Raw genomic sequence first — 144,179 nt, 5'->3', positions numbered from 1 at the left:
AGTTACAAATTTACTCATTTCTACTCTCTTTTTTTTGGCGTCTCAACACTGAAATTGTCATATTCATGGTGCCTTCACTGGAAACCTTCATGCTTTGCATCTAGGCAGCGTGAGATTGTGAACTTTTCTGAGCCCCATTTTTCTCATTTCTAAAATGAGGGAGCTGGAAGAGAATGATCTCTTAGATGCTTTCCAGGACCCTTAGTTGCTTAGGCAAACCTCCTGGCTGCAGTCAATACAACTACAGTAAATAAATAGATAAAATCTGAGATATTCTTACAAGAGTATATGTGTCTGTGAAGACAGAAAAGAAAGGAAAAAGCCAATGCAGAGCTATGGTTGGGAGATGGCCTCTCAACTGGCGCCCAGCCAATAGTTTAATTCTCTTTGTTGGACCCAACCTGACCACTATACTCAAAGACACTGTGGAATTACTTGCAGTCTTCTTCCTAGTCTGAGCTATTTAAGGCTAATTAGTATGTAATTAGAAATAACCACAATAGTTGACTTTTATAGAATGCTGTTAAGGTTAACAAAATACCTTACATACATCTGTATATCTGTACATATCCATAGTGGATAAAGAACCAACTGTGAAGCCAGGAAAACTTGAATTCAAGTCTTTCCCCTGACACATACATGCTGTGTGACTCTGGGAAAGTCATTGACCTCTCAATACCCTAGGCTAGTCTCTTAAAGGTTGCTGACCTATAGAAAGTAGTGACCTGCATTGGTAGAGGAAGCGTTCTCATCTTAGAGTTACCTGCATACATCATCTCATTGATTAGTGGGCTAATAGTATGGGGCTAGACCTGCCTAAATCTGAAGAGGTTCAATACCAGGTTAGCCACAAATTGCTAGATATTTAGTCCAAGGCACCTCTTGAAATCTATCTACCAACTTTTAAAATTTTTTAAATTAGTTTATTTTGAATTATCAACAATCACTTCCATAAGCTTTTGAGTTTTAAATTTTTCCCCCCCTCCCTCCTCATCTCCCTCCCCAACCATCTATCAACTCTTGCAGACCTTGTTTGTTTGAAGAACTTCCTGGCGTAAGGCACTTGCCAAGAAAGCCCATTTCGCTTTGGATTGTGCTAATGTCGGGGAAGTTTTTGCTTATAACAAGCCTAAATTTGCCTCTGAAATAGCTGCTCTTTGCTCCTGGTTTTGCCTTATGGGGCCAAGAAGAACATGTTCAATCCCTCTCCTATGAGATAGTCCTTCACATACTCAAAGACAGCTGTCACATCATGCTCCCCTGTAGTTCTTCTTTCTTTCAGCTGCTAGGACAATCTGATAAGTTGAAGCCAGATTGTGAAGGGCCTTAAATTCCAGACCAGACTCTATATTTTACCTTATAGCCAGTGGTGAAAAATGGAAGGCTATTGATCAGGGAAATGAGATGTTTAGACGTGTGCACTGGGAAAATTATTTTCTCAGTTGTATAGAGGAAGGATTAAATTAAAGTCAAGAATGATCCACCTTCCTTGGGCAGGACATATGGTTTGGCATTAATAACTCTCTTCCTTCAAGCGATATGCAACATTCATCTTGTTATTAAATGTGCTTTCTAAGTCCTCTCTAATCTCTTATAAGGCATGGAATTTAATGCAACTGGTAGTACCAGAATGCAATAAAGCAAACCCTATCACTCAGTAGGATTTATACACTTATTGTGCATAATATCATTAAAACCTTTGTGATTCTTACCTCCTGGACAGAAAGTAAACCCTTATTGAATATCACTTTTACCAAATAGTGCTTAATTAAACCTTTTTCCTACCTACTGGACCTCTAGTTCAGTGGAGCAGATCTGTAGCCCCTCTGGTTTCAGGGCAATTCAGATGACAGCAGGGTCACAAGATCCTAGGATTACAGATTCAGAGCTGTGAGAGACCACAGAGTTCCTCTAGTCCAACACCCTCATCTTAGAGAGATGAAGGAGGGATTTGCTCAACATCACAGGAATGGCAGAACAGGGATTTGAACTTGGGTCTTCTAACTCTGAATCCAACACTTTTTTCACTACATACTGCTGTTACTAATTCCAGCCAAATCCGATTACTCACTGGTGCTGAAATGGACATTTCTACCTTTTCTGGTCATTCAAATAGACCATCCTCTTTGCCTAGAATGCATTCCCTCCTCAACTCTACCTCTCAGCCCCAGTTCTACCCCTTCCATGTAGTCTCCCCTCAGCACTTCAGCTGCCATTGCTGTCTCCCTCTTCAAATTTTCTTAGAGAATTTACCTTCCTCCTCTACCATACTCTGTCTTCCACTATACTCATGTGTGTTCATGGCATATTTCCCTAATAGAATGTAGGCTCTCTGAGGGCAGGGACCATTTCATTTTCATCTTTATAACCCCAATCCCTAGCACAGTGCCTAGAACATGGTAAGAGCTTAATAAATGTTTGCCAAATGAGCCAATAGAACATAAGCTCCTTGAAGACAGAAACTTTCATTTTCATCTTCTTTCCACAGTCTTGCACATTGTAGGTATTTAATAAATGCTTTGTTAAATTGAATTGAATTTGAGAAGGTATGGAAAGGAGAATAGGCTGTAAGCCTCAGAGTTACAAACCAAAGAGCTGGAATTACAGTCATATGTCAAGTGAGGCACATTCCAGGAAACACTTACAAGAATCCCTGAATGGGTGTTGCCTCAGTTAAACCGAGAACTGTTAAAGAATTTAGCTTGAAAACGCCAAGGTCTCCCACTGCATCCTGGGCCACCTCCAGTCATCCTGATCTATATCTGGCCACCATACCCAGCTGGCTCCAGAGAAGAGAGTGAGGCTGGGGACTTTGCACCGCCCCCCCTTCCTCACTGTAATCCAATTCCCTCACGTGTCATGGCATCACCTTCCTGATGTCATGGTCCTCTTCAAGAATGCAGGACAAACAACAACAATAAGAATAGACTAAGAAGGCCAGAATTAGCGAAGCTCAGTCAGGAAGCACTGTTGCCCGAGTTTGCTCTAAGCTTTCATTCCACTCCCTCTCCTGAAAGTCCTCTGCTTCATGAAGCAAGTCCAGGCAGCTTTCTTGTTTTCCTCAGAAGCCAGGATCTATCCGTCAGCATCTAACCCTGTATGACTATTACAGGTCCTTAATTCTGTATCCCTTTTTCCCATCATCTTACACGGCCAGGAATTAACTTGAAAAATAGAGCAATTCAATCCCACCAAGACAGCTGCTCTCTCATAAAGATAGTTGTGGATGAAACCCATCTCAGGCCTTCCTTGTGAGTGGAGTTTTCTGTTGGGGGTTGAACAGATTGACTAATGAGTCCAAGGACACCAGCCACAGAATGTCCCTGCTCCAGGAAGTGGACAATAGGATGTGGTTCCAGGAATGCTCTGGAGAATTCTTTTATTCTCTTTTTGTTGCCTACCAGGGGCCCAAATATCTAACTAAAGTTGCTCTGTGATTCTGGATGTATTTTCAGACTGTTTTGAAAAGTTGTAGTAAACACATCCTGTGCTTGCATCCCCATGCCCTATGCTTGGTATCTATTTTGCACAAGCTTTATGCTTACTTATCTGTGTACCTGATCTCTCTTTCCAGTAGAATGCAAATTTCTTGAAGGGAGGGACTTGAGTGTTTTTTTCTTTGTATTCCCAGTGCCTAGTATGGGAGGCACTTAATAATGCTTGTTAAATTGAATTGAAATCAGATGCACATATTCCATTACTGTTTTTTTTTAAAAGTCTCTCCTCTGTGCACCTATAAAAAGTAAACAGATTATTTTCTATTTGAGATAGGTTACATTGTTGGACCCTGAAGAAGACTAGGGGAATGAACTGATTTGATTTGATTCAACAAACACTGAATGCTAGGCTCTGGGATTACAAAGACAAAAACAAAATCGTCCCTGCCCTCAACTTCCGTTTTCCTAGGGGAATATCACAATACATAGATGAGCAAATACAAAGTTTATACAAAGTCATTACACAGTATCAGATATGGAGGTTCAACTATGAAAGATATTTTTAACCATAATGGCAAACGCAAAGCAGTCTCTGCCTTCAAGAATCTTACGTTCTACTTAGTGACCTCTCAGGGTCCATCTGTTTCTGATTCTTGACCCCATGACTGTTAAAGTGGTTCATTTTTAAAAGGAAAACAAAGGATCTGTATTGCCTGAAAATACAGCCCTGGCAAAGGCAGCTCTCTACTCAGAAATGAGGTCAGCGCCTTCATGTAAACAAGTCATTATTAGATGACGAGACAGACACCGGAATGAACACCACAGAAGACTGCCAACATCTGAAATCTAATAAATGCAGTGATGAAAAGGAACGTCAGGGTGACTTTATGTGGCACCTCAGCATAGGTTAAAAAACACAGTTCCGACTGTTAGATTAAACGGGCATTTTTCTCTTTCTTCTTCTGTGTCATGATCCACATCTCATCTAGGTTGTACTTCCAAACTTTTGGACCCCAAGTGGGCACTGCTGGCGTTTCTCTGAGAACTCTGAAAAGGATTGCTGATGCCTTCAAAACGAACAGAACAAACCATCAGAATCCTTTCAGGAAGAGAGATTCCAACCCTGAAGCAGAATCACTGAAAACAGGGTAAAAGATTTCTGGAAACATGGAACCCGTGGGGGTTCAGAGGATGGTCAGGAGTCAGTTCAATACAATCAGAGGAGCAGAAGATTGCTGGGTCTGAGGGCTAGCTTTTCTCCAGAGTCCGGAAGACCTGGGTTCAAGTCTGGTCCCTGATATACATTGTCTATGTGTCCCCTGGTGAGTCACTTCACTTCTCAGTATCCTAGGCAACTCCCTAAGACTAATTTACGGAACAGTTGCCATTCTGCATTGGCAGAGGATGCCCTGCACCAGTGCCATGACACCTCTGCTCCAAAGTGAAAATGGGCTTAATAATAGATAGAGTTGCCTCCTTGGGTCACAGTGAGGGAAGAGTGTTTTGTTTTGTTTTAACCTTACTGCACTATCTCAGTAGGAGCTGATGTTATTACTGCCTGTGTGACCTTGGGCACGTCTCCTGCCCTTTGTTAAAAAGAGAGGGCTGGATTAGACTCGTGGTGTCAAATTCAAATACTCCAACAGGAGTGGGTGCCACTGATCTGCACATGCGGACGCCTGCAGGGCCACTGCGCTTTAAAATGAGATGTTGTATTTTCTATTTATTTTGTTAGCTATTTCTCAATTCCATTTGAATCTGGCCCAGACTGCCCTCGGGCTGTTGTGACCACATGGTTAACAGCTCTGGACCTCTGAGGTCTCTCCCAGCTCTGAATCCCAGGAGAACCTTTCCCACCTTTTAACCACACTAGCCTGATAGTCATTAGGGGCACCCAGTCTGGAAAGGTGTTTAAAGCCAAATTGTGAACGGCCTGAAATCACAAGTCTGGGTTCAAACGGGTTGCCAAAGCCATCAAGCATCTTTCAACCGACTGAAAGGCCCTGTGCCTATGAAGCAGCCTATGAAGCCCTGCTTCTCTTGGGCTGCTGGTCCCAGACCACCCACCCTCACCAAGCAGGGCACATACATCCAGGGCAAAGAACAGATAATCTCTGCCCCAGGTGGATCAATACTCCCACAAGCCACTGTTCTATGCTTGTGAACCTGCCTGGGCTGCCCTCCAGGGTACTGCTCCACCCAGCCCACTTCACTCAGAGTCCGCAAATTCTCCGTTTCCTCTTGTCCATAGGGAATCCTTGGGCATTGCCACCTTCCTTGACCTGCCCATTTGAGCTAAGACATCTAGCTATAATCTCCAGGTTAGCTGTTTTACTTTGCCCAGAGATTAAGAACTGCTTTTGGGCATTATCTAAGAACCACCACGTTTTCTCCCTGTTCCCCTGCCTCCCTCAGTTCTATCTACAGAGGCCTTACTACCCATCTGTCCTCTTTTGCCTTTAAAAAGCAGTATGGCTCAGTGGGTAGATCACTGGGCTTGGAGTCAGAAGGGCCTGTTTCCTCAGATTCCTCTTCCTAGCTATGTGACCCTGGACAAGTCACTTCACTGTTCTGGACCTTCATTTTCTCATCTTTCAAGTAAGAGGATTAAATCTGACCTTGAAGGCTCCTTTTAGCTCTATACTGATGTCCCCATGACTGTGATGACAAGGGTTCTTCCCTGTCCTCAGGACTTACAGCGCTCACCATGTGCTGACTCCCAAGCCATGATCCCTTAAAATCGCTGGCAACAAGTGTGGGGACAGAGGAGTCCAACTGGGATGTACCAGAGATGAATATCTCATCCCCAGTAGGGCAGAAATGGGCACTGGAATCCGTCTCTTCTTTCCTGACTTCAGTGCCGGTGCGCTCAGGTCGCACTGGCCCTGCCTTTACCAGACTTACACTGTATTACGTGGCACAGGAGAGAAGTAGAAGATGGTAAGTTTCCCCAAAGCTCCTGGAACAGCTCAGCCGTGGTGATCCACGCACTTCTCCTTTCTCTCCTGGTGTTGTGGGCTGCTCTGACTGCTTTATCTCCAGGAAGGTACTCCGGAGGGCTGACACTGTGTCTTTTACGGTCCAGGCATGGTCAGATTCCACATGATCAGCACAGCATGACAGCCAGAACAGGGAGAACTTCAGGGATGGGGGGTAGGGAATCTGAGAGCTGATATAGAGATTCTGCAGATTCTGCTTCAAAGGCAGAAAGGAGGGTAAAAGTGGTAAGAATAATACCCTTCTGAGACTATCTGCAAACACGAATTTAATCATTTGTACTTAATGTGTGTCCTTTGTATGGGCTCTAGATGTAGAATTCTCTGAAACCATTTATTCATTCAAGAAACATTTAAGAAGCACCTGCTATGTGCCGAGCACTGTGCTAAGCGCTGAGGATACAAAGAAAGGTAAAAGACAAGCCCTGCTGGTAAGGAATTCAGTTTAATGGAGGTAGGGAAGGGAAAGGAAGAAGCATTTCTAGAGCACCTACTATGTAGCAGGGACTGTGCAAAGTACTTTGACAAAAACAATCTCCTTTTATAAGTACCATTTTGTCAAATTATACAATATATTAAATAATCATACAGTAATTATTATCACTCCCATCTTAAAGGTCAGGAAACTGAGGCTCAGAAATATTCAGTGACTCCCCCATAATCCCACAGCAAGTAAGCATTAGAGACGAAGTTTGAACCCAGGTCTTCCTGATGCCATCTTCCATTACCCCACACTGTTGCTCAGCGGTCCCACACCATGCCTCTATTACTTTGTACACACTTCTTTGACTTTGAGGATCTTTCTCTTTCCTTCCCCCTCTGTGTATCCAAATTCTGCAGATTCTCCAAAGCCCAGTTAGATTCCCAATCTCCTCCAGGATGTCACCTCCAATGAGTCCATGCTAATCTCTCCCTTCCCCGAGTGCCTAAGAAAGACAGTACAGTGCAGGTTGGAGTTTTATGCATCAGTTTTATCTTTCCAGCTAAAGTGTAAGCTCTTTAAGAGGCCCAGACCACATAAAATACTTTATACCACTTTACAGTGCCTAGCACAGTGCTTCATTCTTATTTGGTGTTCAATAAATATTTATTGGTCAGTTGACTTATTAAATCACCTTCTCATCAAAGCTTCTGTTGGTTCAGCTAACTTGGTTTAGAGGACCATAGATTTAATGCTGGAAAAGACCTTAGAAGCTTCCTAGTCTGACTCCCTCATTTTATAGATGAAGAATCTAAGTCCCAGAGAACTGATCTGCCTTGCCCAAGGTCACACAGGTAGGAAATGATTGAGGTAGGTTTTGAACCCAGGTCCTTCTGACTCCAAATATAGTGTTCTTTCCACTGTACCACATTTATTTAAGGGCTCAACACAGACCTTACCATCCATTCACTCACCACCATCAAAACCACCTCCACGTATGGAAAAGGGTCTTTCTTCGTGCCTCCCTCTTTCCTTGGCGAGGTAAGGGCCTACGGATGTGGAACGTTGTATAGGTTGTCAGACATGGTCACTCTGTTAGCTCGTTTTGCTTAACTCTGGTTCTTTATTAAAAGGGAAGGTTCACATGAGGGCTGGGGCATAGAATGAGAACTATATCAAGAAATGACTGTGACGTATCCATATTTTCAAAAAATGAGACTTCTATTCATATTTTCTATTTGTATCATTTCTATTCTATTCACACTTCTATTCAAGTACATTATAAAATGCATTTCTGAAGACTATGAAAAGTCTAAGCACAAAGTAGGCACGGATTCCTGCATACATACCCCCCAAAAAAGAGCCGTGAGAAAGAAGACTTCACCTTTTCAGGGAGATTGTTCATTCAATCACCTTGAATTTTCCAAGGAGAGGCTCTCCTAAGAGTTTAAAGGAATGCTCATTCATGGTCCTTTGTTCCTAATCCAGCATAAAGCTGATTTCTCTTGTGTTTTGCCCTCAGGACCAATGTGGCAAATCCTAGTTTGAATTACATCTCTATTTCTTTTCCAAGATGAAGCCAGTCTGCCTCTTCCCTCCCAAATCCGCAGAGAACTGGTTTGCCAAGTTGTGGCTCTGATGTCATTCGGAGAGACCGCCAGGTTACTATGACAGATGAAAATGCATCCTTTGTGTTTCCCTCCAGACTGAATGGGAAATGTTCCTTCAAATTCGGGAAAAGGGTATGTACAAACCTAATTTTCAAGAAAGTCTAAAAGACAGTTTAGTCTTATCCTGCTTGACTTCAGGGGGCAAAACCAGGAACAGTGAGTAGAAGTTGCAAAGAGGCAGATTTAAGCTTGATGTCAGGAAAGACTTCTTAAAAACGAGTGCTGCCCAAAAGTAGAATGGTATGCCAAGGGAGGCAGTAGGTTACCTTTCATTGGAAGTCTTTAAGTAAAGGCTACATGACCCCTTGTTACAGAGAGGAGTATTTTTCTGTGGTTTTTTTTAATTAATTTTTTTTTTGAGAGGAGCATTTTTCAAGTCCTGGTTGGAATCCATTAGATTGTAAGCTCCTTGAGGGCTGCCGAGTGGGAGAGGGTAAGCAAGGGGAATACCATGTGTCTATGAGCACATGGTGACTCTGTTTATTTTGTGATTGTTCTTTCCTGATTTTAGGCAACTCAGTATCTATAACTGTCCATGTTATAACCTTGTGAGCTCTGGAAAGTCACAAAATAATTATGCCAATAATAATTAGCATTTATATGCTGCTTTAAGGTTTGCAAAGCACTATACATGTGCATGTATGTATATATAAATACACATACATATACATACATACATACACACACACACAGAGATATGTTATCTCCTCAGAGGTCTCATTAGAAACCAGAATCAGCAGCAGAATCTACCAGAGGCAGAACAATGACCAATAATGAGCTTTATTCCTGAAGACAGGTGTAGAAAGACAGTCACTGAGGACAGTGGTGGAGTCAGGGATTGGGACCCCACTTAAAGGACAGAAATGTTGGTTTAGACTCTATATAGACATCAATACTCAGAGCCTGTCAGAGAATTACACCTAAGGAGAATCCCACAAAGATTCCATGAAAGAAGAAAAGGATTTCCAGGGCCAGGAGTCAATATGTATCCCTTGGTCACATATATTCTCATTACCTTTGTACTTTCTGTTTGAGCCCACGTCCCCCAGGTACTTCTGTGCGGAGGGAGAAAGCATGTCCCCAGTTTGGGGGATATTGTTTTGTAATTACTGTACATGTTATGCTGTTTCAGTAAATCCCTTTTGTAAAAGCTACTAGGAGTCTACTGGTAAATTGATAATGGGGAATGCCATAAATGGGGGCTCACGAGTGACAGTACTAGAAACATCAGTATTTCAGAGTTATCTCTAGAATGCTGAAGAGCAGTCAGCCACCCTTTGGGAAACCAGCCCCTGTAAATCAAGCTGGAATTAGGGAAGTTTCCTAGAGGAAACACCACATTATCGACCATTAGATCTAGAACCCAAGCTCCAGTCTTGTGTTCTTTCAACCACTATAGAAAACCTCTCTTCTTCACTAATTAACCCTTCCCCTCTTCTTCCAAGAGAATGTTTACAACAATTTAAGCTCATCAAAAGAGTTATATAAATCAGGGCTTAAACACTTCTCACCCATGACTTAAATTCAGCACTATAGCAAAAGGTAATTTTCCCCTTTATGTCTTCAGTCACAACAATATAGCACAACATTAAGTCTTTAATGTGTATACCTAAAATGGCCCCAGTGAGAGGTATTACTCAGTGAAAATCTCTCTATCTTTATGCCTCTGGTCTCTTTGCATTTCACTGCCTTTCTCTTCTACCTGCTCTTTATCTTAATTGATATACAACATAGAGCTGAAATACATCATTTAGCATTTGACGTGTTTATTGAACAGGGTTTTAAGTCTCATGGTCTTAATTTAAATGCTAAATAAGTGGAGTATTTTATATTTATGTTTTTAAGCTAAATTACTTTGTTTTTATTTATGATGCCCTTGACTGATTTTCTGAGAGCTAATGGTGAAAACGAAAGTTAAAACTTTTTTTTTTTAATTTCCCAAACTCTAATTTCCTTGTTGCCAGCTAAACAACACTGGGCAAATTGCCATTATAGTGAGATGCATTTTAAATACAATCTATTGATCCAAGACAATTATCTGCCCTACACGGCCACAAATAAGCTGTACCACCATCATATAGAAACATAATTCCAAAAGTTAATTTATTACTTTGATTATTTGCCCAGCTAAAACAATTAGTTTTACTGGAAAATATAAACATTAAGGTATTGAAAACCTCCATTAAAATGGAAAAGCATGGAAGTCCTCAATTGGATTAACATTTTGCTGTTTTGTTGGTTTGCCTATAGAATTTAAAACACACAGTTTTGCATCATCATTTTCAAAACTATTGCCAAAAACTAGCAATGAAAGTGGGGTTTTTGATTATATGCTTAGGTCTATAGTTTCATCAATGCAGGAAACTCTATGTACCTCCATCCAGAGCTGCAGACCAGCAACTCGTCTGTAAGTTAATCATAAAGGGCTACCTGGAGCTCTGATAAGTTAAGTTATTTACCTAAGGTCACTGAGTCAGTATGTATCAAAGGGGAGACTTGAATCTGAGTCAAGTATGTGCTAGAGATGCAGAAAATGATTTTGTTCCATGCTCCCTTCTAGATCTGAAGTTCTACTATGTCTGAGCTTTTCTTCCTTTCCTTCTTTCCTTTTCTCTTCCTTCCTTCCTCTTTCCCTCTCTCCATCCTTACTCTTTTCTTTTTTTCTTTCATCATTTCTTTCCCATTCTTTCTTCCTTTCTTATCTTTCTTTTTCCCTTTCTCCCCTTTTCCTTCTTGCTTTCTCTCTTGTCTATTTGCCCATCTGCCTGCCTGCCTGTCTCTCTTGTGGATTTTGACCCTCATGTTCTACATCCTGCTTCCCACATCTGGACTTTGACCTCTGTGGCCCACATCCAGGTAAATGATTTTGACTCTTCCGCATGATGCTTTGAGCCTCTACCTATGCAGAAGCTTCTCAAACTTGGCATTGTTCCCTTCTTCAAATAAAGAATGCAACAGAATGCACCCAGCTTCAGTCTACAGCCAGCCCCAACCCTGGCTCCATCCACAGCTCAGGAGCCAGCAAAAGAGACACCAGAAGAAGAGGAAAGATAACCACAAGGGAATAACAACTCTTCCTTTAGGACCATGGAGGCATGCATTGTTATCAGTATGAAATACAGTACATAGCTTGACAAGGCTATGCACAGCTTCCATTTGAAGAAGGCAATCAAATAGTCTAGAAAGAATTGCCTGAAGAAATAGAGATGGAGAGGGGAAGACTTAGGGGTAGCGAAAGAATGTAATAGCTGCCTCTGAGTGTTTGAAGGTCTGCAAAGTATTCGTAAACTTCAAATACTGAAGGGATGTCATGGGAAGGAGACATTAGACTCGTGTTCTTTAATCCCCGAAGGAAGAACAGAAGCAGCAGCAGAAGATGAAGAGGCAGACTCCTATTATGTTAGAGGGAGTCCATTTCATCGATATGGGTATTGGTGCCCTCCCCTTCCCTTCACCCCCATCCTTTACACTCTGTGTTCTTGTCCATGCTTTCCCATGGACCTTCCTTGGAGGATCTACCCAATGTGCAGGAGGCCTTCCTTCCTCTAGTTCTCGGGTGACACCTCGTCTTCCTGTCCCCCGTCACTCTTACTTCAGCAGGGCGTCACCACTCATCTTACCTTTTGCCTTGCCGCAGGATTTCAATGACTCCGCAGGACAGAGTGAGCGCAGCTCTGCCTCACTTACATCCAATTCACCTGCAGGTCAAGGCTTGGCCCCTCCTGAAGTCACTGGTCCTCTTCGAGAACAAAGGATAACAACCACCACCATAATGCTTGCTTTATGACCTGACCATCTTCTTTCAGATCATAAATCACCTCACTAGACGGAATCTTACATTCTTACTGGTATCTTTGTTTTTCTGTTCACTTACATTTCCCACTACTGAGAGCCACCCCTGATAACAAAGAATCAAAAAGAGGAGAAAAGACAGACAGTTCAGCAAAACTAACCAACCTATAAAAAAATTCTGACATTATATATAATCTTCCATATGCACAGAACCTTCTTTGGGGCCAACCCTGGTCATTAAAATTTCACAGCAGCCATTGGATCACAGATGGCCTTAGAGGTCATAAAGTCATTTACAGAAGAAGAAATTGAGGCAAACAGGGGCTAAGTGACTTGCCTAGGGTCACACAGCTAGTAAGGATTGGTACCTGGGTGTTTTGGATTCAAAGTCCATCTTTCTATCCGACAGGCCACGGAGGATGTATTTTACAAGATGCCTACTTCAATTGAGTTCAGTTTTGATTATTTCGTTGCCTTCATTCTTTCAATTCATATTGTTACAGTCATGGTATATCTTGTTTGGCTGCTTCTGCTTATTTTATTTTGCGTCAGTGTGTAGGTCTTCCCATGTTTCTTTATATTCAGCATATTAACTGATTTTTTTTTCAGCATAGTAACATCCCGTTACCCTTACGTATGTACCCTGACTAATTAGCCATTCCCAAACCAAAGTGTGAGAGATGACCTCTCAGAAGTGAAGCCTTCTCAGGGAATCAGTGGTTCTTGTTAATACTTCTTGACTGTCGCTTTCAAAACCCTCCCCCGCTCAGACCCTGCTTTTAAATGCTTAGCAGAAAGAATAACCCTGCCCCCAACCTGAACTGCTTGCCCTTGAAAAGCTTCCCGCCTTTTCTTGCCTCTGGGCACATTTGTGTCTCTGTGTATAGATCCTACCCCGTAAAAGCCCAAGGGATAAGGGGAATGGGGGTTAGGGAGGAGGAACTCGCGTTAGGGTATAAACAAGCCTTGATTTCCATACCGAACTCGTCCTCTCCTGGCCCAAGATGCCGACTAAGAGGGTACCCTTTCTCATGAGAAAGCAATAAACTCCTTTCTACTTTCAAGGTATCTCAGTCTTTGTTTTTAATTTTTAGTAAGTGGTCTCTGTCCCACACAAAAGTCATCCGCTTTGTCTGTATAAGATCTTTAAAGTCACTTCTTCGAATTCAGCTCAAGCTCCGCCTTCTAAACAAAGCCTTTCTTGACCCCATATCCCCTGCCTCCCTTCAGCTGCTAGTGCCCTTCTCTAACTACCTTGAATTATGTATGCACATTTTTTCTTCCTGTTAGAATGGAAGCTCCACGAAGGCAGGGCACATTTCATTTTTTGTCTCTGTATCCTCAACCCTTAGCACAGTACTTGGCGTGTGGCAGGCATTTAGTATGTTTGTTGACTGACTGATTGTTCCCGCACATAAGTCACATAACTGGAAATATGCTTCGGCCCACTCACACCCCCTTCACAGCTGTCCACTGCCCTCTGGATCACCTATAATCCTGATCTGTGATGTGCCACCTTACCAAGAGGCTACCAGTGTTAAAAGGACAGGCTTTTGTGCCACATTGTAGCTTGGGAGTCATTCAAAGGTCTGGGCAATTTCCCAAAGGTGGTCCCGACCATTCTCTTCCTCCTCTTCAGTTATGAACCCAGATCACTGTCCAGCAGGGCAGCTAGGTGGCGCCATAGTGCACAGAACACTGGGCTTAGAATCAGGTAGGCTCATCTTCCTGAATTCAAATCCGGCCTCAGACACTTACTAGATGTGCGACCCTGAGCAAGTCACTTAACCCTGTTTGCCTCAGTTTCCTCAGCTATAAAATCAGCTGGAGAAGGAAATGGCAAACCACTCCAATAACTTTACTAAGATAACCCCAAAGACGGTCACAAAGAGTCAGACGTGACTGAAAACAACTGAACAACTGTTTTTTTTGGACAAAGATATTAACTGAGAAAACATAGCAAGAACAAAGTATAACCACCCCTCACCCCCACCCTGACGCTCTCATCCAGGGTCCACTCTGCGCTCTACCACCTTGCTCCCTGGGGCTCAATTTAAAGTGGTTGCTACTGAGTATCTGTCCTACTGCCTTCACATTGTGGCTGACCTAGGACCTCCTTGCCTGCAGGACAGGTTCATCGCTGTGGTGGGCACAATTCCTTAACTGTCACCATTCATTGGTTTCACAAATGGGGCTTCCCTTTGTTTCTCACGGGGGTTTCTGGCTGTCTTTGCTCCTGCTCCAAAGAAGAGAATAACCATTGTCCCATATAATCCCCCCTTGAGCTGGACTTAGACGTTTTCTAACATTAAGCTCTGATGTTGCAAAAATGCCAACCAAAAAATCTTAATGACTGTACCATGAACATGCTATTTATTCTAGATCACCTGGGCAACTATGTTGTTCCCATTTTAACAAAAGGGTCATGAACATATGACTTGACAACAGTAGAAGGCTTTCAGAATAAACCCTGGAATATTCAAGACAGAAGGGAAGGATTTGTTCTGTGAAGTCTGGATTCAGTCAAAGGGCTGCACTTGAGGACCTAGAGGGCCACATGTGGCCTTGAGGCTGCAGGTTTCCCCCTTTACTCTAGTCCAATATTCTTATTTTACTGAAGAGAAAACAGAAGCCCAGAGAAGTAAAATCATTTGCCTAATGCACAGTCAGTTAGTGATAGAATTTCCCTCTTGATACCCAGAGTACTCTGCTGCAATATCTCCCAGGTACGTGGGGCAGCTAGGTGGCACCATACTGCATGCAGCACTGGGCCTGGAGTCAGGAAGACTTCATCTTCCTGAGTTCAAATCTGGCCTTGGATACTTACTAGCTATGTGACCCTGGGCAAGTCACTTCACCCTGTCTGCCTCAGTTTCCTTATCTGTAAAATGAGCTGGAGAAGGAAATGGCAAACCACCATGGCATCTGTGCCAAGAAAACTCCAAATGGGGTCACCGAGAGTCTGACACCACCAAAATGACTGAAAAACCAACTGGTTGTTTTTTAATCTCCACTGAAAAGTGGATCTTAAATTTCCATTTAAAGACCAATTTTTATTGATGTCTTTTGCTTTAATTACATAATCATTCCTCAATACATCCTCCCCTGCTGGATACTCCTTTATAATGAAAGAGCAATTAAGCAAAGCCAATCACTGCAGAGCCCTCGAGTGACAGCACATGCCACATTCTGCACCCATAGTCTTCTATATCTCTATTAAAAGAAAGGAGAAGCGATTCATCTTAAAGTTTAATCGTTAACTGTGCTCATTCTCACATCAGGAAGTTAGCATTTTCATGTACTTACCTTCTTTATGAATAAAAGAATCTTTTTATGTGAATAAATCAGCCCACCATGTTGCTGAGTTGGGTTATTACTACAACCATGCCCTGCAGAAAGAGAATGTTGATCTATGAAGAAGGAAGCTGGCAGCTGTTGCTAACACATCTGACAAGAGCATCAGCCTCCCCCCCACCCCAAGATGAGTTGACCGCTTCCCCAGGCTATAAAACCAGTGCTGGTTTAAGTTTCTGGATTTATACGTATTTATAGCTGGACCTCATACTATGGAGCTGACTCTACTGTTGGGGGAATGAATGAGAGAGACTAACGACACTTGTATGGGCATAGCGGCATAAATGGGAAATCAGGTGAACGGGGTGGTTTTTCTCAGTTTGCATTCTCCTGTGCTGTGGGTGGGAGCCTCCCGGTGAGGGTTGTACTATAAGTTATAGGAGGTCTTAAGTAAACATTAAATGACAAGATCAGTGTTATGAGCAATGGATGCTATGGGACCAAGGGGGAGGAAGAATTTCTATGCTACAGGACCCGGACGGAGGAGTGAGGAGAGAAGAAAGCAACTGTCTCCAATGTTTAGTAGTGTTGGACTCATTGTGATCCCACTTATCCCAAGGTCACTTACTATTCCTGATGTTTTCTTGGCAATATTATTATTATTATTATTTATGGGATTTTCTTGGCAAAGATACAGGAATGCGTTGCTATTTCTTTCTCCAGGGTCCCCATTTTACAGCTGAGGAAAATGAGGCAAACAGAGATGGAGTGCCTTGCTCAGGGTCACAGAGAGTGTCTCAGGCTGGATCTGCACCGAGGTTCTCCTGAGATGCACTCCAGGCCCAGGGAGCTAGCTGCCCGTCCCTGATTTTACAGAGCTTTGTAAGAGGGTCAGGATGTCAACAGATGATGGATAACTTAGTAAGCACCTGCTATGTGCTAGACACTGTCTGAGCATTTTAAATTACTATCTCATTTGATCCTCACAACAACCCTGGGAGACAGGTGCTGTTGTTATTCGCGATTTACAGATGAGGAAAGTGAGGCAGACAGAAGTCACGTGCCCAGGATCACAGAGGTAGTGAGGATCAGAGGACAGATTGGAGCAGAGATCTTGCCCAGTGCTCTGTGCACTCTGGCGCCACCTAGCTGCCTCTGGGTGGAGGTTTCTGTTTTTGTTCTTAAGTTAGATCCCCTTGGGAATGGTGAAGAACACTCAGCTATGGACAAAGATCTAGGGTCTTCAGTGAGGGTGCTGGATCAAGATAGAGAAAAGGGGGATGTAGTATTCAAGAGCTGATTCAGCAGCTATACAAGGGAAGAAAAAGACTTACTGTATATCTTAGAATCTCGGAATTTGGAAGACAGCTCAGAGTCACCCCCAAACAATGCTTTCTACAACATACCCTCATTTCCCCAAACTCCTATTTGAAGTGTCAGTCTGGGTTCTCAGAGGGCAGTGACTATTCATCCCCTCAGAGTTCTAGGAATAGCCCTGAGAGGTTGTGAGAAGCCCCCATTGGTGGGGTTCCCCTATAACTACCCATTGATAAGACAGATTTAATTAGCTTTTAGAAAGGGCTATTTATTAAGGTGGCATAGTAAGAAGGGTTAGTACAAAAATACTCCCCCTTAAAAAGGAAATATGGAATCGACAATAAAGTAGGTTAAGGCTTTAAAGGGGGAGGGGGTAACAGCTCCAGATATCCTTTTGCTGGATATTCACCTTAGGTATGGTGTAGCATTTTTTGCTGGGCCCCTTGTAGAATCTTGAAATTGACTTTCCTCCTCAAGTCTAGTCTGTCCTCATATCCCAGTGTAGATGTTTTTATCAGCTGCTGCTGATCTGGGAACAAAGTTAGGACACTGTTAAAAAAAAATGCCCAAATCTTTCAGACCTCTAAAACTCATAAGGTCCTTCCTCAGTCAATGCTTCCCCCTGAAAATGTTTCCTTCTTGGGGTCTTAGCTGGGAGGCTTTGACCTTCATCATCCTGGTCACCCTCCTCCGGATGCTCTCCAGCTTATCTGGGGTTCTCAGTTCCAGCTTCCAGCCCAGTCTGAAACCTGCAGCAGAATAACTATGGCAATTTTGAAAGAAAGACCCAAGAGGGCAGAAGCTCAGCCAAGACATTTCCCACTAGAAGTGCACAGAGCCCAGCCATAACATAAGGTAATAGTTAGGAAACAGGCTGGAAGAATAAACAAAAAAAAAAAAGAATCCTATCATAAAGAACTATTACGTGAAAGAGATGTTCAAGACACAAACCCAGAAAAAGAGAATGACTTCAAAACATCGACAAGCAAAACCTCAAAGGAAAACACAACTTGGGCACATGTCCAGTTAGAATTCCTAGAATAGATGAAGCAAGAGTTTGGGGTTTTTTTTATGAGCCAAAAGTGATTTTTAAAATGATAACACTATAAATAAATAAATTTATTAAAATTTTTAAAATGATAACACTAAAGGGAAAAATGGGAAAATAAATGAGACTTTTAAAATGGCCTAGACACCATACTGAAGAAACTATAAAAGAGAACTGCCCAGATCACTTATAACTGCAGGACAAAGTAGAAACAAAAAGAATCTACTGGTCACCAACTGAGAGAGACTCCAAAATTAAAGCTAGAATATTAAAGTTAAACTTCAGCATCCAGGTAAAATAAAAATTATTGGTCGCAGACAGAAAGAATGAATTCAAGTAACAAGGAGCCACAGTTAGGATCACATGTGATTTAGCTGCCACCACTATAAAAGAGGGGAGAACTTAGAATAAAATATTACAGAAGGCAAAAGATACAGGCTTACAAGCAAGAATATTCACCCAGCAAAACTGAATATAATTCTACAGGGGGAAAAAATGGATCTTTAATACAAAAGACTTCCAAGCGTTCCTGATGAAAAGACCAGAGCTATATAGAAACTTTGAAGTACAAATATAGGAGTCAAAGAAACATAAAAAGGTAAACATGAAAGAGCAATCATAAGGCACTAAACAAAGACAAACTTTATAATTTAACATGGAGAGATGATACATGGTATCCTTTCAGAACCATATCTTCATCAGGGAATCACAGAGTCTAATTAGACAGAGGACCTAGGAATAGTTCTTTTATGTTTTAATGATCTTAGAATTATGGAAAGGCAAGAGAAAAGGAGTATATTACAGGCATGGGGAGGAAGAGAAAGAATTGGGAAAATTATTTCACATGATTAGAGCACACAAATGGAAGTCAATACAAATAAGGAGGAAGGGGTGGACAACACTCTCATCTAAACTGGTGAAAGGGAGGAAGGAACATACACATAGCTGCACACAGAAATACATTTTGCTTAGCAGAAGGGAAAGGAGGCAAAGGAAGGAAGGGGTGTAGGGAAGGGGGGAATAAGAGGAAGAGTGTATTAAGAGATGAATTAGTCTTAAGCAAAATGAATTCTTAAAGAGGGTGTGGAAACAGATGCATACAGAGTTAAAATAAGAGGTTGGAGCAAAATCTATTATACTTCAACTGAAGTAAAAAAGGCAGGGTAGCAAGAATGATCTTAGACAAAGCAACAGCAAAAAGAGAATTAATTAAAAATGATAAACAAGGTATCACATTTTGCTGAAAAATACCATAGACAGTGAATAAATATCAATAATAAATATATATGCACCAAATGCCATTACATCTAGATACTTAAAGGAAAAGTTAAGCAAGTTATAGAGTGAAATGAATAGTACTACTGTAATAATGAGAGACTTCTATTTACCCCCTTTCAGACCTAGACAAATCTAACCAAGAAATAAACAAACAAAAAAAAAAGAGAAGGAACTGAATAGGGTTTTAGAAAAGTTAAATATGATAAACCTTTGGAAATTATTGAATGAAAATAGAAAGGACTCTACATATTTCCCAGATCTGTCTAATACCTTCACAAAAACTGACCATGAATTAGGACATCAAAAATCTTGCAAATTCAGAAAGGCAAAATATTAAATATACTTTTCTAATACAATAAAAATTATATTCAATAAAAATCCATTGATGAAATAATTTAAAATTAGTTGGAGACTAAATAACTTAATCCTAAAAAATGTGTGGGTCAAAGAACAAATCATAGAAATAATCAGTAATCTCATTAAATATGACAACAATACCAAAGATTTGGGGGTTGCAGCCAAACAAGTCCTAAGGGGGAAATTCTATCTCTAAACACTTTTGTCAACAAAAGAGAAAAAGAGCAGATCAATGAACTGGGCATGCAACTAAAAAGACTAGAAAACCAGCAAATTAAAATTCCCAATTAAACACCAAAACTGAAATTTTGAAAATCAAACAAGAGACTAACAAAATTTAAAGTAAACCCATTGAGTTAACAATAAAGCAAGGAACTTAAAAAAAAAAGACAAAATAGATACACCATTAGCTAACTTAATTTAAAGAAGAAAGAAGAAAACCAAATTACCAGCATCAAAAATGAAAGAAGTAAATGGCAACCAATGAAGAATAAATAAAATAAATTAGTAGGAACTATTTTACCTAATTATATGCCAATAAAACTAATAATCTAAATGAAATGGATGAATATTTATGAAAATATAAAATGCCCACATCAACAGAACAAGAAATAGAGGGCTTAAATAACCCAATCTTAGAAAAATAAAAGCAAGGGCTAAAAATGGAGCCGATAATTAGGCAGAAGTTGGAGGTGGAGGGCAGGGTAAGGCAGAGCACGGATAGGGTCAGGCTTATAATAAAGGAGGGGTTCTCCTGGCTCTGCTACTTATTACACGTGTGACCTGAAGTCATTTAACCTCTCTGGATCTCTCAGTAAATCTCAAGATACTCTCATCTTTTACTTCTACCCATTCAGAAGTATGTGAAACTGCTGCATGCACCTTGAGACCACTGGTGTTCTCTTAGAGACCACTAACAGTGCCAAAGTCAGATCTTTGTTTTGTTTTTGGTGCAGTGTTAACAACTGAGGCACACCTTGATCTGGCCGAATTGCTTACAAGCAATCCAACCATTTTTCTCATAGCTTCACACATGGCTGCTACCAACTCTCAGCCCTTGGCTGCTATCTGAACTGGAAATGATACAGATGTCATGGGTGATGCTGATGATATGTGATTGTATTAATAGCAAAAAGCATCTGTCACACAGGAAAGGAGTCATTTTTAAAGGGCAGGAGACAATTTTCAAAGTTTCAATTCAACAAGCATTTAATAAGAGCTTACTATGTGCCTGGATCCAGGAGATTTAAGATAAAATGAAGCAATCTCTGCTCTCACAGACTTTATATTCTGTTGGGATGTACCTATTCATTAATAATGATAACTGACATTTATTTAATACTTCAGATGCATTATTTATTGTGAGGCTCACAACTCACAATTGATTTGAGCTAAGTTACATTTATAATCACCCTTTAAGCCTCATACAACACTTTCCTTGTAATAGTACTTTGGGTAAAGGAGTAAAAGTAAAATATCTCTCCTATAATATTCAATGCCTTAGAATATGTAATTGCTTAATAAGCCTGATTGTATTCCCTGAGTTTCCACTTCCAGCACTGGGAATGAAATTAACCATGACAATTGGGTTTCTCCATGGAAACCACAGAGCTAAGATGTTCTTTGTTCCAAAAAAGATGAAACTTATGCTCTCCTGTTGTTTGTTGCTTGGTAACAATACTCACTGTTGTGACTTCCTGGGAAACTAAATTGAGACTCCAGAATCAGTGCAACTTTGTGCAGGGGAACATAACGATGAGAATGATTTTCTCAGTAGTTACAAGTCAGTAGGGCAGCTCTATGCTTGACCATGTCACATGGAAACACCCTGATGAACAGCCCAAAGGAGTGAGTGACCTTGAACAGTTAAAGATGAAACAAAATCAGAGATTTCTCTCTCTTATAGTACCGTGAGGATTCTGTAGGGTGGAATTTCTGAAAGAGCTTTATTCCCCAAGGAAGGGAGGGGGGTCCCCCTGGTTTTATATGGGTCATTCATTCTAACTATTTTTGGAGTGAATTTTTCTAGTTTAGCCATCACTCCAGTTGATTCCTAAGAAATATTATCAATCCTGTGAATGCTTGATCTGGGTAATCGAAGACATGAGGACATAGGATCTTAGACCTGGAAGAGAGCTAAGATAAGAATTCATGGCATTCAGTCACCTTGTTTTACAGATGAGAAGAGTGAGACTGTCATGAATCCATTATCAGAATGTGCATAGCTGGCCTTTTTTTGGAATTTCCATTTATCTGGAACAAAGCCACAAATAGCCACCTGTCTGCATGTTTTTAACTATACTGAGAATCAAAGTGTATTTCCCCTTAAGAAAAAACCAATATTGTTCATCTATTCAGAAAGCAATCTGGAACTATTCCCAAAATGTTACTAAACTGTGCATGCCTGCTGGCCTAGTGAAACCACTACTAGGCCTATGTCCCAAAGAAGTCAAGGAAAGTAGAAAAGGCTCCATATGTACAAAAAATACTTAGAACAGCTCTTTTCATTGTAGACCCAAACTTGAAACTAAGGGGAACAGCTAAACAAATTATGGCACATGAATGCAATGGACTCTTATTGTGCCATAAGAAATAATGAAAGGGACAGTTTCAGAGAAAATTGAGAAGATCTCTGTGAATTGATGCAGAGTGAAGTGAGCAGAGCTGGAGGAGCAAATTAGACAATGATGACAACATTGTGGAGAAAAATCTTTGAAAGTCTTTAGAACTCTGACCAATGCGATGATAAACCACAACTCCCCAGGAATGAAGACGAAATATACCACCCACCTCCTGCCAAAGAGATGGATGGTGGTCTTAACATGCAGAATGAGATATACATTTTTGGACGTGGTCAATTGGTTGGCTGGACTATAATTTGTTATGGTTTTATTTTAATAAATGCTCATATACATAAGTAAAACTAAAAATCATGACTCATTTATTCATTCAACAGGAATGAGAGGCAGTGGGACTGAAGTGGATAGGAAGAGGGCCTCAAAGTCAGGAAAACCTGGGTTCAAGTCAGTGATATCCTGGTAAATATTTAACAAGTGGCTCTCCAGGGGGAAAATGTATGCAGGACATACTTATAAGTTTAATCAGCATTATTAACGTTTTCTCCATCACTTTCTTAAGTCTGGACAATCAATAAGCCCTGATTTGTCACATTTCCCCATTTCCTAGGTGTATATGCTCACGCTGAAAATTTAATAATCAGCCTTTACAAACAAGACCTGGTTCCAGCACACACAAGGTTCAAATCCAATGTCTGACTTACACTGGCTGTGTGACCCTGGACAAACTACAACCTCTCAGTGCCCTTAGGCAAATCTCTAATTTGTAGAGCAGGTATACATTTGTGCTGCTAGGATTTCCCTGACTAGGAGTTTTGGATGCCAATTAAATAAGAGATCTGGTCCTCCTCCCCTTCAAAAAAAAAGAAAGAAAGAAAGAAAGAAAAAAGAAAAGCCAGGTGCCATTTTATTGATGGAATTTTCTTTCTTTTTTTGTTTTTTGTTGAGGATTTTTCTTTCTTACATAAAAAAAAAACCTGAAACATATCTATCACTTCATTATAACTGACCCTGCCCTAATAGAAACTCTCTTGTAAGAAATAATTCTAGTCATATGCTTTATGTTTCCCATAGCTCCTAGCATTATGTCTTACGTATATTTATACATACATACATTATATGTATAAATATATTAGATTTTATTCATATATTATATATTTGTGTGCATACATAAATATATAAACACATGTATAAGACGTGTATATTGTGACATATAGAAATATAGGCATATAACTGTGTATGTACGACATAATGCCACGTTGTATTTGTCTATCCTCATCTGTGTACATGCTGTTTCCCTTCTCTCTCAGTGGAATATAAGCTCCTTGAGGGCAAGGACTGCTTTATTTTTGCTTCTGTAGTGGCAGCTCTTAAGCACCCATAAATGCTTATTACATTGAATCAAATGAATGGAATCTCTACTGCGCCTCATCTTCTTTCAAAATTCAGCTCAGTGAAGCCTCCCTTGATGGCCCTGGTTGAAAGTATTCTCTCTCCACACATTTTTCTAGAGCTCTCTGTCTGGATCTCTACTTTGTTCCTATACATTCTACCACGTATCATGTTTTGTGTATATATCCTATCCCCATGTTTCCTGCATATTCAAACACTGACTTCATTTCTATTAAGGTGTTAAGACTTGGCATCTCCCTGGTATGTTTGCAGTTTACTAGGGAATTGTCACAGCCAGAAACATTTTTCAAGAATGGAATTAGCATACTGTAATGAGCATTTTTTGCCATAGACATTTGTGGCCAAGGGACCTACCTGGAAGCCCGCCCTCCATTCATACCATGTCAATGAGCCCTCATGCTGCTTACCTGCCACTCCTCCCTTTGGTTTCCCCTATCCCATGGGGGGGGGGGGCTTCCAGACCTTTTGGCATATGCTATCCCTGCTCAGGACTGCCAAAGCAGTAGAGGAGGCAGGAATGGGATGGTGAATAAAGACGGAGGCTTTGTTTTATTTCCCCAGACTTGATGGCTCCATGTGACCACTAAGTGGGAAGGAGGAGATATTGTCAATCCCTTTATTAGTCAATCCTCCCCCACCAGACTGAGTCAAGGTCACAAACAATGGATACAATGACACTGAGGCAACTGTGTGTTGTTAAAGTCTAGACACTTTTAAAAATAAAGAGGTGGGAAAGGGGGAACCCCCTGCTAGTTTTTTCCTCTCTGGGTGACGATGCCAAGCCTGGACGGCTCTTTGGTTATCGGCAGCTGCTCACTGTCAAAGCTTCTGGGCTTTCTTTTTATTCTTCCAGGAGAAGAGTCAAGGCTGGTCTGCCATTTCCAAAAAGCAGAGAGGCAGGACACGTCTCTGCAGGCCAAGCCTAGACACCAAGTTATGTCCAAACCTCCGGGCTTCCAGACAAGATGGCATGGCAACTTGGGCAACTTCTGCAGCCTTAGGTGAAAAGGTCCGAAAGGTCGCCAGCATGAGCCATAATTTTTTTAAGTCCCCTTTTGATTTAAAAAAAATTTTTATTTTCAGAATTTGTACAAATTTCAAGTATTCTCTCCTTTGCCAAAGATGATTCAGCCCCTGTGAAGAAATGCCATAAAGCCCTGGGCTGGGTGTTCTCAGTCGTTTCTGATTTACTGTGGCCAGTTCAGGGGAAATGAGGCTGTATTTTGTGTCTCTACACCTACAGGGCTGTGTAGACAAGTTGTGGCAAATTAAAAGGTGGGTTCTTATTTGAAATTGCATTCAACCAGACCTAAGCCTGTATGAACATAAGCAGACACGGAAGCTTTGGCAATATTTTCTTTTTCTTCCTTTTTTTTCCTTCCTTGTTTTGAAAAAAAAATGTTTTATTGAGACCTTTTGTAGTTATGTCAGTCATCCCTAGATACTCTACACACCCTCGTATGCCCTGGCAGCCTCCCTCAAAACAAAGAAAAACATTGAAGGAAAACCAACCAATGCAGTAGCCACGCCCGACAATGCACACAGCTTAGATTCAGCACTGGATGGGACCTTCAAGGCCACCTAGCCCATTTCCTAATTTTTCTATACACAAGAAAACTCTGGCCTAGGGAGGATAAATAACAAGCTTCTGGTTACATAGAAACTAAGTGTTAGTGACAAGATTTGAGCACAGATCTGATCCAAGAGCCAGGTATCCTTCCATTTTATTACACCGGCTCATGTGGACTTATAGTCTCCTACTTCCTCAAAGAAAGTAGGGAGATGAATTCTTCACCTTTTCTTGGGACCCTGATTGGCAGTGTGAGAAATGAATATTTCTTATATTTAATAATTAATTATTGTATTAGGACCAAGGTTTTTCCCCTTTTCTATTTCCTCATCCAGAAACCAACCAGTGTAGGAAATTTATCTTAGAGATTTATCTAGGCCAAGATCTAATTAGACAGTAAAAGAAATTCTAAGGTTGGGCTAATGGGCATATTCCTGCTCACTATGTTTGTTCAGAGGGGTCCTGGGAAAATGTCGGCTCTCCCTATTATCAAGATAGGTGATATGGATATTGATGTCCCTTTGACCAAGATTTGAGTGACTTCTAAGTCATGTACCCCAACACAGCCCACCTCCCATTTGATTAGCCAATCAGAATTGATTGCCACCTTTCAGGAACACTTCCTTTTTGAAAGGCATATAAACCATGACCCCATGGCCATTAGGGGTCTTTGGCCTAAGAGAGACGGCCAAATGACTACTCTTTTATTAATAACTTGCTGGCCTTATTAATAAAATGATTAAATTACCCAGAAACTATGTCTCTTGAACACATAGCAGTCAATGCAAGCTTCATGGTAACATAGTCCAGAACAGGCAATACTCTCTAGTATACTGTGTAATTGCAGCACATTTAACAAAACAAAAACACAATTGAACACAGACAATGTTGATATGTGGTTTTCTAGGTCAATATGCAGCCAGCAGGGACTCTCATTTCTATCTGAGTTTGGTACCCCTGACAGCCCGTCTAAGCTTTGAGGCTATCCCAATTCCCATTCTCACAGAGTCCCAGGTCATGGGGCAAGACTTTATCTCTCTTTCAGGGTTCTGGGAGTGCCCCCTGAGGAGGTGGGAATGATTCTCTGCTTTTCTATTCTTATTTTGTATGACTCTCTTTCAAATACTCTACCAGCTATCCAAACTGGTCTATTCCATGATCACAGAACAACCATCTCCCTGTTCCCAGCATTTTCCTTTCCTCAAGCCACAGATGGCCTACAGGAAGTCCTATCTTCCTTCAAGGCTAAGCTCAGAAGTCATCTTTAATCGTCAGGTGTTACTGTCCTATAGTCCTGATCCCATCACCCCAGAAAGGCCCGGAGCTCCTGTGACAGCTTCCATGCACCTTCTACTCTTACCTCCCAGCCTAGGATGGCACCTGGCATGTGAGGAGAGAATAGGAAATGGATTTGGGAGTCCAAAGATGCAGAGAACTGTGGGATGAAGAAATGCTGCCTTCACCTAGGCAGGCCAGCCCTTTCTCTGCAATTGCAGTCTTAGAGAGCTGCTTAGGGGAATGAGAAGCAACTTGGCCAGGGTCAGTGACTGTGTGTCAAAGGCAGGACTGCGCCCTGGGCTTCTGGTCTGCAAGGCTCATCTTTACCTCCCGTCTTCCCTGGCTTCTTCCAGGTCCCAGCTCAAGTTTCATCCTCTGCAGGAAGCCTTTCCCAACCTCCCTTAATGCTACTGCTTTCCTTCTGTTGATGATTTCTAATTTATCCTGTAGATATCTTGTTCGTATGTGGTTAATTGCATATTGTCTCCCCATCAGACTGTGAGCTCTTGGACAATCGCCTTTTTTCTTTCGCTTGGCACACAGTAGGCACTTAATGAATGCCAGCCGACTGACTCTTTTGCCTCTCCTGGCTCATTGGAGATGTTTCATAATTGCTTCGAGTTGAATTGTTGGGCTGATATTTTGTTCTCTTTGCGTTCTGATAGCTTTATGTCAGTGATTTTATAGGAATCTTGTTCTCCACAGAGCAGTGTTTGCAGTAATAAAGGGCTGTCATCAGAAGGCCTGCTCAAGTCTCTTGCTGGCACCAGAGTGAGAGGGCATCCCAGATCCTGGCCTGTCTTCATCCCGACCATATGGACGACAACCTTACCATGCCAAACATGACCCAAGGACGACACCAAGTTGCTAGTACCATGCCGGGCTGACGTTACTGTCACAGATAATACACAATCTGTCACTGTCTTAGCAGCGTGTACAAACTAGACATGTTTGACTCCTAGAGTGGAGGCTATTTCTCAGAACTTTGCATGAGGACGCTCGATTAACATCTGCTGTCGCTGCTGCTGTTAGTCTGACTAGGTGATCGCTTACCAAGCACTTAGCTATGTGGTGGGCTTGGGCTAGACAGCGTTGGGGAGACAGAGAGAGAGGCCTGAGAAGCAGGGCCACTCACCGAAGGGGATGCACTGCACCCTTTTTGGGCCATCTGCCCCAGACCACTGGGAGGCCTTATCTCGGGAACAAGAAAGAAAGTGCGTCAGAATGGGGCTCAAGGAAGCTCCAGGAAGGAGGGGCAGATCTGACTTTCTGCATTCAAGGAACGACCAAAGCTGAACAGATCAGAATAACTGAAAAGTGAGTCAAATCTCCCAGAGTATTCTCTGATAATGGTATCTAGTGAACAGGTATGGAACCTACCAACTTCCTCATCTCACAGATGAGGAAATCCCCAGGCCCAGACCGGTGAGAAGTCAAGACTTGCCTAAGGTCACACAGACACTAAGTTACAGAGCTGAGGTCTGAATCCAAAGGCAGCTTTATTTCTGTACTGCCTGAGGGCTTACAAAGAACTTTCTCACCACGTACCTAGTGAAGCTGGTGAAGTAGGCACTACAGCCCTTATTATTTACATCTTGTAGGTATACGGTCATCATGCCCTTGCCTCACGCTCCCAGAGGAAGGCCTGCTATGTCACCTCCCTGGAGTTCCAGGGTACCCTGAGGAGTTGGGAGGGGCGTTCCTTCTCTACTGCCATCTTCATCTACCGCCTGAGCCCCTCCTGGCTATGTCCCCCTCACTGCTGGGTACCCCCATTCCACTTACCCACTGAACATCCATTAGCTTTTACCACGAGATGCTTACTTTGGAGACAAAGTAACTGCAAAGTACAAATATTCCCTCTCAGCACTCCAGGGATGGAATGTCTCCTAACCTGCTTTGGAGACTGGGCAAATTTAGGGCCCAATGTGGCATCTGCTGCTGGGTAAGCCCTTGCCTCTGTTACGGCTGAACTGAGTTATAAAGGGCACCCCTTGTTCCCTGGGGCATTGATGCCAGGCTGTAGCAAAGCCTGGCATAGACTCTAATGCCTGGATTCCTGTGGCCTTCTCTTTTGACCTCCAGATTTATCTCTTCCACCTAAAACAGAAAATAACAATTGCAGAGGACAAAGACTGCACATGGCCCCTTTCACAGGGTCACCTGGTCTCAGAGGGAAAAGTCCTCAAGACCTCTCCCCTTATAGCGTTGTCTCTCACCAGACACTGCAAGTCACGGAGGTAGGCTACCAACTGAAAAAGACTTCTCCTAACCGGGTGGTTGAAGAATCAGAACCAGGGGCAGCTAGGTGGCACAGCAGATAGAGCTCTAGCCTTGTAGTCAAGAGGGCCTGAGTTCAAATCCGGCCTCAGACACTTGACACTTACTAGCTGTGTGACCCTGGGCAAGTCACTTAACCCCAATTGCCACAGCAAAAAGAAAAAAAAAACCAGAGCCAGTTAGAGAATGTCTACAAGCGCTCTACAATCTCTCTAAAATGCATGGTCATTTTATCATGACTCTCCCGGAAGCAGGTTCTGGGGCTACCTCTACCTGGAGAATTTCCAATCGGTCAAGCACACTAATGCAGGCTGTCCCTGGCACACAGGTAAGGAATTGGAAGCTCATACTCCCTTCAGCTACTGAGATTTAAGTGTCAGAGGCAGGATTCCTAACAACTTCATTTTAAAAAACAATTTTACTAATGTATTTTGTTTTTACATAACCTTAATTTCCAAATATGTCTCTTATCCCTCCTCAGAACCCAGTAAGCAATCCCCTGTAAGAAGGAAGGCGGGAAGGAGAGAAAATGAGACAGACAGACAAACAGATAGAGACAGAGAGAGTGGGGAGAGAGATACAGAGACACAGAGACAGAGCAACATGGGCGGGGGGGAGAAATGAGGAGGAGAAAGAGGGAGAGAGAAAGAGAGAGAGAGAAGAGGTAAAGAGACAGAGACCGGGGCGGGGGTGGGGAGTGGAGAAATGAGGAGGAGAGAGAGAATGCACAGTTCAGCAAAACCATCCCATTAAGGAATCTGACAGCATATGCCATTAAACATCTTAACTGAAGGATTTCATTTTACCCATTGAAAGAATCAGGGCCAGAGAGAAACACTAAATCCTCCGCTTCAGGCTGACCTTTTATGAGGCTCCTCCCAAGGGACTGAGCTGAGCTGGGCCTAGGAATCTCTGTACCTGGAGCATCCATCACAAAACATCCCAATTCTGTCTTGGCCCAGTGGAGGTAGGGGCAGGGAGCAGAGCAGGACGCACCACTATCGCTAGCTTTCTATTTTACTAAAAATTTTTGCTAACGAGAGGTCAAGTTTTATAGTCCTATAGTTTTTCTTCTGTAGAATTCCTGTATTAACTCAGGGCCCCCTGGGGCCAAGTTACATCCTACTTATAGCTCTCCCCATAAGCTTTCTTAATTTATAGATCTTGTCATATAAGACAGTGGTGTCAAATTCAGATAGAAAGAGATTCCTGTGGGCGTATATTGACTTAAAAACCAAACATTAACCTTAACTATATTACATTGTACTTTTACTTACTTTGTTAAACACTTCCTAGTTACATTATAATCTGGTTCAGGGGTAGGGGGAGGGCCATGGAAGTTGAACACCCTGGACTCCAGAAAGCCTTAACACTGTAGTATAAGGCCCTGGGATTCTAGAAACACTTAGGTCTCTATCTTTGTTGAGATGAACTATTAAATGAAGTGGATATTCCTTTAATTACCTTAAAATAATGTTTTTATCTTGGGATAACATCTTGGGAGGCATCAGGGTGGTGAGCAGTAGATGGAGAATGGGCTTCAGTCCTGAGCTGGAGACCTTGGACAAGTCACCTCACCATTCACTGACTGAGGTAACTCTGTAGCATTAGAAGGTACAGAGCAGGTGCAAATCTGCATTGGCCAAAAACAAAAAAAGTAAATGCCATCACAGATCCAGTCTTCCTTCCCCTCCCCTCTAAGCTAGAATAATTATAAGATAACTTAGAGAGTATTGGGACTTAACTGAGTAAACATATCAACATAGAGAATGATGCTTTTAAAAAAATCCTCAATGGTTCTCACAAAGAGCAACCAACAAACATTTACTAAGCACCTACTATGTGCAAAGAACCATGTTGGACTGAAGGCTGTACAAAGATTACTGAGATCCCAATCCTGCCCTCAGGGAGCTTGCCATGTCTCTGTCAACTCTCAGCTCAAAGTAGCTTGACTGAACCCAAACCATGAGGTTTCCAAGTGTTTATTCAGAAGAAACCATGTGGAACCTGCCCACAGGTATGTTAAATCTCCTGACTCTAGAAAGGCTGGGAGAGGCAGGGGACATAAGAGGCAAGGCTGTAGGGGGAATACAGCAGAGGCCTATTGGTATCAACAAGTCACCAACATAAACTAAGACTTGAAGTCTTCAAAAACTGACAGACACCAAATCCTTTCAGATAACTGCAGCAGGGTGTTGGGAATGTGGAAGGAGCCTGGCCTGAGCCTCCTGGAATACGCTGAACTCAGAAGGCACCCAGCTCTGTGTGAAGATTACCAAGCCATCTACGATGATGCAAATGCCATGAAAAGCTGCAAGGAGAAAAGAAAAACATTTCAAAATGATTAGAGTTTCTTTTCAGACCATAACCCTAACCTGAATTCCTGCAGGGATCACCTTGTATTGTATTATATTGAATTAATTTGATTTTAATATATTTAATGATATCTTACATGTATGCCTCAGTCTCCTCATCCGTAAAATGAGCTGGAGAAGGAAATGGCAACTCACTCTAGTGTCTTTGCCAAGAAAACTCCAAATGGAGTCACAGAGTTGGACATGACTGAAAAAAACTGAATGTTTTTTATATCACCTGCATTTCCCAATGCATATCCTTCCCCGAGAGTTGTCCCTTGTAACAAAAATGAAAAGGAGAATAATGTAGTTCAGTAAAGCTAACATATCGAAAAAGTTTGTCTTTCTATCTAGTGTTCCACACCTACAGACCCCACTTCTGCAAACAAGGTAGGGAAGGTTCCTTCTTGTATCTCTTCTTTGGGGCCAGACTGGAGCATTATAATTTTGCAGTGGGCTTTTTAAAACCTGATCACCATATATTTTAAAACAAGCATGTTCTCACAGAACCCCCTTGCTCCCCTATTCCCTTGGGGCATGCTCAGTTGGCATTCTAGGCAAACAAAATTGGGGTGGGCTTGCTTTCAGGCATGTGTGATAGAGGGGCTTCTCCCTACTTCAGAGTACTGCAATATTCCCTGTGTAGTTTCAACCTAAAACAAGGGGATTGGTGAACTTTCTTTTGTAAGGATAGCAGAAGAGGTTGAGCCAGAATTGAGTACGCCTACAAAAGGTTCAAAGTTCATTTTAACTGGGGGCTTTCGGAAGAGAAAGGCTGCTGGGGACTGTGGGTGTGGGGATGAAGAGCAGCTAGCTGGGCAGTACTCCTGCCCCCTGGCTACCACATATCCCTGAGTGCATGGTGCCTCTGGCCATCCTGGTTCTTCTTTCCCTGTCTTAGGTGAGTGAACATTCTGAGAAGGGAGCACCCAAGTGGCCAGTGAGACTGAGAGATTGGTCAAAGCCAACCATAATCTCAAAGCCAGGAGCAGCGTTAGCTGAGTTTGGTGAAAGGCAACCTGCTTGACCCCACCCAGCAGTGAATTGATCCACCAGTGCGGACACCATGCTCCAGAAGGAGCCAGTCCATCAAAGGAAAGGCTCCCCTCACTTATCACAAATGCCAACATTCCCTGAAGTGAATCTCTTGAGGACTCCTCAAGGGAGAAAAGGACTCATAGGTCCAGTAGTTGTGAGCTACTCCTTGTCCCATGTTGATGGGGTCTAGAGGTTTAGGGGTGCTAGAACCCCAAAATCACAACAAATGGGCCCTGCCCCAAAGAATTGGACCCAAATCTTCTTTCAGCCAGAGACGGAGTTTATTATTTAGAGATAAACCATACAGGCCAGACTCTTAAGGTATCTGAACATTAGTGACACCCGTAAGGATGAGAAGGGATAAGGGAGTCTCAGCATTTAAATGGAGGCCAGGATGTATCTTACATACACTCAAGAAATTTTGGGTAACCAGAGGAAGGGCTGGGATCTGGGTGACTGGGGGAAGAGTTTAGGGAGAATTCTGATTGGAATGTCTGGGATGTTGAATAGACAATGGGAATAGATAATGAAGGGAACTGGAAGGAAGAGGTTTGAATGGGGTCTGTATAAGATCAAAGGTGGGACTAGGGCTTTCAAATGGAGATAGGGAGAAAAGCCATTGAGTGGAATATAGCCTCATGTAACCATTTGAGACCAGAGTGAGTTTAAGAGTTTTCTGGGGCCCATAGACAAATGGGAGCCAAATTCTTAGGCCCATACCCCATCAATGTGATCTCTACGAATCCTCATTAGCATGATCTTTTAAATTTGAGCCCATTCTCCACAGGGACCTTGTGGATGTGAAAGGAGAGAGAGTGTCCTCTGGGTTTGGGGGAAATCATTTTATAACTACTGTTATTGCTATGTGTTCTCAGTAATTTTGTCAAAATTACCTTTGTAAAATCTTTTGTAATAGGGTTCTACTGGCTGATTGATATCAGTGAGCACACTATATAGGGGCTCATGAGCTACAATATAAGCAATCCCAGCTCCCCAGCCTCAGGAAAGAAATATGCAAATGCCCTCTGGGGGAACCCATAGTGCCAGCTCCAGTGGGAGGTGAGGAAGCAGTCCAGAAGGTGCTCTACACTTACATTAACTTATACAAAATGTTTTGGTCCTTAGGATGTTCCACAGTATCACATTCAACAAACAAGTAATTATTAAATTTGTAGTATGTACAAGGCACTGGGCTAGGTGCTAGGCATACAAAGACAACATAATAAATAGTCTCTGCCCTCAAGGAGTTTCCATTCCTAGACATGTGCACAGAAAAGTAAATGTATAAGATAATCTAAGGAGAAAGAAACACTAACAACCAGAAGAATCAGGAAAAGCTTTGTCAGGCAGTGCCATGAGATGAGCCTTGAAAGAAGCTCAGAATTCTAAGAGGTCTCTGAGGTAAGGAAGGCGCTTCCTTCCAGCCCACACAAAGACATGCAGACAGGAGATGCAATGCTGTGATTGGGAACAGCAAATAGACCAATATGACCAGAACAGAGAGTGCTGGAGAACGGAGTAATGCGAAGTAATCCTGGAATGGCAGAGTGCAGCCAGATTTTGAAGGGCTTTCAACAGGTTTTTCTGAGTCGTGACTGGGGTGGACTGTTTTGGCAGCCACATGGAAGACAGATTGGAGTGGAGAGACTAGAAGCAGGGAGACCAGGGAGGAAGCCATAGTAATAGCTGATAAGCGCCCACAGCAAGACTGGAGGTCTGCGGCTACAAAGAAGGTACAGAGTTAAGGGAAGCTTCCTTGAAAGAACCGACAAATCTTGGGAACTGATTTGATATGGGGAAGTGTGAGGAATGAAGAAATAAGGGTGATTCTTACATTTGCAAACCTGAGTGACAGAAAGGATGATGGCGCCTTGGAAATGGAGAAATTTGGAGGGGAGGTAGACTTAGGAAGCTAGACCATGGATTCTCTTTGGACATGTTGTGTTTGAGGCCCCCATGGGGCATGCAGGAGGAGAGTCTCTAAATCATGCTGGTGACATTTTATATTCATCCAGAGCCTCCCAGAGGGACTAATTACAGAGCTGCTCTTCCTTTTCTTCCCCTCATTGTGACCAAGGGAAAAGGGATAGATGGGTTGTTCCAACAGCTGGCAATATTGGAGGAGGCAGCATCAGGCCCCATACCCAATCTGTTGTTAAATCTTATCACTTCCACTTCCCTCTGTTCCCTCCTCCCCTTTCAACTCTTATGTCTTTCTCCTCTCCACCTACCCTAGTTCAGGCCCTTCTCACCTCTTGCCAGGATGTCTGCAACAGCCTCCTAACTGGTCTTACTGATTTTAGTCTCACCTCTCCCCAATTTATCTTTTATACCAGTGGTGTCGAACTCAAACAGAACCAACTGGGGTGGAAAACCACAAACTAACATTATCTATGTTGTATTATACTTTTATTTTGTTAAATAAAGCCAATGCATCCAAGATTAGGAGGGAGATAGAAAACTGGGAAAGAATTTTTACAACCTGTGTCTCTGATAAAGGCCTCATTTCTAAAATATATAGAGAACGAAGTCAAATTTATAAGAATACAAGCCATTCCCTAATTGATAAATGGTCAAAGGATATGAACAAACAGTTCTCAGATGAAGAAATTAAAGCCACCTATAGTCACGTGAAAAAAATGCTCTAAATCACTATTGATTAGAGAAACACACATCAAAACAACTCTGAGGTACCACATCACACCTATCAGACTGGCCAACATGACAAAACAGGAAAATGATAAATGCTGGAGAAGATGTGGGAAAATTGGAACACTAATGCATTGTTGGTGGAGTGGTGAAATGATCCAACCATTTTGGAGAGCAATTTGGAACTATGCCCAAAAGGTTATAAAAATGTCCATACCCTTTGACCCAGCAATAGCACTTCTAGGGCTATATACCAGAGAGATCATACAAATGGGAAAAGGACCCACATGCACAAAAATATTTATAGCAGCTCTTTTTGTGATGGCAAAGAATTGGAAATTGAGTGGATACCCAACAAATGGGGAATGGCTGAACAAGCTGTGGTATATGAATATAATGGAATACTATTGTACTATAAGAAATGATGAACAGGCTGACTTCAGAAAAACCTGGAAAGACTTGCATGGTCTGATGCTGAGTGAAGTGAGCAGAACCAGGAAAACATTGTACGTGGTAACAGCCACATTGTGTAATGACTAATGTTGATAGACTTAAACCCTTCTCAGCAATACAAAGATCTAGGACATCTCCAAAGGCTTCATGATGGAAAATGCTATCCATATCCAAAGAAAGAACTATGGAGTCTGAATGCAGATCAAAGCATACTGTTTGCTATTTTTTTCTTCTGTTGTGTTTTATTTCCTCTTTCTGGTAGTTCCTTCTGTTGGTTCTAATTCTTACTCACAACATCACTAATGTGAAAATATGCTTAATAGGAATGTATATGTATAGCCTACATCAGATTGTGTGTCGTCTTGGGAAGGGAGGTGGGGAGGGAGGGGGAGAAAAATTTAAAATTCAAAAGCCTATGGAAGTAATTGTTGATAATTCAAAATGAATTAATTTAAAAAATTAAATTTAAAAAGAGCAAAAAACAAAAACAAAAACAGGTACACCTGCCATACCAAGTTTAATCATCAACATTTTCTCCAGCACTTTCTTAAATCTAGACAACCAACAAAATAATAAATCAAACCCTAATCTGTCTTGTGCACATTTCCAGCTGCAAATGCACATGCTGAAAATTTACCAATTTTCTGGTTTTCATAGCTGGTTCCAGCACAGTCCTGGCTTCAGTGAATGCCCTCCTTAGTGCCTGATTTCCTTCAATGCTTAGCTCCTGTACCTCCTCCTACAGGAAGCCCTTCCTGATGCCTGGTTAGTGCTTGCTCCACCCTCAAAAATACACTGTATCCCTCCAATAAAATATAAGCTTCTTGAGGGCAGGGACTTTTTCATTTTGTCTTTGTTTCTGTACTGCAGGGGTGGGTGGGGAACCTACACCTTTAGGCTACATGTGACCCTCTAGGTCCTCAACTGTGGCCCTTTGATTGAATCCAAACAAGGTTAGAACCTTGTGGATCGAGGACCCCTTTGGCCTTCTGATGAAGCCTGTGGACCACTCTTCAAAATCGTGTTTTTAAATGCATCAAATAAAATGCAATTAGATTGAAATGCAGTTTTCAAAATATTTTTAAAAAAAGCAAACAAGTTCACGGACAGCAGGAGCGGATGATTTCTGAGGTCTTTTCCAGCTAGGCATTCACTGAATCGATACTCCTATAAGACTAGAAAAGCGGCATGGTACAGTGAGGTACAGTGAGGTTCAAGCCTCAGTTTTGCCACTTATGGCTTGCATGAGCATGAACAAGACAGGCAGTGTGGCCCAATGGAAAGAGCCTGATGCTGGAGCCAGAAGAATTGGTTTCAAATTCTACTTCTGAGGGGCAGTTAGGTGGTGCAGTGAATAGAGCATGAGGATCTGAGTTCAGATTTGATCTATGGCACTTACTATGTGACTCTGGACAAGTCACTTAACCCTGATTGCCTAAAAAACAAAACAAAAACAAAAACAAAAAAAAACCCAAACCAAATTCTACCTCTGACACTATGTAAGGAAGGCATGCATGTGCAAAGTGTGCGACCCTTAGCTGCCCTGGGCTCATTTTTTTAATCAGTAAAATGAAGGAGTAGGACTTAGTCCTTGAAGGCCCTTCCAGTTCTACATCAATGGTCCCAAGTCACTTCTCCCGGGGCCTCAATTTCTCCACCTGTAAATGGGGTTTGAAGAGTGGGGTAAAACTAAGGAGATGATCCCCAAGGTCCCTGCCAGCTCTAAAGCCTATGGCCCCATCCTTGGATTAGTTAGGGGTACAGCGTCACCTAGAGAGCAATGGTAATAGTTACATGCTCCTGATAAATATGGACCTTCGGTTCATATTTGGACCGCCTTGGAGACCTCTCAGGAAACAAGGATAGGGGGGTGGGTCTTTGTGTCAGTGAAGGCCTGATGAGCAGAACAGCCTCAGTGACCCACAGACCTGGCACTCCCCCGCCCCACACACACTCTGTATAGGTTCATTCAAGGAATAACTTCTTTCTGATGTGCTGAAGACAGATACTGATAATAGATGACGCATAAACCATGAAATTCTTCTGGGTGAGACAGAAATCCTGCATGGTTTGTAAACAGGACGGCCTTCACACCATAATACACATACAGACCAAATGATGGCTGTGGGTCAGAGGGCCTGGGTTGGAATGCCAGTTCTCTCACTATGACATTGGACAAGTCACCTGACCCCTCCGGGCCTCCGTTCCCTCATCTATAGAATGAGCCCAAATCTTTTTGGACCTGGTGATGCCTAAGGTCACCCTCTCCTCTTCCACCTGTCAACATGTGATCTTAGGATGATCTCACCCCTCATTCACACACCTCTCTGTGTCTCACATAGCCCCTGGGCTGGCCCAGGGTGGTGTCTGAGGTGCTGGGTATATAGGCGAGACAAGAAGGGAAAGGAAAGTTATCCTGAATCCCCCCATCTTCACTGCCAGCCTCAGGATTGGATTTGCCCTCCTCTCTCTAGCCGTGTCCTTAGCCCCTGTCCTATCCATCAACCTCTATCCTGATCTCCATTCTGAAGCCCTCACCTCTGCCTTGGATAGTCTGGGCCTACCTCCTATTTACAAGCAGATGAAATGTTCTCCTGCCCTTTGTATCGTCCAGACTCAATCACGTGCCCCCTGAAACTGCCCTCTATACGAGCTACACTTTGGGTCAGCATCTGCTATGCTGCTAAACGTTTAACATTTAGGTTCTCTGGGGGGAAAGTATGAACACATACTTTTAAGTTTAATCCTCATTATTAATACTTTCTTAATTGCAGACAATTAACAAAGCAATAAAATTGATGGGAGTCTGATGGTAGAGGCCTTTAAAGGTCTCTACTGAATGATTAAGCCAACAAAGGGAAGGTCCTATTTTTAATTTGTCTCGGAATTAAGCTGATAAAAATACCCAGGGCCATAAAGCTTGTTTTCTGAGTGACAAGAAGCAAGGGTTATAGCTACACTAAAAAGAAACAAAAGCCTAGCATCTCCTTTACAAGGGCACAAAGGATATATTGAAATTTTTATCCTTTGTACAAGTAAGTATATTTATGTCTTTATATCTGTCCACAATGAAGTCTACTTTAAAACATAAGCACAGAGGAATCTAGCCTAATTAACCATCTTTCTCATTTCAATAAGCATTTATTAATCCCCTTCTATGTGCCAGACACTGTACTACCTGCTGGGGATGTAAAGACAAACATGAAGCAGACTTGCCCTCAAGGAGCTTACATTCTACTGGGAAATACAACCTGTACATAGATAACTAAACGCAAGTATAAACAGAAGAAAATGTTATCATTTCAAGACGGGGAGAGTGGGATGGAGATTATCCGTGACAACAGAAAAATGAGGATTGAAGGGACATATTTCAATGGGAGGGTTAAAATAATTATTTCTCATCAAAAGCCAACAGCAGCCAGATTTTGCTTGGGAAGATAGGCTAGTAATATTTGAATTATAATACAAAAGCTTAGAGGTTAAAATGGTTTAAATACTGTACTATTTTTAAATTATAGGATACAAAATTACTGTTTTCTTTGCAGCATTTTCTAATTAGGCATTTTTTTAGGGAGCCAACATCATAAAACCTGGTTTTTAATTTAGTTCTATTTGCGCCCTCTGCTGGCAGGAAGTGCTAATAAACAGAGGGGCATGGCTGGGACCTTTCAGGGAAGCTTAACTTAACAAATTTTTAGTGGTGAGAGCTCTGTGTGCTCATCTGTCCTCACACGTGAACACTGCAGGTGCATGGGGAAGAATGTATGGTAGAAAGACAGAGCAGTGGGTTCGGGGATCAAAGGAGCAAAGTGCCGGCTGGGCAACTTACTGTGTGAACCTGGACAGGTTCATCTCTGGCTTCAGTTTCCACAGCTGTACGTAATCTGCTCACCTGAGGCCATGGGGGCAGGAAACTTCATTCCTCAGTGGCCCTGGGGAAGCCTGACTTCTGGGGGGGAAGCAGGCTCCCCATCTTCACATTTCTTGGCTACTGCATGGAAAGGTACCAACTAATTGAACAGCTTCAGCTCCAAAGTCTAAGGGGCTGTTCCCAGTGGGCAAACTTGGAGAAGGGATAGGGCATGCGATTTATGCCTACTCACAAAAAAAAGGGAGGTTGGGTTTAAAGGAACCAAAGTGTGCACTAACAGAAAGATTTGAATAGAATTCAATAACATAACTTATTGCTAGAAGAACAGTCAGCTTAATATTCAAGTATTTTGACATTAAACAGGGTTTTGGGGGGCAGAATTCTAGTTAGCCACACTACATTTCATTTGGGATTTTCCAATCAAACAACCCAACTTAATCTTCTTTCCCAGTGGGCTCTCTCTCCGAGGCTCCCCCTGCTTCTCTACTCATGGTTCTCTGGGGACGCTGCAACCCTGGAAGGAAGACCTTCCGACCTCCCGCTTAGCCTCCTGGATACTGTAGGAAACATGCAAGAGGAAGGCAAAGGCAGCCAGGAATCCTGCCTTGGGATAAGCCAGACTAGCTGAGTTGACACTCCACATGGGAAGCAGTGCCCCTCCACGCCCACCATTACACTGGAGTCAAGGACTGTCTTTTACCCTCATTGGAATTATATGCTGTCTACTGAAGGACAGGAGGCAAGAGGGCAGCTAGAGAATGTCTCCTTTTTTAACATGTCCCTTGAGTCCTCAGCTCTTCCAGCCCAGTAGCCAACTGGTAGACTGTCATCAATGAGCCTAGACAGCTGAAAGTCAGCCCCGCCCCCAACCTCCCTGACGGACCATGATGGTGACGGCTTGTGCTCCAGGTGGTGAAAGGCCACATCACATGTAAAACCTGTTACAACTAGAAGACCTAGAAAGTCCATTCCGGACACTTTTATTCCAGTTTCTTTTCTCTCACGTGGAAATGTCCCCAGAAGGGGGCTCCAGTGAGCAACCTTGATATAAAAAGTGACCGGCCGTACCTGCTACTATTTACAGTCAATGCCGGGAGAAGAATCGTATGGTTGATAGAATTAAAGCTTCTCAATGCCAAGGGCTGTTTCATTTTGGTTTTTGTATTCCAAGCACCTAGCAGAGTGTCCAGCACACACTAAGAGCTTAATAAATGGTTGTGAATTGATTGATCATAACTTGTATTTTTGTTGTTGAGTCATTTCAGTCATGTCCAATCTTCATGATCCCTTTAGGGGTTTCCTCGGCAGAGACACTGGAGTGGGTTGCCATTTCGTTCTCCACTTCATTTTACAGTTTCTCAGGTAACTGAGGCAAACAGGGTTAAGTGACTTACCAGCGTCACACAGGCAGTAAATGTTGGAGGCTGGATTTGAACTCAAAATCTGAGCTTGGGTCCAGCTGGTTCAAGAATCTTGTGGGTAGTTATAATTCCAATAATACAGCATTTTCATTTATCTACCACATCATAATAATAATGATCACTGAGGATGCAAAAGAATTACCCCAAATATTGCAAGGGGAACCTGCCAGGAGACCTTTGGGGGAGATCTTTACTACAAGGACAAGGAGGAGCAGAGTAGGTAGCAAACTGAGTCCCAATTTCAGAACCAAGAAGCCCCGAGGCCAAGTCACAGCTTTACCAAAGCACACTGACTCTGGGACCCTGCCCAGGAAAGTCCCTTCACTGAACAGTGTCTCAGGCCACTCAGAAGCTACGAGTTGCCAAGAGATGCTGATCGACACTGAGAGGGGAGTTTTTTCATTAGGAGGTTCCTACGTGAGTCAAATCAGAAGTCTGGTAAGAAAACATCTCCCAAGGGCAATGGGTTATCAGGAGAGTGATAATGGCTAAGCATTTCCCAAAGGCTTCAGTTTACAAAGTGCTTTCAACAACACCGTGGGTCGAGGACTATTGTTTTCCCTGCTTTACAGATGGAGACACTGAGACTTGCAGAGATGCAGTGACCCGCCTATCATTCTACGGCTAGAACAGTGGGCACAATCAGCAGCTCGGCTTATGTTGCTGCTTCCACTGGAAGACCCACCTGTGATTTGCCACGTGGCTATACAAATGGAAACGCAGAACCAACAACCACTTACATTCACATGAGTGCTGTCCTCGATAAACCAAACCGCAGATTTATTTCAACGTCTTGGAGTGGCAGAGCTTGGCTGGGGATGCCAAATCCTCAGGTTTTTCCGGTTTCGGGCACAGCTTGCCAAAGACAATTTAGGGCCGACGCCATTAGGGCAAGACTGTCAGAGTTTCAATCCCAAATGATTCAGCACTGGCCTCCTTGATTCAGGTAACTTTTAGCACAATTCTCACACCACTAATATGTACTGTGAAGGAATCTAAGCATATTTGCGGTAATGTAATGAGAAAAGAGTAATAATAAGTAATATTTTGATCCAGCTTTAAAGTTTGCCAAATACTTTATATCTATTATCTCATTGTAAGAAGGTCTCACCTTCTGCTCTGCATGGCATCATGGAAACCAACAGAATCTGGATTCCAGTTCCTCAGATTTGTGACTATGGACAAGGCACCTCCTTTCTCATCCTCACTATCCTCTCCTGTAAAACGGAGGTGATAATACCTGTCACAGGATTGTTGTGAGAATCAAATGAAACCCTGTGTGAAAAATGCTACTGAAATATAAATTGTCATGATTAAAGTCTACAGACTACATTAATGAGTGTACTTACAGATTGAGAGGCAGAAGGCACCTGAGAGGTTCTCAGGTCCGACTTGTCTCATGTTTCAGGTGAGGAAACAAAGACCCAGAGACAGAGTGACTTGTTCAAAGTCAAAACAGACAGTAAGTGACTGATGGGATTTGAATTCAGGACAGCTGATCCAATAGTCTTTGCCACAGTACCATGCTTATCCATCTTACAAACAAAACAATACAAACTATATAAAAGACAAATGCTATTATTATAATATTAGAAGCTATTGCAGTATCAGAAGAACCTGGGTTCAAGTCCTTACTCTGACATATACTGGCGATATGACTCTTAGTCTCAGTACTGACAGCTATAAATCAGAGATGATATTTGCTCTTTCTCCCTCTGACAAGCATTACTTTCTAGCACAAAAACTTTTCCGATCCTGTCCCCACCCAGATGCCTAGTGCGGTACTTTGTTATTTATTTTTATATTCATTCTGTATATGCTTATGTATGAACAGCTTATCTCTTCGGATGGAACGCAAGTCCATTAAAAATAGTAGGGAAGGGATCCCAAGCCCCTGCAAAGGTTTGGCAGAAAATACTGATGGATTGACCCCGGGAAAATCACCACACCTCCTCAGTGCCTCAGGCATTTCTCCAAAATTATAACTTACAGATCTGCATACAAGAAAGGAGTTTGGGTCATCAATGAAACGACAGGCAATGACCCCCTCCCAGTTAATAAAAATAATTTAAAAAACAAAATCAAGATGCTTTCAACAGGTTATAAAAGATAAGCTTACAATTCCTTATGTGTATCTAATTAGAGAGGCATTTACTTTAGCTACTTGCATAAATTTACTGAAGAGGTGTCTTCACACAGCCAGTTTTACCCAAACCAGATTAAAATGTAATTGGGAAATACTGAACAAAATAAGTAGGAATACCACAAAACAAAGTTGCACTTTAAAATGAAGAGAACACGTGGCTTACGGGGATTCTGATGCATAAATTAGTGGCCCTCAATCTTATTTGAGTTTGACATCATTTGTGTATAAAACATTAAATACAAAAATGATAATAGCAGACTGGAAACCCGTCCCAGAATCTTTGCTATCCACAATCCCTTAAAAAACATGCGAATGAATGAAAAAGCATTTATTAAGTGCTCACTGTGTACCCTGTAAAATGTTAGGCTCAGCCCTCCCCTCTAGGGGCTTACATTCTTTTGTGGGGCCCATGTTCATCACTAAATACAAAATAAATCCAAGGCAGTTAAGTACCGCGCTGCGCACTGATACAGATACAAAAACGCTGACGGCCCCTGCCCTCAAGGAGCTTACTCTCTGGGGGGGGAGGAGCACTAATGGTTAGGAAAGTTCCAAGGCGGGTGAGTGAGGCCACGGCGAAGCAGACCTTCTTAGGCAATAAACATAATAATGATGATGATGACGGTAATAGTCCATCCAAGTTCATCCCGCAGGGATAGCACCCAAAGCGCCCCGCCTTCCCGGGGGGGGGGGCGCCTGGATCCCGAGGGGGCGGGGTGCTGGGGACCAGAGGGAGGTGCCGAGGAGCAGGAGGAGGCCGACGACTCCGACGTCAGTGACACGGGGCGTGGCCTCGACAGCGTTCCCATGCTCGCCCCGCCCCTCCCGCGACCTCTCCTCTCCTCGCCCCGCCCCCCCACCTCCGCCGCGCGCGCGGCACCCGGAAGTCGCGTGTCAGGAAAGGGGGAGGGGCGGCCGCCGGCGGTGGATGGCGGGAGGTCTTCGCCAAAGCGCCTGGGGAAAAGCAATCATCCGGCTGCGGGAGCGGCCGGGGGCTTGTGGCCGCCGGTCCGCGCTCCCGCCAGGGCCGCGGCGAGGCCCGCGAAGGCTGGCACCCCAGCGAGTCGGCGGTCGCCCCCGCCGGAGTCCCGGCTGCGCCGCTGGCCGGGAGGCGCGTGAAGCGGGCGGGGAAGATGGCAGCAGACAAGGCCGCAGGTGAGGAGGGCTCGGCCCGGCGCCCTGGGGCGCGCGCAGCGGCGGAGGGATAGAAGTTTCCGGTCCCCAGTGGCGGTGAAGTGAATGCTCATGCGCAGGGGGAAGACGGATCAATGCGCGGCGAGGAAGCCTAGGGCGCATGCGCAGTATCCCCAGCCTCGGGCTAGCCCGCCGCTCTCCGCCACCTCTTTCTGCCTCGTGCGGGGCCGCCCCTCCCCAGCTTTGCTCTTTCTTACCTCCTCGGTGACCCCGCCGAAGCCCTCCCCCTTCTGGGCCTCAGTTTTCCCCTCTGGAGTACCCATGCAGCTGTGACCTTGGTGCGGAGGCCTCTGCGGCCCCGCGACCTCGTTCTGGGCAGTGTTGGGGAGGTGGGCGGCGGGGGTGCACCCCGGGGTTCGGAAGCAGCCTCACTACCTGTCTGGGTTTGGACTCAGTTTCCTCATGTGTGAAATGGAGAGGGGGGTCCCCGAAGGTCTGTGCCACAGTATTTTAGGTCATAGCAATGCCTCCTCTGTTCATCGATTCCCAGGCTTTGGAGCTCGATCCGGTCCCCTCCGACTCCTCCTTCCGAAGGCTGCCTCTCTTAAGCTCCTACTGCGTGCCAGGCATCAGGCCCTTGTCACTCCTCTGGTGCCTCCCCCATCTCACATGGCTGGCCGTACACCCCCATCCAATGCGATCAAAAGGACCTGGTCATTCACTCTCAGGAGGGACCGAACGAAGCATCAGCCTGCCAAGCCCCGAACTGTGTGCTGAGCCCTTTGGGTCCAGATAGAAAAGTAGGACACTCCCCGCTGGACACACTGTTCCCCATGCCTGCAGGGGCCTCGCCTTTATGTCCCAATGCCCTTGTCACCCCTTCCATAGAGCCCTTCCCCATCCACCACCCGTGGTAATGACTTCTCCTAGTACTTTGGTTTAATAACTAATACACTCACCGTGCAGTATTTTGTATTATAGTTGTCCGTGTTTGGTTCTTCCATCAACAAGCATTTATTAAACACCTGTTATGGGCCCTGGGGCTTAGCATGTAAAGATTGAAACAATCCCTGCTTACCTGGAGTGTGTCTTCTGATGGCAAGGATGACTGGTACCTGCAGCATAAATGTGAAAAGAGAATAAGTACCTACTAGTTAGATGCAGGGTAGTTGGGAGGAAGAACCCTGTCAGGTTGGGAGGTGGTGCTGAGGCTTCTTGAATGAATGAGCTGAAGGTGAAGAGGGGAGTGCATTCCAAGCCTGGGAGATAAATGGCCTGAGTCCAGGGATAACGGTGGGACAGTGTGTGACGCTGGATTGCAGTATAGAGGGGAAAGTTAACATTCAGTGAGGCTGGAAAGATAGATTGGGGTCAGTTTGTGAAGGACTCTAAAGGCTAAATGGAGGAGTTGATCTTTAAACCTAGAGACATCACCAGCGGAGTCGGAGTGGGGGACTGACACGCTGAGAACTGCATTCAAGGAAACTGACTTGGGCAGCGGGACCTCCAGGGGCCTGGACTAAGGGATCTGAACTCATAGTTTACGGGCCTTTTCTTTTAAACAACTTGCAATGTAATTGGTTTTATTATTGCAAGTTTTATTTTTGGCATTTAAAAAATATTTTTTCTGAAAAGGTCCATAGGCTTCACCAGGTTGCCAAAGGGGTCCATGACACAAAAAAGACGAACAGAAATGAGGTCCTAAACTCAGGTGGTGGCTGTGAGGAGAGAGAAGTGACTGATGGAAGTGACGTGAGGTGAGCAGAGGAAGGCAGTGCTGAGTTTGGAAGACTGCAAGGATCAGTCAGTCAGGAAGGGTGGTGCTTTTCACAGCCACACAGATATCTGGAAGAGGGAGGGATGCATTGTGGGAAGTGAGAGACATTGAGATTGAGATGCCTGGGACATCCGGTTTGAAATGTCCAGTAGGTAGTTGGTGATATGGAATTGAATTTCATTAGGGACTGGGGCTGATTATAGAGATTTGAGTTACTTGCATAGAGATGGTGATTGAACCATGTCAGTTGATAAGGTTTCCAAGAGTGTAGAGACGGAAGAGGGCCTAGGACAGAATTTTGGGGAGTGCTCACAGGTAGCGTAGTGAATAGGGAGCCAGCCAAGGAGACTGAGAAGGAGCAGTCAGACAGGAGAGAGTATCTGGGAGGAGCTGGGGATTGACAGTGCCAGATACAGATTGAAAAGGATAAGGACTGAAAAAAGATGCTCATGTTTGGTAATTAAGAGATCATTGGTAACTTTAGAGAGAGAGTAGTTTGAGTTCAGGCTGTAGAGGGTGAGAGGAGGAGAGAGAGAAGTGGAGACAGGGAGAGTGTTTTTTTTTTCCCCAGAATTGAGCTGGGAAGAGGAGAAGATGTATAGGATAATAGGTAGCAGGGATTGTAGGTGCTAGTGAATGCATTTGTTTTTAAGTTTTGAAAGACTTGGGCATATTTGAAGTCAGTTGAAAGTAATCAGTAAAGTAGGCAGAGGTTGAAGATTTGAGAGAGGGCAATGGAGGTTGTCATCTGCGAGAGGTGACAAGAGAGGAGGGGACTGAGAGCACGTGCAAATAGAGAGGTGGTACTGAATCCAGCTTTCTCCTGACTCCAGGGAATCCTTTTCTGGCCAGTGCCATAGGATGAAAAGCTTTGTGTTGTACCACCGAGCATGCTTTATTAACAGTCATTAAACAGTGCTGCTGTTCAGGTGATTAAAAAAAAACATGAGTCAGCCAGGTTGAGCCCCTTTTCTATGGCAATAAGGGTAACCTTGAGTTGTTTCTGAAGTGTCTTGGTATGTAACATTTCTTTCCATGAAAGTATGATCCATATGAAGCAGTAGACTGGCCAGGGCCTTAAAATTCTTTTTTTCTCTGAAATTCTTTTTTTCTTGAGCATTATGGTTACTTAGCTATATTTTGACAAACGAATTTAACTTGTTCGGAACACTAGAGTCCAGCGGGACTTATCCACCAATCAGATTTGAATTGTTAACATTCTGTGTTTGAATATACCACTCTGTATTTTCTGTTAACTGGCTTTTTCATTTGATATACTAATGAAGATTTGGTTCCACTTTCTTTAGAGAAAGAGAATTTTTGGGGTCAGCTTGACCAGTTTAAAGAATTTTGAAGATGTAATGAATTTTTTTTTTCCATGTAGCTTAGGCATAAAAGGAATTGTTTTGTCAAAGATGAAATCTATTAGCTCAAAGAGTATCAAGCCTTGGGAGACCCAGAGGTCTCTGTGTCTAAAGGATAAACCCTTTTTATTAGATCAAAGTGGAAAGGGTGCTCAGGCTATGAATAAACAGTCCTTTACTATTTCAATTGGCAATGGCGATTTTTTTTGGAGAAATAAAGATGAATTGTGGAATTGGATGCAAACTCACTCTGGTAAGCCTTTGTTAGACTTTTAAAAACTTTTAAAAACTAATGCTGTTTGGTCTTAGAGTTGAGGAAACTGAGTCAAGCACTGTTTGTGGTCGTGTGAGTGTTATTTCCTGAGTCTGTTTCTTCCTAATGTATCTAGAAGTAGGTGTGTTGAGCACAAAGGGAAAGAGGCTATTTTGCCCCTTGTGGGCAGCCTGTCAGCTCATTTTACATTGAGATCTGGTCCTCAATTTTAGTTTGGTTTCCACATAGTTACTAACCCTGTTGCTTTTCTATCTAGGAGAGTGACACATTATGTTAATGAAAGGGAAAGTAATAACAGTGGGGAGAGTTCTAGGAGGGGAGATAGGAGGGGAGATAGACAGATAGTCCCTAGAGGATTATGATAGCAACAGCCACATGAAATACCACTGGACTCTATTATCTTCCTAGAAAGACTATGATCACCCATCTGGGTTTGAACTTTTGTCCTGTTTAACTGAGTAAGAGTCTCTTGAGGAGATAGAGAGTTAAATTCCAACCTTCTTCAGTAAATTTATTGGGAGTATCCCAGTGGGGTTCTTAGAGGGGGGTACTCTGAGAACTGGACAGCATGAATCTCATTTAATCATGTCATCTGATTATGAGTTGATATTTATTGGGATTAGCTGAGGTAATGCTAATGTGATCCCAAATCCAGCAAATTATTATCTACTCTGTGCAGGGCCCTGTGCAGCTTTTGGAGGAGAAAGGAAGTTGAGATAAGAGATCTTTATTCTTCTGGAGTTTAGCGTTAGGTAGGTCAGTCAGTCAGTAAGCATTTATTAAGCACCTGCTTTGCCAGGCACTGTTGTATATGACACATGCATGGTAATTGACATCGAGATTCATCAAGTGCTTTCAATGTGTCATTTCATTTGATCCTCACACAAGCCTGTGAGGCTGGAGTTACTGGTATTGTTAGCCTCATTTTACAAATAAAATTTTATTTAAAAATTTTTTTTAATCCTATTTTATTTTATTTTCAGTTCCAAATTCTCTTCTCATCTCCACTTTCCCCACCCATGGAGAAAGCAAGAAAACAAAATCCATTACAAACATATATAGTTGAGCAAAACAAATTCCAGCATTAAGCCATGTCCCAAAAAAAAGGATGCTTCAATCTGCCCTCTGAGTCCATCACTTCTCTGTTGAACTGGGTAGCGTGTTTCATCATGAACCTGGGAAACCTAAAAAGACAAGGATGTGCATAAAACTGCATGTCAGATTGTTAAAGCTTTATTCTTAATCAGCGTGATTGGCAAACAAATGATCAAAAACAGAGTGTGTGATGAAATGCTTTCTCTTTTACAGTATACCTTATATCCTCTCTTTACCATGATGTAGTGGTAACCCTGGGTCCCCAACATGTTGCCAAGAGTGCGTAAGTTTCTACTGCTCTTTCTAAGTTGGAGAGGCTTCAAGGACTAGGCTGGGGTAGGGGAGAGGGGGTGTTCTCTCTCTGAGAACTTCCCAGTTTTGCCAGATTTTTTAAGAGACTCGTCACCGAATATTGACTCCTGGGGGATTTTTTTCTTTTGTGGCTGAAATAATGTGTGAAGATCTATATGTTAAGGTGTGGGAAAAGTTTTCAGTGATGAAATAGTGTGTCTTTTGAAGTATGAAGTACATATATTGAATACTGAGGGAGCTGGAGGTTTTGGTGTATATGTTTGAGTATGGGGAGATGGCCAAGGAACCTAGAATTAGGGTGCACGTGTGTGTGACCGCTGGGCAATGGGGGTTGTTAAGGGGAAGTTTCTCCATCATTTCTCTCCCAGTCTTTTTAATATTATTAATGTGATAGTGAAGTTTCCTTCAGCTGAAGGGACTGCAGGGGTTTAAGGGGGCTAAAGAAGCCAGGTGGGGTGATACTTGCATATAAGCTGTTTTACTGAAAGAATATCATTGTTGGGCCATTTAAAAGCTAAAAGATAACAGATATTTTCCCGGGTTTTAAAAACTATTAAATTTTTCCCCATGAAGTTTCTAGGCTTTTATATATAGAATCTTAAGTTGAAAGGGATATTAGAGGCCAAATCCATTCCCTACCCCCCAGCCTTTGCTTGAAGATCTCTATCCAGTACCAGGAAAGGCCTCACCTCCTGAGGCAGCCTCTCCTGCTTCTGGCTAACTGGGATGTAATCAAGCCTCAATCTGCCTCTCTGCCAATTCTATTCATTGTTACTAGTTATTAGAATCTAACAGAATAAGTCTGATTCCTCTGTGACATGACAGCCCTTCAAATCCATGAAGGTAGCTCTCAAGTTCTTCTTAAGTCTTCTCTTCTCCAGGCTAAATCGTACCAGGTCCTTAAGTTGACCTTCCCGGGCCATTCTTTGCTCAACTTTCTTTGGATGCTCTTCAACATATCAGTGTGCTTCCTGAAATATGGCACCCAGAACTGAGCACGGTACTCCAGATAGGATCTGATAGAGCATTGGATTGCAGACCTCTTGTGTCCCTCGTCCTTGACTTAGGTCTCTCTTAATGCAGCCTGAGATCACATTGGCTCTATATCATAATGGTAATTCATTTTGAGCTTGTAGTCCAACTAAAATTCCCAGGTCTTTGTCAGATGAACTTGTTTCTAGACATGCCTCCCCCATCTTGTGCTCCTGAAGTTGATATTTTTGAACATAAATGTAAGACTTTATGTTTGTCCCTATTAAATTTTGTCTTATTAAATTCCATTCAGTGTTTTAGCTTGTCAAGAATTATTGGGTCCTGACTCTATCATCTCTGTTGGCTGTTCCTCACAACTTTGTGTCATCTGCAAGTTTGATAAGCATGCCATCTATGCATTTATCCAAATTATTAATAAAAATGTTAAATTGGCAGGGCCAAAGACAGATCCTGGGGCACTCTACTAAAGACCTCCTTCCAACATCTAGCCATTAATGACCCATTGTGTCCAGCCGCTCAGCCAGTTCCAAATCCACGTAAGTGTATCTAACCCACATGTCTCCATCTTGTCCAGAAGAATAACATAAGAGACTTTGTCAAGTTCATTGCTAAAATCTAGATAAGATATATCAAGGGATCTACTAGTCTAGTAACCCTGTTCCCCCCAAAAAAGGAATTAAGGTTTAGTTTGACATGATCTGTTCTTGATAAAGCTATGTTGGGTCTTTGTGCTCACCATTTTCTTTTCTGGTTGTTTATTAACTATATCTTTAAAAATATGTACTAGAATTTTGCTAAACATCAAAGTTGAGCTCATGAGCCTTTAGTTTACAGGTTCTGCTCCCTTTAAAAAAATTCTGTACAACATTTGCTCTTCTTCAGCCTTGCAGTAAGTCTGTTCTCCACGATCTTTTTTTTTTAAGGTTTTTTTTTCTCCTGGTAAATGTACAGATTTATTATATTTTCTGCGAAATAAGACTCGAGTTGACTTAAGTCTCCCCATGTTTCTCTAAATTCCTTATGTTTGCCATTTCTTACATTGTGCTGATGTTGCTATTACATTCTCTCCCACTCCTGTTACAAACCTGTATCATCAAGCAAAACACATTCCTGAACTGGTCACATCCCCAAAAAGGCTCAGTTTATACTTTGAGCCCCATTACCTCTCTGTTGAGAAATGGGCTTCATCATGAGTCTTCTGGAATTGTGTTCAGTCACTGTGTTGATCAGAGGTCCTGTGTCTTTCACAGCTGTTTGTCATTATAATACTATTGTCATTGAATAAACTGTTCTCCTAGCTCCTCCCACTTTAATCAGCATCATACAAGTCTTCCCAGGTTTTTCTGAAACCATCTGCTTCATTATTTCTTAGAGTACAGTAATATTGCATCACATTTACATACCGTAATTTGTTCAGCCATTCTCTAGCTGGTGGACATCCTCTCCAGTTTCCAGTTCTTTGCCACCTCAAAAACAACTGCTTATAATATTTTTGTACATCCTTAGAGTCTATTTTGCTTAGAACTAATCTGTTCTTTAATCTGTTCTCCCTCTCATTCCCCTTTCTCTCTTTTCCCGTTTCTTTCCAGTTTGCCCATTAAGTAAAACATTTCTGAACCTATTGCTGTATGTATATTTTTTCCTCCTTTGACTGGTTCAGATGAGAATGAGATCGAATTATCAACCACTTTTTTACCCCTTTTTCCTTTTTTATATAGACTTCTACTTTCTTACACCCATCATATGAGATAATTTTCTTCATTTTTCCTATCTGCCCATTGTATTCCTCTTTCCTTCCCTTTCCATTCAAGATCATCAAAATATCACAGAATAGCTCCCAGGCCTTCTGTCCAATTAGACTCTCTCTGTGACCCCAGTGATGATAAAGTTCTTAGGAGTCACACGTGTCATCTCGCTGTCTTAGGATGCAAAGAGTTTATCCTTGTTTTTATGTTATTTTTGATTCCTGTGTTTGTACTTTAAAGTTTTTATGCAGCTTTAGTCTTTTCATGAGGAATGCTTGGAAGCCTTCTTTTTCATTAAAAGTTCATTTTTCCTTCTTTAGGATTATTCTCAGTATTGCTGACGACATGACATTATTCTTGGTGGTAAGCCTATGTCCTTTGCTTTCTAGAACATTGTATTCCAAGTTCTTTGCTCCTTTATAGTGGTGACTGCTAAGTAATGTGTGGTTCTGTAATTCTTGATACTTGAATTCTTTCTTTCTGGATGCTTTCAGTATTCTTCTTTGACCTGGAAGCTTGGGATTGTAGCTGTAATGTTCCCCAGAGTTTTCATTTTGGGCCTTTCTTTCAGGATGTGACTGGTAGATTGTTTCTAGGTGGTTTTCTTTTATGATTTCGTAAAATGTGATGTGTAGACTTTTGGTCATGGATTTTAGGTAATCCAGTGATTCTTAAGCAATCTCTCCTTGATGTGTTTTCCAGGGCAGTTTTTGCTATGAGATAGCTTAAGTTTTCTTTCTTTTCTCTTTTTTTAAATTTTCCAATCTTCTGACTTTATTTTAATATTTCCTGTTGTGTTGTGGAGTCATTATCTTCTGTATGGTTTATCCTAAGTTTTAGGGAGCTTGTTGCTTGGCTAAGTTTTTCTTCCTCTGATGCCAAGTTTTTAGTTCCCTTTCTAGTTCTTTCTTCCATAGCTTTTATTTCTTTTCCAATTTTTTCTTCTAGCACTATCATTTGATTTATAAAAACATTTTAAAACTTAAAAAGCAAAAACACCTCTGCCTCCCTGTCTTCTAGGAATTCTAGTTAAACTTGTGCCCAAGTTTGTTTTTCTTTGATCCTTTGCTTGTAAATGTCTTAGGGTCATTTTCTACTGCTAGGTTTGTTTCTTGAATGTCCCTGTCCCCATAATAATTGTTTACGGTGGGGTTCTTTTTTGTTTGCTCATTCTTTCAGCATACCACCTGACTTTGGACTTGACGTTGAGGCTGGCCTCTGTGCACTTCTGGAAGGAATGCCCTTTTGCTGCTTTCGTAGTGTAATAGGTGTTGTGTTATTCCAATGGATCTCAAAGACAGCTCGTGATGAGAACTTACAAACTCTCAGTGATTCCAAAGTGATCTGATCCAGAGTAGAATCCAGTTTCTGCCCTTTTCATCTTAATTCTGCAAGTTCCTGAGCAACTGGCCTCTGGGCTTGCCCTGTTTGGAGTTCCAGTAGACTGCTGCTGGACTTGGCCCCTGCCAGCCGATTGGAAAGCTCTGCTGGTTCAGAGGGACAGAATTGCAGGCTCCTCTTTGTTCTGAGCTAGCTTCCCTGGGTATTCCTTTGCAGGCTTCACACTGGGCTGGAGGCTGGAAGTGAGTCCCTGCTCTTAACCCTAGCCCTAATTGTACTCACCCTGAAACGCCATCCTGTAGGTATAGATTCCTTCTTCAGTCAGCCCTGGATCTGTGACCTAGAACTGGGTGGTGAGCCGCAGAGATGCTACTTGGCATCTCTTCCTGCACATGGTCCGTGCTTGGGCCCCCTCAGTGCTGGCATTGCAATCTCTCTTTGCCCCAGGGTGCAGCCTTGTCTCCAAAGTCCTAAGACTTCTGTCTCCCTATGACAAGCTGAGCTGGAAGAACAACTCCTCACTGTGACTTGTTCTTGGATTTTCCCCACTGGGCCTTGTCTGGTGCATTTTCTAGATCTGTTTGAAGGAGTCGTGGGGTAGATCTTGGCTCTGCTTCTCCCTCTAGTGCTGCCATCTTGTCTCCACCCCATGTGCGTGATCCTTCAGAAGTCACTGAGAGCAGCTTAGCAGCTACATCTTCATTTTTAGGTTCCTGGGTGGCAGTTCATCTGGGCCCAGTGACAGTGAGGGGATTTCTCACTGTCTTTCGGTTATCTTGGATTGCAGCTCCCTCTTGGCTATTTCTGTCTGTCCTTTCCAATCCAAAGGTCATTCTTTCTGTCAGAGAACACAGAAGCAGAAGAATTAAATAGTCTGATCTCTGCCTTGGTGTATGCTATCATCCATTCGTGGTGAAGGAACAGGCCCAGCCCTTCTTTGACCCTCTCTTCCATAATTTATAAATGAATCCCTTGGCCACCTTCATCAGCATTCCTCACCAGCTTTATATTCCAAGCTGTTGATCTGTTTGCTTACCTGCCCTGTGCCTGTTTTCTAGACCTGTCTTTTTAGAAACTAAAATACTTGAATTTCCTGTCAATACAAATTAGTCTCCTCAGACTTCCCCTTTTTCTTTATCTAATAGTATCTTCTTGTCTCCAGAATGTCATTCTTGAAAGCCTGTCATTCCAGCTGGGTTGATTTCTTCTAGAGAATCTATGGGATCCTGCTTATCCTTTTCTAGACCCTTTGAAATCTGCTCTCCCAAGATCTGGGATGTTGGACTATGCTTGCATCTCTTCTGCACAGTCTTAAATTCTACAGAAATGCCATCACCCCGTAGGCTCCCATCATTTCTCTGCTTTAACAGCTTCCTTGTTGGTCAGGACATCAAATAAATGACCCTTTCCTCTTGTTGCTTCCACAACTTTTGGAAGGGTGAATGAAGCTTTTTTTCCACATTGGGACTAATTTAATAAACTTTCCCTATATGTAGACATGGAGGAGAAGCCTCTTCTTTCATTTTAACTTCACAAATGATAAGTAGAATTACCTGTTTGTGAAACTACTCTGCTTGTAAGCCAGGTGATTTTTCTATCGTCCAGAAGATCTTCAAATAAGATTTTTTAGAACACAGCTTACTTGAGATAGCATGAAATTATACCTGAGACTATCAGAGTGAGTAGAAGTTTCAAGTAGTCTGGCCGTGGAACAAACTGTGAACCATATATGACCTCTCACCTTTCTCCTTTGCTGGATCTCCATCTCCGTCACTTGCTAACGATGGTGGTCCCCCAAGCCTCTCTCCTGGGCGCTCTTTTCCTGTTCCTCTATACTGTTTGACTTGCTGTGGCCCCCATTGAGGGTAGGGCCTGTCTCGTGTCTTTCTTTGTAACCCTTGTGCTTAGCACAATGCATAGCACATAGTAGGTATTTAATAAATGCCGGTTGACTTGACTAGCTTTTTAAAAACATATCCTACTCTTATTGGAATTTGAAAAACCATACATCAATGCAAATGTTTTAAATGGTGACCCAAATAATAATTTACTCAAGCAAAAATAGCACCTGGTTTTTCTTTTTTGAAGTAGAAAAGAGGGAATGGGTAGGATAAATGGGCTACTCCAAAGTAATATGCAAGCCAAAAATAATGAGAACTGCTGTGTAGCAGTATTTTCTAGAGAGTTATTCTCTTATTCTTTACTGAATGAATGAATGAATGAATGAATGAATGAATGAATGAATGAATGAATAGGTTAGCAAAGCCGGCAGTGGGTTGACAGGGAGCAGCTTGACTTGAACTTTGCTGCTGACACAGTGAGTTCTCAGAAACATGGTATAACTTCTTCCTGTATCTTGAAACTCAGACTCTCTGTGAGGGGCATTATCATTTCTTTCATTTGACCCACTCATTTTACAGGTGAGCAGACTGAGGCCCAGGAAAGTTCCAAGTGGCACACCCATCATTCATTCCTTGTTCGGCAGGAGCATTCCTGCTTTGTTCACAGCCCCATCCTGCTTCTCTTCTGCAAAATGGAAATGAGGCTGGAACCAAATGATGATTTGCTAACTGAGTGGGAATATCACTAAATCTGGAGGCTGATAATAGAGACCACTCCTCCCTCAGGGAGTTTTACCAGCTGTTTGCTGGGCATTTCTCCATGGATGTTGTAAGTTTATCTCAAACTCCCTCTGTAGAGAGAGCTCATTATTTTCCTCCCAGAACCCAGGACGTAGCCTGTTCTGCCTCTGCCATATGTATCTGGCGTGGCCGCTGCTGTCTGCCAGTCTGCCTCTCATCTCCTTTTCCCTCCATCCAGCCCTGCACACAGCTTCCAAAGTCATTGCCCCTGTGGCGTCAGTGCCTCACCGATTCATCAAGACACCTACAAGCTTTTCACCCTGGCATTTCAAACCCTGTGCAGTCTGACTGCAGGCAACGTTTCCAGACCTCTTTCATGGACCCCATGTTGCGGTCAGAGCAGCCTACGAGCTGTTCTCCAGGCTGAGCATTCTGTCTCCTGCCTCTCTCACTCCTCAGTAACCTCTCTGTCCTGGAATCCGGAGCTTTTTTCGAGGCTCATGGCCGGGGCGGGACAGGGAGGGGGCCTCAAACATCTCCTGCAGGAAGCCCTTCCTGATATCCTCCCTCCCCTTGCCCCGTGTCAGTGCTCTCTCCCTCCCTGTCCTGTGTGTTGACTTAGAAAATCACAAATTGACTTTATTGTTGTTGCATTCTATTTTTATTTTGTTAAATATTTCACTGTCACATTTAAATCTGGTCTGGGACAAGTTTGACCCCTCTGCCCTAGTAAACTGTAAACTACTTGAAGAAGGAGACTGGTTTCATCTTTAATGTTGTATCCCTAGAACTTAGCACTGGATGCTTTGTTCATAGTAGGTGCTTAAAAGATGTTTGTTGACCTGAATTGAGAATTGTGTAAAAGTCACCCAGTTCATAAATGTGGTCATCTTTACATGAATCACACTAGGTGCGGTAATTCATTGCCTTTGACTTGACATTGGACTCTCACTTTCTTTTAAAACAACATTGCCAGTGGCACATAGTAGTACATATCTGCTATCCCAGCTACCAAGGAAACTGAGGCTGGTGGAGCTCTGAGTTGGGGGGGCAGGGCCCGAGGCAATGTTGATTAGGTGTACACAACAAGGTCTGTATTCGTATGGCAAGCCTGGGGTGGGGGGCAATGCTGGGGTGCATAAGGTGGTGTAGACCCACCTAGGTTAGAAATGGAGCAGGTTGAAGCTCCCAGGTTGATTGATTTATATGTAGTGGGATCAGCATGTGATAGATCTGGCTGTATTCTAGCCTGGATGAGATAGGGAAACCCCGTCTTTTAAAAAATAAAGGCTAAAAACGTAATTTACTAACAGCTCTAGTGGTTTATAAATAGTAGTTAATAATGGGGTGCTTTACTGTTTTACAAAATTCTTGACATGAATTAGGGTCAGCTAGGTGGCCGAGTGCAAACCCCAGTCAGGAAGGCCTGAATTCAGATTCTGCCTCAGACACTCACTAGCTGTGTGACCCTGGGTACCTAGGTCATTTATCTGCTGTCTGCCTCAGTTTCCTCATCTGAAAGATAGGGATGATAATAATAGCACCCACATCTCAGGGTTGTGTTGAGGATCAAATGAGATAATCATTGTAAATTACTTAGCCCAGTGCCTGACACATAGTAAGCAATATATAAATGTTAGCTGCTATCATTATTATTAACATCTCATTGCTTACAGCAGCTCCATGAGACCTATACAGGTCCTCTGTCCAGTACTCTGTCCACAGTCCTGTCTTTGCTCCCTCATTTTCCTTATGCTATTTTCCCAGCCATATTGAAGGATTATTAAGCATAGAGTATCTTGGTCTTCACCTGTAAAATGAAGATGTGGGATTAGAAGGTCCCTGCCATCCCCAGCTCTGACTCTGTGAATAGAGCCCAGAAAGTGTTTCAGGGAGGAATTGACAGTCGCTGTTTGATGCTACAGTCATTAACGATGCCAGAAAGGACACGCTAAGACTGCTCTCTCCAAGGACACCACTTACCTCTTTATTGGTGCAGCCAGCGGCTTCCCTGAGTCTTGTCTTTCTCAGCCTTTGAGGTGGTTTCCCTGACTCATTTGCCTGCTCCTTATTAATGCCCTTTTAAAATGTTTGCTGATGGTTTTTAATGTCATTGTCACTTCCCAGATGACAAACGGGTACAATCAGAACAAGCCAGCACGTGGTCCACGTCTAAGATTGTGTGCCTTATTCTACACTTGTCTCACGTCTCTGCTTACGAAGTCCAGACTGTCCTTGGAGTTACCATTAGTTATTTGTATTAATCAGAGTTCTGAGTCTTTCATTGTTTTGCTTTCTGTTTTCCTGGTCACGTTTCTTTGTGTTTTCCTGGTTGTTTTCTTTTAGTTTTGCTTGCTTCATTCTGTATTCACCCCTTTTCTCAGAATTCTTTCTATTCACTTTTTCTGGTGGTACAGTAAATTCCATTACCGTAATAGTTTTCTTTCCGGTGTGTGTACCCGTGGGCTTATTCCTGGGCCCTTTTTTTCCCATGTATTGGTGATTTCATCAGCTCCTTTAGATGCACCTATAACCTCTATGCAGATGACTCCCAAATCCAGCCCTTGTCCAATTCTTTTGAGTTCCAGTCTCATTCCAACTGATTGGTGGTTAGTCAGTAAGCATTTATTAAGTGCCTACTACGTGCCCGGCACCTGTGCTAGGTAGTGGGGAATACAAAAAGAGGCAAGTGATAGTCCCTGCCTGCAGGCCTCTTAATCTAATGGAGAAGACAGTCTATACAAGCAAGTTATATGCAGGATAATGGGAAATCATAAGAGAGGGGAAGGCACTAGCATTAAGGGGTTGGAAAAGGCTTCCTGTAAAAGATGAGATTTTGGTTGGAACTTGAAGAAGCCAGGAGGCAACATGAAGAGGCAGGCATTCCAGGCCTTATCATGTCCCCTGAGATATTCCCTAGGGACCCCAGACTGAGCAAGCACGCATAGCTCATAGCTTTCTCTTAAGTCTACTCCTTCCCTATTTCTGCTGAGTCGCCCAGGTCTGTGTTTTTGGAATCATTCTTTTTTTTTTTTTAAATTTTCAGCATTTACTTTGATAAGATTTTGATTTCTGAGTTTTCCCCCTCCCTCCGCAAGACAGAATACAATCTGATATAGGCTGTACATGTGCAATCGTGTTAAACATATTTCCACATTATCATGTTGTGAAAGAAGAATCAGAACAAAAGGGAAAAACCATGAGGAAGAACAAAAAAGAGAGACCATAGTATGCTTCGATCTGCATTCAGACTCTGTAGTTCTTTCTCTGGAGGTGGATATCATTTTCCCTCATGAGTCTTTTGGAATTGTCTTAGATCATTGCATTGCTGAGAAGGGCTAATTCTATCAAAGTTGATCATTGCACAGTGTGACTGTTACTGTGTACAATGTTCTGGTTCTGCTCATTTCACTCAGCGTCAGTTATGCAAGTCTTTCCAGGTTTTTCTGAAATCTACCTGCTCATTATTTCTTTCTTTTTTAAAAATGATTTATTTATGTATAGTTTTCCACATTTACTTCCATAAGATTTTGAGTTCTAAATTTTCTTTCCCTCCTCAAGACAGCATGCAATCTGATGTAGGGTGTACGTATACATTCATATTAAACATGTTTTCGCATTAGTCATGTTGTAAAGAAGAATTAGAACCAATGGGAGAAACCACGAGAAAGAAGAAACAAAAAGGAGAGAGCAAATACTATTCTTCACTCTGCATTCAGACCCCGTAGTTCTTTCTCTGGAGGTGGATAGCATTTTCCATCATGAGTCTTTTGGAATTATCTTGGATCATTGCATTACTAAGAGGAGCTAAGTCTGTCAAAGTTGGCTCTTGCGCAGTGTGGCTGTTACTGTGTACAACGTTCTCTTGGTTCTGCTCACTTCACTCAGCATCAGCCCATACAAGTCTTTCCAGGTTTTTCGGAAGTCTACCTGTTCATCGTTTCTTAGAGCACAATAGTATTCCATTACATTCGTATACCATAACTTGTTCAGCCATTCCCCAATTGATGGGCATCCCCTCAGTTTCTAATTCTTTGCCACCACAAAAAGAGCTGCTATGAATATTTTTGTACATGTGGGTCCTTTTCCCATTTGTGTGATCTCTTTGGGATACAGCCCTAGAAGTGCTATTGGTGGGTCAGAGGGTATGCACAGTTTTATAGTCCTTGGAGTCACTCTTGTCATTTTCCCCCCACCTGTATGTGAGATCGTTTGCTAAATCCTGTTAATTCACCCTCTGGAAATGTTCTCCACCATCTTTTCTCCACTTTCATGGGTCCTTATCGCCTCTCATCTGAACCATTGCCTAGTGTCCTAATTGGGCTCCTGCCTCCAGCCTCTATCCTTCCCAAACAGCTGCCAGATTGATATTCTGAAAGTACTGCTTTCTTTGGCCGCCTATTGCTCAGGATAAAATATGATCTCCATGGCTTTGGCGCTGAATGCCCTTTTCAGCCTGGATCCAGTTTCTATTTCCAGGCTGCTTAAGCATTCCCCCACCTTCACACATGGCCTGTCTCAACTGCTTTGGCTTCTTTGCCGTTTTCCTGACAATTTATTCTATCTCCTGCCCTGTTCTTTGTGGAATGCTCTGCCTCTTGGAATTCCCTTGCTCTCTTCAAGGCTCAGCTCAAATGCCACCTGGTTATACCAGGGCTTCCCTAACCCCCCCACCCCAGTTGTTAGTGGTTCCCCCTGAAATCACTTTGTATTTGCATAGATTTTGTATTTACTTCACCCCACCCCCAAACCCTAGTAGAATGTAGGGTTCTTAGAGACTTTTGTTTTTGTCTGTATGCCCCAGTGCCTCTCAGTGCTTAGCACGTAGTAGGTGTTAAACGAAGGCTTGTTGAATTCAACTTGCAAAGTGCTATAACAGCATTTGGACGTATCACTTAGAGAAAGCCATTTTTTAACCGTTGTGTGAATGGGAAAGGAAAAATATAATTTCTCCCATGCCTCAGTAAGTTGCTTTTTTTCCTAAACCATAACAAAGAATTTTTGTTTAAAACTTTATTGTTCTAGTCAGCATAAACCAAATGGAAAATTTTGAGAAATTAAAGAAAATCTTACTTTGCAGAGGTAAGCAGTTAATTTAAGGCGAGCCTTTATTCAGGGGGTCAGTGCCATCTTTTTAAATTAATTAATCAATTCATTTTGGTCAGCAGCCTGTTAGTGGTAGTCCAGTTACTGTTGTCCGTAGGAACTGACAAGACTAATAAGCCGTAGACCAGAAGAAGGGCTATGTTGGGAAATTGGCCAGTGCTGATTAAGGTTCTTTTTGTGACCCTAAACATGATGGGTAGAGGAAGGCCCTTTGTACTCCCCTACTCAGGGTAGGAGACACTTGAGTTAAGGAATCCATTCTTCTTGGTGGAGGAGAGAGGGCATTTCAAATGTCTGCCGGATAAGCAGAGTTCCTCATATACCAGAGGAAGCGGCCTTAGTTTTGGTCAGGTTCGTCAATTTCAGGAATTGGAGGACTTGAAACTGCTGGAATACAAGGAAAGGAAAAGATGAGTCTGGAAGGAATAACGGCAGTTGTTGTCAGTGACCTTTCACTGAAAGCTAAGGCCAAGAAACCCAGCTGCTGACCCCTCCACCCCACTTCTCATATTGGAATTAATGGGCTGGGAAACCCAGAGCTTAATGGTAGTATATTGAATTCATTTCATTTCTAACAAGCCAGAAGCTTGACCCATACATACTATTATTCCTGTGTTTGGAACACTGATTCTTATAACTTAATGCATTATTACTATGACATCCACACATGTGGAAAAGACTAGAAAAAGATTTTGAACAGGAGTTGGGGTTTTGTTTTTTGTTGGGTTTTTTTTTTTTACTTATTTTAAGGAGGTTTGAGCAGTAATGGTTGAAAGACAGTGGCCTTTGGGTGGCTTTGAAACTCTTTTTGGCAGCTGTAGACTCCAATTCAACAAATGTTTGTTAAGCACCTGCTGTGTTGAAGATGCTGTTAGGTGTCTGGAATGCCAGGAGAGATGTCAATACCACATTGTCTCTTCTCTGCAGGAGAATGTGCTGTGATGTGAGGGGACCTAGTGTAAGGGTAAAAGAGAGCTTGCTTTCGTAGAACTTGCTTTCATCTGGAAGGGCTGGGGGAGGAGTTTTGTGAAGCAGGTGTCAGCGAATTGGGCCTTGAACAATCAAGGCCTAGAGAACCCATTCCCAGTGGGAGAAATGCCCCAGGCAAGATCACCAAGATGAGAGAAATTGGGGGCAGGGGAATGGACACGAAGAATAACTCCGTTTTGCCGGAATGTAGAGTTTTGAAAGGAGAGGGGCAATGGGGAGCCACTGAAGGTTATGGAGTCAAGTCAGTGTGCCTGCTACAGCCCTGGCCTGAGTAAGCCCTCAAGATGCAAAGACAAAAACCAGGCCCTGCCCTCAAAGTGGGGAAAAACCACGTGTGAAGGACTCTATGTAAACAGGATAAATTGGAGGTGATCTTAGAGGTAAAGCACTGATATGAAGAAGGATTAGGAAGATGGGATCTTAGCTGAGGCTTGAAGGAAATCTGGGCAGCCAGGAGGCAGAGATGAGAAGGGAGAGAATTCCAGGCTTGGAGGACAGCCAGGGGAGGGGGCAGGAGTCAAGAGATGTTGGAGGAGTAGCCAACAGGCCAGTGTCACTGGACTGAAGAGCACATGGTGGCAGAGGAAGGGAGAGGAAGATTGGAAAAATAGGAAGGGGCCAGATGATGAAGGCCTTTAAAAGCCCATCAGGGTTTGATTCTAATCCTGGAGTTGATTGACTTAGGGACGTGACATGGTCAGATCTGTACTTTATACCATCATTTTGACAGCTAAGTAGGGGAAAACTTGAGACTGGAAGAAGAGCCAGTGAGCTATTGTGATAGTCTGGGGGTGCATGTGAGTGTGCGTGCTCACATACACACGTGCATATATACACAGATGTATATGAAATGGTGTGAAGGCAAATTCATCAGGATTTGTCACCCGATTGGATATGAGGGATGAAAGAGAATAAGGAGTCACAGGTGACATGTGGGCTTCAAAACCAGGAAGATGGTGGTGCCTTTGACAGTAACAGCAGAATTAGGAAGTGAGGAGTGTGGGGGCCAAAGATGACGAGCCCAGTTTTGGACATGTTGAGTTTACGATGTCTCCAAGAAAACCAGTGAAGAGATGCAAAACTGGTGATTGGGAGAGAAGTCAAGGCTGGATAAATAGATCTGTGAATCATCTGCATAGAGAGGATAATTATGGGAACTGATGAGGTCACCAGGACAGTACAGAGGTAGAGAAGAAGGCCCAGGACAGGGCTTTGGGGGCCACTTTTGACTAGCGGTGAACCTGGCTGGAGATTCTGATGAAGACCAAAGATTGGTCAGATAAGATAAAAGAGCCAAGAGAGAGCCACGTCATGAGAATCTAGAGAGGAGAGAATATCAAGAAGGAGAGAGGTGGACAGTGTCGAAGGCTGCAGGATAGGGAGCAAGAAAAAGCCTCTGATTTGGCCATTAAGGAATCCATTAATAACTTTGGAGAGAGAAGATTCAGCTGGGTGATGATGTTGGAAGCCAGACTGAGAGTTCTGAAGAGAGTGAGAGGAAAGGAAGTGGAAGCACTGATTGTAGATTCCTCAAAAAATTTAGCTAGGGGGCAGCTAGGTGGTGCAGTGGATGGAGCACTGGCCCTGGATTCAGGAGGACCTGAGTTCAAATGCCATCTTAGACATAACACTTACTAGCTGTGTGACTCTGGGCAAGTCACTTAACCCCAATGGCCTCACAAAAAAAAAAGTTTACCTAGAAAAGGGAGGTGAGATACAGGAAGATGGCAAGTGGGATGTGGATCGAGGGAACGACTTTGGAGGATGGGGAGACATCTTCCTTCCCTCCTCTTCATAGGCAGTAGGGAAGCAGCCAGGAGACAGGGAGAGAATGAAGATGAGTGGGAGTGAGCTGGCAAGGAAGGGATGGAAGGGGATCACTTGAGCATGTTAGTGGGTTGGCCTTGGCAAAGAGAAGGGCCTCCTCTTCCTGTGAGACAGGGATAAAGAAGAAGGTAATAGGGGAAAGGGTCTGAGTGAGAGGAGAGGACAAGCGAGGGAGTTGTGGCGCTGTACCAGGGGCGTTGACAAGAATACTCAGGCAGTGTGGTGGGGAATGGGTTAGAGATTCGATGGACCAGGGGTAGGAAGAATATGTAGAAAGCTCCTGACAATAATCTAGAATTGTGGGGGCCAAAGTGTGACCCTAAAGGGGGTTCTTGTCTCCAGTACAACTGCTTCACATTTATCAGGCCCTTCCTACGTGCTAAGCACCAGACTAAGTGCCTAAGATGCAGAGAGGGAATGAGACCTTCTTTCAAGGGATGGGAGAGAAAACTCCTAGAAGAGTTCAGCTGCGAGGGATGGAGAATCCCGGCAGTCCTTCTGGTACCTGGGAGGTCTGTGGTTGGTGACTTCCAGCTCATCCAGGTGGTGTGAACAGCCATGTCCCTCCTCTCCTTCTCCCCCTTCCCTCCCCCCCCCCCCCCCCGTTGGGGTGGGAGGTGGGGAAATAGTGTGAGCTGTAGCAGCGGCTCAGGTGCCAGGTTGTGTTTCCACATTGTCTCTCCCCCACTTTAATTTTCTGTCATTTTCTGTGAGATGGGCAAGCCACAGGAGAAGCAGATTCCAGGCTCCCAGCCTCAGGGTCTCTTTATCCTTTGCTTGTGTAAATGAAACTACTTTTTCCAAAGTTATCAGTGATTTCTTAATTGTCAAACTTGGTGAGCTTTTCTAAATCTTTATCTTTTTTTGACTTCTACATTGACCATCCTTTCTCAAACACTTAGTCTTTTCTCTCTGGTTTACTAAAAGTTGTTTATAACTGACCAGAATACTCATATCTGTACATTTTAAAACTTGGGAACAGAATTTCCTAATTTGTTTAAACATCTTCTAAATAATGAATTTCAATGGGTTTTGAACCTATCTGCAAAAATATAAAAATGAAACCTCTTTTAGTAAGTTTGCAGGGAGAATGGATTGACATCGTGGAAGCCACACATTTACTATTGGAAAATAAAGTGGCAAGGTTTGCAAATTTGACCAGTGCTACTGCTCCTCCATTCGCATCCATGAGTCTGGGAGGTGTCTTTTTTTTTTTTTAAGCAAAGACAGCTGTTAAAACCAAGTATTAAAATGAATTAAACTTAGACTTTCTAAATGTCAAACCAAGATCTTGAAATATAACAGAACATACTCAATCATATTACTTTAATGATATTTTAAAGGAAAATGTATTTTGTATCATTAATAAATGAAAGGTTTTCATAATATTAATTTATTTCATCCTTTAATCCTGTTCTATCCTACTATATATGTGTTCATAATTATTAGTACTGTAGTATGTATAGATACAGTTTATAAATAAAATCAATATCAAGATTATGTGCTCAATGGTTTTGTTACTGACATGAGTCCAGATTTTTAAAATTTTGGACATTACTGGTCCATATATAAAAGAAATGGGAGGCTGCCCTCTTGTGGCTACATTGAGAATGCACAGGAAGAACCGCTTAAGAAAGTGTAGAGACGGTAGGAGGAGGGTGCTTGGGGTAAGGCAGAAGGAAGAGGTAAAGATTTAAGACTTGGAAGAAGATGAAGGTGTCGGTCTCTCGAATAGAAAGGGAAATTAGAGGTGAGACAAGTTTTGGAGGGAAGACAGTGAGGCCAGGCTTAGGTGCCAGCAAGATGTCCAGGTGGCTAGATCTAGTAGGAAGGTGAAACCAGCAGCCTGGAGATTGGGGAGAAGTCAGGAGCACACACAGATATTTGTAGATGGATAATGTGTATTAATTAGGGGCAGCAGTGTAGTACAGTGGATAGACCGCTGGGCCTGGAGTCTCGACTCATCTTGCTGAGTTCACATCCTGCCTCAGATGCTTACCCAAGCAAGTCACTTAATCCTCTTTGCCTCAGTTTCCTCTTCCGTAAAATGAGCTAGAGAAGAGGGATTTTTGCCAAGAAAAGTCTGACATGCTCTGACATGACTGAACAATAATATGTAATATGATAAACATTTATGTTGTAACCTTAGAGATTAGACCTTTTAATATTTGTTTCTTTATTACATCCTTCCTAAAACAAAACTGTGTTTTGTGAATAGGGCTAGGGAATATATATTTTTAAATGTTAGTAGTCATGCCTTATAGGCACTAATACATGATTTACAGACAAAAGGTTTGAAGTTTATTTTTAAAAAACCCAAAAAACAAGAAGCTTGTTGTCTCCAAAGAGTGCTTTAGATTCTTATCACTCATCTAACCTCAAGGCTCAAAATTCCAAAGGGTTGAAAATAGGGGCCAAATAATCATTCCACCAAAATGTAGGTTAGCCCTAATTTGTAAAAACCAAATGTGAGCTGGGGAGCATGCTCCTTGATGAAGAGTGGCTGAAAAAATGACTGGAGTCATTTGTAACAGAATTTTTAAAAATATTTCAGCATCCTGTACTTTCTTGTCTTCAGTAGAGCTCACAAATTTTTTTTTGAGATTTTTTTTTTTAATCCTAACCTCAGGAAAAAAAGGATCTTAACTTGAAAAAAGAAAAATATTGTAGTGAAATGTGTTCTTCTTTCAACTCTTACTGAAAATGGCAGCATTGCTTTTCATTATATTGTCACTAAGTAATGGAAGCTTAAGTAACTTTTTCATGGTTTCACTTTGGGGTAAAAAGAGGAAGTTGAGCTACAAGTGGTCTCCCAGGTGAGGAGAGCCCTGTCAATTCTAACATTCCCTGATTTATTTTTTTCATCTAATTTTTCTGGGCCTCATTTTCCTCGTTTGTAAAGTAAGGAGGTTCTGCCTCTAAAACTGTATAATTTGAAATGACTCAGAGATGAAGAGCTAGCTTGGCTCTCTGTTGGTACAGCAGCAGAACTACAGATTTGTGATCCTGGAGGGCGGGGCCTGCTTCTTATGTATCTGATTGCTAGACTGTCTGGAGCACTTGAAGCAGGCATTCAGGAAATGCTTGTGGGTTTGTTGATTGTAGATTTAATATATAGGTGTGTTTTGTAGAGCACAGTATCTTAAAATTAGTACCTTTATCATGAAAAAGTTCTAAATTCTAAAAGTAAGGGGATGGTGAAATTTCATTATGTTTGACCACTGATTTCAGAAAAGGGAAGTGGTTCCTAATTTCATTTTTCCAAGTGATTAACAATTGTAGTTAAAAAGGATGCCATTTGTAAAATGTAATTATAAGTATAATTAGGAAGAGGAATAAACTAAGAAGAAAAGTTTTTAATAAGAAAAATACTGGAATGTTTTTGATTTCTAAAGAATATTTGCAATTTTATCTTTATAGATCAAGGAACAGAGAAACATGAAGGAACAGTTTCTACTTCTGGGATCACTGATCAAGAGAAGGAATTATCAAGCAATGCTTTTCAAGCATTCGTGGTAAGAAAATATTTCATGGTTATGTGAAACTTTTGAGAAACTTCTTTCATTCGTATTAGACATTTTTTGTTGCTTTTAGGCATATTGTCTTTGGTACGCACATGAGAATCTTTTAAGTTTCTGTGAAGTTTGAACTTCTTTAAAGGCCATTGAAAGGATTTGGAAGGGCAACTTTTTCCCCTTGTGTTGCTTGCACAAAACCGAAAGAACTATTCTCTGACGTTTGCTTTCCATAGGCTTTTGAACTTTTTATTTAAATTCAGAATTGGGATTTCTTTGAATTCAGCACCTGTCTTGGGCCCACTGACGATGTTGTGTACCTTTGGCATTTCCCATATTCGAAAGGTCAGGGATTTTACCTCTTGGGAGTTTAGACTCATCATTTCTCTTGGAGGAGAAACCAGATATGGCTTAGTAATGTGACCTTAGGTAGTATGGGCTTGTGACTGACCTTTCTTTCCATTAATCTGAGGGATTTTGTTCTATCATGATGTGCATGAAATCGTTTTTGAAACTCGTAGTTTATGGGGCTAGAGTGTAAGTCACTGCATGTGCCCTTTGTAGGCTGGGAATTATGAAGCGTGCCTGCAGCACTTGGCCTGCCTGCAGGACATCAACAAGGATGACTACAAGATCATCCTGAACACGGCGGTGGCCGAGTTCTGTAAGAACGAGCAGACGACCACCGATCACTTGAGAGCGACATTGAACCAGCTGAAGAATCAGGTAGGCCGGCGCCGGTCAGCGTTGTTCATGTGGTCGGTGCCATGGTGCTGGCTGCCCCTTGTTTTCTTGCTGTAAATCAGAAAGTGTGATGGGCTATTTTTCAGGTCCATTCAGCTGTTGAAGAAATGGATGGCTTAGATGATGTCGAAAATAGCATGCTGTACTATAATCAAGCTGTTATTCTCTATCACCTGCGCCAGCACACTGAAGCAATATCAGTCGGAGAGAAACTCTATCAGTTCATAGAACCTTTTGGTACGTCATTGATTGAAGCAAGTAATTTGTCACACGTTTTCTCTGACTTAAAGTTTTTAGTCCATCAAACTCTTGAATAATTTTTACTAGGACATTCTGGCTGTTTGCTCTTTGATTGTCCCTGCTCTGTCTCCTTTGCAGGCCCCTTTCCTCGTTCTGACCTTGTAATGTCGGTGGGCTCCTGGCTCTCTTCTCTCCTTGCTGCATGCCCCGTGTCTCTAGCCTTGATGTCTCTGCTGAGCCCTGGTCCCACATTTCCTCCGGATGTCCCCTGTCCTCCCAGACTCACCGGGTCTGAAGTGGGGCCTAGCTTCATCCCCGAACGTGTCCATCTTTCTGACTTTATTTTCTGTTGGCGATGCCTGATCTACTTGTCTGAAACGTAGTTGTCTTTGACTTACCTCTCTCCCTTCCGACATCTGATTAGGTGACACATCCTATCAGTTCTGTCCCTGCAGTTTTCTCTTCTCTCCTTCCTTTCCCACTGGCCTTGTACAGGCCGGTAGGACCTCATGCCTGGGCTGCAGGCGTAGATGCTCCAACCTGTTCTTGCTGTAGTCCGTCCTTCGTCCTGCTGCCAGGTGAATCGATCTCTGCCCATCTGGTCACGTCATTCCTCTGCTGAAAACCCTTTTGGGAGTCCTATTGCCTTACTCGATAAATTCCTTTGCTTGGCATTCCAGGTCCTTTCAGTCAATCATTTGATCAGCTAATAAACATTTATTTGACACCTGCTGTGTTCCCGGTGCCATGCTAAGCGCTGGGGATACAAAAAAGGGTGAAAGGCAGCTCCTGTTCTCAAGGAGCTTACAGTCTAGTGAAGAAAGCAACAGGCGAGCAAATACAGACAAAGCAGCACCGTGCCGCCAGCCCGTCCTTTCCAGTGTTACGTCATGCCCTGAGCTCCAGCCCAGCTGGACCCCTCGTCTTGCCTTACAGATTCCACAGTGTCTGCCTTTGCTCACGTCATGTTTTAATTAGAAACAGATTGCGTTTTGTCTTGCATTCCTCCCCTTCAAGAGCCCACTGCTATGGAGCTCTATGAAGCTTCAGGCTTCTCTTCAGTTGCCTTCACCCTGTCCTACTACATAGGAAATACGCTTTCTGTCCTCGCAGCCCTCTCCAAACTTCTTTCTGTCTCTCATTTGGTCACCGTGTTCCATTTCCTATTGTATTTGGGTACATATTATCTATCTCCTGCTGGTTTGTAAGAGGATGGATGTCATGACAGTTTTTATATCCCTAGCACGTAGTAAAGGGCTCTGAAAATAGTAGGCTTTGAGTAAATGTCAGTTCAGTTGATTAAACTGAGAGTCATTGTGGTAACAAGCTATTTCCTAATGATGAGAAGAAGTTTAAAAAAGAAAAGATATGAAGGCATCTCCTTCTATCAGCACAGTTTTGGGGGAAGCTGAAAATGTTCTGTTTTCCTTCCGTCTCTGAGTGCAGCTCTCCGAATGCCTGAACATGTTTTCTGGGTTGTGGCTGGCAAGACTTTACAGCTTTGACTCTGTCTCAGAGAGCTTGTTCCTACGAGGCTTCAGGGCTTTGAGGGAGGAGATTCTGGGCCCTTGTGGGCCCAGAGTACTTGTGGGGCACCTTGGACAGGGAAGGAGCCTAGAATTGTCTCATCTCCTAACTAACTCCTGGGCTGCTTGCAGCATGTAAAAGCGATAAGACATCCAGGGGAAGAGGATCTGGGAGCTCGTTCTGTGAGATAGGGGACAAGAGAGAGGGCCAAGCAGAGAGGTGAGTGTGAGAGAATGCTCCTATTTTCCATTTTGAAAATTTAAAAAATAGGAAATTCCAATTTGCTTTAATTTCATCTGTTAAGAAAATTTGTCATAATTGCATGTGAAATTGGTGGTGTTGGCAATTCCGTACAAAGAGTAGGCTTTAAAAACCCACTTCTCTTGCCTCCTCATGCAGTGTTCTTCCTACTGGAGTAGGGGGTCAGAACTTTTCTGTGTGTCTTGGACCTGGACCCTTTTGTTTGCTCTCAAAATCATCTTTTAAGTGCGTAAAATCAAAGCCAGATTGCAAAGGGAAACAATTATATTGAAATTAAAGCCTAACCTTTTTTCCATCCGAGTTCAGAGACCCCCTGAAATCTTTTCCCTCACGCCTTGAGGATTGGTTAGGCCCTAGGTGAAGGACCCCTGAACTTGACTCTGTTACTCTGTGGGATGCTGGTTCGAGGGCAGCCCTGGCTGAGACTCTGGGAGGCTTGGGGGGGGGGGTGGCGTCCTTACCGTCTTCGGGGATCCAGGTGATGGTGGTGGCGGGCTGGAGTAGAGAGACCAAGAGACCTGATTGTGTATTTGTCCTTCCTCGTTTGCTCAAAGCATGTGTCCGTCTTCATGGCTTCTTTTCTTTTGTGTTCTATAGAAGAGAAGTTTGCACAGGCCGTGTGCTTCCTACTTGTGGATCTGTATGTTCTAACTTACCAAGCAGAGAAGGCGCTGCATCTCCTTGCTGTTCTGGAAAAAATGATCTCACAGGGCAATAATCACAGAAACGGGAGAAATAACGAGGTGAGTGTCCTGAGGCAGGCCTGCCGGATGTGGAACAAGACCGAGCACCAGTGAGGACATCTGCCCCGGTAACCGGGCTCCGCTCTGGGCAGCTGTCAGGCCTGTGTGTCAGACACTGCTGAGCACTGGAGACAAGAGTCCCAGCTCTCAAGAAGCTAATAGCGTAGTAATGGGGGAGACAGCAAGCCAACAGAGGGCAGCTAGGTGGCGCCAGAGTGCAAGAAGACCTGAGTTCAAAATGGACCTCGGGCTCTTACTAGCTGTGTGACCCTGAGCAAGTCACTGAAACTTACTTTGTCTCAGTTTCCTCATCTGTCAAAATAGGGATAACAACAGCATCCTCCCATCCAGGGTTGTTGGGAGGGTCAGATGAGGTAATAATCGTAAAGCACTTAGCACCAAGCCCGGGACACAACAGATGGCATGGCATAAATGGTAGCTGTCATCATCATCATCATTATTAGATATGTACAAACAAGCTATATACCGGGTCAATGGGAAACAGTCAACCAAAAGGAGGGGAGAATTAGAAGAGATTGAGAAAAGCTTCATGTCGGAGGCTTTGAGCTGGGCCTTGAAGGAATCCAGGAGAGGAGGAGGGAAAGCCTTCCAGGCCTGGGGAACAGCCAGTGAAAATGCCTGAAGTCTAGGGATGGAGTGTGGTCTTGAGGAATGGCCTGGGGGCCCGTGTCACTGGAAGGTGTGAGAAGACTGGAAAGGGAAGAGGGGCTGGGTCACGAAGGGCTTTGAAGGCCAACCAGAGCATCAGTTATTGCAGGTCAACGCAGTAATGCAGACGTGAGGTGATGCCCCAGGGTGGCAGTAATGTCAGAGGGGAGAAGGTGGTGTATTCAAGAGATATTACAGAGGCAAAATTGACAGGCCTTGGCAATAGCATGGATGATGGGGTTGAGAGACAGTGATAATTGGGCTGTGAGTCTGAGGGGCTGGGGAGAGTGGAGCTGGGGGGGTGAAGCAGGACAGTCTGTGGTTGGTGCCTTCTATAGTAATTGGCAAATTAAAAGGGGAGAGAGTTTGGTGGAAAAATCATGAGTTCTGTTTAGGCGTGTCGAGTTGATGGTGATCCGAGGGCTGAGCCAGAGACATGGATGTCCCCTTGGACCAGGGTGGTGGCCATACCTGGAGTGCTTGGCTTTGTTAAGGAGACACTTATCTTGTCCCCTGATTCCTTCTCCTTTATTGTAAGATTGTGTACAAGCAGGAGGCAGGGAAGAGGTGCCTTTTTTTTTTGTAAATAAACATCTCCCTTGAGTTCTTGATATCACACTTTGGTACCAAAGAGGAAGTCAAAAAGTGACTTCATTTGAAGATCTTTACACTGTAGTACTGAGACCTGGGCAGTGAAGCAGCTTGGATTTCCTGGGAGCCATCTTATTTTTCAGTATTTGTTATTATATTTTAAAATTTAAAATGCAATTAAAGCCTAATTAAATTCTGGTTTATTTTGTTTCTTCAATTTTTGTGCAGTCAGGAAACACTACAGGCAAAGAGGGATCGAATCACAAAGCTGACAGTGGAGCCTTAATAGAAGCTGCAAAGTCTAAGATTCACCAGGTGAGCTGATGTCACAGAAGGAGTCGGCATAACGTGTAGTCAGCCTGGTGAGGGAGCCTAAGAGAGGAAGAGCATTCGTCCTTGGAAACAGGAAACAGTTGAGAAACATTTGTCTTTATGCGTGCAGAGCACTACTTAATTTTGTGGTTGATTTGTGGTCTGAACTCTGTTTCACTTCAAGTGTCACTAGTAAAGAGGCCTTTTTAGTGGTTGTGTCCCCCAGGGTAGTGGAGGGAAGTGGGGGGACAGCAAGCATAGAGGGTACAGAAAAGCCCTACATGATTGAACAGAGAATTGAAGATGACTTTGGTTTGGAGCCTCAGCACAGCTTTCATTCCTGCTTTGTTAGTGTGCTTTGTTCCTAAGATAGGAAGGATTTGAGATCATTTTAAAGTGACTTTTTAACATTAACTTTACAAATATGATGTTGCATTTTTACTCTCTACCTCAAAAAGTTAAGTACTGTTTTGTGATGTTTACATTCACTGTAGTTCTCATGTGAAAACTTTTCCCTCCAACCTTGTAGTATAAAGTGAGAGCCTATATCCAAATGAAGTCTCTGAAAGCTTGCAAAAGGGAAATCAAATCTGTCATGAATACAGCTGGAAATGTAAGTGTCTCTCCTGACTTTCTCTTTTTTGTCTTTCCTCTCCTAAGGGCATGCTGTGTATACTTACCTTTATTGTCTTGGAGAATGGTAATTCCTTGTTAAGGAAGCTTTAAACCGGGATTGTAATGTGGCCTGTTCCTGACATCAAGGGAAAACTGGCCAGCAGAGAGCTAGTGCTTAGCTCTTTTTTGTTAGGGCTTTGGTTTTTTCTGTTTCGTAGAGAGAAATTAAATCTGAATCACTTCTTTAAAGCACCTTTTAAAAATAATTTATTATAAATTTAGCCTTTTTTTCCCCTATCCAGTGGTGTAGGGAGCTCTTTATGAGGAAACCCATCTCTAGAACCCAGTGTGCAAAGTAAGGTCAAGTGACTCACCCAGGGCCCCATAAACAGTGTGGGAGGGGTTAGAACTTGAACCCAGACCTTGTGTGCTTCCCAGCCAGCTCTCTAGCTGCCCTGCTTGGCTGCTTCTCAGCACACTAGAAACATTCATCTTATATAAAATTCTCATTATGTAGTAGTAGAGAAGTAAACACATTAGCAGAAAATAAATACTAGCAACATTTTTGTACTAGACTCTACTTCTCCAGGCATAGCTACGAGCATCAGTGGTCTGCTGGCCCCATCGTGACTGAAATGTAATTGTGCTTTGTATAGGCCAAGATTTCTGTTGATCTTTCATTGCTGAAGCACCTACCACGAGGGACTGTAGCCAAGACAGTGAGCCCTGAAATTTGGCCCACTAACCACCTGGATGACTCTTGGTGGCATCCAGGGGAAATGAGAACCAGTCTGATGCTTTGGGATGGCATCTTAAAAACCTTGAAAGCAAAGGATAGAAAGATATAGGGTCCTGTCCAGGGAGGGTTGGAAGCAAAAATAAGTCAGATTATTTGAGTGGGTGGAGGAAAGGGGTAGTTGAGACCTAGACTAGAGAGTCTGTGTGAAGTCACCCTGGGAGTCTGGAGCGAGGGAGGGTGAGGGGAGCTGCAGGGAGAGAGCAGGTTTTCTCCTGGCCCAGGGGTAGATCTGGAGCTTTGCCAGAAAAGGTTGGCTTCCTTGGTGATCAAGAAGCTGTTAAATGAATGAGCATTTGAGACAGATGAGGGAACCAGGATGTGGAAGGGCTTCTCAGAAAGCCAGATGGACTGAGATATTTGAGCCATAGTGTCCTGTGAGACCGGGCTGGGGATTCCCCTCTTGGGTCATTTGATGCCTAGGGTTTGCTCTGGAGGTATGTGTGTTTTAAACAGATTACAAGTAAGTCGGACCACAGTGGGTACTCTGAGGAGGAATTGCAGGAAGAGCAGAAGGCTGTGATTGCAGAGAAAAGGGGGTTTGGAGTAAAAGCCTGGCTTCTTTGGGGCTGGGCAGCAGCCAATTCTTACCCCACACAAAAATGGGGAGGTGGCCTGTGCAGTGTGGTGGTGCTTAGGCAGATTCTTTTGGTTACATCTCTCTAAAAAGAATGCACAGTTCTTGAGTGAGTTCAGGACAATTATGATTTACCCCTCCATAAATTAAGATTTACCCCTCTCTTGTTACTTATCTTTCTACACTCAGACACACACGCTCTCTCTCTCTCTGTGTCTCTCTGTCTCTCTCTCTGTCTCTGTCTCTCTTTCCAGTGAATCTGTGATGTCATCCATGTGCCTATTTCCTTTAATGGCACATGGTCATCCATTCATGCCTTCTTGTGTGGTGTGACAGTAAACTCCCATAGTCAAGCACACCCAAAACACACATCTGGGTATCCTCCTTCCCTCTCAGATATTCTGTCATCCTTCACACTCAATGCACTCTGCTTGATCAGACTTGGTTGTGTTACTTCCCTCCCTCCCCCCCACGCATACACACGCCGTCCAACTCAGTTATATACTCTTTGAATGCTCGCCTGGCTGCGAGTGCGCTCCCAGGATTCTACACACTGTGGGTGTTATATAAATGTTGAATAAATGAACAACAGTGACTTTGTCTGCAGTGGTTTGGAAAAGCATTTAGTTCCTGTATGTTTAGGAATATGTAAAGATGGTCAGTCTCTGTGGAAATTGTAGGAACATTAAAACAGTCTTTAATCTCAAATCAGGGATGTCACAAAAAGCTCTGGTATGTTGCAAGGTGCGCGCTCTTAAAGTGCATTTTGGTTCTTTGCTCTGTCCTTGTTGATTGTGTTCTTTGACATCTATTCATTAATTCTATAGGAACAGGAGACTTAGAAACAGACCAGATACTAAAATAACAAGCCACAAACAACAGCTTCTGTTTACTGTGCCATACCTGTATTAATTCATTGCTAGCATGTTAGTATGGTAATGCAAACGTGAACTCATGTCATACCTCTTTAAGTTATAACTTATGTTTTTTTACAGTCTGCTCCTTCTTTGTTTCTTAAAAGCAACTTTGAATATTTAAGGGGCAATTATCGAAAAGCAGTGAAATTGTTAAATAGTGCAAATATTGCTGAACATCCAGGATTCATGAAAACAGGTAAAAGAAAATCATGAAATTTGAATAGTCTCTATTCTTTATCTCTTCCTTCCCTTAACATGTTCTCTGTTCACAGACACTTGTTGAGAATGACTTCTAAATGGGTAATTCTAGTAGTGCCTCATAGGGTGAATAATTTTTGGAATCTCTACTTTGCCTTATCCCAACCTCTTGGGATTTCAGTTGATTATGTACTGATTCCTTGTTGTTCAGTTATTCAGTCGTGTTCAACTCTTTATGACCCTGTGAACCAAACTGTCAGTGGGGTTTTCTTGGCAAAGATACTGGGATGGTCTGCCATCTCCTCATCTGGTGGATTAAGGCAAACAGAGGTTAAGTGACTTGCCCAGGGTCACACAGTTAATAAGTGTCTCAGACCAGATTTGAACTCAGGTCTTCTGACTCCTGGCCCGGTGCTCTATCCACTGAGCCACCTAGCTGCTTCCTCACTGATTCCTAGTGGTAGGCCAACTTTAAAAATGTTTTGGCTTTGAAAAGACTGCTATCTTAAATAGTGAATAACTTGAGGGTGTATTTGGAATACAGGGCTGAGGGGAAAGGACAGCAATAAGTCAGATGAAAGTTCTGAAATCTAGGTCAAATCTCATGGTCAAACTAACCCAGCTGTGTATTTCTGTTCTGGGGATGGGAACCCCATTAACTTGTCCTGCTGGTGTGAGGCAAAGGGCAGGAGAGGGGAGGGGTCACATAGAAAAAGAAGGTCTAATGAGGATTCCTTCCTTTTCATTTCTCATCCTCTTCCCTCTTAAAAATAATGTGTGTATTCTATATAAAATGCTGACACATTGTTTGTAATCTCAAGAAATGGTAAAAAATAATGACTCCCTAAATCCTTGTGAGTAATGAGTCTTTGGTGTATATTTTACAAGTGAGTAATTAACTGACACACAGTTATGCTTATAAAACTTCCAAAACTATTGTCTTGGAAATGGGGATTTGTAAAAAAATTATTCTGAGTTTAAAAAAATTGGTTGGTGGTATTGAATAAGTGAATTATAAATATTTTCTTCCTAAAAGGTTGAATTTCATAGATGTCATTTCTAGTCAGCTAGTAGCCATTTTTCAAAATAGTTTATTCTTGATTTTTCAGTGCAATTAGAAAAATAAGATGAATAATTCAAAACCACAGATAAGCCAAAAATTCATTTTTGAACACAGTCAGCATCACACTTGGGCATAAATACAAATAAATTGTCAGATCGTCACACATGTAGATAGATGTTTTTCAGTGCCTGCTTTGACCTTGGCCATCTCCAAAACCAGCCAGGCAGCAGTGTGCATTTGGAACAAGCAGCAGGGAAGAGGCCGCTCTGGGGGCGCTCACTTAGTGCAGATCACAAATGCTCGGCCAGTCGGCCTCTAGCGCCTTTTAGCTTCTCACCTAAGATGCTGGTTGACATTACTGCTCTTTCTGTTTGCTCTTTACACGCCTTTCCATTGAGAAAGACTTGTGTTCTCTCTCTCCAGAGAGGGATGGAGCATAAAATCAGCTCGTTTGGAGAAGCAAGAGATCCCTCCCCACTCTCCTCCTCCATCATCAGGCTGCTCCTTAGCTTCAGCCTAAGAAATAGTGTGGTTTCCTCCCCAGGGTTCCAGGCCTTGGGGAGCTTCTCAGTTTGAGTGGAGTTTTTATCATATGAGCCTAATTTATGGAGTATCAACAGGAAATGTATTCAGAGTCAAACGTGTGCGTGCAGGTGTTATGCGTGTGCACGCACATACATGTACATGTGTCAGGTCATTGGTATTTTAAATGTCTATGCCTCTGTACCACTTCCTTAGCACAGATCATCATATATGATTTTACACGCAGCCACAGATTTTGTGTAGCAGTTTTACAGGCAGACCTCATCTAACATTGCCTTACCACACAGAATTCACAGTGATGTCACTAATACATGGTAATGCCAGGCCCTTCCGGGACATCATGAATCTTGCAGGGATGTGGTTCTAGGCACCCACCTGCCCATCTGAGGGGCTGATTGCCATCCGTCAGAGGGTTGTTTCACCTGATGCTCTGTTTTGTCAGAATCTGTTGTTGAAGATGGAAGGGCTTTCCCTGAATCTTGCCTGTATTACGGTATTTCCTTCAGCTTCTATGGTAAACAGCTAGAGTAGAGGATGAGCTCCTCCCCCACTACCCTCTCCCATGCCTCATCATGGCATCAAGAGGTCCTCGTCCTGGGAGGCCAGGCCAGCCAAGCACAGTGATGCTCCCTGGCTCTGCCAGCGGAGGACCAGCCCCGTGAAGTACACAGAGCCTCCCATCGGCCTCTGGGTGACTGCAAGGGGGCTTGGTCTCTTCGTGGGGAGTGTCTCCGGCATCCCTCAGAATGCAGACCCTTGAAGTAGCCTAACTTTGCCCATGCTCTGGCTGCGCCCCAGAACATAGCCTGCTCCCCAAGAAAGCACTGCCGAGCTTCCAGTTGTTTTTTGTCTATGCTGTCTCTGAGTGCTCCATCCCACAGGGGAGGCAGGAGCCTGGGCAGCTGTTGGGGGTGTCTCCGTTAGAAGATGTTATTCTGGCCTCACGCATTTTGGTGTGTTTGTTTTTCTCAGGTGAATGTTTAAGGTGCATGTTCTGGAACAATCTGGGCTGCATTCACTTTGCCATGGGCAAACACAATTTGGGAATTTTCTATTTTAAGAAGGCTCTCCAAGAAAATGACACCGTATGTGCCCAGCTCGGAGCAGGCAGCACAGACCCGGGTGAGCCTTCTTTTCGCTGAATATGGCTGTGCATGTTGCTGGGGGAACACGTGGGGGAATCAGGGGTTTGTTTTTTTCCCGAAAGGACCTTGTCGGCATTGAGGGATGAGGATCAGTAGTCATGGCAGAGCAAACCTGTGGGGAGGCTCCTCCATTTGGTTAATTTCAAATAGTAAACAAAAAAACTGAAGTACTTTTTTTAATGCATAAAAGAAAACAGAAGAATTTGTGGGCACTCAGAACAGCTTTGAAAGTTAGATGTTGAGTTTATTATCTTCTTCAAAGGAAAAAAACAGGTCTACATAATAGCTGTTTCGTGTTTGTCGCTTTTTCTGTTCTACTTTGTATATGGAAATGCTGTTTTATGTGGCGTGGTAAATTCAGAACAGATTTTTAAAATGAAAAAAATAAGGGAGACAAGTGTAAGCGTTTCTGTAGTGCCCTCTGTGTGCTGGGCTCTGTGCTGAGCGCTTTACAAATATTATCTCATTTGATCCTCACAACAGCTGTGGGAGGCAGGTGCTGTTATGATCCCCATTTTACAGATGAGGAAACTGAGGCAGACAGAGGTTAAGTGCCTTGCCTAGAGTCACACAGCTAGTAAGTGTCTGAGGCTGGATTTGAACTCAGGTCTTCCTGATTCCAGGACTGACACTGTATCCACTGGGCCACCTGGCTGCCTCAAATGAGGTGATGAATATGAAAATATATTTCCCTAGTTCATTTCCATTTCATTCAACAAACATTTACAAATTATGGCATTTAAACTCAGCTGTCACCTCACTGACAAGTTGATACGAATCAGCCCTTGTGCCCCCTTTTCATAAAGCGAGAGAGAGACGTGCACATGCATTAGCACACTCAGCACAGCTGCTGTAAGTAAGCCTCCTGGCTCCTGAGGTGGTCCTGAGCCAGAGGCTTGGGCCTGAGCCCAGGTCCTGGCACTCAGGATCTCAGGCCTCTCTGAGGAAAGAGGTACTGAGGTTCCAGGAGCAGACATAGAGCTAGAAGGTGGTGCAGAGGCATCCAGGCTGATCTGTCCATTTCACTGTGAGGGAGTGAGGTGGGATCAGCCCCCAGTCATTCCTCCCAGGACTGTTCAGGCTGCTTTGAGTCTGGGCTGTCAAGCAGACAGAGCTTCCTGGGGACAGCCTGAGGTGGGAGGGATGGGCCACATGGGGCTGTGTGGGACCTCTCCCCTGGGCCAACGCCTCCTTGCATCTAGGTAAGGGGAGCTTTAGGAACAGAAGGTGGTGGCCCTGCCCGAGGGAGACCGGGAATGTGTCCTGACAGAGGCACCACCAGGAGGATTGGGGTCAATGTGTGCTGGGGGGGGGCCGCTACTCCAGGAGGAGGAGGAAGGAGGACTTGTCACATTGGAGGATGGTGAGGTGGCCATGATGTGGGGATTTGCATCGGGATTGCTTGGGGTGGCCAGGTGGCTTCAGTTGACTTCTCTGTTAGCATGTTGAGTGAGCACAAAATAAGGATTAAACTAAAAACTTCACAAGATCTTATTATTATTACCAGGGAAGAAATTCTCGGGGAGGCCCATGTGTACCCTGCTGACAAATAAGCGCTATGAGCTCCTGTACAATTGTGGCATTCAGCTGCTGCACATTGGCCGGCCTCTGGCGGCCTTCGAGTGCTTGATCGAAGCCGTCCAGGTTTATCATTCCAACGCCCGCCTTTGGCTGCGGCTGGCTGAGTGCTGCATCGCCGCCAACAAGGGGGTGAGTGATGGCCTTCGTCCTGGTTCTCATCTCACTCGTGTTCAAAGAGACAGTTCTCGCTTTCTGTTAGGTAGCTGTTTTACTGCCCGTTTGTTAAAACTCTTGTTTATTGTCAGAGTATACATTATCCATTTTTAAAGGGAGAGCAGGGTTAGGAGGAGGCTGAGGAAGGTTCCCAGAAGGTGCCTGAGGAGGCTGGTGGGACATGGAGTTGTAGGCTTAGAGCAGGCCCTTTTTACCCTCTTTAAGTATCATCAGTAGCTTTGGTTGGGGTAGGTTCTATCTATGGCAGTTTACCGTGTTAAAAACTAAAATGTCTTAGTGTGATTATGAAAACAGTTTTGACCTCATGGGCCCCAAAAGGGTCATGTTGATTGCTACTACTAGGGAGAAACAGGCATTCTGCCACTGCTGTAATCTCTGTGATCCTAGGAAAGTCACCTACCTTTTCTGGATATCAGTGTAAATAAGAGGGTTAGATTAGTTCATACAACTAAACTGCCTTTTACTATGTCATGCTTCAAAAAATTCTAGTTATGGAAAGTAGGAACTTCTAAAACAGATGAGTGAGGGCAGCAGCTTGTTATAATATGTGCAGTCATGTTCTTTGCAGAGAAGCTTTGCCTCAGGGTAGAGGTGAGCTGTGCCCAGCCAGAGACTTGGGTACATGTGTGGTCCTGCTGTCCCAAGAGACGGAGGTAGAGAGTCGGGAACCTTCTTTGGGCAGGCGGCCAGAGCTGGAGTCTCATGCTGGGCATGCGGCCTCCTCAGGGCCTCCCAGTGTGGAGGCTCCTTTCCGGGGGCACAGACAGTGAGTGTCCAAGCCGTTCTCGTTGGACAGCGCTCGACAGACCCACTTACCACATGCCTTTGTCTTGGACAGGGCCGCTCCTCCTTTTTTGCTTTAGGCTGTACTTGTTCAGGGCTGTACCCTTCCATGTCACTCGTTTGTCACTGCTTTTTTCTTCAGTTTTGTGACACATTTCTGTAAAGTACAATGCTTCCTAGGGTGGACTGACACTCCCCACTGCCTGTCCCACGTCCTCAGCCATGCCCCCAAATCTAAGAGGGATTTGGGCTCTCTCCCCTCATCGGTCTTTCATTGCAGATGGGTCTCTGCTCTTTTCCCCAGCAATGGCTGTCTGTCCTGATCTCTGCCCACCTTCCCTTTGAGACCTTCAGAAAATTTAAATGAATTTGAAAGATCTCTTTGTCTTTGTAGCTAAACCTTTTACTGTGATTATGAGACTTCTTGAAAACTTCCCTTGTGTGTTTTATAGACCTCAGAACAGGAGACTAAAGGTCTTCCAAGCAAAAAGGGGATTGTACAGTCCATTGTGGGTCAAGGCTATCATCGAAAGATAGTCCTAGCGTCCCAGTCCATACAGAACGCCGTATATAAGTAAGTACTTGGCAAAGAGGGCACCTTGTCTTGTTTGTTTATTTATTTTTGCACATGGGAATTTTGCTTTTGTTGACTTTGAAGCTAATGTCTTAATTCATAGACGGGATCATTTTTTAACCAATATTATTGTTACTTTCCAAACTAAACCTCCATGATAAGGGTACAGACGAATTGGCCTTGGGCTAGCTTGGGCTTTCTCCCATAGCAGGATTCTAGAGGAGTCCCGGTCCAACTCTGTTAGCCCTATCTCTCTGCGCCCTCACCTCATCTCTCCAGGAGAGGGCGTTGAGGGATGTGATGAGTCCTAGGCTGTCGGTCACTCAGGGTTTTGTTTGTAAGCTCCTTTCCCTCGAAGTAGAATGTTTAACATGTGATAATTTGTGGTTTAAAGGGGCTCAGCAGAGACTGTTTGGTTACTGGTACAGTGTCCAAAATAGCTTGGAAATCCTTAGCTACCAGAGTGATTTCCCGGTTTGTGGTTTTTCAGAATGCAGGGACCACATTCTACATAAATATTCCAGCTCGAGTTTCCCATATTTCTCTGGTGACAGCCAGCATCTGGTAGCTTCAAGTCGTCTTTCACAGCTTCTTCTATGAATAGCTGCCTGTTGGATTTTAAGGTCCTGATTAAAATCACCCATGATTTCACAACTGCTACGAGTAAAACGAGGCATTTTAAAACAACACTTAGCATCCATCTCCATCAACATCGTGTCTAACTTTTTTATTTTTCATTTGATGTGTTTCGTCCTGTTCCTTGAAGTGATGGACAGTCCTCCGCCATTCCCGTAGCCAGTGTGGAGTTTGCGGCCATTTGTCTCAGGAATGCCTTGTTGTTGTTACCCGAAGACCAGCAGGATCCAAAGCAGGAGAACGGGTCCAAGGCCAGCCACCAGATGGGCGGAGGTGCCGAAAATGCTGAGAGTCAGGAGACCTGCAGGTAATCCGGCCTGTCCCCAGACTGAGAGAGGGCGAGCTCCCAAGCGAGGAGATTCCCTCTACCAGGGCAGGACCTTGGCGGTGTCTCTTCGAGAGTTGCCTCCGTCACTGAGAGGGCAAGTGATCTGTCCAGAATCGGTTTACATCAGAACTCACATCCAGACGTCCCTGTCTCAGAGGCCACTTCTTTATCCTTTCACACCCTGGCTGCCTCCGTTAAGATATAATGAGCATTTAGCAAAAATAAGCTTTTATGAGATTGTGTTGTGACCCAAAGGAGCAGAATATGTTTATTATGAAATCAACTTAGGGTTGTTCGATCACATTTCTTCATTCAGCATTCAGTCACTGTTGTTTTGTAAATTAGTGAATCTCTCCTAATATTTGTATTATAAAGATTGTTAATTTAATGTAAATGCATTCTTTAAGAATTTAGAATAGTAAAAATAAAACTTTTCATTTAAAAAAGTCAGGTATGTTCTGTTTGTTTGGTATTGTGCTAGGAACAGTGACCAGTATAAATAATTATATGGTCCTTGCCTTCAGGGAACACATGCTGTAGCTGAAAGAGGCAAGACATGCATAAAATAAAACAGTGAATCTGTATAATGAGGGGGTTGAAGGAGGTCATTTCTCTGGGCCTCTTTTAGGTCTTTCTTTCAATAAGTATAATAATAGCTGGCATTAATATAGTTCTGTAAGATTTGTAAATTATTTTACAATATCAACAGTACAATGACTGACTCAGAACAGTGTTCAGAGTTCCAAGGAGGGCAATGATCAGGGTGGGTGGGGAAGGCATTCCAGAAGACAGGACATGTGAAGGATGATTAGTACTCAAGAAGGCAGAAGAGCAGGGAGAGTGTTTGAGCTGAGGGCACAGCATAAGTAAAGACCTGGGGAATGGGAATGAATGAGAGATGGTTTGTGTAGGGGAAGAGTGGGAGGGAGTGTTGACGAGACAAATCACGGAGGGCTTTGGATGCTAGGCGTAAGAGTCAAGTGGTTTTTCTAGACAGTGCAAGAGAGAGAGTGATGTGAGAAAAGTGATATTTCAGGCAAAATGTTATCTGATGGTAGTTTCAGAATAGATTGGTTTGGGGAGACATAGAGGTTGGTAGACTGGTTGTGGGCTGCCCTGGTAGTGTAGGAGTAAAGTGAATACCTTGGCTGGAGTGGTGGTGGTGTTAGTGGGGAGCAGAGAATGGATGGGGGGAGAGGTCTTCAAGGCAGAATTCAAAGAGAAAAGAAGAGTCAAAAGGGCCTCTGGTGTTTGAGCCTGGGTAATTGGGAGGATGGTATTTCTGTTGATGGACAAAAGGAAGGTAAGTAGAGAAGCTGGCTTCAGCATTGGCTGGTGGCAGGCTAGCGATTTCAGGTTTGAAGTGGTGAGAGGGGGAAGAGCCTGGGCATCCTCTAATCATGTGCTTCTGTGTTTGGACCAAGAGATGAGAAAGAAGCCATCCAGGAGCTGAGAGAGATGAGGAGAAAGTATCATAGAGGAGCTGATGCTGAGAGACAGGACAGACTCGGCCTAGGCAGATGTCAGGAAGCCAATGGAGACCCTGTGTCGCTCCTAGACTCTTGTTAATGGAGGATTTAGATCAGAGGTTCCCAAACTTGTTTGGCTGACCACCTCCTTTAAAAAAAAAAATCACTCAGTGCCACCCTGGAAACCTACTTTCTTTAACCCGTTAACACTTTTTTAAAAAATTTGCATCATTTCCAAAAATATAGAAAGTACATTTTTTTAAAAATGACATCTTAACTTTAATAATTTATTGTAAATTTGCAGGTTTTTTCCTGCATTGAAATTTGGATGATGCAGTGTTGTGTCATATAACTGTATTGTATCACATTGTAAACAAGTCATTACACCCACATATTCCTGCCCATGCACGCTGGACTTCACCTCATTGTGGGACAGGGACAGGCTCGCTTGCCAACACTTGCTTGTTACGACCTATTGGCGGACTTGACCACTGATCAGTTATAACTTGCGTTTTGTGTGCTTATTTGGAAAAACAGATGAAACATGTATGAACAGTTTTTCAGAATGTTTTCATTTTTTCTTCTTTCCTTATGTTTCCACTGCCCCCCTTATTTTTATTCAATGCCCCCCCAATTGTACCCAAGGCTACTACTCCCCCCCCCCACATTGGTCCAGTGGCCCCCGGGGGGAGGGCATATCACCCACTTTGGAAACCTATGATTAGATGATGCAATGTTGTGCCATTGAGAATGAGCACAGAGTGCAGCACCCCCATCCCCACTGCAGCCAAAAAAAAAAAAGAAAAGAAAAAAATAATCATTTAACTAATTCTAAGTAGAATCAAAGAGTCTGAGAGTTTGAGAGCTAGAAGAGAAGCCTCCTCTTTTAACAGATGAGGAAATCTGGGCCCGAAGAAAAGAAGTGCCTTGTTTAAAGCCACACAGCTAGTTAATGGCAGCTGCAGGTGGTAGTTTTATTTGAATGCCTGTCCAGGGCCGTGGTTTGGTTTTTTTTTTACAGTTCTTCATGCCCACATTTTCCCTGTCTGTAAACTTCTGTGGTGTACAGATCTGCAGAGGCAATGGGGGCCATGGCTGGTATTGAAGGGGAAGGTGTGAGGGCCTTTTTTAGGATGTGCCCTCAAACCTCACACTGTGATCCTGCAGAGACAGGTAGATGGCTTGTCCTAGCTGTCCTGGTGTGGAGATAGAGGAGAACAAGGGCACTCCTACAAGACCAGTATCTTCTGTCTGTGCAGAGAGAGAAGATGCACGGTACCCCTTCCTGCTCCTGTTCACCTTTTTAGCTGTTTGAGAAGGAGGAAAGCAAGCTCAAGAGGAACAGTTAGAACTTTGGGTAAAGGAGAAGGGACAGTGGGACATGAAGGCTGGGGCAGAAGAGGGAGAGCAGCAAAGGCATGCATGGAGTTTGTGCTTTGAGTTTGGGGGGATTGAGATGAGGAATGTTTTTGCCAGATTTCATGCAAGAAAATGTTTAAACTCTGAAAATCTTTCTTTTTTGCCCCTGCTTTTTACTTTGCCTCTCACCAAATTTAAACTCCACGTCTGAGTTGGTATATTACTTTTGTGGCTTGCAGTGTGCTTGATATACATTTGTTGTTCAGCCATGTTCAATTGTGTCTGACTCTTTGTGACCCCATTTGATTCGGAGTTTTCTTGATAGAGATACCAGAGTGGTTTGTTATTTCCTGCTCCAGCTCATTTTACAGATGAGAAAATGAGGCAAAGAAGGTGAAGTGATTTGCCCAGGGTTGCACAGCTAGGAAGTGTCTGAGACCAGATTTGAACTCGGCAAGATGAGTCTTCCTGCAAGATGAGTCTTCCTGATTCCGGGCCTTGTGCTCTATTCACTGCACTCTATTCACTAGCTGCCCTTTGATATATGCATTATCTCATTTGAACTCCCAAACAATCTGAAAGTTAAGTACCACTGGTTTTATTTTCTCTCACATGTAAAATGCAGAGACCTCAGGTCCACATTTTCTAAAGACCTGGTTCAGAGGGTGGTGGCTTTCTGTATAAATTGGGAGAGAATGTGGTGATCCTGCAGGAGTGGCTGTTACCTGGGAATGCAGCCGTGGGCTTTCGCTCTTTCTAGTCTGTTTCCTAGACTAGAGTGAGGCCATCTTTGTAGCTTCGTTTCAGTAGAATGGGGAGACCATTGATCCTAAGTAGGAAGAGTCCAGAGAGATCTGAATGTGAATTCTACATCAGACACAAGCTGTGTGACCAAGGCAAGTCACATAACCACTCACAGGGAGTTTGGAGACTCCCATGAGATCATGTCTGTTGAGTGCTTCAGAAATTTGAAGAATTGTTTAAGTTTAAGAATTTTAAGAACAGTGTTTGGTTAAAAGATCGATGGTCTTGAGATAGTATTTGTAAGAGCATTTAGCACAGTACCTGGTACGTAGTAGGTACTATGTAAGCCTTCCTCCCTCCTTCCCTTCTCTCCCTCCTTCCTACCATGTAATCTATCCATTTACTTATATTAAAAAATAAGGAGCTTCTACTGGGTAACTTTCTCATAAGTAAAACTTGATATATGAAATAGCGAAGTCAGTGGTAATAATAACAAATTTTTAAACATTTATCATTTAACCCTCACCTCACACTTTTTTTTTAAAACATCATGGGGAAATGAGTAGTAGTAAGTACATAATGAGTGGAGGGCAGTATGGGAAAAAAATTAAGGGCTTATTGGTTAATCTGTGTAAGTAATAGGCTATTTTTATTTCAGCAGTAAAAGTCATGATGGAGATAAATTCATTCCAGCTCCACCGTCTTCTCCTCTCAGAAAGCAAGAATTAGAAAACTTAAGGTAAGTGCCAAAATAAAATTGTTTTTAATTTAGAGCAAAAGCAAATGACTTAGTCTTTTTATAAGCTTGCTCACTGTTAAAATACCTATAAGATATAAGAAAAAATATTGATAGGTGACAAATTCCATTCAGAAGTTATTAATGCCATTTGTTCTTATATCATGTTCATTTTTGATGGGGAAAAAGCAGTTCAGCAAAGCCATCTGAGAGAAATGATTATTAATAACCCGTGATTTGGGGAGGTTGGGAGTTACCCCTTCTTCTAAAGTCCTCATTTCAAAGCTCAGTCGCTAAAGGTTGAATTCACTTTCTCCTCAGTCTTAGTCAGACCCCACCCAACTTTACCAGGAATTTAATCTCAGGTGGGGAAGCCCATTGTGCTCTACACGGGTTTGGGTGGGGATAAATTCTTTGATTCGATTCCCCCAGGCTGGGTGTAATTTAGAAGTGAATGACATAATGAAAGTTATGTTGCCCCCATCTCTTCTTCTGAATAGGTCTTCCTCTCATTGTACTGTTTATTCTCTCATTAATTGTTAACCAATCAGAGTTGATTTCCAGACTCAGGAACACCCACTTTTCCAAGGGCATATAAGTTGTGAGCCTACCACCATGATTGGTCTTTGGCATTTGAGAGTATCGTGGGCCCTTTTATTAATGAAATGCTAGCATTATTAGGAAAATGATGAATTACCCAGAAACTGTGTCTCTTGAACTTTTTAAATGTCACACATCTAACACATCGACTCAGAAGGTCTATGAAATATTCTGTGCCCATGGCCTACCACTCCTGCAAAAAAGGGAGAGGGATATTCAGCTTTTCTTAAAGGTCAGGCTGAGTCATTTTTATTAGACAGCATTGATTTCCATTGTATTATCCTTTCAATTAATATTGTTGTGGTCACTATTTATTGTTTTCCAAGTTTTGCTTCCTTTACCCTGCATCAATTCATGTAAGCCTTCCTATACTACTATGAATTCTTATACTTCATATCCTGTGGTACAGTAGTAGTAGTCCATTACATTCACATACCACAATGTGACAATGTGTATAGCCATTCTCCAGCCAATGGGCACCTAATTTGTTATCTGTCCTCAACTGAATATTTTGGTATGTGTAGGACCTTTCTGTTTTTTATATCCTTGGGATATATTCCAGTGGCCATATATAATTTTACTACAGTATCCAAAAGGTTTCATTTTTTCAGACAGGGCAAAATTTGAAGAATGTCAGTTATGGAAGGAGAGTTTGTGCTGCATGGTAGGTGGAAACAAAAAGGAACCATCTGTATGTTTTATTGATGGACAGTTAAATGATCTTTAATGCAATCAAGACATGGAAAGCTGCTTGATTTTTTTTTTTAATGGTGGGCAAATGTTAATTTTCTTCAAGATTGTTATTGTTTTTTGCTAGATGAATAGCTTTAACAAATGATTCAGTAATTCCTTTTCCAATAGAGTCAAGTTCCCCGTGGAATTTGTAATATGGTTATATTTTGAGTAAGTCATTATTGAATTTGGCCTTTCCAGCAAATATCTAAGGGGTTTTATGTACAGTAGTTTGTGACTTGTAAAGCTGTCATCTGGACTTTTTCTCTATTTCCTAAAGATAAAATATTAGAAGCATAAATAATTTATCAGAATTAATATCTGTGTTCCCTGAATGCAGGAATTTAAAAATGTTTACTAGCCTTCATTTCTTGAGAAAATAGATTGCCTATAGCTGAGGCAGGTAGGTGGCGCAGTGTCTAACAGTACCTGGCCTGGAGTAAGGAAGATTTAAGTTCAGATTTGGCCTCGGTTCATAGAGGCAAGTCACTTAACCTCCATTTGTCCCAGTTTCTTTAACTGTAAAATGGGGATAGTAACAGAACCTACCTGCCAGGGTTGTTGTGAGGATCAGATGAGGTTGAAGTGCTTAGCACAGTGCCTGGCACATGATAGGCACTATTTTAATGCTTATTCCCTTCTTTTCCCTCCCCACTCTCCCCTGTATGCCTCCTGAACAATATGGCAGCTTGCTGTAATTGTATTGAAAGAAAGAAATTCTCAAGTAGAGAGTAGCTCACATCATAATCTATATAGAAGACCCATGTACCAAATTTCATTGATATCCCTAAAATTAAAAGAAGATATTCGTGTTTGATCATTTAAAAAATTCGTCACCATTTTGTTCCCAGGTGGTGGATTGAACTCCAGCATGAATTACGACGTATCTTTTATGGTTGTGCGAGAAAGTTGACACAGCCTCCTTGTTGAGAATTTATCATGGGATTCAGACAAGCAGTTGAAAGAGCTCTCTCACACTCAGATATTATTTTTCATCACTATTATTGGATGCAGTTTAGAGTAACGCTGCTTTGAAATGTATTTCCTTGCACTTCTAATGTCTTTTGGGATAACCAGGCCGAGCAAATGTTCTCTTGTAAATAAAAGTGTTTTTGTGTATTCAGTGTGGCTGGGGTGGGGGTGGGAAGGGAGGAGAGGAGTGTTGGCTAATGATCTCAGCAGTTGAGCTCTAGGAGTGTCTGGGAGCACATGTTTCTTCTGCTCCATAAAACAAAACAAAGGATGTTGTCCTCGGTTCTTTTACCCTCTCTTTTGTTTTATTTTATTTCTGTCAAAGTGTACAGTAATTTCCCACTTCAGCTGCCAGTCATATCCTCTGAAACCTGGGTTATTACCTTCTGTGTCCTGTTGTCTTAAGGAAAGAGTTCACCTTTTGTTGTTCTTGGGTTACTTTCAAGCCCCTGATTCTGTGAGGAAGGAGGCGTTGACCTTGCCTTTGAGTTTTAAAATTGTATTTTAAGCATGAATTAAGCAAGTTCTTGAATTAGGCTCTCCTTCTTGGGTGCTGCATAGGGTGTTACTTTAATATGGCCCCCAAAGTGCAGTCTGGAAAGGCTGATCGTTACTGAAAGTTAAAAGCAAGAAAAACAGGCCACGGTTTTCTGATGTGAAACGCTGCAGAAGTGCAACAGAAGCCCAGACTCTTTACGGAGTTGGGTTTGTTATCACCTCAGGAGCTAAATCCAGTCCAGAGATCTGGGCTCAGATATGAGGCATGAGCGCGCCCAGGCCTTCCCATGCAGAAACTGCACTGACACAAATCTGTTCATTTAGAGAGTGGAATTGGCTTCAAATCAAGGAACTTGAGTGAAAACTGAAAAAGCAAGAAGGGGAATTCTGAAGGAGCATCAGGAAGAGTTTGGGGAAAATGCCGCGGCGTCGGCTTTCTTTCACCCGAGGAAGGCCTGCTCTGCTTGCCTGCTGTTTACTCATGGCTTGAAATGTTACTGGCGAAGTCACTTGCTTTCATGGTGTTTGCCAGGGGAATTCTGTAGTAAAAACGTTGTCATTTTCAGTAGATGGATTTATGAATACATTGATTTGAAGGAATGAGAAAGTCAGGTTTTTTGGTTTGCTTTAGTCATTCCATATTTTATTTTTTACCATTATGAACCTGAACAGATGAACGTGAAAATTAGTGTGATTATTTATCTCCTGAGTAGAGCTTTTAAGAGAAGTGCTGCAGGAAGGAATATCTCTTCTCTCGAATGCCTGTTCCTTTCTTGATTAGTCAGCTCCTTTTTCTGTACATCCTGAGGATAGGAATGATCATTTATTTCTGCGATGAGGGGATTGCTTCCTTTTGTTACAGAAAGAAGCACCTTTTGGAAGAGTACAGTACCTCAGAGTTTCCATGAGGGAATTCCAGGATCATTACAATGAATTGTTAAAAATTAGTTAGCTGGTATCTATTAAGCTTTATTGTGTGGAGCAGATGGGACAAAGGAAGTGGAACAAGATGGAATGGGCCTTGGGGTGGATTTCTAAAAGGAGCTGCCGAAGCAGGCAGTTGTGACATCCTTGTGGAGACAGATGGGGTGGGGAAAGGGCTGCACAGGGTTTTGGTCATCATTTTCAGAGCTAGACAAGGTTTGGTGGGAGCCTTGGAGATGCTGGGCAATGTCTGGGCTCAGGGCAGTGACAGCAAGATTTCTGTCAAGAGGAGAATTTGTGTGGGCTTCATTTTGACTTGATACTGCCTTGAAGCCTGCTTCTCCCTTGCACGTAATGAGTGTGTAGCTGAGTTTCTATAGGCTGTTGTGTTTGACCCCTTGAACTCTAATGCCCAAAGCAACCATCACATAGACCATTTCCTATTTCTAGCATAACTAATATGCAGTAATTTGTCATGACTGTTCTAATGGCCATTTCTTATTACATCCTCTTGAGTGTGTTCTTTTTGTGTATTTGTATATAAAATAAACATAGGACTAAATATGTGTCGACATGTGTGCATATATATGTAGAGATATCGTGTATATATTCAGTATATATATTCATACTAACCTAATTGTAGGTGTGTTTTCAGAAGGTAGGCAAAATACATGAAGCCTTCATTATGTTATTATATTTTGTATTAAAACAGGGAACCATTCTGAAAAATTCTCTCTTAACTAATAAGAAATGATATCACTAAAAATTAGGAGACTGTCTCAGATAAATTATGCAGTTGAATCGTGGGCCTGCTCTTACTTGGGCCAAAGGAATGACCCCCAATTCCACCCCCAAATCAGTGCTATATTATAAGTATTTTTTTCACACCAAAAGTTGAGAGATCAGACATTTTATTCTGAACATTGAGGTAAAAGAATGTTTGAGGCTTAATTTAAATGAGTGCTACAAGCAGACAAATATGTGATGTTAAGAATTGTGAACATTCTTAAAATGTACATAAGGCTTCAAAGCCAAAGTCTTTTTTAATTTCATAAGGGAAAAATAATTATAATTAGATCTTAGCTACCAGTAATTGATAAGAAACTGGCCGTTTCCTTTGCCTGTCAGTTATGACATGTGAAGAAAAGGCCAATGGGAGAAAAATTATGTTGGGTCTTAACAGAAAACCCTGCTGCTCTTCACTTCTAACCCTCACGTCCAAGGTTCACATGGCAAAGACTTCAGTAAGTTGCATGTTTAAAATTGTGTGTATTCCCACAGACTTATGACTCAGTCTCAGTCCCAGCATTTTCTCAGATACAAGAAATTCTAGATGAATTTGATCCATATCTTCAATAGCTTATTTTAATAAGTAAGTTTAATAAGTTATTTAAAAAGCAAGTTGTTTAGTGATGCAGTGAAATGACTTTGAATAGATATTTATTTAATTTTGTTACAGTTTGCATTAAGCTTAAGTGATTTAATTTCGAAAGTTATTTGAATGAGGGTCTTCCTTATTTAGCCCTGTGAGTTTTCTTGTATGATGATGGAAATGCCACAGCGAATCTAAATCAAATCAACAGGTATTTGAGTGCTGATACAAGAGTACTGTAAAGTCAGTGATGGTAAAGAAATTCACAAGTTCAGTTACAGTCTCTAGTAACTTAATCTGTTCTCCAGTATTCCAGCTATTTAGCCCATAGCCAGCCCATAGCGAACATGACTCTGCTGAGAGTCTTCGATGTGTTGTACTTGATAGAGTTATTTTTTGGTTTGCTCTGAAGTTGAAACTTTAGTAGAATCTCATTTCCCCAAGCTGTCATTAAGGTCGTAGCTACGGGTGGGGAGAAATGGGATGTGGCACAGGGTGGGGATTGAAATTCCTGAAAGGGTTAACCCTAAATTAAAGCTGGAAACATCGCAAGAAAAGGTGACTTTTTATTCATTTGTCATTTGCTATAAAAATATAGGCAGAAAAGAAAGGTAAAGGAAAATCTTCTCTAGTGATCCCAGCCTATTAAGTTGTCTGTTCCCTAGGTATCTTCAGTGAGACACACAGGGCAATTCATTGGTTCTTTCATGCCACCAAATGGCATGGAGCAAATTCTTCTTCATTGAATTTAACAAACTCTCTTGTGGCCCATTGTTAATTTTAAAAAAAAATGATGATGATTTAAAGATAAAGGGATTGTGCTCTAAATGTGTTTGAAAATTACTTTGTAAATGTATTGAAGAAAAATTATATTCTTGTGACTTCCTGATTTAAAGTCCATGCTGCTTTAGTCTGATGCATTGTTTCGTCAAGACCATGTCTGCATTCGACGCAGAACTGTCTCAGCTGTAACTTTTCAGTAAGACTAGCCCCTGTCTCTGTGCAAAGAGATACAAAAGTCTTTGAATCTGGTTCCACTTAGATGGACTGTTACTGGTCCAGTTGACTAGCAAGTCATGATGGAACAGTTTACATCAGTATGAGGAAAAGTACATGTGCTCTCTGGACACAGACCTGCACAGAAGAGGCAAATGTTTTACAGATTGTAAACTCCTTGGGAGCAGGGACCCCTACAGTGACCTCCGTGGTATTGTCTGTCTTGTTTCCCCTTGAGATTAGAGATCTTGGAAGATAAGGCAGAGGATGACCCTAACTCACTTTATATAATTGGGGGAGGGGAGTTTAGTCTAAAATTTCCTGAGAAATAAACGTTTAATGGAAAGCAACATGATGAATTTGAGAACCACTTTGAACCCTGTTTATTGTCTCTTACTGTTTGCACTATTTTATCTGCTGCCACAATGTTAGTTTGCCGTGTAGTAGACGGAATGCTTAGTCTATAGTCAATAGTTGGACTTGATGTAATCTGACATGTTCCTGAGAGGGGGGAAATACCTGTCAACCCTTGTAGCTGTATAAGTTGAGATGTTGAATTAGGCGTTAGGAACACCTGGGTTCTAATCCTGCCTCAGACGTTTACTAGTTGTGCCATCCCAGACAAATCACTGAACCGCTCTCTAGAGAAATGCAAACTAACATGGGAGTGATAATAATAAACAAAATGGTCATTTCACAGAGGCTCAAAGAGGATCGTGTGTGTAAGGTGGTTGGCAAACCTTAAAGCCTGTAGGAATTTGAGCTCTTATCCTGGGGGAGGAGTGGGGGTGGGTGAGTCATCTGGAGTGGAGCTTTGTTTCTCTTTGGAGCTGCACGGCCTGAGTGCTCTGCTAACAGATTGGGGCACTGCTTTGCCTCTTTGAGAGAAGTCTGGTATTTTTTGTTCTCCTTTCATTTAATAGATGGTGAATAGCTGCTTTTACCCTATTCTAGCCTCTTTTAACCTAGACTAAGCTAATCTAAATGCCTGGTTCAGTTAACTACAGGATATGTGGGTTGACAGACCTTATTTCCCAGTCTTATCCAACAGGTTGTTTGATGTGATTTGTTGTTTGAAAGAAGGTTTTTTCCCCTTTTCTCTAGTCCAAGTTGAGAACACAGAGCTCTGTAGGACTAGGGCTCATAGCCTATGAAGGCAGCCTGTGGAGTTTGGTCAGATCCTCATAGTGGGGTGGGACAGGGGGGAGGTAGCTTGTCTTTTCCCTTGTGGTACAATTCTTCCAGTCTAATGAACTGTCAGATCTCTTGAGTGTTTGGTAAAGCAGATTGGACAGTGACTCGAAGATGGAGTTTGGGGTGGGGGTGGGCAGGAAGAACGGTATTTTGAGCAGCAGCCATCAAAATCAGTGTTTTCTACAGTAGTCTTAGGAAATCAGGCCTCATATGTTTGTAGTGAAAATAGATAATTACCAGAGTGACACAGACTTGGGTGAAGGGCTGTAAGGGGGCTGTTCATTTCTCTTAAGTGACATAGGGGACAAAGGGAGAGGCGTCTGTAATGAACTGGAAGAGAGGAATAGCACGTATTGGTTGGAGAATGCATGCAGGGGGAGAGATCACTGTGCAGGTGTGAATTTGAATTTTAACCAGAATCTTGACCATTTGTTATTATGTTAACTTTTCAAATTGGAAAGAAAACTAACTTAACCAACTTTTTCTCTGTTAGAACTTTTATCTCTGTTTCAATTAGATGTGGCATCTTGGCCTGGCAAGGCCAGGGTAGAAAACTGAGGAAAACAGAGGTTCTTTGCCTCCTTGTTCATAATGAATGTATGGGCTTCCTGGGAAAGAGGATAAAGGGATCTCTGCCCTGCCATAAATTACATGACTGACTTCTGGACTCAAAGTGGGCTTGACAGTTGCCAGAAGTTTGAAGCTAGAGTAGCCCACCAACTGTCAGAAGAGTCCAGGACAGGCGTCCCACAGCATGTTTGACATGAGACTTGTCCAACAGCATTCATATTTCTTCCCTACAGGGTTTTAAAAAAAAAAAAATCTGCTTTCTCAGCAAGAAGCCCTATAGCAAGCATCCTGGAAAGATTTGGACTTTGAGGATGCAACCTCAAAAGAACTGTTTTTGTGAAGTGAGAAAATCTCACCAAGTGCAGCAGTCAACCTATAATCTGTATTATCAGGTGCCTGCTCCGTACAGAGCTTTGCGCGAGGTGCTTTGGGGATACAAAGATAAACTAGGCATGTGCTCTGCCCTCGTGGAGAGAGCTCACATTCTGCCACAATACTGTAGGACAACTGTTCGTGCTCACCCAGGGAAAAGTGGTGGCTGGGATCATCCCAGAGGAGCCCTGCCTTGTTGGCCAGGTTCTCTGTGCAAGTTTCACCGGGAGCAGCTTTGGGGAAATAGTGTCACTTGCTTTCTGGAGACCCAAGCCCAGGAGTGGATGGGGTTTCCTTTTTCACACTGTGGTTTTGGCAGCTGAGTCTTTGCCCTTTTTAGGGACAGGAAACAGATCCTGACACAGCAAAGCAGCGTCTTTTGTGCTGTCTGCACCCCAGATTTCCTCCAATTCCATGGCTGCTGTAAGGGACCAAAATTCAACTGACTTCTACCTTGGGGAAATTACAGTGTTTACACACTAATGACTTCATCACAGTATGTGGCTGAAATAGTGTTTGCTCTAAGTATGACATTATTATTCTCAATTTCTAGATCTTTCGAATCCAGAAGTCTGAAGTAGTCATTTCTGCTTTTTCAAAATCTAATTGATAATACTCTCATTCAAGATATTAGTATCTTTTCACCTGATAAAAAGGTTAGACATGCTGTAGGGAATTCTGAAAAGACAGCAAAATGAGAGGTAGCCAAGGGTACAGCTCCTCCTTTCCTACCCCATGAGAAAAATGATGCTAAATGGAGCAAACAGCACAGTGACAAGAAGACAGATATTTAAAGAATCCAGAACAAGACGATTCTTCTATGAAAAAAAATAACTGCCAAACACCTCACAGCTCATTGCTCCTGGCGCTCCTTCCCTGGCTTCACTCCCCTTTTCCATGGCTTTTTTAGCTGCTCATTAGTGTGCCTCGGTGGCCCCATGTGCCTCGTGGAGTTTACAGTTTGAGACACTGACTTTTGAAGTTAGTCCCACTGGGTGAGTTGAGGTCCATGAATCATATCAATGTCAAGGCTTGGAAGGAAGGAATGACCCCTGTGGAGGAATATGAAGTCCAAGAGAGAAGACTGGAGTGAAGAGGAGCCCAGAAGTTCAGAGATGGCTGCAGGTATTTAACAATTACAAGTGGAAGTAAGTGGCTTGTAGCCAAAAGATGGAAAAGAGACCCAGATGTAGAGGCTTCTTAGTTTCTCCTCACCAATTTTTCTGCAACCTCACCCTCCACTGTCACTTCCTAAAGGGTCCCCCAGCTCAGCCTTGGGACTGAAGAGAGTCAGCTACAGAGAAAAGTATAGAACCCAGAAGAGTGAGAATGGGAAAGGAAGAAAATAGGTCCATCTATGATGGTCTGTCCTTCTCCCTGCAGCGGTATTCCAGTGGTTCACCCTCACCATCAAGGACCACAGAGCTCATCTGACCCCATTGGTATAAGAGAATAGAGAACAGGTAGCTGGCTGGGGCTTGGGAGGGGGTTGGAGGTGGGGGGGCGGTAAAAGTGGGCAATTCAGAGATAGGTCTACTAAAAAGAAGGGATTAATAGAAGAAGCATTCTATAGCAGGGACACTAGAAAATTCAACAGTGTGATGGATAAAAGACACATAAAAGTCAACTGAAGAGGACAAATGACAATACCAAAAAAAGCTATGTTGTTGAACAAATACTTCGTAATGAAGAAAAGTGAGACAGTATTTCCTAAGAAAGGTAAAAGTATTACAACAAATTTAGGCAGGCCTCCAAAATCAACAGTAAAATAATTCTTTTAAAGCTCCACAGTGGTTCAGAAGCACAAAGAACTGAGCAAAAATTTCCAAGATGTTGTTTAGTCATTTCAGTTGTATTTGCCTCTTTGTGACCCAGTTTTGGAGTTTTCTTGGCAAAGATATTGGAGTGGTTTGCCATTTTTTTCTCCAGCTGGTTTTAGATGAGAAAACTGAGACAAAGTTAAGTGACTTGCCCAGGGTCACACAGCTAAGTAGTAGTATCTGAGGCTAGATTTGAAGTCATGAAAATGAGTCTTTCTGATTCAAAGCCCAGTGCTCTATCCACTGAGCCACCTAGCTGCTCTGTCCAAGACAGAAGTACAGAAATTATGGAAGAAATAAAGTTTAAAAAGAGTAAAGAATGTAGAATGAAAAACAGAGACATACTTCAAAACAGATTGCCAGAAGAAGAGAACAACAGAATGGGAATGCAGAAGTGAAAGGAAAATTAACTGAAGAAAATTAGAAGATTAGATTGAAAGAATATAGAATTCAAAAAACAAGAATGTGGATTATAGGTCTATTAGAAAATAAAGAAAAATAAAGCTTGAGTTCCATACTTCAAGAGATTCTTACAGGGAAGTTGCCAAGAATGTACTAGAAACAGATGGAAAAAAAGAGAGGAAGAGAATCTATAAAATAACAAAAAACCCTCAAGTTTAACTTGTCAAGAAATATAGTCAGACTTCATAATAACATCATAAAGCAAAAAAAAATGTGTAGACATCCAGGAAAATATCTTATATAAGGACAATAGGAAGAACACAAGATTACTCTCTTTATAAGAAATCAAAGGAAAAAATGGAAAATGATATTCTGAAAAGCAAAGGAAAAAAAGCTGGCACTTAAAAATAATGTATCCTGCAAAACTGAACCTAAGGAACAAAGAAAATGACTTGATGTTTGGCAAAAGGGAAGAATTTGGGATATTCCTTCTAAAGAATCAACATGCTGACCAATAGAATCAGATGACTACAAGCAAAACACATGGCAGAGACTACTAACATGAAGGAAAAAAAGATATTAGATGTGTGCATTTGTCTGTTTAGTAAACATTAACTATAAATGGATTGAATTTCCCAACAAAGAGAAAGAAAATGGAAGAATAATTGATTGAAAAAAATTTGAAACCTAAGAACGTTACTACACAAATGAAATATACCAAAAATGGAGTGAAAATGGAGAGGATTTGACAAATCTGTTTTTCCCTCAGACTATACTTTAAAAAAGGAATTGTAGTCATGATTCCAGATAAGGCGGCAAAAAAATCGATAATACTAGTAGAGACAAACAGGAAAAATTACATTATGTCTTAATGCCTAATGTACCATACTGTAGATACTATGAAAAAATTATTCCAAGTTTTTAAAAAAATATACTCTAGATGAATTACATAAAGATATTGATAGTAACACCATAATAATAAAAAGTAATGTTCTTTTCTCAGAAATCGATTAAAAACCATTAGAAAGATAAACAAGAAGGAGACTATAGCGCTAGACAGATTTTCAGAAAAATTAAATTTTACTGACCTTAGGTCAGTAGATGAGAAGAATATTAAGAAGGATATATTTCTTGCATCCCATGGTAGTCTTATGTGCTCAGACATAAAGGAATCATAAATATAAAATGGCAGAAATAATAAACATGTCCTTTATAGACCACTGCACAATAAAAATAGTAATGTAGGAAATAAAAGCAAAATAAACAGACTTAAATAAGAGTCTGAGTAATGGCATTCTGAATAATGAGTGGGTGGAATAAATCAGAGACACAATAAATAATTATATAATAATGAGAAGGCATACTCTAAAGCTTATGGGATACAGTTATCTTAATGCAGTCCTCAGAGGAAAATTTGTGTCTAAAAAATTATATTAACCAACTAAGGGAATCAGTGAACTAATAAGCACACAGAGGGTAGGAAATATACAAATTAACAACCCTAAATAAGGATAGAAGAAATCCATAAATTTAGAGGAGAAATAGATAAACTTGTCAGTTAAAAAAAAATTAATCCACCAGCTGTTATCTAACCTGAACAAGAAAAAGAGAAAAACAGATCATCAAAATAAAAAATGAACAAAATAAATTCACAATAAACAGACTAGAAATGAATTATTAGAAATTACTATGTAAAACCACATGTCAGAAAAACTGAGAATTCAAAGGAAATAGATAAACATCTACAAAAATATAAAATACTGAAATAAACAAAACAATTCTTAACCTCATGTCAGAAAAAGAAGTCAGTGAAGCCGTTAGAAAAATGAAAAAAGGTAAAAAATAACCCTGGGCCAAATGCATTTACAGGTGAATTCCAACAGACATTTAAAGAGTAAGTAGGACCTGTACAACAACAACAAAAATTGTTTTCAAAAGACAGTATTATTCCAGTCATATTTTATAACATAAATGTGGTCTTTGTATTCTAACCAAGGAGAGGTTAAAGAATAATCATTGTAGACCAATTGGTAAATGAATATTCATGCAAAATTTAAAATAAAATTCTTACAAGAAATTGATAACAGGATTGTAGTAGTATCCAGGGAAAACTCATGGGAAAATAGTTTGGGAAAAATAGGTTTATACTAACATTTTGTCTTACGTAACATAAATTCAAAATGTATACCAAAACGGACTAGAGAAGATAACCTTTAAAAAAGTAGAGACTAGGACAAGATACATTTCGCCCCTGTGACTAGAGGGATAATTCTTAACCAAATATGGAATAGCACAGCATACAACACCAAAAAAGACAATTTTGATTACATGTAATTCAAAAGCTTTTACACAAACAAAGTCATTGAAGTTAGAGTAAAAAGAGAACATTATGGGGGGAAAAAAAGTTGAGTCAAATATCAGAAAAAAATCTAATATCCAAGCTATATAGTGAATTGACATGTATGTAACACCAGACTCCATTTCCTGATAAAGTCAAGGAATATGAACAGTTTTCAAGAGAAGAATTGCAAAATACACAAATGACCATTTGAAAATTTGGTCTGAATCACTAATAATAAGAGAAAGGCAAATTACATCAACTTTGAAGTTTTACCTGTCATACTGAAAATTGTCCAAGATGACTTCAAATGAGAACATTCGGTGTTGGAGGGGCTGTGGGAAGGTAGGCACACTGATACAGGCAATTTTGAAGCAGTGTGTACCAGCCACTATGCCAAGCACTGGAGGAGAATACAAATAGAGACCAAAAGAAAGATAGCCCTGGACCTCAAGAAGTTTCCATTTTAAAGAAGACACACATCAAGGGAAGCTGAAAGGGCAAAGGGCCCAGGAGGAATTGACGGCTCAGAGGAAGGGACCGCTGAGATGGGATGATTTTCCAGGATAAGAAAGCTGTTGGATCATGATGGAAAAAGAACTTGAGTCAGGAGCAGGGCCCAGTTTTGCCTCCAAACTCAAAACTGTTCACGCCTTTTTGACCCAGATATCTCACTGTTAGGTAGATATCCCAAGGAGGTCAAAGACAAAAACAAAGCCTGATACATAAAAGTATTTCTCTTTTTTGTGGTAGCAAAGCATTCAAAACTGTACAGTGTAGCCCTCATCTCTTCGCCTAGGTTCAAAACTCTAGTTGTCCTCAACTTTTCACTCTCCCTTACCCGTTTCCAATTAATTGCCAAGTCTTATTGATTCTCCTTCCCCATCTCTTACAGCCATCCCTGTCTCTCCATTCACCTTCTCCATGGCCACCACCCTGATTCAGGACTTCACCATCTCCCCCCTGGCTTATTACGATAGCTTAATCAGTCTCCTTGCCTCATTTCTCCCTTCTCTAATACATCCCACACACATCTGCCAAAATGGTATTCCTGAAGAATATCTGGCCATGTTATTAGCCTGCTCAGTAAGCCCAGCGGCTTCCTGTTGCTTCTAGGATAAATTAAGAAGTTCCCTGTGTCCCGTTCAGAACCCTTTTCAGTCAGGCTGCAGCTTCCCTTTCTGAGGTTGTGACATACTACTCCCTTTGCTATCCTCGGTGTCCCAGTCAAACGGGCCTCCTTGCTAATCCTTGTACACCACAGCCCATCTCCTGTGTCTGCACAGTCTCATCATCTTCTCCTGCCTCACCTTGGCGTGACACTGCTTAGATGAGTTTAGACAGGGATCGGTTCTCAGCGGGCTGCCTTGTGGGCTCAGTTCTTTGCCAGGCCGTACCCCTGCGCAGAAAGGAATAAACTGTCCTTCCTCCATAACAAGATGACAGTGTCAGTGGAAGCGCCTTTCTCAGTCCTAAGCAGGCCGTGAATCATAAGCTCTTTTGTATTACATCAGGTTGAAACCAAATTAGCATTTATAATTGGTGAAAAATAACCAGAAGAAATACTGTGGTGATTTGTAAAACACATGTAGCCAAAATGTCTGCCAGTAAGCCTTGTAGCTTCTTCTGTTGTTTTATTCCCCAGAATCAGTGATCGGAGGGCTGTAGTTTGTGAATTTTTCACATCCCACAATTCTGATATTTCCCTCATTTTCTGGTTCCAGGTGCTCTATCCTCGCCTGTAGCGCTTATGTTGCTTTGGCCTTGGGTGACAACCTCATGGCTCTGAATCATGCAGACAAACTACTTCAGCAGCCCAAGTTGTCCGGATCTCTTAAGTAAGTTTGACTTTGTTACCCATGATGAAGTTGTTTTCTCCTTCATACCCTTTCTCCAGCCAACAGAGTTTAACTGAAGCTGATTTGTCTCTTACTAGTACGACCAGTCCCCTGTGTCGTGGCCCCTCCCTGTCCTGAGACTAAGGAGATGGAGTCCTGGTTCTGCCTCGGGCTGTCTTGGGGAGGGACATCCTTCTTCCATGATCTGGGCCGTATGGTTACAAATCTAGTGAAGAGTATCTGGTAGTGTTAAAATCTGTCGCTCTTATGAGTATGTATTTATCTGTCAGCATGGAAGCACTCAGTCCGTATTTAGAATGAATGAATGGGTCTGTATTGTACACAGCAGAAGGCTAGTCGTGGCAGTTGTTCCTTTGAAGCAGTCACAGATGGAGCGGGCGAGGTCAGGAGAAGGCAGCGTGGCTGGGCTGTGTGGGACGGTGAAGAGGGGCGTCCCTTCCTCTTTGGAATCTTGGGGCTCCTGCACTGGACTCCCCCCTCTTGATCGGTGACTGCTTGGCCCACTGCGCATAGCCAGCCCCAGACCCCAAGCTGGCCCTCATCTGCTGGGCACCCTCATGTATTCCCGCCCTGCCCCCAGGGTCTGGGAACCTTCCTCTAAGGAGGGCATATCATTGGCTTGCCCTGTGGATCTAGTCACCATTCTTAGCAGGCCTTAGGTCAGAACCCCCTTCCCTTTCTACCATTCCTCTCTATGGGGTTTTCCCCACCAGAGTATAAGCTTCTCGAGGGCAAGTTCTCTCTTTTCACGTTGCTCTCCCCAGCACAGCGCCTGGCACACCATATCCTCTTAGTGCATGCTTTTTTCATTAAGTTATGCATTTATTCAGAGGCCTGCCTAGGTTCTAGTCTCAGCTGCCACTTGTCTGTGTGACCACGAACGTGTCATTGCACCTTGCTTAGCCTCTGTTTCCTCATTTGTTACGTGGGGGTGATGATAATGTCTATTCAGTCTACCTCAAACAGTTAATATAATGAGGATGAAATGAACTGAAACCTTGGCAAAGCCTATCCCCCCAGCCTAGAATGGTTTCTTTCCTCCCCCACACCTCCTAGACTTCCAGGTCATCTTCAGAACTCAGTTCAAGCATCCCCCTCTGCCTAAAACTTTTCCTGATTCTCCCCAGAGTCACTTTATATATTCTTCTATATGTACAGGTTGTCTCCTCAAACAGAATCTGACCTCCTTGAAGCCAGGGCTGTCTTCATTTTGTCTTTACAGCTGTACCTTCCACATGGCAGGGATTAGAGGCATGACACCCTCGCAGTCTGGAAAATCCACGTACAATTGTTTGGCCCTCCCTTTGTGCCAGAGAAGACATTATACATGTTATGTATCTATTTTGTGCATTTCTGAATTTCTAAACTTTTTCTGTGTTGTCTGCTGACCTTCATGTGTCTTCTGCAAAACTCCCTCAAAATTCCCATTGAATTTCTTATGCCAACCCGTGATATATCCAAACGATAATAGGGAAAGTCTTGATGTGGAAGGGGATAAGTGTACACTCTCAGAAGCTAGAACAGTGCCTGGCTTTAGCCCCTGCTCAGGGGCTTCCTGCCTGCTGATTGATGTGTGTGAGGGATGTGGTGACCCTGCAGGTGCAACATAAAGGTCATTACGAGGCTGAGCCCTGAGAAGGAAGGTCAGAGAGAGTGGCCGTGCATTTGGCATGTGCCTAAACTAGGAGAATTCTGGACTATCTGTGGAATTGAACTGACCTCAGTTGGGTGACTGTGCTGGATGATTGATACAGAACTGGAAAGGACCTTACAGGTCATCTGGTCTGTGCCCCTCATTTTACCGAGAGGAAGCTGAGGCCCAGCCCAGAAAGCTTCAGGAGGAGAGTTGATCCTCTGACTTCTTTCCAACACACCACATGGCTGGTTTAGATCAGAACCAGTTGTTGAATGTTGTCAAAGCTAGTCCGTTGGGGAGTTTGGACTCTTCCTTTATAAAACTGGTAGCTCACACTTGTATTTGAGCAAGGGGGTGTCACAAACAAACTGTGCTTTGGGGAGATTAATTAGGTGGACATTTGCAGGCTGAAAGGGATATGTGAGAGACCTAAGGGAGGCCAGCGAGGAGGCTGTTGTTGCAGTACAGGTGTGAAAGGAGGACGGATGGCTGGAACCAGGCTGTTGACACTGTCAGGGGGGTGAGGTGGGGGCGATGACACACAAAACCTCTGGAAGAAGAAAGCAGCTCTTCATCTCTATGCTGATCCAAGATAGATTTTTATTGATATTTTTTGTTGTTTTTACATTGCCTAGATTTTTTTCTCCTCTCAGAGAACATCTCTTGTAACAAAGGATTTTTTTTTTTAATGATTCAGCCAAACCAATGAGTACAGCAGTCTGACATTCTGTGCAGGGCTCCCCACCCCCACCAGGGAGTCAAGGGAAGGGCCAAGATAGAGCGTCCCGACTCTTGGTGACATCGCTTAGAGTTACGGTAGGGGTGCAATGAAAGAAGCATTGGCTGGGTCATCAGAAGGCCTGGGGCTAAGCAGCAGCATGTCCTTGGGCAAGGTACCAGCTGGCCTAAAAGATGATACGGTCATCCTTATTACAGCAGGATGCAGGCCGTCCCTTCCAGGCTTTGGTCTTGCAGTGTGCTACCAGGGCATCCCCAGGAGGCGAGGTGGGGGGGGGCTGGGGGGATGCCCTCAGGATTTCCTTAGCAAGTCTTGGCCTCTTGGCCGAGCATCCTGTGTTATTCTGGCCTGGCCTTGGAGTGAGGAAGACCTGGGATCAAGTCCTGCCAGTGCTGTTGTATCACTCTGGGAAGGTCATTTGACCTCCAGCAGCTCTCTTAAGTTTTTAAGTTACAGGCAAGTTGGCAGTCTCAATTGGTGGAGGTAAATTGAACATTGGCACACTGTTGTAATTCCCACACTGATGAAATCACATACTTTAAAAACATTAGAGGTAGAAAGATTGTAGGATTGAGAGCCGGAAGCCATTTTAGAGACGATCTGGTCCCCTTCTCTTATTGTATAGAGGAGGAAACTCTGAAGCCCCCAGGAGAGGATCCTGGAGCTGGACGATCTGTGAGGCTATCTGCCCACAATCGTACAGATTTGAACCCAGCTCCTCTAGTTCCAAATGCTGTTAGACCAGGGGCCTCTCCAAGTATGAACTGACTGAATTTTCCAACTGTTCTTCAGTTGTACTCAACCAGAATCAAAACAGCAACGTGTCATTTTAATATGAATTACTAACATTTTAGTGATGCTGGATGACTGTGTCCATTATGTTTAAACTCTTATATTCCACCTCAGTTATTGCAATAAGATTGTAATAGGAAATCTTTAAATACAGGCCTGTCTCCTAAAGAATTTATGGTGGAATACTTGACCATTTGGGATTGATTTCTTTATTTTGTTTCCTACTTTAGGTTTTTGGGACATTTATATGCAGCAGAAGCCCTCATCTCTCTTGACAGAATCTCTGATGCCATTACGCATTTGAACCCTGAAAACGTCACTGATGTGTCTTTGGGGATCTCTTCAAATGAGCAGGACCAAGGTTAATGAAGACATATTTGATTAAACGTGGTCCAAGTTCCTACTTCTTTTTTTATTGTATAGAAATTTAAGGCTGCAGCCATTGTAAACGAAAGTCTTAAACATAGCTTCTTTCCAGCCTTTTAATGATGTTTCTTTTGTAATAATTAATCGAGGCACCATTTGGCTTAACTTTCCGTTTTTGAAAGGCCGTCCAGCAGGGTGGGTTGAGTCTTGATTCACTGCCTTTTTCCTTCTTTGGAATCAGTCTAGACTGTGTGCTAGCCCCTGTGTGGTGAGGGAAGGTGACGTGACTATTAAAAAATACAGTTTAATTCTTGCCTAATTAATTTACAGGCTTGCTAAATACAATCAGGGTATTCTGAAGCTGTGGTCTAATTCCTAGCTTTGAAAAGTTAGTTGATATTTGAGTAAATGGAACAGGAACACATGGGTTGGATTTTTTTCCCCTCCATTTAAGCTTATCTCATGGTTTATGCTGCCATGCTCTGATGCTTTTAGATAAGAGAAATCATTCACTGAAAATTAAAACTCAAAGGAATGAGGAGCTGTTTAATGTCAGAATTCTTGTTTCATGAAGAGTTGGGTTTTCAGAAATGACTCCCTTTTGGCCTCAGACTGGTTTCTCATGTCTTTGTTGTAGGATCTGACAAAGGGGAAAATGAAGCAATGGAGTCTTGTAAGTAAGACGTTTGTAAGTCCTTAGTGAATGTGTAAGCCTGAAGGGGACGTAGCCTAGACTTAGGTGAGACCGGGGGAGCCTCGTCTCCTTCCCCACACCTGATGCCGTAAGCTCTGCAGCTGGTCACTGGTTTTTAAAATTCTGTAGAGACTTTGGGTCACATTAAGCTACGTGAGTTCATTTGGATTTGTGTTTTTAATAACATTAATATTCCTTTTTAAGCTGGCAAGCAAACACCTCAGTGCTACCCAAGCTCTGTCACTTCTGCCCGAACGATGATGCTGTTTAATCTCGGCAGTGCCTACTGTTTGCGCAGTGAATATGACAAGGCTCGCAAGTGTCTCCACCAGGTAAGCCTGTGATGCTTCACTGCCCTTGTCTTCTCCGAGAGCCCCAAAGCTGAGGCGTACGTCAGACACGTAGCATCTGAACCGTTTTCGAGTTAAAGAGCCTGTTTTCTCCGAATAACTGGAGGATCCTGGCCTGGTCGGAAGGGGGCCTTCTGCGACCTGAGCTCGGTGCACCATCTGTGATTCTCCACCTGAAAACATTGAACACCCTTAGAGCACTGAGTACGTGGGAGGCCATGATGCTGACAGCTGCTTGTCGCTCCTGGTATTCTATGTTTAGCACCTGGAGAGTAACGGATATTTAATGCCTGACTACCTGGACACACACGTAGAAGTTCAGAGCCGTGTGCCTAAGCAGATGCCTCCACATGTCACAGCTCTTAAAATGAAGGCTTTGGTCATAAGAGTGTGTAACTCATTTATTCTCCACCGAGTTCTCCTGACAACCCTGACGATTATGTCCTCCAGACATCCTCCCTGCAGGGACCTAGAGTCAGGGTGCTTGAGGACAGGGGCAGCTAGAGATGGCTGAGCCTCGGAGGGAAGATGGGGCAGCTGGAGGAGTATCTGAAGGAACATTCTTACACCAACTTAACCTCCTTGGAAACAGAATTATTAAGCGAACATCTTATATTTTGAGCAGCTTCTTTTGGCCTAACAAAGCATCATTATAAGCAGCTGCTGCTTTAGTTTCTCCATTAAGTGACGTGGCCTCAGCCACGTGGTCAGTGGGACTCTGACAGTGCCGTCAGAGAGCCTGCTTCAGATCCCCTTTCTGCTACAAGTCACGTTCTTGGTTTGTAAGATGAGGAGGCCGATTGGGCGTGATGTGCTCTGAGGTCGCCTCCAGGGCTGGCTCCCCAAGGGATGCCCTAAGAGACGGTTCTGGCTTGTCTGTCCAGTGACGCTCTAGCTGGAGCATCCTCAGAGAAGAGGCCGTGAAGCGTCTCTCAGCGAGATGGCTGGCTGGGCACCTCAGCAGCTTCTGTGGCTGCAGAAAGCACAGCCTCAAGCTTTAGTCTCATAAGTTAACTCGGGAGTCTCTTGCCCTCTGAGTTTGATAGCAACAGGCACATTTCCTCTCCTCCCCCAAAAGGAAACAAGAATGATTCACAGTTAATTCCCAGTCTGTTGTCCCGAGCTCGTGTCCCGCAGTAGTAGAAGCCCAGAAGAACATCACATTAGCCGCAGAACCAGAAGAGAGACAAGGCCAGAGTTGGGGAGGGAGAAGAGTTGGTCTGGGAGGGCTGAGATGGAGGAGGGCCATGAAAGGCAACGCTGGGAGGACGGCCAGCAGCAACAGAAATGAACGTGTCTGGTGGACGTCTGGAGTTTGTGACGGGGATGTCCAGGTGCGCGTGTCCCAGAGGAAGTTGGAGCCTTGGGAATGGGCAGGAATGGGATGTGATCGTGGAAGGTCTGGGAGAGAGGATGGCACAGGGAGGGGAGAAACCGTGAAAAGCCAGCAGGAGTGGCTCTCCAGAAGTGGAAGGTCTGGTTAGCAGTGAAGGCCAGGAGGATGAGGACTGGGAAAAGCCCTTGAGGTGTTGTTTTTATTTTGAAATTCTGTGTGTGTGATGGCGCCGGGAGTCAGGAAGACCCGAGTTCAAATCTGGCCTCAGACCTATCCGAGCAGTGTGACCCTGAGCAAGTCATTTAACTCTGTTTGCCTCAGTGTCTTCATCCCTCAAAGGAGCTGGAGAGAAGAAATGGCAAACGGCTTCAGTGTCTTTGCCAAGAAAACCCCCAATTGGGGCAGGATTGAAACAGCAGCAACAGATGCTGTGAAGGCATGGGCCTTGTTTGACCAGTGCACTGCTCTGCAGCCTTTCTGAACCTTTTCTGTGTCCTTGGGCAGTCTCCAAATGCTTTTAAATGCATAAGATAAAATACAGAGGGTCACAAAGGAAAACCATTTTGTTGAAGTGCAGTTATGAAAATGTTTTTCAAACCCCTTTAGGCTTTAGTGCCTCTATGGGGGCAGTGAGAGCCATAGGGAACCACACCCAGGATTTTCACATACAAGGCCCTTCACACAGAAATGATTTTAAAACTTGGATTGAGTCCCTGACCGCTAGATTCTAGCGGTAGGTATGTGGAGGGCTACGAGGGACAGAGCCCTTGAGCAAGGTCCTGGCAGTGGGCCCGGGACTCTGGGTCTGGTTCTGGGCCCAGGCCCACCGACCCACCAAGAGGCGGTTCTTGACAGGCTCAGGGGTTGTGCTTTCAGTACCAGGTCCCGTGGTTTTGATCACTTCTTTTTTGTTGTGTTTTGAGAAAAGGCGGCTTCCATGATACATCCTAAGGAAATACCACCTGAGGCCATCCTGCTGGCTGTCTACCTTGAACTACAGAATGGTAAGTAATTCGAAAATTAGGTGTGAAGTTTCAAGTCCCCCCAGCGTAAGAGCTCACACCAAGTGCAGTGGACTAAACCAGCCAGAGAGGAGGGACCAAGACTGGTCTCTTCCGGGACTTCCTGGCAACGTTGCTCGTTTGGGCTCAGGCTTACAGATGGGGTTCCCTGGACTCGTGAAATCACCAATCGAGGCCATTTGGCTGACCTCTTAAAAACATCAGTATTCCTACGCTCTCTGTGTGTGAGAACTTGTGTATAGTGAACACAGCCCATCTGGTGCAGTCTGGGCACTACAGCAAGTGACCCTCCATTGGCAGAGGACAGCTGACCTCCTCTTCTGCAGACAAACATCATCATTTTAAAATGCAAAGGATTGGGCAAAAGAAATCAGATCTTGGAGTTAGTGGGAATTTTGAGGTAAGATGGCCAGAAGACTAAGAAAGCATGTGGTCAGTCGGACAGTGTCCTCTCAGGCCTTGAATCACCTGGTGCCAGACAGAGGTCATGATAACTGTCATCTTAGCCCTCTAGCTTTCTCTCCAACTTTCAGTCTGGGCTTGACCCCAGGCCTACAGATGGAATCTAGTCCTGGTCTGAGAGAACAGAGGTAATGCCTATGTGCTACTAGCCTGCTCCTCCCCTCTAGTGCTGCTTTGGGTATCATCAGAATTTGCATCTGGTGAAGACGGGGGGGGGGGGGGGGGGGGGGGGGGGGGGGGGGGGGGGGGGGTTGGGTTGGTTGTGTTTTTAAATAAAATCTAGCTTGGGAAGCAGTAACAGTGCAACGTGGGTTTAGTAGAATAGAATTTCAATGGCCTAAGAGAATTGAAGGGCCCAGAAGACACAGGAGAGATTTCAGGCATCCCAATTCCACCTACCTGTGTGATCTCACAGGACGTTCATCCATCAGGTTTTAGCACAAGGCCTAGGAATCCTTGTGCCAGAGTGCTGAAGTGGGAGTCAGTAAGGCCTGGAAGCAAACTCCTCTCAGACACTAACTAGATCCGAAGCCTCACAACCTTTTAGAGAAAAGGGACACAGACTGGTGGAGAACCTGCCGCACACATTAGGATCTGTATGTCCAGGGCACGCAGCAGCAACAGCAGCAGCAGGAATAGCCAGACACTTTGCTCTTATTCTGCTGGGGGTCAAGGGATGATTCAGAACTAGAGAGCTAGTCCAGCCCCCTTCTTTGCACACAAAATCCCGGAGATTAAGAGACTGGGAGCAGAATGGAAGCCGAGCCCTCTGATTGATGTTGTGAGAGGCAGAGGCTTCGGGAGATGGGCTTGACCAAGGTCCCTGAGGAAACGCTGGGGGCCCTGAGGCTGCAGCTGAACTGTCTGTGCCCTCTGCTGCAGTGAGCTTTTCTCATCACGTCTTTCTCCATTCAGGTAACACTCAGCTGGCCTTACAGATCATCAAAAGAAACCAGCTGCTGCCTTCAGTGAAGACACTGTCTGAAATTCGGAAGAAGCCGGCCTTCCCATCTGCCCCGCCCATCCAGCCCATCCAGATGCCAGCTTTCCCCCCAGGGCAGAGAAAGTGACCCAGGGCCACAAGCCAGGGTGTTGTGTAATGGCCAATAAAGGACATTGGCTCGTGCGGCTGCGTTGGTGGATTTTTGGGGGGGGTTGTCCAGCTTCCACCCCTGCCTCGCTCACATTTCCCATCTCCCTGCGTGAATGTCTGTTTCTAGTCGATAAAATGACCTCAGCAATAGCTTATTCACAAAGTCACACTCGGAAGCCTTTTTCCCTTTAGCCCCCTCTCCCCCACCCCGGGAATGTGCACAAGGGCATGATGGAGAAGGCAGGGAGATGACTGGCTTTCAGAATGGGAGAGGACCGGCTCTTCAGAGACAGGAGCCCAAGGGGAGAGCCTTGTGCTGGCCTTGGGGCATGTTGGGGAGAGGGTGACATGACAGGGGGTTTAAAGCAGCAACTTCACCTGTGACTTTACACAGCCCCTGATGCGTGTCCTTGACCAAGTTCTGGGTGTCGTTTAGCAAAACTAGCCAGATGAGAAACCCAAGCCCAGTGTTTGGCTCTGAATCCTCCCCAGGCCTGGCTGCATGCGGAGAAAGGAATGCAAAGCATCCCTCCCTGCTGGGCTGGCCCTTAGTGCGTCCACCCAGCCTGAAGTGCCTGGAGAAGGCCGCTGTCTAGGCAGCCTTAGACCAGGGACCAGTCGGGCATGTGGTGAGTTCTTGGAGCACCCACACTGGGTCAGATGAACCACAAGCAGATGACCCATGGAGGCCAAGAAGTTCCTTCAGCAGAGATTAAGTTGTGTGGCTGAGGGGCTGGCCTGAAATTCACTGGCAGTTGCTAATTAGTGATTTTCAAGTGAGCAGGTCATGACTCAAGTGCAACCCAAGCCAAAAGAGATTATAAGTAACAAAATGGGTAAGTGATGCTCGCTTGGTGCCTTCAGGGGGAAAAATCACTTAAGATGATGGATGGGAAAGTGATGGCCAGAAAGTTGCCAAGCTAGCTAAATTACAGCTTTTCCTCGAAGTAGATACCTTGCAAATGTGTCTCTGTAAGGAACGTGAGTTTAGTTTTTCTCTTCTTCCAACTCTTGACACTGCTTTCTAGTCTTACTAAACTTAGAAAAATAAATTTTAAAATGGTAGTTAACATTAGCCAGAATCCTAAGTATCATAAGGTTATATAAAATAAGATTAACTGGCATTGGATTTTGGGTGTCATTGGGGTTGTTGGGTTGTGTTTTGTTTTTGGAGAAAGCACAGGTATACCTACCCACCTCAGCCCATTAGATGAGCCTTAACCAGAGGGGAGAGATGATTTATTCCCTATTAGAGATCTGTTGAGGCCAGCCTTGGGTGGATTTGACCTGTGGGGAATGGTACTCAGCTACAGTTTAATCCAGGGGAAGCACCAGCTTACCTGGAGAATTGCTTCGGGAGCTTTGTGACCTTGGCAGGGCATCGGGGTCCTCATTTACAAAATGAAGAGATTGAGGCTGGATGGCCTCTGAGATCCTTCCCACTCCCCACTCTGCACAGATTAAAGATAAAGTCTCCTCTTGGGTTTCCATGAATGAAAAGGTTAGGGATGTTCACCAAGACAAGGTTTAAGATAATGGGCCAAAAGCAAGGCAACGGCACCGGTGGCCCCAGAACCTACCAAGAGGTATTTTCTTCAGTGAGCTTTTGGACTTCCTTTTCCATCTGGCCAGATATGCTTTGGAAGGCATTTGGAAGGCACTGGCTTTTTGGACCTCTTTTGCCATTTGGGTTAGGCTATTTTTTCAGGTGTTATTTTCTTCAGTATTTTTGGGGGTCTCCTTTAGCAAGCAAGCTGTTGACTTGTTTTTCTTGATTTTCTTGCATCACTCTCATTTCTCTTGCCAGTTTTTCCTCTGCTTCTCATACTTGCTTCTCAGAATCCTTTTTGAGCTCTTCCATGGCCTGGGACCGATTCCTATTTTTCTTGGAGGCTTTGGATGCAGGAGCTTTGACTTTGTCGTCTTCTTCTGGTTGTAGGTTTTGATCTTCTTTGTCACCAAAGAAAGATTCTATGGTCTTGACTTTTTTGGGTGCAGTTTGCTCATGGTCCCAGCCAGTTACTTGAGTTTTAAACTCTTTGTTAAGGTAGGGGTCTGCTTCCAGTGTGGAGAGCATACTGTCCCAAGCTTGGGGGTTTGGTGCAGCTGTTTTCAGAGATATTTCTAGGGACCCCTAAGCTTTTAGTTCTTCCAAGGTGGTATGATCACGGGTGAGGTGTTTACTCCTTTCCTGGCCTGTACTCTGGCCTGTGAGTGACCACAAGCACTCTTTTCTGCCTTGGAACTGTGAGGATTCTCTCTTCACCACCACCACCACAAGCTCCACCATGCCAATGCTCATCCTTGCCTCAGGACCGCCACCCAGAACTGTGACCCAGATCCAAGCACAGGCAAAGCAAGAGAATCCTGCCTCAGCACCAGCAAAGAGATCTCTGCAATCCCCCTCTGATCTGCCACTTGATTCCACCTCAATCTGTGGGCTGAGAGCTCCGGAAGCAGCCACCATCCTGAGGCTGGATTGGGGCTGGGACCAAGCTTCTCTCTCACCGCAGTCACAGAACTTTCCTGCTGACCTTCTAAGTTGTCTTTGGTGTTTGTGGATTGAGAAGTCTGGAAACTGCCACAGCTGCCCCCGATTCAGTCCTCTGAGGCCTGCTCCAGGTTCGCTGAGGCCTGGTCTTTGCTCAGCCCACCCTGACCTGAGCTCCTCTCTCAGCCTTGAGCAATAGACCTTTCCAATCAACCATCCAGGTTGTCTTGGGCTGAAAATTTGTTTCACTCTGTCTTTTTCTGGGTTCTGCTGCTCTAGATGTTATTTAGAGCCATTTTTACAGGTCTTTGGAAGGGTTTGAGGGAGAGCTCAAGCAAGTCACTGCTTTAACTCCAGCATCTTGGCTCTGCCCTGACATCTCAACTTGAGCCCAAGCCAGCGCTGCCCTTTGAGGGAGAAGATGGAACTTTTCAGACCTGCCAAACTCCTCTGAGTTTAAGTTAAGACAGGCCTTCTGTAACTCGACAGTGGCAGCTCCCATCTGCTCTGGGGAAGGCACTCAGGGGTCATCCTAGTAACTCCTTTGGAGATGCACTGGAGGTACCCCCAGATTAGAACAGAAGCTGGGACCTCCTAGTGCTTGTCACCAGGATTGTGAGAACTCGCTGTGTTTGGGGCTTAGTGGCCTCAGCTGCGTGATGAGGGGTTGTAACCTAGATAGGCTGATAGATAACTCCCGTTAATAGACTTGAAGGGATCCAGAACTTGGATCAGAAAAAAAAGTTAACTTTACAGCAATGTAATTGCTTTCCTTTGTAACACTGTATTTTTTGCATTTAAAAACTGTTCTGAGAAGCATCTCAGGGCTTCAGCAGACTGCCCTGGATGGTTTCTGAAATCTCCCCCCAGTTGACCCGTACATACTGGGTAGCGCACTGGATGTGGGCTGAAGGACTGGTGTTGAAATCTCCCATGGGACTGTGGGCAAGTGCCCTGATGTGCTGAGTTCTCAGAATTGGGAGCGGACTCCCTGATACTTGAGGGCTCTTCATGACTATCCCTGACTCAGCATTGTAGGGGCAGCTGGGCAGCACAGTGGTTAGAGCGCGGGGCCTGAAGTCGGGGAGACTCATCTTCTCGAGTTCAAATCTGATCTAAGATACTCACTCACCAGCTGTGTGACCCTGGGTAAATCACTTCCTCTCTCTTTGCCTCAGTTTCCTTATCTTTAAAATGAGCTGGAGAAGGAAATGGCAAAAAAAACGTTGTAGACAGTATTGGCCGGCCTACTGTGGTCCACAGGGTCACAAAGAATACCACTGACAACCTTCATTTTAGGAAGGAGATGGAAGCCCAGATAAGGGACTTGGGATGCCCCAGGTGACTCCCAGAGCAGACGTGCATCTTAGCCACTCCAGGCACTATGCTGGGCATGGAACACAGCAAAGAGCAGCCTTTGCCATACATTCTGCCCAGTAATGATCACAACAGCAGAAATTTATCCTTAGTCCAGGTTCTAAGAGTCTAAGCTCTTTCTTTTTTGTCTCCCCAGTGCCTAATTAAATGCTGATTGATTGATACCGATGGCCCAGTAGTTAGACACTTACTTGTGCATTTTTTTGGTTCAGGTAACTCTCCCAACCACCCTGTGATGCTGGGACCAGAAGTGACACAGAAGGGATTATTTGTTGCACTGCGCCTTCCTTTAAAAATCCAAGGGCCTTCTATGTGCTGTGCACTGAGGGTACAAAGAGAAAATAAGAAACCAGAACTTGTATTTGTAGCAGGGACGGAAAACACGTCCAGAAGCAGGGCGTCCCAGAAAAAGCCTTCGTGCAGTTGGGATGGCTCCGCCAGCAGAGGAGCTGCCCCTTCTGCTCAGAACCCGGCTTGCTTCCCCCAAAGAAACCAGAAGCAAAAAGTGTTGAAGGTCTGGCTTCAGAGGAAGGGGGACAGCGGGAAAGACACAGCTGCTTAAATTATAGCCAGTGGGTGCTTGGGTATAAGTGTAGAAATTGAACCCTCCATCCTGGGATCCTGGGGGAAGCCATCCATTTTTGTGAGCGTCTGTTTGGGAAACCTGTTTTTTCTGCAACTTTCAGACTGCACCAGCCTCCATTTCCCATGCATCTTGGAGGCCCCAGAAAGCCTTCTCCCCACCTCTTGTGGAGCTCCTGTAGATGGTGAGTGTCTGTGTGGTCCTCGAGTCTGAATAGCAGCAGCCCTGTGCTTTGCCTCGCCTTCCTCCCCTCCCCCCAGGAATGCAGGGTTTTCACATGTACCAAATGCTAATGCCTTGTTTCAGCATTTCCCACCTCCTGATGGGTTTAGCTGGAAGGCAGCAACATCACTCAAAGCCTTTGAAAACCAGTGCTGGGGTTTCTCAGCTCCCCCACATATTGTCACAGCTGCATTGATTTGCATGGGAGCTGAACAGTGATGACTTTTCTCTCAAACTCCTACTCTCCCCAGGAGAGAGGCCCTGGATGTCCAGAGTCTAATCTATTCCGATTTTCAGGGCTACTATATAGGACTTCATTAATGCTCTGGATATAGTCCAGTAAGAATTAAATTCATTTAAATCCAGTGCCTTTCAGAAGGGCATGATCTTCCATTCTGATGCTGTGCTAGAAGGGACTCTATCAGGGAACTGGAGCCAACCCATTTCTGAATAGCCATAGACTATAGGAATTGAATTTAGGAGAAGAGACCTTAAAGGGTTATATTTGGGTCATAAGTACAGGATGATGGTGCATAGCTACATCGCAATTTGCCTGACAAAAGATCTAGGGGTCTATGGGCATGACGTAGGCTCTAGAACAGTTTAACGCAAACCTGGGCTGCATTAGAGTTTTTGAAGGAGGTCAAAATTCACCAGGCCAGGCCAGATCACAGCTGGTATCTTGGGTTCAATTTGGGGGACCACACCTTTAAAAAGACACTAATCTGGAGAGTGGAAGAAAGGAAATAAACCAAGATGGCAAAGAGATTCAGAGTCCCAATATCTGAGGACTAACTGAAGGAATCCTTTTCTTCATCTGTAAAATTGAAGACTAATTGATCTCCAAGGTTCCTTCTGGCATCCTCTTTGGAATTGGGGGTGTTTATCCTGGAGAAGATGAGCTACACAATAGCCACATTCAGGGATCTGAAAGGCTGCCCTAAGGAAAAGGGATTAAAACCTATTGTTTGGCCTCAGAAGACCAGAAATTAGAGGGAAGCAAAGCTTCCAAGTGGACTGCCTTAAAAAGAGGTGTTGAGTTCCCTCTGATTGGAGGTCTTCAAGCAGAAATGACAAGCATGCACTGATAGTGGGGATTCCTTCTGGGTAAGATGAAGGATGAGGCCCTTCCAATTCTCCAGTTCTTCTATCGGGCTGTCCAACCCCCATCTTAAGAGCGGAAGAAACTGAGGCCCAGGGAGCAGTGCTCTGCACAACTTAACACAAAGTGACCTGGCTGAGCTGGATTTGAAGCCTGGGCTTCTGAAAGGGGCTCTTTGTACCGGGTTTGGAAAGGAACTTGTCTTGGGTCACACAGCGTCCTGGATGAGCCACAGGGCACTGGTAACAAGTGGACCTCATGGTCTGAACAGGCAGGCCAGGAGTCTTAAGTCAGTCAATCTGAAGTATGCATGGAAAATTGTTCAAGACGACGACATCTCAAAGCTGCTGCTCACTTACCTGTATGCACACGGAAAGAGTATACTCAGAAATGCTTATGTAAGTAATCTCCATTTTGGGATTATTTAGGATACTGCTAACTAAAGATGGTGTGTTTTTTGAAAACTCTTAAGCACAAATGAACAGGTTACCTGTCAGCACTTACTTGCCCAATGAACCTGATGACATTGGGTCAGTTAACTCCAGGGGAGCTGAGGGGTTCCCTAATCACCTCTTGATGTTACCACATTTGGAGGACTGCTTAGCAAGGTCCATCCTGTCACTACTGGGCGTCAGGCTAGGACATCTGAGGAGACATAACTTTAAATTGCCAAATAACGAATCAGTCAGCTGGTCTCTGCTAAATAAAACGTCTGTCCTAAGTTTGCCACAGGACTCAATGCCATAAGAGCTGGAAAGGACTGTGGAGATCCCCTAGTGCAGCCTTCTCATATAGTAAATGAGGCCCAAGAGAGCAGAAGACTTGGAAGAGTTAAGGGACAGACTCAGGTGTATGATCCTGATTTTAAAGCTAGGGCATTTCCCCTCCCTATGACGCGAGCAGGATTGTGGATGGGACTCTCCCATCTACATCTGGAAGCCACAAATGAAGAAACTAACGCAAGCTGTAGACAGAGGATCCTTTGCGCAGCAGGAAAAGGCTTTAAGGTGTCAAATCGGTTAGAGGAAACATCCTTGTTTGGGCTCCAAAGTTCATCTTCAGCTTTTCAACATGGGCTTCCCCAAGAATAAATCACACTGACACAGCTTCGATGAAAAAAACCCTCACTTTTATTTGATTAAACAAAAATAAAATAAACTGCATAGGAACAATTTTAAGGTCCAAAGAGACACCAACTTTGTTTTAAGGCTGCTGGTAGCTGACACAGCATCTCCTTGCTACCTCCTCCAGCCTCCTCCATGGACCACAGTGATACATTCAGAAGCCTCTGTCTACACAGGAGTTTTTGAACACCTCTGTCTGCTCTTCCTCTGTCCACTGCCTGTCATGCCTGGCTACCTATAGGACCTGGGATTTGATGGTCAAAACTGTTTTGGGAAGCGAAGGGTATGCCTTCCTCTTCTCCCCTCTAGGGGAGGTGGACTGACCCTGCCAAATTAAAATGAATTAATGCCCACTAAGTATTGTGACAACTGAGAAGTAAGGTTTCCCTAGAGAAAACAACATTCCAGGGGGATGCAACAGGGGAATAGCCAAAAAGAAAGTTGCTCAGCTGTTGAGGAATAAGGAAATTCTATTCTGAGGGTGGTGCTGTTCCCCGATCATGTCTGACCTCAATAAGTCAAAAGGCAAGGCTTAGGTCTGTCATAGGGACACCAAGATTCCTTTCCCCTCCCACCTCTTGATTTAGCACTGAATTCCCCCTCCCCGCCGCAAAAAAAAAAAAAGACCCAAGTCCCATGTTGTATACTTGAAGTGTCTCTGCCAAGGCAGGACACAACAGTCAATAGACAGAGTAAGCCAGAGTCTCGTAAACCATGTTAATAGGCCCCTCCCACCCACCCTACTAAACCTTACAAACTAGTTTTTAATGATCCCCACCCACCCCACCCCACCACTTAACTGGTACTGATTTAAGGGGGAAAAAAAAAGAAAAACAAAACCCTCCACCAGAAGATAACACACAGAAACCCAGGACCAGGACACAGGTCCTCCAGGGGACAAAACAGCTAAGCAGACTAAGAAGCAAACTACACCCAGAAAGAGGCGACGGCCTGGAGGGCGGCGACTCCGTTCACTTGATAGACAGGTAACTGCGAAAGAAGAGCCTTCACAACCAATCCTACCTGAGTTTGTAATGTTCATACAATCATTAAGAGGGTCTAAGACCATGCAGGTACTCACAAAGCTTTTAGAACCATCAGTGGTTTAACAATGGCAGGAAATTTCCTGCCTATCTGGCTTAATGTTAACCCGTAAGATCCTTTTATTTATTTTAAATAGAGGCATGTCTTCTCACCATGACACAAACCCAATGCACTGGAACTGGGGGGGGGGGGGTTGGTTCCTAGACATTACCATAACTTCCCCACCCCCAACTCTGAAGATCCATTAAGCTCCCTAGAAAAAAGTGGGGGAAATGGGAGATCAACCCTACTTTCTGGTAATGTGCTTCTCGACTTTTATTGTTTAATTAGAAACAAAACAAAAACCCAACAACCAAAGAAAAAATCCCCCTCAGATTACCTTTGGTAGCAAACCAGACCAAAACCAACAAACAAAAAAACCACATTCACTCAAAGAGTTCTCCCCAAATGTGAAGAGAAGTGGGCTACTGCACGTCATGGTGGAAGACATCCCACTGGGTCAAGAAAACTACAAATACAATCACAAAGTCAAAACAATTCTCATTCCCTTCAAACATTTGGTATAGATAGCTCTGCCGTCCAAAGCATTTATAGCAATACAATCTTCTCTAACAGGATGTATTTGTAAACATCCAAACATAAGATAAAATAGAATATTTTTCTCTTGAAGAGAGGAGACCTAAAGGTCTTAAGGATGTAAGAATGCTGCAAATTCAAATTCCAAATAGATTTCAAATGACTAGTCGTTTTTGTTTTTAATACTGAAAAAAGTGGATTTTTAAAACAAGTTTGCATAACTTCATTAAAATAAAGAGTCCAATTTGTTAAGAACTATTTGGATCTGGGGACTAAGTTTGTTTGAGTTTTGTAAGAACATTTGGTTTAAATTCAGAGTTTCTCTAACCAGGGCCACTGAACAGTGCTCCTGAAAGTCAACAAAATCCCCTGTAGGTGGGTGGTTGGATGGATGGATGGATGGTTGGATGGATGGATGGATGGATGGATGTGTTCGATTCTGTAGGTGTGGGTGAGCTGTTTTTTTCCTCAAAATGGATTAATACTATTTCTTCAGAGACCTGTTGAGTGCTCAAGTGAGGTAGATGCTGTCTCTCTAAAAATGAGGTAGAAACAAAGCAAACAACAAAACCCCAACAACTTTTCAAATAATAATTAAAAAAAATAATAAAACAGATGTATGTGTAATGGTTTGTGCATCCTGCTTCATCAGCAAGCAGGGACCCAAGTACTCAGAGGGAGAGACTCAGGATCAGAGGCATATTTGTCTAACGCAAGTACCAGTGTTCAATTTTTATACAGCTCCAGACTGTTGAAAACAAGCTCCAAAGAGAGGTGTTTAAATAAATACCCTAGTTCCTTTTTTGGCACCACGTAGATTTTTTAAAGAAAACACAATAAAACAGAAAAAAACCCCAACAAACCCACAAAACTTTGGCACAACTTTCACTCATTTCCCAAACACAGCAATCTCACAATCTTTGAAAGAAGAAAATAGACAAATAAACACAATTCTGCTAGACCAAGCCTAAAGACTTCTCTCTTCAAATAAATTAAGCTTTGGCTTAACTCTAACTAAAAAAGCCAATCTCAAGTTATCCCATTGGAAGCCAAACACGAAGTGCCCTAATTCTGTTCGCACCTTGGAAGTTTTTGGCCCAATGTTAGATTTTAGGTTGTCTTTATGGTACACTCTTCTGGGATTTCCCCAAAGTTAGTCACACCTAAAACTGGTACCCACTGAGGGGTTTTGTTCTAGTTCACCTAGGGTACTTACATTATAGAGTGTCAGGGCTACCACTTATGCGTTCTGTCACAGGCTTGGCAGCAGGACTGCCTAACGGTCACTTTAAGACAGCAGTTTGTTTTAGCTGACCACACTTTTGAAAGGTCATCAGCACCCCACCCAAAGTGGTTTTACCTATGGAAATTCCTTCAGAAGAGTTTTAGTGCACAAATCATCTGCCTCAGCTAAAACTAGAGTTTGGTGAAAACTTAACTGATCTGTCTTTTGCACCTTCTGTGTCTCCCACCCTTCAGCACCCATTGGACTACAGGCAAAGGAGATTTCAGGAAGGTTTCTCAAAGTCATGTCTTCATAGGAAGCAAACAGCTCCCTGCTGTCCTGTTTGCCTCAGCTCTACCTTTACTGAATACTTCTGCATTACCTAATAATGGAAAGTAAATATGCAGAGAATGGGGATTTGGGTGCTTTCTGAAGAGCCACACCCCTAGGGGGTATTAGATGTTGGCTTTCATCATATTTTTTCCCTTTGAATGAAGACCCACCATGTTGGAAGCTACACTAACATTCTTCAAGAGTGCTTAGCACTCTTCGAGGATAGGAATGGCTGTGGGGATCCACAGATGGTAATGTTTTACAAACAATGGCTTCCCAAATGTGACACACATTTCTCTGAACGACATTTTTCTGAGTAACAGCCAGGCACGTTTGTGCTGAGAGCCAAGCAATCTACTTCTGATTTCAGTCTCTTAAACACTGAGCTTGTTCCAAGCTTATATGGCTCCCAGATACAGGTCAGTGAAGGTCATCTACGATCACACAAAGCTTTATAATGCTCTCGGGCATGACAAAATGTATAACCACCTTCAGAGCCAAGACAATCAAGTTCTGGATACATCAGTTACTGCTGATCAACAAAATGATAATGCGTCATCCAGGTTTCAAAACATCTCCCCCAAAATGTCTGGGGGAACAGCAGGTGACTACTGGAGGTGGAGACATGGGGAAGGAAAGGACAGGCTCACCACAAAGATGTGCTGTAATAACAGGCAAAGGCAACAGGACTGTTCTTGGGCAGACTACCTCAACCAAACAGTAAGGTCAAGATGAAGAACGAAAAAGATCTACAAGGATTCCCAGAATTGAAATACATTTAAAGCTTTTAAAACCACTTGTCTTTGGTATTTTAAGGGATGCTAGGATAATATTTCCTCATTAATAAGACCTTCCCCAACTGTTGATTAACCATAAAAAAAATCCAATGAGAATTGATAATTTAGGGACAAAAGTGGGACAGCTAAAGAAAATGGAAAACATTTCATAATTAGAGGCATTGCATTAGGGGTAATTAGGAAATGAGAACCATTCACATGCAATTTTTCTCACCCCTTACCTTCCTTCCTGATAACGTAATAGAAGGGTGCAATGCCTTGCCTACACTAAGGAGTTTGCCAGGTTCAGCTTTCACAGGGGAAAGTAGTCTGGGCTGCTACCTTCGATGCTTCATCTCCTGTAAGAGGCAGCGAATACATTTGCAATTTTTTGTAGATACACTTGAGAATTTTGTGGATACAGTGTCCTCTCTTCCTTGGATACACAAAAGGTCTTTAGGAATGAAGACCTCAAGAATATAAAAGGGGGGGAGAGAGAGAGAGAGAGAGAGAGAGAGAGAGAGAGAAGGAGAAGAAAAGAAACAAGGCAGAAAGGAGAACCAGGGAGAGAAGAAGACAGCAAACAGAAGACAGACCTTGAGCCATCATCCAATTCTGATGACCCAAGCAAAGACAAAGCTGCCCAAATAAGGTGTTTGGACAAGGAAATCCAGTGATTCCTTTGTGCCATCTTCTCCTAGGAGTCACAAAGAAAGAGCTCTCTCCCAAGTCACTAGATTTCTTGGGTTATGACCTTTTCAAAATAATGGCTCATTCCTCCTTCCAGGATGGAAACAGAAGTTGATCCTTTAGGCTTCTGACCACTGAAAAGTAGGTGGCTCCCAAACCCTCCCTGAGCACTAAGAGAAGCCTGGTTTCTTGAAGAGACAGACGAAGTGAAGAGTTGCTGGCATCTCGGAATAATCCAAGAAAATAAAAGGCCAGGCTCTGCCCCTACACGATATACACCATTTCTGCTTTCTCCTTCAAGACAGATAAGGAGCCACTGGAAAAGGTCATGAGAAGAAACTTGCACCCAGCCAGAAACATTATACCCTCCCACGTACCCACAGGTCTGGCCATGGGGTTCAATGCTGAATGCTCCCTTTGGCTTCTGTTCTTTGGAACTGCCTGAAGCACAGTAAGGAGGAGCTGGCCTCCTCCCTCACTTTCAACTGCCACCATCAACATCCAAGAGGGGGATATTTCAGAAGGGAAAAGATCTTTACATTCAAAAGCACTCCAAGGAATTAATGCTGACTATATCAAGTCTCCTGTGCAGCACCAGTTTTCAGCAAATGATGCAGTTAAAGTGACTTCTCAAAAAATCAAAGAAATTTTTTTTGGTTGGGGGAGGGAAGGGAACCAAGGCAAATGTTAACAAATCTGACAGTTTAAAGTATTTTGTTCCCTGAACTTCCAAAGCTGTAAAAAAATTGTGCTTTAAAATAAAAACTTTATTCTTCCACCTACCACCATCACTCTTAGGAAAAAAAAATGCCTAGCTACAACACACAAAACAACAACATTCGGCTATTCCATGCCCTTGACAACAATTTCTCATGTTTCTTTGCTTCTACTGATGTATACACACACACACTCTCTCTCTCTCTCTCTCTCTCACACACACACACACACACATAAACACACACACACCCCCAAACATTTTTTAAAAGTTTTAAATCCAAGAATTAGATGACTTCCATTTTCTTCTAACAGATTACACTCCTCCCTCTTCCACGAAACCATCCCCCCCAAACACTGAAGAATATTTTAATAAAAGTCATCAAAAAACTTAAGATGTGTGCCATCTCCTTGACTTTTACCATTTGGGGCAGGGATACTGCACACGCTCCTCTAAAATAGAACCCCAAACTAGGAAAGGCCCGCTCTTCTGAGCTGGCACACCTCACTCATATTTTCTAGAAATAAGAAAAAAATGCTGAACAGGAAGTCAAACATATTGAGGTATGAAAGGGTAAGAGGGAAATGTTCTCTGTTGCAGCATTTTAAAAAAGGTTTTAAAAGGCTTATTACCAAAACACACTTAACACAGGAAGAAACCCACAAACCACAGTCTAGAATCTGGAACATAGATGCTCTAAGTATCTAAGCCTACTTTTTTTAATCTTTTTTTTTTAAAGTTAGAGAGCCTCATTTGGCTTCCTCTCTAGAAAGCTTTGATCGCACACGACCAATCCAGTGACAGCATGATAACCAATCCAATCGTCGGCTTGTGCATTCAATAACCCGTTTTGGGGATGGAGGTAAATACAAACTCTGCACTGGGCTGAGAAGGGAGGGGTGGGGAAAGGAACAAAGGGAGGAGGGAACCCAAAGAACATGAGGTAGATAGAATCTATAACTTCCCAGGCTCAATCCCTGCACAAAGAGAAGTACATTCATCTGTAAAAAAATAAAGATGAGGTAGGTCTTCAGTAACGTTGTACTTTTTTTGTTCTCATAATAAAGAAAAAAAATTTCCCTGAGAGTTTCTTCTTTGAAATTCAAAATGGAAAAAAAAAAACCAAACCATTACCCCCCAAAAAGCAACCGCAAGAACAAAGCCAACACTTTCTATTAAAAGATGAGGATTCGATTGTTTCCAAAATCAACCACGACGATCATGCCATCTGGAGTGACAGCAATGCCCGAGGGCCGGTCCATTTGGCCAAAGCCACTTCCCTGAGCACCAAATTTGCATATGAAGCTGCCATTGGATTCAAATATCTGCACCCGATGATTCCTCGAATCGGCAACTATGATGCGTCCTTCTTGGTCCACTGCGACCCCCTGAGGTCGCAGGAACTGCCCGCTGCCTGTGCCCTCTGATCCCAGGAAGCGGGCAGACTGGCAGTCTGGGTGGATAACTAGCAGGCGGTGGTTATTGAAGTCCGTCACCACCAGATGGCCTTCGTGGTTGAAGGTCACCCCCCGGGGGGAATCAAAGTGCTTCCAGAGGGCCCCTTCAAAGCCGTACTTGTTCAGGAAGGCCCCATCAGGCCCGAACAGCTGGACACGGTGGTTCCGGGTATCAGAGACTAGAATCTTGCCTTCCGAATTCACTGCTACATCCCAAGGGTAGTTGAACTGTCCGTTCTTCGTGCCCTTCTCCCCAAATTTGAGGAGGAACTGCCCTTCAAATGTGAATATCTGGATGCGATGATTGTCCTTGTCAGCCACCACAATCCTCCGGGAGGAGTCGCAAGCCACTCCAGCAGGGCGGTCGAACTGACCAGGCCTCGAGCCCAACGTGCCAAACTTGTGATAGAAGGTGCCACAAGGTTTAAACACCTGGATCCGGTTGTTGCTGCGGTCGGCCACGATGATGTAGCCTTCCTTGTCCACGCTGACCCCCCAAGGGCGGCACAGCTTCCCATCGCCGTCCCCTTCGGTGCCGAAGGCCAGGCCGGGCAGCCCGATGCCGACGTAGCTGCGACCGGACTTGACCAGCACCTTGAAGGGGCTGTTCTTTATGTGCTGGTTGCAGATCATCACGGAGACCAGGTGCTCACCTTCCAACTGTGGCCGGTAGCTGACCAGGTAAGTACCATTCTGCTGATCACTGACATCAGCACCAAACAGATTCCCGTCGGGCCCCATCACCACCACGGACATCAGGTCCCCCCCTGAAAGGCGCAGTTCCCCATCGTGGTCATAGCCGATCACCGTGAACGAGGCCACCTTGCCTTGCAGGGCGCGCTTGAGGCCTTCCCCGGTGGCCTTGGTTAAGGGGGCAAAAGCCCCACTACTGACAAAGCCCAGGGATTTGATGGCCAGGTACAGGGCCTGGTCTGGGGGGGTGAACATCACTCTGTCATCTTCCTGGGGCTTTAGGAGGCTCCGGAGGTTCTTCAGCTCCTGGACCTGAGCCAACATGCGGTCTCGGGCCAACAGGATGTCCATGGCTCGCCCCTCCTCCAGGACCTGCTGCACCGCGCTGATGGTGCTGTCTAGCTTGCTGAGGTTCTGACGAAGCTTTTCCACCTGCACGTACAGAGACTTGGCCTTGACCTGTCGGATCTTCTCCACCTAAGAGGAGAAAGGGAAGAGGCCTTGTTAAAAATGATACATGAGGAGTGATGAGTGACAGTCAACTTTTGTATCTTCGGGGCGCAAAAAGCCCCCAACAGGCCTGAGTCACTGGGAACCTCTCAGAATGGACAGACTCTCGAATCTAATTTTGTTTACTGAAGGACTTTTAGGAAGTTTTATTAAGGCCTTTGGGTTTTACATCAGTCCTTTTAAGGAAGTACCACCACCCCTGCCCCACAAAATTGTTCCCTCCCTTGCAACAAAAAAAAAGAAAGAGAAATAGGCAAACCAAAACAGCCACTACTCAATGGTATCACATTCTGCTATCACAAGCTGCCTCATCTGCTGAGAGGAAGGAGTTAGAGAGACTTTAATGCTCTTTCTCACAGAGTGTTACTAAGTTCTTTGCTGGGGGGTTTTCCCTACTTGTTCAGAGTTTGGCTTCTTTTGGGGGATCTTTTCATTGTTATTGCTACCAGGCAGAATATTTTTGGGGAGCTTAGCAGGAATGATCCATCGATACTGGAGGGAGAATAAGGCAAGCCGAGGCCCGAGATCCAGAGTTCTTGGAGAGATGTTTCCATGGAAATCCGTCTTCCTCCTGACATGGACCCTGCCCCACCCCACCAGCCACAGCACTCCCACTCACCCGACCCAGGCCAGGCATAAGCTACGGTGTCTGTAAGTGGGCTGGAAGGCTCTCCACTAAAGCAGGGATTTACCAGCTTCCAATGACAGCAGACCTGTCCTTGACTACTAAGAGGATACTATAAATAAAATCCCTACATTTAGAAAAAAATCCACTAAGATACTGTTTAAATTGATTTAATTTCAAACAAAGCTCAATTATCCTATCTCATTCAGTCTAAGATGCAGCACCATGTGGAGGAGAGAGGTGGCCTTGGAATCTGGAGGATCTGGGTTCAAGTTTTGCCTCTGACTTGTCCAGGGTCTCTCCACCCCTCTGTGATCTAGGCAACTCCCGAAAGGCTCTGAGTGTCACAGAAGATACTGACCTGCCTTGGCAGAAGAACCGCCTCATCGAGGACTCACTGAATCTCATGAAATCACTGGTCTAAGGCCCTGTCCCTTTCTCAAAGTTCCCATGAGGTCTCTTCTTCAACTTAGCTGCTTCCTGTATTCCTAATCAAGCCAAATGGACAAGCCTCCTTTCCCCCAACCACAGCCAGGCTTTCTCCTAGGGCTGGAATACCCCACTCCATCTCTTGTGGAGAGCCTGGCCTTCCTTCCAGACTTTGTGGCCAATGTGCCAGCCCATTCAAAATTTCCACAGAACTGCAGAAAAGCTGGCCATTCCTTCTGAGATAAACTAATGACGGTGGCCTCATCAGCATCCTCAGCACAGAATTCATTTAAGGAGACCCAGAGAGACAGAAGGTAAATCGTTAAACCACCAGCGAGCCCTCGGGACAGGGTCTATCATTAAGAAAAATCACAGCTCTTCGCATCAGAGAAGAAAAGAGAAGCAGAGAAGTCTTGAATGGAAAAGAGAGAGGAAGGTTTGGATGCCCCAGCAACAAGGTAGTTAAGATTAACTAGGGAACGGGAAAGGTTTGTGATTGAGATTCAGAGGACAAAGATGAGCATAGTCCCATGACTCACAGGACAACACGCAGTAATGGGAAATTTGAACACATCAGACAATGTGAAGGAGGAAAACAAGGAACACAAATGTACAAGTCTGTGGTGGCAGGATATCTTGGAAATAGACACCTGGAGAGACAAGAGCATCTAGGTGAAGAGAGGCAAGTGGAAGGGAAGCCATCAGTCTGGAATCCAAGGCAGAGCTGAAGAAGAGGAAGGCCTTCAGGAGAGAAGGACTTGCCAGCATCTATGGGGCCAAATGTACCAAGAACACACAAGATGAGAGTGATTCACAGAAATGGGTTAGTTTAAGTTGGCTAGTGTAAACAAAGTCTTGGGAAGGAAGTCAGGGACAATTAAGATTAATTAAACGCACGATGCTGAGGTGAACAACAATCAGAAAGAAAACTAAAGCAAAAATACAAAGGAAGTTTCTGGGAAACAAAATCCATCATTTACAATAAACACAAGACCGACGTTTTTCCTTTCGAAAGGTTACTCCATAATACTTAGGACTAGGGAAAGGAATTCATCATTTTCTCCTGAAGGACGGAAGACAGTGGCACCTCAAACCCAGAGCTAGGTCAAGGAAGAAAGATGTTTTGCATCACTGAAGGTGAGCTTTCAAAAGACCACCTCCCCCCACTCCCAGTAGATGACAAAGACCCTTTCATCCAGAAATCCAGAAAAGCAAGTTTGTGGTATAGTCTGATACACTACAGACAGTCTTCTCAAATTGCACCAAGTAGCTAGCTCCTCTCCCGATTTTAATTAGCATTTGGGCACGTTATACAAGATCTGAACAATGGGAGCATTTGAGTGTCTAAAGTGTCTGAAGACTCCAGGACTCTCAGTTTGTCTTCCAAGAAAAACTACTAAATAAATGCCTATCCATTTCTGTCTCTGGCTAACTTTCTGTGGGAAGGATATTTCATAAAAATAGGCTGACATCACACTCTACCATCCCACCAAAAAGAACAGGCTTTGGTAAACATCCTGCCCAAACTGTGTATTCTTAGGAAGAATAAGAGTTCAGCCACCCCCACTGGCAGCCTGATCCAGGCTGACAAATGCCACCAGCTTGCTGCTCGGGATATATTGACGGCCTCAATATTCCTTCTGGATATGTTCAATTCCTAAGTGGAGAATGAGACTGGGTGAGAAGGAGCGATGGGATGGGGGTGCTAGAGAGTGGCATGAGTCATTTTCTCCACCTGGTTTTAAAATCGCCCTCTAGGCTTGGCATTTCATCCTCTACAACTGGAGGAAAAGCCTTAAGAACAAAAAGGAAATTGGTCTTTTGGAGGGGCCAGGAAATGGAGCCATCCAGCAATTCCCCCAAAGGCCTCTTTCCTATCAGTCTGCTGGCCTTAAAAAGTCCTCTCCCTTGTGCTCTGCCCCTCCTGCCTTCTCTACTCAGGCAACATTCATTCATGAGTGTCTACCAGCTCTGAAAAGCGCCCTTGTTGCTGGACTGGGAGAGAAGGCCATACAATGCACCAGTGTGTCCCGGCAACACCAGGGGCTGGGCCCTTGCTCCCCTAAAACACTTCCATGAAATACTCCAGTGTTCCGAATTTAGAACACGACCCGTGAAAGTCTAAAATTAGCCCTGCTGGAGTTTGGCCTTGATGCACGCGGGTTTTTGTCTCACAGCGGCTGCACGAAGAACAGCTGGGGCTGGCAGAGCATCTGTCTCACCTTCCACAGCAGCTCACACTCCCTCTCCTCCAGGGCCTTCTTGTGCCTTGACGTGACTGCTTTGACTTCAGACTGGACCACCTTTGCTTTCATTTCGACTTGTTCCGCCACAGCCTGGGCCTGTTCAATGCTCAGCTGAAAACAACAGAACAAAACAAACACAGAGCATTTATGGTATTTATCCGAAACAGCTACAGTGACCACAAAGGGGAGCCTCACACACAAAGCCGCTATCCCTTGGCTCTGCTCCCAAGCAGAGGCCTGGCACGGCAAGAGACTGGCACCTGTCTGACATGTAACCAAAGGAGTGTCTGACAGCCCCCGCCTCCTCCGTATGAGAAGTTACACCTAAACAGTGTATGTCAGGACTTAAAAGACACTCAGTGTAGCCGAGTTACAGGCGAAAACCCGAAATGCAGCATCAAATGTAGTGCGTATCATCAAGCAGCTGTGACTATGGGCCCAGCCAACCCTCGGGCCCTACTCCTTGCAAGAATAAAAGCCACTTCTGGGAGAGCAGTGCTGGAGGACACGGCTGTTTTCCAATGAATGTCTCCTACTCCCAGCACCCCCTCCCACCCGCCCCAGGAGGTATTGGTTTGGTCAAGATAAAAGTGTTAGGAACAAACCCCCTAAAAGTCTTCTTGAAGGAAAAAATGGGAACCTATAGCAAGTGTTACAAAGGAAATCTCATCCTCCTGAGGCAAGAAATCAGATTTCCTAAAATTTCCTTAGCCTTCAAAAAGCAGGCAGAAATTATCCATGAAGAATGAATTAAAACTGAAAACCTGGTGATTTTAAGTACTTCTGATATTACTGCCTCTTTTTAAAAACCCATCAAGATTTCTGTGAGGGGCAGGGTAGTAGATAGAGGGAGATATACCAGCCTGAGAATGAGGAAGACTGGGGTTCAAAATTCTGCCAGGGATAAGTCTGTCCTTGTAGATAAATTGCCAATTTGCATGCAAAGATGGGATTCCCACTCCCTCCTTGACCTCTCCCACCCCACTGCCCCTAACCCATGAGATGATAAGAAGCAAGGCAGAAAGTTCATACTTGGGCTTCATGGCCCAACTGTGTGACTTGGGAAAAGATGTATCATCTCTCTGGGTCTCAGTATCCTCATCTATAAAATGGGGATTGACCTAATGATCTCAAAAAACCTTTGCAGTTCAAATAGCACAAGAACCTCTACTTGGATCAGATATTCCAAACCTTAGGGGCCCCAACTCTTTGGAATGGCATTTCCCCAGTGTTCAGGAGACAGCCCAGTCAAGTGTGATGTACATAATGGAGTGAAGGGAGTGGCAGAGGACACCAGCTGAAAAGGAGACCAAATGTGAAGGGAAATCTAATGAGCCAGAACGGCCACCCGAGAATCCTGATGGGGACTGGGAGAAGGGTCCTGCACTCCTTTACAAACAAAATAGTTATTGGGAAGGATAATTAATGCTGAGTTTCTAATAAAAACCAGCTATTCTACATAGGGCAAGAACCTTCTTGAAGTGGTCTCCCAAACTCCAATCTTGCCTTCCTACTCATAAACTCCGTTACTCCCGTTACCTCCAAGATCCAAGAAGAAGTCCTCTGTCTGGCATTAAAATGGCTTCCCAAGCTGGCCCCATCCTAGCCTTGCCTCCTTCTTACACCTCAACCCCACTCCACGCATCCTACAATCTGGCTTTACTGGTCTTCTGAAGGCTGGTGTTCACAAGTAACACTCCCATCACCCACCTCTAGGCCTAGTCACTGGTTCTGTCCTGGACTTGGAATATTTTCCTTCTCATCTTAACATCCCTGGTTGCCTTCAAGATTCAGTTCAAACATCTTCCTGCAGGTGACTTTCTGCAGTCTGTCCACCTGCTAATGAGTTCCGCATCCCCCCCCCATAAGGTTGCCTTAGACTAGGTAGGTACATTGTATGTACTTAAATATGTCCAACTTATCTCCCCCTGTTTTTGCTTTTCCTTTGACTCAGCAGTGCCTGATACACAGTAAGCACTTAATAAATGCATGTTATTGATTAGCTGATCTTAAAAGATACCTGCATATGTAAGATGCACTCTGGCAAATGGAACTCCGTAATTCCAAATTCCCGGTCCTGAACATTCATTTTACCCCTATAACCAACACAACTCTCCAATGGGCCCTTCCTCTCCCTCACCTGTCCCAGCCCAGGGGCAGATGACATCAATCTGTAATGATTCACCCGGCTCAGAGAGAATGCAAAGAGAGAGCAGGCAGACATGTCCTGCATTGCCCTGATACCCATGGAATGGTAAATGAGCCAGGCCCTTGAGGGGGCTTGGGAGACAGGGCATGGGTAAGCTTTGAACATGCAATGCTGAGGGAAATCCCCAATCCGTAAGATTCCAGAAGGGGCAGGTTATGTTGGTCCATATCATGGGGGGGGGGGGGCCAGGACGCCAAGGGGAGAGGTCCTTTTTTATTCAAGACGTTGGCTTCTAAAAGTTATCTTTAGTTGGGATTTTTGTAATTCTGTCAAAAGGCCAAAACTTTATGGATGTTGGTGATACAGTTGGTACACAATGTGCATGAAGCCTGTAATAGTGAAGGTAAATGGATGCCGGCTTCTATCTTATTTTTATTCCTTTTGCATTGGGAAAAACAGATTTTCATTCCTGGTTATCACCTTTGTTTTAGAGTCTCTTTCAAATTTCCTGATTTATCCAATCACCCCGGGGTGGGGATGGGGAGGCTCGATTTGGTTCAACTAAATATTTATAGTAAAAATGGAAAGTGAGTCAGTCCCACAATGACTGTGCCTCATATGTTATCATCACTGGGCAGGCTCAATGAATACGCAAACTCAATCAATCGATTTGCATGAGTTTCATCATTAAGCTCAACTTTTCAATCACATCATCAGTTTCAACCAATCTTTGATGGTACTTCGAATTAAACGAATGCCTCAGCATCCCCATCAGCAAAATGGGGCTATTTAACAGCCTGTCCTTCCCAAGGTTGTGGCAAGGACCAAATGAGATCCCATTTGTAAAGCACTCTATAAACACTACCTAGTAGGATCATTAGCCCTTTTACACAGGCAGCTCTAGGTTCTAAAACTAGCAAAGGAGTGAGCCCAGGAGTTCAGAATCATCAAATATTTACAAGTGCCCACATGCAGATCAGTGAGCTTTTACACAGGGTATCTTATCACTGTCTCACACGCTGGCGTTATCAGCATCAGCAGCTGGGGCCCCCCAGGAGACCCTGACTGGGGGGAGCCCACAGACCTGAGAGGCTAAATTAGGAACGTGGGTGGCTCAGGCTCTTCTCCCTGCTGAGGAAGAAGCTTTGATGTACCTGGGGAGAGGGTGATGAGGCAGCCACGGTAGGTGCCATCGGGCAAAGTGACTACTTTGAAAGCAACTGAGAAACACTAAGGCAACAAAGCTAGACTGAACAAACCAAATGGCAAAGAGCACGGCTGGGGGTTAGAAAGAGATTCCAAAGCCACCAACCCCACTCCGCCATTTTAGAGGCGAAGGAACTCAAGCTAAGAGCTAGAGATACAAGAAAGGCAGAAACCCAGCTCCCACATGGCAGCCCAGTCAATCAGCCTCTGGACAAAGGTGGGAGGCAAGAGGCAAGGGCCAAGGGCACCTCCACCCCCCAGGTACTGCAGAGCTCCCGGATCGAAGCTGCCGCACACGTTAGGGGCTTTCTCCTGTGTGCTCTCCTCTCAGAAAAGCTCAGGGCCAACAAAGGAGAAATTGCCAATTCATTAGACCAATACTTCAGTGCATTAAAGAGCAGGGTTCCCCAGCACTCTCTCTCACAAGGGCTCTGCTAGGAAGACCGGGGCCTCGGCCACTTGGCTCTCTGCTTGTTTCTCTCGAGGCCTCAGCCTCAGTTTCCTACAAAACGGAGAAATAAAAAGCAGGATGCTAACCCTTATATCAAAGGAGATGACACAGTAACTAGAAACAGCCCTAAAGGTCAGCTATCACTATCCCAACTATACCGGGTGTACAGTAAGCCTGAAGCAGGGCAGCTAATGGTCAGTCCAGAAGCATTTATTAAGCTCTTATTACATGCCCAGTACCATGCTAAAAGCTGGGGAGGCAAAGGAGGGCAAAAGCACTCAGAGCCTGCCCTCATGGGGTCGGATGAGGGAAACAGGCACACCATAGATAGGTACCTATGAGAAACCAAGTGGATGGAAGGCAGAGGCTCTTTGGCACCCTGGAGAAAGCACCAGCCACCTTGCCTTAGTTACGGCTTTGCCAGCCAGCACACAGACTTGTTTGGACACACACAATGAGTGCAAATAACAACAACACAAATTAACATTTATTTAACACTGACTGTGTGCCAGGCGCTGTACTAAGTACTTTAAAAACGTCCTCGCATTTGATTGCCATAGCAACCTGGGGAGGAAGGCGCCATTGTTATCTCCATTTTACAGATGAGGAAATTGAGACAAACAGGAGTGAGTTAGGGAAGCTGCCCCAGGGCACACAACGGGTAAGCGTCTGTATCTAAACTCAGGTTTTCCCAACTCCAGGCTGGCACCCCCTCCATACAGACCTCATGTAGCCAAAACCTGCAGTCCCAGCTCCTCTCCCCTGGGCTCCTCTGTCTCCCTAATAGCACAAGTTTCTTTGACTGTTTTGGATGGGTCTCTGCGTCCCCAGCCCTGGGGCCAGTGCCTGGCACGTAGCAGGCGCCAATAAATGGTCATCAACCATCGTACACAGTAGGCAAGCCATAAATACTTGTGAATTCCTACATGGTGACTTCAAAGGCTGGGGAGGGAAGCTGGCGGGGAGGGGTGCAGAGTTGCTCAAAGGCCTTTCTCCCACAGCAATTACTCGATTTCATATTTCATGGAACTAAAAAGGTCTCCCTTTCATGGGGCAACAGTCCAGAGGGACCCAGTCCTTCCTGGTCACACAGCAAACCACTCTGCACTAAATCGATTCCTACCCACAGCAACTGTTACCTTGAGCTCCCCCGGGAAAGAAATTGGTTAGGCCAGAAAGGATTTTCAGGAGCTTCAGCCCCTCACTGCCAATTGCCTCGAAGGTTGGGAGGAAGGGTGGGTCGTGGGGTCGGGGCTGGGTCCCCTCTCCTCTCAATGAGGAGCCCCTTAACAGGGCGGGGCCTGATTCTCCTGAGCTAGAACTCCAGGCACCCAGCCCCACGGCCTGGACAACAGCCCTTCCCCTTCCCTTCTTGGGTCTAACAGAGGATCAGAACCGGTACTCACTAGGATTTCAGGCCAGGTGTACCTTGGACGGGGGAAGGAGGTTGGGGCTCCAGGACAAACAAGCCTTTGGGATGACGTACCTTTAAACCTAGCAAAGCACTTTACAAAAAAAGGGATCTCATCTGATCCTCACAACAAAGTGGGCAAGGTAGCTACTATCATCATCCCCACTTTACAGATGAGAAGACTGAGACCGAGAGCACAGGTGACTCATATACAGCTAATAAGAGTCAGACGCGGTCCCTGAACTCGGGTCTTTCAGCCTTGATAGCTGGCCCTCACACAACTACACCACACTGTCTCCCAGATGGTATCTAATACTCGTGAAAACAGCTTTCCAACTGTAAGATCGATCATCCCCAAATCCCCAGGGACTCTCCCTCACTTCTTTTTTTTTTTTTAAAGCATCAATGCCACCTAACACTCCTGGCAAAACTGTCCAGGGAGTAGCTGGTTCTGCCCAAAGACAGAGAGGATGCTGCTTCCCAGAAGGAAACTCTATAATAATATAATAAGAATAAAAACCACTGCCAGGAATTTCTAAATAAAAGTTGGGGCTGTGTGGGGCAATGGCACCAGGCCACCAGGCCTGTATAGGGGTGAGTCCCTGGATGGCCATGCCATGCCCCCCCACCATGAGATCTCAATCCAGGGCTCTCACCCCCTTCAGCTCTTCCCTGAGCTGGGCCGGGGTCAGAGGACACAGAGGGTGGCTGCCCAGTCTCACACTGGAGCCCTGGCATCCTTGTCCTTCTTGCCTCCCTACATGCTAGCTAGGAGATCCTGGGCAGGCTACTTGAGCTCCAGTCCTCACCTACATGGCTGCTACCTGCCTGAAGAATAAGAGGCGTTAGGCCAATGTCTCCAGAGGGCTCCTTCCAGCTTTCAGGGCATATGAAAACATGAGCAGAAGTAAATGTGGATTAGAGAAAATGACCCAAGTCAGGCAAGACTTAAAAAAAAAGGGAGGGGAGGCCCTGGGGGGCTGGATGACAGCACTGATTTCATGGAAAGGCGAGGGTGCAGCCAGAGAGGGAAGGACATTCCAAAGCCCCTCTTCTCAGTGTGCCCACCATTTCAGCTCCTTCCCAGACCTCACTTTCTAGGCTACCCCATGCTGTCAATCAGCAGGGGCCGAGGACGTGGCTCTGCCCTGGGGACCTCCGCCAGAGCTGTACCACAAGCCGCCATCCCCCATGGTAAGTGGGCCCTGGGCCGAAGACAAGGGGGAAGATTAGCCCATTTTAGGGAAACTATAGAAACTGCTTTATTCAAGTCATTCCAATTAAAAGCCAGTCCACATTTGGCAGCCAACTACAGTGGAAAACTGAGCATCCCCGGGCCCATCCTGCTTAATTGGAAACAAGGGCCTTAAATCGGTGGGACAGGAACCAATCATCTGTAAACAACCCTGATTACTTTTAATAGAAGGTAAGATCCCAAACGCCCAAATTTCCTCTGGCCCATCGGTCACTCCACCATTGAACTAGGAGGGCGGGAAGAAAATCAAGAGGATAATATGGGAGAGGGTGAGGCTTTAATTGCTGGGGTGATTTGATGGGAGACCCATTCCCACAAACTCAGTGCAGATCATGACCAAAGTATTCAAGTTTTAAAAGCCCTGGCACACAGTAGGTGCTTAATAATGAGCGCCTGTTGATTAATGACTGACAAGTCACCACAGTGGAAAGTGACACCCAGTGTCAACTCTTTGGGGTTTGGGATGTCTGTTCATGAGGATGAAGGTCTGCTGGGCCCAAAGAAAAGACAGTAAGAAAATGAAAGCAGAAATACTAAACAGAAGTAAGATGTCTTATGGATTCTTTGTCTTTCAGAAAAGATGATTTCAGTCCCCTGACATTGACATCTTGTCTCTAACTTTTAAAATCAAATGTTTTTGCCCAGAGCTAGCAGCCGGTCCAGCATAGTGGAGAGATGGTTTGGGGGGAGGGCCTGGGTTCAAGTCTCACCTCGAAGATTTACTGGCTGTATGACCCTAAGCAAGTCACATAACTTGTGTGCCCCAAGCAATTCCTTATTGAGTACCTAACTGTGTGCCAGGCATAGCCAATAAAATCATGGGTTCAGAATTCACAACATCACAGGACGCCCATCACAACCAAAGCTGAGCTCTCACCTTTTTTTAAGTAAGTTTAAAAATAGTCAACTAAACAACAGTATGCTATATGGGTCAGAACCTCAAGCCTACAGGGCCTGGTTGTATGCCTCTAAAACAGAGGCAGCAATCATGAAAGCTCAGGAACTAGAATATGGAGGAAGCAAGAGCTTTTCCCACATGGGAGAAAGATCGGTTGGGGTGACGGGAAGTGTGGACTGGGGTGCTCGGGAGACACCTCATGCCCCCACTCTAAATTCATTTAACAGATGAGGACAGACGAGGCCCAGAGAGCCTAAGTAAGATCACACAGTGGGTTAAGTTATCAGCACCAGGACTGAACCCAGGCCATCAATTTAAAAGCTAGAGCTGCGTGATGATCTTGGCCCAAGAGCAAACATCATGGATGACTTACCTGAATGGCCTGGCGACCTTGCTGAGCATCAGCCAGCAGCTGAATGGTAAGGGTTCGAGAGTCCTGGAGGGCATCCTGGAGGTAGATAAAGCTATGGCCAACATGGCGCCCCATGGTGCACTCTCGGCAGATGGGAACGGAGCAGGTATCGCAGTAGAAATGCAGCACCTACAAGACAAGACGGAGAAGAGGCCGTGAGAGCCATCCACGGGGAGGGCCAAACAAAGCCTCCAGGAACAGGGCGATCTTGGCAATGGCTCCGGGATGTTCTCAGCCATCCCTCCAGAGTCAGAGAGGAAGAAAGGTGCCCTGGTCCAAACTGAAGAGTGCGTGACCTGGCAATAGTCACTAACTTCTCTGAACCTCAGCTTCTTCCTCCGGAAAACAGAGAGAATAACCCATGCTTCCCTACACTACCTCATTCATGAGAACAGCACTTGGGGGGCCCCTGGGGCCCTCCAGAAATGCTGGGGATATTACCACACCAAAGACTATCAATGAATCAGAAAAGAGCCTTTACTCTGGGACAGGATATTGGTGGCTTCAGTCAAGGACAGGCCGTGCTGCCGGCCAGGAGAGGAGGCCAGGGTAAAAGCCGCCATCAATCACTCTTCACACAGATGCTTGTGACCCCTCCCATCTGGTGAGGGGAGAGCAAAGTCCAAGGCTGCCGCCTGGGAGCAGGCAAAGCTGAACAAAGGGCGGCCAGCCAAGGGAGTGAGCTTTTAGGCGTCTCACCTGGAAGTCAGCCAATGCTGAAATGCTTCTCGGAACAGAATGCTTAGACGTGACTTATTTTAATTCCACACCTGCCCCCCAAAAGAGAGATCCAACAAAGTGGCCTGAGAGTAGACATGAACATGCTAATGAGGAGGCCCCTTTTGGACAAAGTCTAACATCTGATAGCAAATTCTGCTCTGAATTAAGTCAGATTAGAACTGCCTCAGGTCCGTGGAAATCCCATGACTGAAGGTGCTGGCCAGAAGCTCCCCCCACCACCACGCTGCCATCACAGACCCCAGCTATCTTGGGGATTTCAACCACTAAAATGTACAGAAATCAATCCTCACTCAGACCAAACTGTTGTTCCCAAGTGCTTAGACAGAACATGAATTCAATGGAGAACAGGAGGTGGGGAAACGCAGCCACCTCACTGGGACTGGTCCCCGTCTTCACCGGATGACTTCTCCCGTCTCCCAAGGAGGATGAGCTCCCATCGCAGCCCTGCTGTTTCTCTGGCTAAGCAGGAGACTGTAGAGCCATTAAATAACAACTAGGCCCCAGGACCTTTTTTAGCTCAACGCCATCAAACCTAAGATGTAGACAGTAACAAAACTGTTGTTCAGTCATTTCAGACTCTTCTAGACCCTATTTTGGGATTTTCTTGGCAGAGATACTAGAGTAGTTTACCATTTCCTTTTCCAGCATATTTTACAGATAAGGAAACTGAGGCAAACAGGGTTAAGCGACTTGCCCTGGGTCACATAGCTAGTAAGTGTCTAACGCCCCATTTGAACTCAGTTCTTCCTGACGCCAGGCCCAGCACTCTGTCCACTGGGCCACCTAGATGCTCTAACAAAATTAATAAATCATAATGGAAACTAGCCTTGGCATACTGTCCTAGTTCTAATGCTTTACATGCACCCATCCAAAGACTCTTCGAGGGGACCCCTCCCTAGCTTTTACATCTCCCCTCTGAGGTCATCTGTAAAATGGGGGTATTAATCATGTCTTATAACAGTATATGCAAGCAAGCACTCTGCAAACCTAAAGCCAATAATTAAGGTCAGCTATCATCAACACCACCATCATGTTACAATTACCCTATCCACTCATACCCAAGGAGAAACTGAGGCAAGGATGGATGCATGACTCATCCAAGGTCACACAACCTAGCAACAGCAAGGCCATGGGTGGAACTCAGGATGCTGTACTCCAAATCCTGGGGTCCTTCGTGTGGCGTCCACCTGGCCTGGACACCAGAGGATGTTTTCCCTTTTAGAACCATTTCCTGCTATTAAGGGTATGCTGCCACCAGGTGGTGGGGACCTCGTTCCATGGCTGTCCTATGAGAACACAGGTCCCCAGAGTTAGAGGCAGAAGGCACGTTAGGGAGACTCTCTGGTCCAGGGGTGCAGAACCTTCGTAGGGTCACGGATTCCCCTGGCCTCTCCTCATGACAATATTTTAAAAATGCATAAAATCGAATACACAGGATTACAAAGAAAACCAATTCTACTGAAAGACAGTTGCTAAAATATATAAAAACCAAGCTCATTGGCTCCAGGTTGGGAAGCCCTGCTCTGCTCCCACTGCCTACACAGACTAAGGGCCCAAAAGTAGCAAGCAGATAATTTTACAGACGTGTTTACGTCTTTAAAGGCAGAACAATAAGACTGGAACATCTGGAACTCGGAATAGCGAACCCCTAACCTTGCTGAAAACACACTCAGGGCTCCTCCGCCTTGCAGAGCTCCCACTTGAGAAATCAGAATCCTCAGGCTCCTCAGCCAGAGCACGCCTTCCCTCCCCTTGCCATCCATAGGAAGGAGGAGCAAATACCCATGGAGGGGCAGCCCTCTTCAGATGGAATGTCAGCACTTCCTGGGCACACGGTAGGTCCTTCCTAAATGGGAAGAGTGACTTGTCCCAGGACAGTCTGCAAGCAACACTAGTACCCAGTGGACACAGATGGGATGAATTACCCAGGATGCAAGCCTCCCATGCCCATTCTCCCAGGTGATGTTTTTTCGGGGGGTAACACCACCACAATCCTACAACAACCTCAAGACTTTGGGGACCGGCCGATTTGCAATTCAGTAAGACCCACCGTTCCCACCTGCCTCTGACATCTACTGCCTGTGTGACTCTGGGGGAGGCACATTCTCGGGAAAACGAGGGCCTCTCAGAGTCTCTTCTCATTCTAAATCAATGAGGCTGTGACGACAGTAATTTTTCAAAAATCTGAAGGAAAATTAAAATTACAATGTTGACCATGCACAGGAATCTGCCAAATTCCATTTCCAGATGACCCATGGGTCAGCGTCCAGTGAGTCTCCATTTCAGCAAGTGGAGTGAGCAAGCGCTCAACTGGGGAACCCAGACACTGACGAGAATCCAAGCTGTGTGTGCTCAGCTAAGTCACTCTGTGACCCAAGCTCCTCTTCTCCCAAATAAGGCAGCTGGGACTAGACCCTCCCTGAGGTCTCTCCCACGTGATCCTCTAATTCCCTCTGCCAAGGGATCCCCCTTCTGGGACATCTGGGTGTAGGCTATGAGGAGGAAGAGGAGAAGGTTCACAAATTCCAGGCTTTCCCCACCATCCCAATCACATAGCACCTTACCGGCTCCAGGGCAAAAGTGCCTAGGAAAATAACGCGTGCCACCCCAACGAAGTGAAGGATAGAGGTGGAAAGGTCTCAGGCCTACAAAGTATTCATGGCAGCATTTTTTGTTGTAACAAAGAAAGAGAAACAAACTTCACGCCCAGCAACTGGGGGATGGCTGAACAAATGGTTGTATAGGAAGTGGGATTTTATTGTGCCATAGCAAATAAATGTGATGGGTTCAGAGAAATATGGAGGGCTCTGTTTGAACTGATCCAGAGTTAAATGAGCAGAACCAGGAGAACAAGAGTAACAGTCAATGCAATTTAATTCAATAAACATATTAAGTGCCTACTATGTGCCAGGCACCGCGCTAACATGAGAAGAAAAGCCTTCAGAACTGTGAGCAAAGCAGCAACCAATCAGGGCCTGCAAAGAAGGAAGAAGCATCTATCTCCTCTGCTGGTAGACAGGTGAGGGAAACCGAGGCAGAGATGGAGGAGGGCCATTAGCAGACTTGGTCAACAGCTTCACTCATTTTTCTGGTCTATATGGATTTATTAAATGGAGGGAGAGAAGGCAAATCAGTGGATAGCGACAGCTCCAGCCTGTCACCCACCCCCCAAAAAGAAGAAAACAGCAATAAAAGTTGTTTCTAAATTCACAAAAGAAAAAAGTACTCTGTGGCGCCGTAAAAGAGAGCTAAATCTGGAGCAGGAGACCCCCAGTGGAGGCGCATCTGATCTTGGATGGTGACTCCCTGCCTGGCAGCTCATTTCCTTGGTATAGCCAAGGAGAGGGTTAGACCAGGTCACTGTCATCATCTATCCAGCTAGCATGATACAATAATGTTGGGGGCAGGGAGAAAGTTTGTAGGGACTTCATTTATAGTTCAGAATGGGAGAAATTCCCCAAACTCATTCATTTTCCATTTCTAAGGTTAAGGAATTTTAATTATAAATGTATTTCCTACGATAATCTCCCTTCACTTTCTTCTACTATACCTTATCCCCCAATCTCTCTTCTCCCCCTACACTGCCCATTTTTTTTCAAAGATGGCCACAGAACAACCTATCCCAAGGTAAGTGGGTGCCGCTATTCATCTCTGATTTATCAGAAGAGCATTCTAAGAAAGTCAAACAAAACCTACTTCCTCGTTGGGCATGGGGGAGGGGGAGGCAGTGGCCCACATCTCCTGGCCATTCCCATTTCACAGCTCCAGCAATGAGAAATACCATGGGCAAGGCGTGAACCTGATGACTTCAGGAAAGGCTCTCCAGCCCACTGTAAAAACATTTGACAACAGCAGGAATTCCTGGGTATCTTTCAACTCCCCCCTTTCTTTAGGGGAAAGAGTCCTGGCTACTTTCAAAGGGAGGCAGGGGCTGGGCGGATGTTTAGGACCTTCCCCTGGGATCCCGCAACAATCAGCCGGTAGCTGATGAATAGACCCGGGGGTTAAACTCTGACCTGAGTGAATGACAATGCCCGCTTGGTCACTAGCCACCACTCCTGGCCTCCCTGCCTGGCTTATCCTCCCACCCACCTTTCTTCCTTTCCCCAAATTTCCCCAAACCCAGCCACAAGACAAAGGCTGTGGAATGCAGAGGGCATCTCTGGGGTCTCTTTGTATGGGGGGGAGGGGTTCCACTTTTTGTATGAAGAAGACATTTTGGAGGGCTGTAAATAAATGAACAGAAAGAAGGGCCCCGACCAATTTAGAGAAACTACAAACTCTGAGCCATGTGAAAGACTGTCCAAATCACTAATAAGAAAAATGCAAACTAAAACAACTCCCTGTATGGCCGCATACAGCACAAAGGGATGCCAGGTGGCTGATGGGAAGACCAGCACACTACTACCTTATTGGTGGAGCTGGGAATTGGGTCCAACCAAGTGCCTGCAAAACAATTTGCAATTTTGTTAGAAAACTGTGAGAAATCCTGTTACTGGACACATGAGTCAAGGAGGCCAAAGACTGACAGAAAGGTCCCACATATGCTCAAATATTTATAGTAGAACGATCTGTGGTGACAGAAACCTGGAACCCATCAGTTCAGGGAATGGTGGACCAAACTACGGTATGGGAATGTAACGCAATATTACGGCTCAGCAGCAAACCAAGGCTGTGGGAAATTTGTAGAAATGTGGGCAAACATGTACAAAATGATGTGAGCAAATAAGGCAGAACTAGAATACTCTCCGTGATGACTCTCAGACTATCTAACTGTGATTCTAACTGCGATGACCCATCTCCTCTCAGGGAAACTGATGACAAAAGGCACGTCCCTCTGCTTGACACAGGCGGCACTGGAGACTGGCGGGGAGAAGTGCCATCAGTCCATGGCGTTTCTATAACCAGGAGAAAGGGGCTAATGGGGAAATGACTGTGGTAAAAAAAGGCACCAAGGGAAAAAAAAAAAAAGCAAACTGTTTTTCAAAGCTTCAAAGAGCAGGTTTCTGCCCTGGATGCTGCCTAGCTGCTCAGCTCCCAGCCTGGCTTACCTTCCCTCTTCCTCTCTTCTTCTTGACCTCGCCAGGGGACATATGACCCCCAAACCAGCTCCACTGTCCTGGACACACCTAGCTCACCCATAAATTCTAGCAGGAAGGCTGATTGAGAAAACGGATGCACCGCGTCCTCCACATCCACGTGGGCCTCACGTTTATGAAAACATCTTCTCAAGTGGCAGTAAATCAGTGGTTATGTCTGTTATTAACTTCAGTTCTCAAAGTGATGGCTGCCTTAACTGGTCTCATCAGAGGCAGAAGACCATTGAAGAGTATTTTTAAAGACAATTAATCTTGAAAAAAATCTGTCAAAAGGCACAATGTCTTTTTGCCAGGAAACTAACACTCACTCACAAACTCTCTCTCTCTCACCATTAAAACCCTGAGGAAGTTGCTAGACACAAACAGCAATGTTCATGGAGAAAAGGACCTATATATATATATACAAATATTTATAGCAGCTCTTTTTGTGGTAGCTAAGAATTGGAAATGGAGGGGATGCCCATCAGTTGGGGAATGGCTGAACAAGATGTAGTATGAGTGTGGTAGAATACTATTAAAAATGACGAGCAGGATGATTTCAAAAAACTTAGACTTACGTGAACTGATACAGAGTGAAATCGATAAGAACCAGGAGAACACTGTACATAGTAACAACAACACTGTACAATGATCAACTGTGAATGACTTAGCTTTTTCTCCGCAACACAATCTCAAAGGACTCATGATGAAAAATGCTATCCACTCCAGAGAAAAACTGGTATTGTCTGAATACAGACCAAAGCATACTCTTTCTTCCCTGCCAAGTTTTCTTCTACAATATGACTAATCTGGAAATGTTTTTGACATGATCGCACAGCTTGCTTACCGTCTCAGGAAGAAGGGAGGGAAAGGAGAGAGGAAGAGAATTTGGAACTCAAAAACTTTTTTTAAAAAATGAATGTTAAAAATAATTTTTATACGTAATTGGGGAAAAAATTAAATTTTAAAAGAAAAAAGAAATGTCCATGAATACAGGTCAACTAACTACTGAGCCCCTTAAACAAAAGGAACTAAAGAATCTGGTCATGAGAAAATTGATCCTCTTCAGATTTCAGTTCATTCCCCTGGACGAATCCCAGATAAGGTAGCTATCCATTGCAGAGATGAATAGAACCATGGGGTCCAGAGCTGGAAGGCTCTTAGCTTTCCATCTAATCCTCATTTTACAGAGGAGGAAATCGAGGCCCAGTGATGTACCCAATGCCCCACAGAGAGCAAAGGTCAGGATTTGAATAAGATAAATAAAAATACAATAAAACAACGTGACATTTTAAAAACGAAGTCAACGTGCAGTCCAGAGGGATCCTTCTATCCAGACTGGTGGCCCTCTTTTCTCCTTGAGGTTGGTATCAGTGCCCCCAACTGCAAACAAACAGGACCAACAAAAGGTCAGCCTTAGCAAGATACAAACAATGACCAGAAGCAGTGGGTCAGAGATGAGGGGAGATGAACAGTGGGAGGGGGGAAATAATGTTGGCTATTATGGGCGGGGGAGGAAAGCATTTCTGTAGCACCTACTGTGCACCTGGTACTATGCTAAGGGCCTTTTACAAGTCAGAGAGAGAGGGTGAGGGCGAGGCAGAGGAGGAGAGGGGGAGAGGGAGAGAGGGGGAGAGGGAGAGAGGGGGAGAGGGAGAGAGGGAGAGAGGGAGAGAGAGAGAGAGAGGGAGAGAGAGAGAAGAGAGAGAGAGAGAGAGAGAGAGAGAGAGAGAGAGAGAGAGAGAGGAGAGAGAGAGAGAGAGAGAGAGAGAGAGAGAGAGAGAGAGAGAGAGAGAAAGCAAGCGAGCCTTGCAAGTTTGTATGAGGCAAAGGTTATTTTTATTGTTAAGACGGGGCCTCCCCATCACACCCCAGGCCGTCTGCCCTTTCTTTGGACTGCACCCAAGGGAGCCCCAAGGTTGTAAATGCATGGGAGGTGCCCGACTTCAAGGCCCTTAGAAGTATAGCTGGGGAGACAAGACTTATACCAATGTATACGATGGAAACAATAATCCCAATAACACCCCAAGGCCAGAGACTCTAGGGGCGCTCCCCGGAGTGGGAAGCACCCAAAGTGAAGCCAGATGTTCGTTGCTGGAGAAAGGGGACCTACAGGCCCAGCAAAGATTAGGAGTTGGCAAAGAGGGAGGCAGAGGGGAACACTGGGTGGGGGTGCCTAAGAGGTAGGAGGTAGGAGGCAGCGAGGCCTGCCGGGCCTGGCAAATGGATCCCCCTGCAGGACCTGATTATTTAATTACCCTAATTTAGGGTCCCGGGATTTCTTCAAGATGTAGATGACTGAAGAGGGGTGGGGGGTAGGGGGGACACAGAAGAGAGGTAGACTTATACTGAAGACCAGGACAGGAAAGATGTGAGGGGAGGACAAAGGCTGATCAACAGAAGTCACATGAAGCGGGGAAAGACAGGAGTAACCACAGGTTCTTAACCTCTTTTGAGTCCTGGACCCCTTCTCAGAATGTTTTTTAAATGCACAAAATAAGATGCAGAGAATTACAAAGGAAAAAGCAGACTGTAATATGTTAATAATGATCAAAATTTTAAAAACAACAGATTTCTGGGGCCCCAGTTTAAAAGGAAGCCCTGGACCAGACCCCTGCCCCAGAAGCCTTCAGCCCAAGTAATCTTTGAACAATAACCTGGCTAGCTTTTGTATCCAGTCCTGCAAGGGCTCCCAAAGAGCTTTCTAGCTAGAATGGTACCCGAGCTTCACAATGGCCCCACGTGGAAGTTACCACAGGCGTGATTAGTCCCATTTCATAGATGGGTTAACATGACTTGCCCACTGCCACACAGCTAGAGAGTGTCAGATATGGTAGACTTTCTTTTCCCCCTTTTCCAATGTGTCCCCTCTGCCCCAAAGAAAAGCCAAACCTACAAGCAGAAGCATTTTCATGCAACCGCCGATCCTAGCTCCCAGTTTCCTTCCATATCAAATGAAATGAGACTTGTAAAAGGCACTTACCAGGGTACACACACTAGGTGCTACATAAATGCTCACCTTCCCCACCCATAATATCCAATTTTGATCACCTCCTCTCTGACCCTGTCAGGACCATCTCTGAACAGACTGGAGGCTCACCAAGCCCTGCCCCCCCCCCCAATGACCTTGCCATTCCTCTTACTAGCCTGTGACAGACATTCAGCATCAAGAGGTCACCTGG

General features: G+C 43.9%; 2 protein-coding genes across 7 annotated transcripts; one reads left to right on the top strand and one right to left on the bottom strand.

The window, feature by feature from the left end:
- Positions 1-43,535: 43,535 nt before the first annotated feature.
- CNOT10 (CCR4-NOT transcription complex subunit 10) lies at positions 43,536-109,211 on the top strand. 6 transcript variants are annotated; one of them, XM_020993207.2, is made up of 20 exons: positions 43,538-43,814; positions 50,044-50,144; positions 66,620-66,714; positions 67,279-67,440; positions 67,545-67,695; positions 70,084-70,229; positions 71,718-71,804; positions 72,331-72,414; positions 74,785-74,902; positions 77,483-77,632; positions 79,163-79,365; positions 80,646-80,767; positions 81,534-81,710; positions 85,965-86,042; positions 100,554-100,667; positions 104,086-104,216; positions 104,859-104,894; positions 105,120-105,247; positions 107,530-107,605; positions 109,001-109,211. In XM_020993207.2, exons 1-20 carry the CDS (start codon positions 43,588-43,590, stop codon positions 109,153-109,155), a joined length of 2,541 nt encoding a protein of 846 aa, XP_020848866.1. In that variant the 5' UTR covers positions 43,538-43,587; the 3' UTR covers positions 109,156-109,211. The 6 variants fall into 6 exon arrangements, with proteins under 6 accessions (XP_078007348.1, XP_078007343.1, XP_020848866.1 ...); XM_020993206.2 differs by having other exon boundaries at positions 85,962-86,042; XM_078151222.1 differs by lacking the exon at positions 100,554-100,667 and having other exon boundaries at positions 43,536-43,814; positions 85,962-86,042.
- A 7,666-nt stretch (positions 109,212-116,877) lies between these two features.
- On the bottom strand, positions 116,878-135,300 carry TRIM71 (tripartite motif containing 71). The gene is made up of 3 exons (XM_020993314.2): positions 135,140-135,300; positions 127,373-127,507; positions 116,878-124,063 (listed from the first exon to the last, which is right to left on the bottom strand). Exons 1-3 carry the CDS (start codon positions 135,251-135,253, stop codon positions 122,612-122,614), a joined length of 1,701 nt encoding a protein of 566 aa, XP_020848973.2. The 5' UTR covers positions 135,254-135,300; the 3' UTR covers positions 116,878-122,611.
- Positions 135,301-144,179: the final 8,879 nt, after the last annotated feature.

Source organism: Phascolarctos cinereus, unplaced genomic scaffold (genome assembly GCF_003287225.1).
Source record: "Phascolarctos cinereus isolate Bilbo 61053 unplaced genomic scaffold, phaCin_HiC Scaffold_1;HRSCAF=81, whole genome shotgun sequence".
NCBI classification, from domain to species: Eukaryota; Metazoa; Chordata; class Mammalia; order Diprotodontia; family Phascolarctidae; genus Phascolarctos; species Phascolarctos cinereus.
This window is presented reverse-complemented; position numbering and strand designations above follow the sequence as displayed.

What these genes read in the sequence shown, in the direction of transcription:
- TRIM71 (XM_020993314.2), bottom strand. Translation starts at nt 135,253, where the DNA reads ATGGGGCGCCATGTTGGCCATAGCTTTATCTACCTCCAGGATGCCCTC. An exon ending in AAGGTCGCCAGGCCATTCAG is followed by an intron (nt 127,508 to 135,139) that starts GTAAGTCATCCA and finishes TGTTGTTTTCAG; the next exon opens with CTGAGCATTGAACAGGCCCA. An exon ending in AGTGTGAGCTGCTGTGGAAG is followed by an intron (nt 124,064 to 127,372) that starts GTGAGACAGATG and finishes TTCTCCTCTTAG; the next exon opens with GTGGAGAAGATCCGACAGGT.
- CNOT10 (XM_020993206.2), top strand. Translation starts at nt 43,588, where the DNA reads ATGGCGGGAGGTCTTCGCCAAAGCGCCTGGGGAAAAGCAATCATCCGG. An exon ending in TCAGCCAGTTCCAAATCCAC is followed by an intron (nt 50,145 to 66,619) that starts GTAAGTGTATCT and finishes TTATCTTTATAG; the next exon opens with ATCAAGGAACAGAGAAACAT. An exon ending in ATGCTTTTCAAGCATTCGTG is followed by an intron (nt 66,715 to 67,278) that starts GTAAGAAAATAT and finishes TGCCCTTTGTAG; the next exon opens with GCTGGGAATTATGAAGCGTG.